The 109165-nt window shown below is 43.9% G+C and overlaps 2 protein-coding genes across 12 annotated transcripts; both read left to right on the top strand.

Moving 5' to 3' along the window:
- The first annotated feature begins 15934 nt into the window (after nucleotides 1-15934).
- Nucleotides 15935-55064, top strand: LOC146344033 (kynurenine/alpha-aminoadipate aminotransferase, mitochondrial-like). Of its 11 annotated transcripts, none has more exons than XR_014792125.1 (15): nucleotides 15935-16187; nucleotides 21734-21850; nucleotides 23568-23736; nucleotides 25738-25870; nucleotides 31930-32004; nucleotides 35570-35779; nucleotides 40880-40945; nucleotides 43019-43101; nucleotides 43779-43875; nucleotides 44660-44721; nucleotides 45416-45480; nucleotides 46384-46490; nucleotides 46617-46718; nucleotides 47777-47915; nucleotides 50972-51539. XR_014792125.1 is itself a non-coding variant. In XM_084856445.1 (14 exons), exons 2-14 carry the CDS (start codon nucleotides 21784-21786, stop codon nucleotides 54947-54949), a joined length of 1341 nt encoding a protein of 446 aa, XP_084712571.1. In that variant the 5' UTR covers nucleotides 15935-16187; nucleotides 21734-21783; the 3' UTR covers nucleotides 54950-55064. The 11 variants fall into 11 exon arrangements, 7 of the variants coding, with proteins under 7 accessions (XP_084712571.1, XP_084712574.1, XP_084712577.1 ...); XR_014792124.1 differs by having other exon boundaries at nucleotides 50647-51539; XR_014792123.1 differs by having other exon boundaries at nucleotides 47763-47915.
- Nucleotides 55065-59005: 3941 nt separating this feature from the next.
- LOC146344032 (kynurenine/alpha-aminoadipate aminotransferase, mitochondrial-like) lies at nucleotides 59006-84727 on the top strand. Its single transcript, XM_084856453.1, has 14 exons — nucleotides 59006-59059; nucleotides 59989-60089; nucleotides 60748-60913; nucleotides 62593-62725; nucleotides 64569-64643; nucleotides 66198-66407; nucleotides 69589-69654; nucleotides 73355-73437; nucleotides 74171-74267; nucleotides 76082-76143; nucleotides 77937-78001; nucleotides 80227-80333; nucleotides 80778-80879; nucleotides 84459-84727. The coding sequence occupies exons 2-14, from the start codon at nucleotides 60023-60025 to the stop codon at nucleotides 84501-84503; spliced, it is 1278 nt and encodes a 425-aa protein (XP_084712579.1). The 5' UTR covers nucleotides 59006-59059; nucleotides 59989-60022; the 3' UTR covers nucleotides 84504-84727.
- Nucleotides 84728-109165: the final 24438 nt, after the last annotated feature.

The raw sequence follows: 109165 nt of genomic DNA, 5'->3' as shown, positions 1-109165 counted from the left end.
CCAGAGCTCTTCCTCAGTCAGGAGGGGTTTGCCTACCACTGCTGCTGGAAATAAAGAGGAGGGGGGGAGGGGGAGGGATAGGATCCAATCACTTGCCAAAATCAGTGCCCACCAGAGGGCACCATCCTGAGGGTCCCCTCAAAACTGGCAGCAGTTTCCCAAACTATACGTAGGACAATATGGATCGGGGTGGGGGGAACACCTGCCATTTATATTGCAGAATAGCAATCCATTAAACCAAATGGATCACTACTGGCAATATAAATTGTAGACACGGAGGGAAGGGACGAACCCAGACCACCACTGCAGTGGGAGGGAAGGGTTAAAGCCTGCTACCCCCATGCTAGGGTCCCAATCTAGCTTAGGCCCCCTGCACTTATTCTAGAGTAAAAAAGAAAAAAGCCATCGCAGCTGCTTGCTGCACCTTTAAAGAAATGTGCACTTTGGATCTGAGGGCTAAACTACATACCTTGTTAAATGTGTAGCATGTATCTGATCCTAACATTTATTTTTTACTTTAGTGTAAGCACACAGGGCCCCAATCCTCATCAGCATCAACTGAGGGTTTTTTTCTTTCTTTACCCACATATGCAGGGGGAGGGGGGACAGATTTAAGGGGGAAGCAGCTAGGTGGGAAAATTTAACCCACCCCACATGTGGTGGTCCCAATCCAGATTGGGGCTCCACACACTTACAGTAAAGTTTTTTTTTAAAAAAAGGTTAGGATCAGCTAAGCACTCAGTTTAGCGCCACATGTTCTTTCTGGCAGGAAGGGAGAAGCAATCTCCCTATAGCTGCTCCTCCTCCGACCAATGGATGAGGCCAGGCTGGTCTCCCCCTTGCCATGACGCTCTTCCCAGGAGTAGGGGGTGCAGCCTCCCAGTGGCCCTTGGTCAGTGGCTTATGACAGAGGCCAAGTGCGCTTCCTTTCGGCTTGGTAGTCCCAGCACAACGCGTGCACGTGCATGAGCAAGGAAGTGTGTCTCCCATTTTAATCTCTGTGAAGTTTCCAAAGACTGAGAAAACAGTGCTCTATGTTCTGCTGTAGGAGAAACAGCTTTAATTTATTTAAAACCCAAATCAAGCTGCCTGCTTTGAATTTGTCACTGAAAACACACAGCATACAGCATTACAGAGCAGATTCAACCCACAATGGGCTATTCGTTAGACAAATGAATACCATATTTTCTATTGTAGACCACCACACTGGCTGTCATTTTCCCAGGGCAACACCAACACATTAGCTCAGAATCACTTTGCAAGGCATTTGCTATGCTACAGAGAATCTAATATTGCAATCGCTATAGCCAGGGTGATCAGTAATTCTAACCCCTCTAGGTTTACGCCTCTCCAGTTTTCATTTTCACTCTTTGGGGCCTGGCCCATTTAAGTTAATGGGAATCATTAATGGGTTCTGCCCCTGGCTTGGTCAGGTTCACTATCATCATAAGTACTCTATGATGTTTCCAGAAGAAATCTCTTTGGATTGCTGAGTGATGCTATCTCCTTGCATACAACTTCTGTTTCTTCTTAATAGTCATGGCTGTGTTAATGATGGTGTGCTTTGCAATTTCCTTTGGCTTTCAAAACAAGTCCCTTGGCATTTCCCAAGTTTCACCAGCCTCTGTGCTCTTGTGCCCTGTATTATTTATTTATTTACACTTTTTCCACACTGTTTCATAGGCGCAAAGAGCAGTTTACATTAATGTTAACAACACAGAGATTTATTGAAACAACAATAACTACTACTGACATACTAATTGTTAAGAGCTATATTTGTCTGGTAAGTTATAGCTACATAGTTTCTGTGTGTAACTGGTATAGCAAGGCAAGCGCTATAGAAAGAAACACACATACGCTGCCGCTCCAAAAGCAAACAGCACTGTATTCGGTAGGGATGGACGAAAGTCCCTTACCTGGTCCCGCAGCTTGCTTCGCCGTGGGGGGGAGGCGCTCCGTTCCTCCCCCCAAAATTCTTGGCAGGGGGGGAGGCGCCCCATCCCTCCCCACCGAAATTCTGGCCGGGGGGGAGGCGCCCTGTCCCTCCGGCCGAAATTCTGGCCGGGGGGGAGGCGCCCTGTCCCTCCGGCCGAAATTCTGGCCGGGGGGGAGGCGCCCCGTCCCTCCGGCCACGAATCCTCCTTGCCGGCTCGGATGCAAATGGCGGTGGCCGTAGCCGCCGCCGTTTGCATCCCTGGCCTGCAGTCAGCCATGATAAGCTACATAAATCCTTACGTAGCCTATCACGGCTGACTTGGGGGGGGGGGAAGCGCGTACGTAAATGGTGGCGCCCATGGGCGCCGCCATTTGCGTTCCTTATTTGGGCACGTGTAGTCTACATAAACATTTACGTAGACTACGGCGAAAATAAGGGCAACGCTATTTGCGTTGCCCTTATTTTTGCCGTAGTCTGTGTAAATGTTTACGTAGACTACACGTGCCCAAATAAGGAACGCAAATGGCAGCACCCATGGGCGCCGCCATTTGCGTACGCGCTTTTTTTTTTTTTCAAAGTCAGCCGTGATAGGCTACGTAAGGATTTACATAGCCTATCACGGTGTTTTTTTTAAAATCTAGCCATGATAGGCTACGTAAATCTTTACGTAGCCTATCACGTTTGCTTGAGTTTTTTGGGTTTTTTTACTGGGAAATGGCGGTGGCAGCAGCCGGTCAGAAGACCGGCCGCCGCTGCCGAACCGCCGCCGGGGCCGACAGCGCCAGGGACATTCGGGAAAGGTAAGTCCCATCCTGGGGGGGGGGGGCGGACCGTTTCTCCACTAATTTTGGGGGGCCAAATGTGTTGGATTCATGGAGAAATTCTCCGCCATCCCTAGTATTCGGTGTTGGTAGCTCCTGGGAACACAACTAGTTTTTGCAGTAAAGGTTGAGTGCAGTCATTATGGGCTACACTGTTTAGACAAAAGAACATCTACTAATGATGAAGACAGATGAAGGAAGTAAACCCTAACAGTTGCAATCTACATCAAAGAAGGAGAAACTAGCAGATGAAGAAAACAAGTCCCTTTTTGTCTGTTGCCCCCCACTGGTCCATACAACTTATCACAAGCGTTGCTGCCTTACTCCAATACCAATATGCATACAAAATACCAAAGGCATTGCTGTTGGTACTGCTGTTGTTGTGGCCACCAGATGCTCACCAAATTTCATACAATCTTGGACCCACAGTGAAAGGGATTTCCAAAGCTGGGAAACAGCCACCAAGAATCAGGGACAGAGGCATCACCGGCCATCCTTAGGAAATTACCAGGCCCCAGCAACTTGAGATTCCCCTTTATTTTTCTGCTGCAGTATTCCATGCTGTGCCAGCTGACTGATCTAGCCACCCCTTTAATTCCCCACAATCCCCCCAATTTAGTGTAATGATTTTATGAATCGGTAGCATGCCTGTATAATCAGGGACTGAGGGGACTATCATCATGAGTGTTAGTAACCTCTGTACTAGACCTAGTAGGTTCCAGCACTCACTCTGACATGTAGATACAAACAAGTCAACCGCTGATTTTACAGGGCAGGTAAACAGGGATGGTTTTCAGCCACTTAGAGGGTGGAACACACAAAAGAACTGGATCCACCACATGACCATTTGTCAGTTAAACAGGAGGCCTGCCCAGCTTCGACAGTCCATTGGGCATTCTTGCTCCAGGGCTTTCCCCCCAACAGACTCAGAGTTCTGTTTGTTCCAAATCGCTAAAAAGGTTACTCTCCATCCCTGAGTCCCCACTGGCACTTCACCAGCCCTCAGAGCCTGCTTCCTAGCTGTAGTCCTTTTTCTCTGTGTGTCTCTCTCCAGTGGAGGCTGGTACCTATTGGGGCTGGGGGGGGGGGGCAAGAAAAGGTAGACAGAGTCAAGGAGTTGCAATAGGTGAAGCCAACTAGAGCATGAGTTCAAAGCGGAGGGTTGGGGGTGTCTCTAATCCATACAATAACAATGGCTTGCTGGTGGAAAAGAGAAATGTGAGTTCAAAGGCGTGCTTTTGTGTTGCTCCTGCATACAACACAGAAGTTCTCCTTTGAACCCACATTTATCTTTTCTACCAGCAAGCCATTGCATAGAAAAGGGGAAATGATGCACTGCAAGTTACTTCTGACCCTCCCCCCTCAGCAGCAGGCGACCCTCGGGGCTCAGGCCACAACAGTTAGGAAATGTAGACCCAAGACTCCACTGACCCATCGCATTAGTATTGCTGTAGGGCATTGTGAGAAATTGAACAGGTGGCTAGCCAGTTCAATGTAGATGTAGTTCAATGTAGATGTAGCCAGTTCAATGTAGCTCTGGATAGGATCTATCTATCCAGAGCTGCCACTACAGCAAGGTAAGCCTGCTAGGGCACAATAACAGGGGGCAGGGCGGACAGAAGAGGTCACTTTGCCCAGAGTCCCCTCAAACCAAGAGCTGGCCCTGCCCAGAGTTCATCTCCATGTGTTCACATCATTCATACAAATGCTCAAATAAAACAACACAGCCAAACGGCTATTCTCCACTGCCCAGAGAGGCTCCATTAAGGCTCTTGGGGATTCTGTTCACTTGATATTTCAGCAATTCCATTTGTTACTTTTACAAGTCAATTTTCTTTTCCCTGCTTTACATGCATCTATCACCCAGGAAGACATTTTCCTTAAAATTGGGCCTTATCTAGCTATCTCCCACCTCTCACTTTAGACTGACAATACAGACCACTAAATCTAAAAGGCAGGATTACCAGTAATCTAAGGATTTGCCTTTCATTTTTCAGCCTAGCTGGATTCTTATTCTCATTTTAGCTTCACAACAGTTTAGGTTTCTTAAGCCACCATTGCCTTCACTTCAATGGTAATGATCTAGCCTCTAAAGTGTGATCTATTTTCTCTAGAGTCTGACAGTTAAACAATAAAAAAATAAAGCTGGGATAGCACATCTTCGTGTTTCTCTAGTGCCAACTGCCAAAGCTCTGAAAATTTCTGAGGTGTTTTGCTTCCTGCAGATGTATTCTGGTTCTACTTATAATCGCTTCAGGTTCCTGGGGCGTGGGTGGGGGTGGGGAGGCAATGGATTCATTACCAATTATCTGCAGTAATACTGCTGAAATGTTTCCAGGAGCACGGCTAGGCCTGCATGAGCATGGCTCCAGCCCTGGAACTCTTATCCATGGCCCTGGGTCTCTTGGAGACCAGCTGGACAGCCATCTGACTGACCTCATTTTTAATCTCATTCACTGCTGCTGTGTATGGCTGGAGGTTGTGGGAAGCCCAAAGCTGGGCTTTAGAAGAGCAAGCTGCTTGCAGCCACTGATTGGCTGTGATGCCATGGCTGGGGGTGAGGAGAGAGGAAAGAAAAGACTAGGGAAAAGCAGCCAATGTGAGTTGGGAGGAGCTAAGGCAGAGAGAGAGAGAGTACATGCGCAGTGCGCATGCGCAGGGTATTCTAGATCCTGGTGATGGGAAAACTGATTTGGAGTCAGGCTGAGCCACGTGTGTGACTGTGATGACTCAGGAAGGTGGGGCAGAGCCCTTGCCAGGATGTGGGGGCTGGGGCAGAGCCTTGGGCCAGGTGGTAGAACAGGGAGGCATGGGCCTGGTAGCAGCTAGAATTGGCTAGGAGTCAAGGGGTAGAGAGAAGAGGGCTAGCTGAGCATTGCCTCCTGGTGTCCAGTGGTGGCGGCTGCTTGAATCAGAGAGAGGGAGGGAAAAGAGAGAGGCGAGGCCTCATCCTGCCACTGCTGGGGTCAGCTGAGAGGGGTGGGTGGAGGGAGAAAGGAGGCTGAGAGAAGGGTCTATTCGTGTTTGAGTTGGGATTGGTTTGGGACATGGTGGGGGGAATGAGAGAAGGTGAGGAAGGCTCCTTGTGCTTGCATTTAAATTGGGTTTGCCTGGGAATCCTCCTCCTCTCCCTTTTATCCTCACAACAACCCTGTGAGGTAGGTTAGGCTGAGAGTAAGTGACTGGCCCCAAGTCACCCAGTGAGCTTCATGGCTGAGTGGTGACTTGAACCCAGGTCTCCCCAGTTCTAGTCTACACTCGAATCACTACACCATAGTGGTTCACAAACTGAACAGATCTCTCTTGTGGTTTTGCATGGGGGAAGGGGGTTCAAGACAGTTTTGTGTTTACATATAACAATCTGATAGAAAAGGCACCATAAAGTTGTCATATTTTAACAGGACAGGTGATATGAGAGTAATTGAAAGGGGACTGAACAGGAACTTTGGGGGACAATCTGTGGAACTGTTTGGGGGTTCAAGTCAAAGCATTTGGAGTGATTTGGATGGGAAGTTGGCTTGCCTTTGTATAATTTAAATTCTTTTAGCTCTAAATTTGCATATATACATAAATTAGCATGTGCAAATTGTATGCAATTATTTGTCTTGGGGCCCTGCTCCTGCATCTTTTGGGTAACTAGCAACACCCCTGAGTGTTCCTAAACCGAATATAAAGGCCAACGGCTGATTCCTACACAATGTTTCTCCTCCTTGGTGGATTGCAAAATCCATTTGAATTTACTGAAGGCATTTCATCACCTAATGGATCTTTTCCACCAACTTGCCATGAAGCAATGGGATGCTTCCAGACAGGAGAGCTTCTAGCACTACCAATCAAAAGAGTGTTTATGTGATATATATTTTATTTTTTCTAAACCCTCCCCCATTACAATTTCTTTCATTCCAGTCTAAAGCAGGCCAATGCTCAGAATGCTGATGGGGCTACTCCTGATTACGCTAGATGTATCTTCAGTATTTGTGTATGTGTACTTTCCCATCTATCTTTTATATCATTTGGTTGCCTCTTTTTCCCCATAGCTAGATTGATGCAGATTTTGTGTGTGATTGTGTATAACTACTGTATAAGGGATCAGACACATGGATGAATAATTATTAGAAAATCCTCATTGTTTTTAAATGTGACTAGGGACATTGTTACATTCTGTGACATGGGATCGGGTAAAGCCAACAGAAGAAATTTACTGAACCAGATTTAGTTGTGAAGTGCTACCTATTTATATCAACTTACTGATTATCAATAGCCTAGGAGGCGTATACCGCAATCCTCAAACCGCTTTACTTCAAAATAATTGAATTACTCCAATATGAAAGATGATGGCCTTATATATTAAGGTTTGCTTACTATTTCTGGATCACTAGGAAAATAAATCCAGATTGACAGGCCTGTAGGTTTGTGGGACAGTATTTATCTCCAGGTTGTCAGAAAAAGTAATTTCATTTCTTATGATTCATTTCATTTATATTTCAGTGTATTAGTTGGATACATTATTGATCTTTGCTCCATCCAATTTTGGCTTTGCCATAAAGACAAAAATTTGATCTGAAAAATGTCTGTTCTGGCTTATTTTTTAATAGAAATGCTGATGATAACTTGGGTTTATAGAGCCTGGAGTAAAAGACAGTAATTATAGTGCACCTAAAATGGAGCCATACTGCTTGGAAAAACAGTATGCTGCTTAGATATTTGGGAACTGAGTATTATGACTTAAAGTTCCAGGCCCTTATATCACCACTTGCTGCACATCATTTTTCAGCTGGCTAGCCTTTTGTTTTCCTGATACAACCAAAGTTACCTAAGTTTGATATAAAATGTCAAACATGACTGAATCAATCACACAGGAAATGCACATCTTCTTTGTAACATGCAGTGTAGCTTTCAGTAATCCACACTGCAAGGACTGCGGAAAAAGAGATGAGAAGCATCTGCAATTCCGTTTGCAGCGAAGGAATAGATTCTCAAAACTAAAAGGGACGATTACTCTGACCTGCCCTTCCATGTACATCCACAGTCCATGGAGACAATCCAGAGAACCATGTCATTAGTTGTGCATGTCCAAGAGGATTTTAGTCCTTTGATTCTCCAATAGCACCCTGAACAGAGCTCATACATCAAGACATTTGGCATGGGGGATGGGAATTGTGGTAATGGGGCACTTTGTACAAAAGGCACACTTCACTCACACTCTCCCTCACACACACCCCAGCTAAAGCTGGGCTGAATATCCTCCCTTTTTTGTGAGACCATTTATCCCATGCAAAAGTGAGGGAAATATCGGTGGCTTAGGGGCAAGCAAATCTTGTGATTATTATGGAATACAAAGTAACTAGTAGCTTCTCTTTCTTGTTTAACAAAAAAGAAAGCTTTGTTTCAAGTAGCAGCTTGACTGCCCTAAGCAGCCGGTGGTGTTCCTTTGTAATTTGGGACAGAATGCCCCAATGGGAATGATACTACATCATGGCATAATGTCATTCCCAGGGCACTCTTGGGGGGACAAGATGGCTGTCCCAATCAGCTTCCCACATGCAGGACACCCTTGGATTCAAGCCAGGGAGTTTACTCTTGTGGCGGCACATGTCTGAATTCGTCATCTGAATTCATCATCATCATCATCTTAATTTGTATGCCACTTTCCCACAAAATGTGTCCAAAGTGGCTCACAACAGCAACACAAAAACAAGAATGAATATTATTTATTTATTTATTTATTTATTTATTTCTATACCGCCCAATAGCCGAAGCTCTCTGGGCGGTTCACAGAAATTAAAACCAAACATGTATTAATACATCATTACAATAATAACCCAAACAATTAATTTGACTAATACTAATATTATAACTAATATTATAACATTTTAAATGCATTACAAAATAGGCAATATCAACCATTAAAACTCACTATTATTTTTAATAAATCATAAGCTATGCCAGGGCCAAATACACCAAACATTTCCAATTCGTTGGGGTATTAGAAAACAGCCCAACCAGCAAAGAGCTCCCCTCAAAGTGCCAAGTGCAGGAAACAGCAACCAGTTTTCTTACAACCTGCAGCAGCTTATCTCTTCCATGCCCCACTCTCACAGTCTGGTACAGTTCTTACAGCTCCAAACAGAGACAAAGGAGTGATGCTTAGTCTCTTTCCCTGTGCTCTGACTGTTCCTAGAAGTCTTCTGAGGGGCCTGCTTGGCACCATCATTATTGGTCTTTGGGCTCCGGGCAACTGTTTATAGTCACATGCCTTTCAACTTGATTCCTCTGTTTGCTTTCCCCTAACTTCTCTTTTCAGTAGTCATCTGAATTATGGAAAAGGCTAGTGGGTGGGATAGACTTCTCCCAGCTGGGGTAAAGAGCAAGGGCCCTTCTACATGATGCTTTTAACCTGCCACTTTACCAAGGCTTCTGCTTCCGGATTCTTTGCAGGATTAAGATCAGCACCTTTACATATGCTTTTTTCGGGGGGGGGGGGTTCATTCTCTGCCTTGCCTTATGTTCCATCACACAAGCACTAGGTGGTGCTGTGGTATAGAGGAATTGGGCAATTACATTAAGCTTTATCCTGCCATTCACAAATAATACTCATTGGGGGAGGGGGACTGCTAAAATGGTTGCAAGCACAGGAGAGGCCCTGGAGGATGACTATGTTGTATAAAGGACCTGAAAACTACCATGAGGAATCACAAGCACACAATAAATGCCTCATGTAGAAAGGCTCCAAGGCTCAGCTGTATAGCACATGATCCACAATCCAGAAACCTACTTTAGGCATGCTCAGGGGCTTCCATGCACCTAGCAAGACATTTGCGTTGCCCTTATTTTCGCCGGAGTCTACGTAAATCTTTACGTAGACTAGACGTGCCAAAATAAGGAACGCAAATGGTGGCACCCATGGGCCACCGCCATTTGCATACGCGTTTTTTTTTCCTCCCCCAAAGTCACCCGTGATAGGATACGTGACGATTAACGTAGCCTATCACGGCTGACTTTGGAAATCTAGCCGTGATAGGCTGCGTTAATTGTTACGTTGTTTGTTTTTGTTTGTTTGTTTGTTTTCACTTTTTGTTTCGCGGCCGGGGAGACAGGGCGCTTCTCCCCGGCCTGAATTTCGGCCGGGCGAGGCGGGGCGCCTCCCCCCCCGGCCTGAATTTCGGCCAGGCGAGGCGGGGCGCCTCCCCCCCCGGCCTGAATTTCGGCCGGGCGAGGCGGGATGCCTCCCCCCCCTCGCCTGAACTTCGGGGGTAGAAGCGAAGCGCCTCCCCCCCACCGCGAAGCCAAGCTGCGAAAAGGTGACTTTCGTACATCCCTAGTGGTGAGATCTCAAGGTTAGCCACTTGTCAGGAGAGTAGCTGGGATGGAGTTATCTATGTGGCTTACTGCCAAACATTCTCGAAGTCATTGGAGTATGGCCACGATAGGGGTGGGATTAGTCTGAGCATAATGGTATATGAGAATCCTTGAGATACTCCCAGGGTGGCATCTCAAAGCAGTCTGATCAGGAAAAAGTGCTGTGTGCCAGGCTGTTAATGGAGTCATGTCTGTTGTCATTTGGAGGGATGTAAGCCTCACAATCTTGCTTTGAAAGTTCTTGCTGCAATCATAGTACTTTGCTTTTCTGCTGTGTTAGTTTATTCCTGCTTAATAAAATCTTTAGCCTTCACCCATTGGTGCATTCATTGTATTCTGAACCATTGCCTCTTGGCAACACACCACCATGGCTTTGTACTCAGCCAGCACAAGGTGCTTTATCTCACCCTGTCCAATGGATGTATAATCAAGGATAGGATCACACTGTTGATCTTTCTGTGCTGTGTAGGGAGATCAGCGAATTTAACCTAAATGGAAGGATTTAGAAAAAAATGCCTACCAAGATGCTTCCAGGCCTACCATTCTGTATCACTGTAAAAATGCAAGAGGCAGCGCCTGCTGTTGTTTATTCTAGTCATCTGTCGGAACAAAAATGGACACACAATGCATGATTAAGGTCATTTTTGTACATAAAAGATACATGGTTTAATAAAGAAAAAAGAAAAGTCCTTTCTTGGCCACCATCATGACTGATCATCCCCTGCAATCATGAATTATAGTTTCAGTTATTGGTTTACTTCTCAGAATACTCATTGGGACTTCATAAGAAACTGAACCAATCTCTAAAAACTATGTTTAGCCATTTTTTAATGTTCAGAGCATATTTATGGATCACTGGGGGTTTTGTAGTCATTAGGGAAAGGGGAGATGGCAAATCCTAGGATTCATACTATTTTCTTTCTAATGGCCCTCCCAGAAAAATATGAAAAGCATGCCTAATTAATGTTGCATTCCAAAAGTGGCTATATAATATAGTTGCTTTCTTCTTCATGTACATAAATTCCTCTTCTCTAGATGAATGCCAGACACTACGTTTTGGATGAGCCTTTATTTGCCCCCATATGCACAAAGGCAAACAGTGTTAGGTACTGCAGCTGGAGTATTCAAAAGGACATGCTATACTGTAGAGGGTCTGTGTTAAATATTCCTGACTTAATACTTTTGACTGCATGTGGGATATTGCACAATTAAATGCTCCCCCATGGGGAAAAATCATTTATGTAAAAAACTAGCATGTCAGGCTACCCAAAATTATGAAATTTCCTTCGCTCTCAAATTCAAAAAGTTTGGCATATCTTCCAAAAGAACTGAAATCACGTCTTACTTGCGCCACTTTAGTTACCATGGTTGCAAACTGATTCTATGCACATTTAGCTGGAACATAAGTCCCACTGAGTTCTATGGGACTTGTGTCCCAGTAAGTGTGTTTAGGATGGCAGCATTAAGCTGTAATGGATGTAATAATATTCAGTGCTATATTTTAGTGATTACTTCATTCCGATTTCATATTCAGTGTTGGTATGTATTTCCAAATGGACTAGCTTACACTACATAGGATTGCACCCTAACTTAAGCACATTGTATGATAACAGTCAGAAAAATGAATCTATCCAGCGTGAAATAAAGAGAGCTTGTATACATACATAGCAGAAATATCCAAATGTGTACACGTTTTGGTAACAAGCAATAGATATAATCAAGAAAAAGAATGGATATTGGTTAATGAAGATGCCAGATATATTTTTTCTGGGAAATATCAAAGAAATAGTGATACTGAGTTAATTCACTATCTCTGAGGAGCTTCGAAAATACTGCATTTCAGGTATATGAAAATATTAAAATGTACTTGTTTTTTGGCTTAACAGTCATGGAAAAAAATGACTAGCATGGTAAAAAAAAGTAAATATCCAAAATTATTATTTTAAAGATAAAATATTATTTTATTACTTTCTGGAGGAAACATGAAATTGATAATTGCTTTAGACATGCTGAATACAGATTACTGTTTTAGGCATGCAGAAAAATAGTTTGAACATTGTAATTTGATTATGATCTACAGCTCTGTGGAAATTTAAAATGCATATAATTTTTAAAAATCTAAATAAATAATTAGATCTTCAAGTTCTATACTCACTAGACATGTCCTTACCTATCTCTGAAGGTGAAAATAGCTTTTCACAGGTGGCTTTCATCTGCTGTGCAGCATAGCAGAACTGCTAAAAAGAATCCAATGAAAAGCAAAAGGTGGCTGGCCATTCAGGTGTTGTCCTGTTAAAGAAAAACACCAGCTGGGTGTTGAAGAGTGCTTAGCACACTGCTGTTATGCAATAAATGTTTCGTAGCAGCAGCCACCATGTGACTCTAGAATGCACTTGACTTTATAATATGAAAACTCTTTCTTTTACATTACCATCTATCATTTCTTTACTGATGTCAAAGCAAACCTTACGTATGCACACATTTGTAATGCCAATCTAACAGTATCACTTTCTACACTCTCTATTTAGTTATTTCACTAAACACTAATGGGTTCTGACTGGAATTAACCCTTCCAATGAAATTCAGGCTGCTAATAGCTCAGGCGGGACTCATTCCTTCCAGTTTCACAAACTGCCTGCAGTGAAGCAATTACTATCAAATGTCATAAGCTGACACAATTCTGCTTGAAACTGTCATTTTTCTTTGTTCACCAATCCAAAGTAAAGTGCATAGGCGACATCTAGTGGCCACAAGGGGCTAATTATTTATTAGACCACAAATGCTCTATTCAGAAGGTAACATCCCTTTTAGGAAAAGGCTGCAAAAACAGAACATCAAAAGACTTAAAATTCCCCCAGAATTCCAACAGTTTAGCAAGTTATACTATTAACCTCAATCAACCAATTCCACTAGGTCACAAACAATATGCCTTAAAAAGAATAGAAATGAAACCTGTATCACAGGCCTTGAGAGCTGATACACCACTGAAATTAAATCCTAAAAATTGCCTCAGGAAAAAGCCTTGGCACACAGTATCTTAGAAAATTGGCATTTTTATTTTCTTCATCATGTTAGAACAAAAACTGAGCTGACAATTCTTAACTCAGGCAAACACAGATCAATATATATACTAGAAATGTCCAAGTTTTTAATCTTTATGCTCCACGCATTCAAAAATATATTTAAAAAAAACATGTGTTTAAACATATATTAGATTTAGTCCAACTATCTCCAGGCTTGTGGTGATCAACATTATATGACTTTTAAAGTGTCCAGATATTCACTTTTAAAAGTATGCATGGGCAATTGTAATTAAATAAAACATACAGGGTTGGATCTAGATTTAGTCATAATTAGAGAAGACCTATCGAACTCAATGCCACTTCTATCATAACTACAGCACCACTGAATCTAACTTTGCTTCCAGACAAGGCTGTAATTGTGCCTCATTCATGGAAAAATACTGGGGGTCCAGACATCATCACTTTCCATTCATAATCCTCCTGTGTTTTCCCACCACGTCCACCTTTTTCTTACCAGAAAAAAATACGTTAAGGAAGAAAAGATGGAAAAACTGCGCACAATACCTTTTGATTGGTAACATTAGGCAACCTCTGTCTGGATCTGGAAGTGCCCTAGGGCTGCAATGCCATGTGTACACTTACCTGGGAGTAAGTCCCATTGGACTTGCTTCTGGGAAGATATACCTGCAACTGCACTGTGAAGTGACTAAATCTGAATCCAACCCATAGTATATATTTTATAAGATGTTTACTATGAAGTCACACACACACACACACACCCGTTCCTGAAAGCTTCATGCTAATCTGCGCTGTTTGGGGACTGGATGCAATTTAAGAGTGGTGAGAGAAGCGCAGCACTCTGCACATGTTTAGTAGCATAACTTTATTCTTAATTTCACACATTCCAGGCCTGTGCTCTCTTTGTGGGGGGTTTTAAAAAAAGCAGCCTTGAGGAATCCTACTTCAAATTAAAACCTGGTTCCCATCACCTAATATTATACCACTGTTTGTTTGTTTTTAGCTGGTGTCGTTTTAACACTGAAATGCGCTTTGGTCATTTCTAATTGAAAAGTGGCCCTGTCAAGTCTTTTAAATAAAAAAATGAACTGATGAGGGAGGCCACGCCTTCCTCCCCACACAGACATTTAGGATATGTTCCCGGGTGATAGAACCAAAGAGGCACCATCTTAAAGTTTTGGCAGCCATCTGAGGCAGCCTCCAGTTCCACCTAGATCTCTTCCTGCCCAGCTTGCATGGACAGGTCAGCCATAGAGACATGTCAGCTACGCCTGCTTAATGAAGTTCATTAATATTATGTGGCCCACCCCACATAGCTAATGAGGTCATTATACCAAACGTATATAAACGTATAGAAGCGGCTTTGGGGCCGCGGTGACTTAGTGGGTAAGATGCTGAAATGCAGACTGGAAGGTCAGCAGAACAGCAGTTCGAGACCCGAGTGCTGCGTAGGGATGTACGAAAGTCACTTACCTTTCTGCGGATTATGTTGATGGGAGGCGATCCATTCCTCCCCCCCGGAATCCTCCACGGCCGGCTGTGCTCTGCGGCAGCTCTGCGGAGCAGCCAGCCATGCCCAGGCCAGAGCTGTCCGCAGCCGGATTTCAGGCCGCGGAGGGCTCTGGGTAAAAAACACACACACACACACATACGCAAATGGCGGCGGCTACAGCCGCCGCCATTTGCGTTCCTTATTTTTGGCCGTCTTAGTCTACGTAAATATTTACATAGACTATGACGGCGAAAATAAAGGGGAACGCAAATAGCGTAGCGGGCGCTATTTGTGTCCCTTTTTGATTCACCATTTTAGCCTGCGTAAATATTTACGTAGGCTAAAACGGCAAATCAAAAAGGGACACAAATAGTGCCCGCTACGCTATTTGCGTTCCCCTTTATTTTTGCCATCATAGTCTACGTAAATATTTATGTAGACTAAGATGGCCAAAAATAAGGAACGCAAATGGCGGCGGCCATAGCCGCCACCATTTGCGTATGCGGTTGTTGTTTTTTACCCAGCCATGATAGGCTACGTAAATCTTTACGTAGCCTATCACATCTTGTAAAAAAAAAAAAAGACGACAAGATTGCAAATGGCAGCGGCAGCAGCCATTCGGAAGACCAGCCGCCGCAGCCGCCGCCGGCCGGAACATCCGCCCCAGGTAAGTCTCGTCCCGGGGGGGATCCGCGGGGGGGGCAGGCCGTTCCGCCACGGAGTTCGGGGGGCCAAATGCACTGGCATTCAGCCTCACCGAGATCCGTGGCAGAATTCTCTGACATCCCTAGTGCTGCATGACAGAGTGAGTTCCCGTCTTCAGTCCCAGCTTCTGCCAACCTTGCAGTTCAAAAGCAAGAAATTGCAAGTAAACAGGTACCGCTTCGGCGGGAAAGGTAACAGTATTCCGTGCACCTCGGTGTTCAGTCATGCCGGCCACATGACCACGGAAGCGTCTTCGGACAGCGCTGGCTCTTCAGCTTAGAAACGGAGATGAGCACCACCCCCTAGAGTCGGACACGACTGGTTGGGGACACCTTTACCTTTACCTTTTTATATAAGGTGTACCAAAAACATCTAGGATATGGGTCTCCTCTGTGGCGTTAGCCGCGAGAATCCACCCGAACAGCACTGTTTGTCTCCTGCCAAATAAAACTGCGTTGGACTGAATCTCAGAGTTCAGTGTGTCTCTAAGAGGATATTGGCATACCTCTCCTAGAGGGAACGAACTTAAGCATAATTTGTGCAACACGGGCTTGCCCATTATCGTGCCTGTCGAGCCTCCCTGGGGCCGAAGTGCACGTGTAAACACAGCAAGCACAGGCCCGCGCACAGGCCCAAAAGGAGGGAGGGAGGGAGGCAACGTGCCTGCCCGTACAAGAGCCTGGTCCCGGAGCTGTTCTCCGCGCGGCAGGCCTCAGCTGACGGCGGAGGGAGGACCCTGGAAAGCAGGACGGCGGCGACGGCGCAGCTGCAGCTTGTCGAGCCGACTGACGTGCTGCGGGCCCCGTTGGCGACGGCTACTGTTAGCGGGGAAGGTTAGTGCGGGGAGGGGGAGGAGAAGGGTTCTGCCCGGGCGAACGAGGTCTCCCGGGCTCGCCGCTGCGCTTTGCCGGCCTCCAGCTTTTCCCCGAACCAAGCAGCCAAGCAGCGTCCTCTGCTAGCGTGCGTTGCCCTTTGCACGGGCGTCCTTATAGGCCCCGGCTTCTGCAGCCCCTGGGAGAAAGACGTTACAGAGCTACGCTTGCAAGCCGCGGCCCTTCCCGCGCTCCGCAGGAGGATCCCTCGTTGGGCCGCCTGTCGCCGTCTCTTTTTTTAATGAAGCGCATAGGCCTGGGGAAGGGGGCGTGGGGAGGAAGTTGCCCGTTTTCTCCCCGCGCCTCTTTCCAGATCACAGTCTCTCCGCCTCGCATGCTGCTCTTTGCCCCGCAGGGGAAAACTAGTGTGTACCCTGCACATGATCAAGGATGCTCTTATGCTATCATTAAAAATGAATAATAATACTTCCTGCAAGTTTCTGGAGCGGACCCCTACCTCTGGGTGGGAGGGGAGGGGATAGATGAAAATGCTTGGAACGGAACAGGAATAGGCACCATCATAAAAATAGAGTAGTACTAGGGATCCATATTGGAGAGAGGTCTAACCCCACAAAGCCCTCCTAAAGGCCTCATACATTAACAGTGTAACCGTATACCTGTCTGCTCAGTAGTAAGTCTCCTAGGGTTCATGGGGATTGACTCCCAGGCAACGGAGGCTGGTGGCTTCGATTTCGGTGGAGATGTGAATCCATTCTGGGTTTTAGTCAGAACCGGTCAGAACTCGAACTATCAGAGGTGCTGAACCATATCCCCAAAATAGAATCAGTACCTTGGATAGGTTCCCATGTTCAATCCGTGGCAACCCCAGCTCCAAAGACTCAGATAGCAGTTAATGTGAAAGGCCCTTGCTTGAAAAAACAGGACAGCCACTGCCAGTCTGGGGGTGCTTCCAGTCAGAGGGCCCCTAGTACTACCAGTCCAAAGGCGTTGTGCGGCTGTTCCGTCTTTTCCAACTTAAGGTGCAATCCTATGCAGGTTTAGACGGGGGGGGGGGGGGAGGCCTAACAACTCCCAGCATGCCCCAGCCAGCATAGCTGGGAACTGTAGGCCTTTTTTTCTGTCTAAACTCGCATAGGATTGCAGCCTTAATGGATTTTTGGTGGAAAGAAAAAAAAGTCAGAAATAGTGTTAGGAAAACATGAGAAGGTTACAAGATGAAGATGACGTCTGGGCCCCCTGTAAAATCCTATGCATGAGGCTGTGGCAAGATGTACGATAAAACCTTCATGCATAAAATGTGATAAAAGCCTACACCCAGAGTAGACAGTGTTGGGCTGGATCAACAACTAGTCTAACCTGGCATAACGCCGCTTCCCATATAATTTACACTCTTATTTCATGTTGCCGGGGAGCATATTTAAGAAATCAAATGCATTATTTCAGCACATCAGAGCCCTTAAGCCAGGTAGTATCCTGTATATACTCACTGGGTGGCTTTGGGCCAGTCACAGATTTTCAGCCCAACCTCCCTCACAGAGTTGTTGTTGTGAGGATAACCTGGAGAGGAGGAGGATTATGTATGCCGCCTTGGGTTCCTTAAAGAGGAAAAAAGGCAGGATATAAAATGTAATAAATACATAAATAATTATTTATCCAGCCCTGATCTCCCACTTGTGTGGTCCACAGGCGCAAACAATTGGACATCAGAATCTAAACTACCAAAAACAACGAAGAGGCCTGTGGCACCTTAAAGGCCAACACATTTATTCTGGCATAAACCCACTTCATCAGATGCAAGGAATATTATGGAGAGTTTCAGGTTTACATACAGTACACATGGGGTGGTGTGTGGTGGGAAAGATTGTAAACTGTAAGGTCAGAAGGAAACTGAATGCAGAAAGTGACAATCACATTATTAACAATGGTCATTCAACAGTGTACTTGTTGCTGATAACTCAAACACCCTGGCTATATAAGCCAGGGGAGGGCAATCACTTCTTGGTCTGAGGGTTGGCTTACTGCTGCCTTTTGTGACAGGGGAATATTTGCTATTCAGATGATCTTAAGAAAAAAAAATCCAAAAAAGAATAATAAAATCCTGCAGTGAATAATGAAAAGAGGATTGTAATTTTTTTTTCACGTAAACACATAGAATAATTTTCCAAAAAAAACCCAAAATGTTCAGCAAGGGGATAGGAGAGGGAGGGAGAGTAAAGATATAATTCCCTGAAATTGTTTGCAGTTTGTAAACCAGTGCTATAATGTAACTGAGCTTTTCCAGCTTTTGATCTAGAATTATTCTCTATAAATTCTATAAAAGGTACCACTCACTGGCCAATTTCTTTTCCAGCTTTTGATTTTCTCCACACACACACCTACCTTTATATCATCATAGAATCATAGAATAGTAGGATTGGAAGGGGCCTATAAGACCGTCGAGTCTTAACTAAATGGACTCTAGTTTATTTTGTAAAAGCAAACTTCAAACATTTGGTAAAATGTTTTCACAAGGTGAAGTGGTTGTTTTGAAGGCAGAAAGAACTAGGAAATGGAAAAATCACTTTGAGACCTTTTGAAAGACAATTTTCTATTGTTCTTTTTAGAGACAATATCTTTTCTTCCAGTCTAACATGTTGTGACACCCCATGAGTGCTTGTATTAGGCGGAACATTTTAACATGCTATACTTAAAACAGCTAAAGAAACAATGGTGGGTTTTCACTAAAATCAACTGATAAGTGTTACAGATTTGTTACACCTCTCAGTCTGGTTTAGCTCTGTTTCTGCGTAGAGGGAAGGGAAAGAGAGAGGTTAGCGGAATTCAACTGCTTCCAGAGCAGTTTAACATGCTATACTTAAAGCAGCTGGAGAAACAAAGGTGGGTTCCCACTAAAAACAACTGGTAAGTGTTACACATTTGTTAAGCCTCTCAGTCTGTTTTAGCTGTGTTTCTGCATAGAGGGAAGGGAAAGAGGAAGGTTAGAGAACTTCAGCTGCTTCCAGAGGGATACAACAGAAAAAAGTAGAACATTCAGTGTCTGTCTCCTGCTCACCAACTTCTAAAGTCATTAATTATAAGAAAGTCCATTTGATTTACTTTAAAAATGGGGTGGGGTGCTAAATTGGTGCTTAATTGAGGACTGATTCATGCAACGGATTCAAAGCAATTATAGCTGGCTACGTGGCAAAGCTTTCATTTAATTATAATCGGATCAATATTCAGTGTGCAATAAGTGAATGGACAAAAAATATCAGTCCCATGCTGAAAACTGATCTGGCCGCAAGACAAAAGCAATCAGACAGCCACTATATTGCGGAGTCAATTGAAATGCAATGTGAATTTTATTTGGACTGAGAACACATCTGGAGTTGTGTGGATCAGCTTTAGACACAGTGACTAACTAGTGCTGTTTGCAGCCCTGGATTAGACTCATGAGGAATAAAGAGAAGAAAAGAAATATAGTACTATTGAATGTAATATTATAAAACAGGTACACAGTCCGTGGCTTATGGGCCATTTGCAGACCCCAGGAAAGTGCTGTGCAACTCCCATGTTCCACCGCTTCTGAATTCTACCCATCCCTACCACTTGGCATTGCTCCCCAGGCATCTTGCTAACATGATGCAGCCCTCAGGGCCAAAAAGGTTGTGCACCCCTCTTATAAAATAATGTACTGCCTTATTCATCTCTCATGCTGAGGGAAACCTTGGGATGGATCCAGACTTAGTCATACTAAGTTAGAATAGACCCATTGAAATCAAGTTAGGGCGCAATCCTATGCATGTTTAGACAGAGAGAAGGCCTACAACACCCAGCCAGCAGTTGAGTAGATGAAGGATTTAAGAGGTCTATCATCATAGAGCAGTTTCAGATGTTTTAGACAGGAGGAGAGACAAAGCTTCACATGCTCTGAAATCACAAGCTCCAGAGTTGTGTAGACTGAGCTTTGGACTTTCTAAATACGCATGGGAAAAGAAGGCAGAACTCCTCATGCTTCTTTAGAATGTCTGAAAGCACTCTTGTAGAGACCAACCTTTTCCTTGTCTGCATAGTTACTCAATTTTGCCAATTCAGTCTAACAATGCTTGGCTCTAATCTATTTCAAATGCAGCTGAGTACTAAGACCCAACCCACACTAAGCACTTTTAAGAAACACTGGAGCTCTTCACAGAACATTCTAACCCACACTCGGTGGCTGAGTGTAGATTATTTTGAACCATGGGTTGTTTGATGAATTGTGGGTTACGGTGTGGTCTGAACACAGCCTCAGTGGCTAGTTAACCTGCAGTGCGGCTTATTTTTCTTGAGCAAACCACCTTGAGAACCCATGGTTTGTTGCTGGGTTGTTCAGTGTGCTTCAGAAACCACACTGCATGGTTAACCAGCCATAGACAACACAATAACCCACCCTGCAGAAAATGTGCTGCGTTCAGACAACATGCTATCCAGTGGTTCAACAAACCCACAGTTCAAAACAACGCACACTCAACCACTGAGTGTGGGTTAGTGTGTTGTGCGAACAGCCCCATTTATGAATGGACAGGCTAAGCATGTATAATGGGTGCAGTATTGCGCTCATTGTATTGATCCATCTAGGGCATGGATGTGGAACCTCGGGCCCGCAAGCCTAATCTGAAATCAGAGATAACAGCGGGGATTCCCCTTCTGGTTGGGAGGGGGAGTGGCACGCAGGGGAATCCCCCAAATTGAGACTGGAGGTAACAGCGGGGATGCAGGCAGCAGGAACTTGGGGAGGAGTGACTGCTTTCCCAGAGCCAGCCAAGTCCTTGCCTCCCTGGGGATGTTGCATGCCACATGAAGCCAGGGACTCTGTCAGCACTGGGAGGAATGGACGTTCTAGATTCTAGAAGCATCACAGAGCTGTTCCAGTTCCTCATATGAGTTCGGACGTTATAAATACATGTGCGGGGGGTGAGGCAGAACTCATTCTTCTTTAGAATTTCCGAAGCTACTCTTATAGAAACCAACCTTTTTCCTTGCCTACATAGTTACTCATTTTTTCCAATTTTGCTCTTATCTGTTTCAAATGCAGCTGACTAGTAAGGCCAAGACCCAACCCAAGCTAAGCACTTTGAAAACACATATATTAATAAAGATATATTATGGGTGCCTTATTGTGTTCACTTATTATGGTAGAAGCATCAGTAACAGTATGACCATCTAGAAGCATCACTAACCATATGACCAACTCCATGTGGTCTAATCTTGAACAAAGGATGGTAGTAATGTATCTACCAGCTTTCAAATTCTGTGTGGCAGACAGCATCCAAGATGATTTGGGGGGTTTAGTTTTGGTTTTATGCTATGAATGTTACCCTTTCTCTGATCAATATGAGGCTACATGGGAGACATACAGCCACTTTGAATATCTAGGAATTTTGAATAAATGAAATTCACGTAGTAGGGCTCAGGTGCCTGTTCTCTGTGAAAAACCTATGAGTTTGTAAATGCTTTGGGGGCATTTATAATGGTGTGTTAGAGTGTATTGAAGAATTACATTTTGTGTTTATTTCTTTTTATTTTAGCCTGTGTCCAGGTTATTTAGAGGCTGAGTTTGGGACTTGGCCCATTAGGCATGAATTATTCACGGTTTATTACTGCAGTAAGTGCGGCAAGAAAAGCATCTCCATTAAGAGTCCTCAGTAAGTATACATTTTATTACTGGAACCTCAGATTTTCCTCAGAATGTTAGTATAGATTTATGGTAGATAGGCCTATTATGAGGAAATGATACAGGGATAGAAAGGGAGGGGCTGTCATGGTTGAGAAAGGGACCCTGTATCTATGAACTATCAGTGTCTGTCACAGTTTGACCACAGATTTGCAGAATGATAACAAGAGGACTGAAACAGGTGCCCATATCCTCTAAATAATGTCTTGAATTATCAAAATAAGTCAGTATAAAAACACAATAAATAAATATTATTAAAAGTATTAGTACATACTTATTATTTTCTAAGTGCTTTACAGATATGGAAAGGTAAGACAGACCCACAATCTAATAAACATGGTACAAAAGTAACGAGGGAAGAGGAAAGCAAGCACTGGACCACCAGCTCCATCTCTGGCCAATGGACAGGCCCATATTGGCCTCCCCCTTGCCACTAAGTTTTTTCTTGGGAGGCAGGGGGTGCAGCCTTACAGTGGCCCTTAGTTTCTTGGCGGTGTTCCTCCTTTCAGCTGGGCAGCAGACCCTCACAAAGATTCCTAGTCCATATTCTGAGGCTCCCCAAAGTGTGGAAACCAAGGGCGTAACCAAATGAGGTTGATTGTTGCCTCCTTAATTTGGGCTGCTCCATGTACAACACCAAGCAGTAGGTTCCCAGCTCACAGTTCCAATGCATGTTTGAAGAATTCCCTTTCTCCTAAAGTGCTTTATTTTTTTCAGGGGAGGAACCATAGCTCATGCACACATTGACCTGGTTCACATGTAGTGAGAAGCCACTGTGGGTGCATTTCCCTGCGGGGCTTCTCATCACATTGGCAACTGCCATTTTTAATGTTTGGGGCACAGCAGGGACACACCATAGCTTCTCATTTACATGCGAAACCAGCAAGGGTGGGTTGTTGGGGTGTTTGACAAGCCACCCAGGGCCCATGAGCTGTTTCAGTGTTGCTGGTGGCTTGTCAACCACCCCAACAACCCACCCTTTCTGGGTTTGCATGTAAATGAGAACTACGGTGTGTCCCCACTATGCCCCAAATGTTCAAAATGGTGGCTGGTGCAACAAAAAGTCCTGTGGGGAAACTCCCCATGGTGTCTTCTCGTTACATGAGAACCGGGCCACTGAATGGCCCATTATTCCGTGTCCAGAGTGCAGGACATAGAATAATGGGCTCAAGTTACAGGAAGCCAGATTCCAGCTGAACATCAGGAAAAACTTCCTGACTGTTAGAGCAATACAACAATGGACCCAATTACCTAGGGAGGTGGTGGGTTGTCCCACACTGGAGGCATTCAAGATGAGGCTGGACGGCCATCTGTCAGGGATGCTCTGACTTGGATCCCTGCATTGAGCAGGGTTGGACTCGATGGCCTTGTAGGCCCCTTCCAACCCTACTATTCTATGCTTCTATGAATGCAAATGGTCCCACGTTCAGTGCCCAGCCTTCAATGCCCACTTATAGCACTTTCAATTTTAATGCCCTTTTTGTTATACATTAGGGCAGGGAGCGGGTTGTAATTGTTCTATTGCACTGTGTTTTAATGTTGTTGCCTGCTCTGACTTCTTGGGATGGAGTAAGCAGGAAATCTAAATAAACAAATGAATAAAGAGCTACATTAGAAGGAAGCATTATGCCTTAAATCTTCAAATATGTGATCTAACTTTGGTATTTGCTTTGTTTGTTTCACTTCAGCTGAAATGATGCAGAGGTCTCCCCCATCATTAATCTCCCTGGCTGGCGGAGCACCAAATCCCAATACCTTTCCTTTCAAAACTGCTAGCATTACCGTCGGAGATGGAACAACAGTTGAAATTGGGGAAGATTTGATGAAACGAGCTCTCCAGTATTCTGCCTCAGCGGGGTACTTTCAGGCACCTGTTTTTGGAGTAGCAAGCTCATCAAAAGGAGCATTGCAAAGGAATGCCGTGAAAGGAGAGGATTCCTGTATCCTTTTGTGCAGTGTGCAAAGCGCCAGTGACTCTCCTCTCCATCACTGGTGAAAAGCCATTTAGGGTGCCATCCTATGAATGTTTAGGCAGGAAAAGTCCTACAACTCCCAGCAATCCCCAGCCAGCCGTGCTGGCTGGGGAATGCTGGGAGTTGTAGGACTTTTTTGTGTCTAAACATGTATAGAATGGTGCCCTTAGTGGCTTGTGTCAGTCATTTATACTAGTGTTAAGGGAACCAGTGGGGATTTTGCAGTGAAAATGGCAAACCGAAACAGCAATAGCATCAGCCTACTATAGAATACCTCTTGCACTACAGTAGCTGAAACAGCACCCTGTGATGTTCACAGCATACGTGGCTTTTGCATGTACAGTTGTTGAATTTATAATCGCACCTAAGGAGACTAAGGATGCATAAGACTCCCAAAGTAGAACATGCATAGGAACCACCCAAGGAAAAGGCACACGGGTTTTCTATGAGATACAAGCTGGTCCAAGGCTGGATTATAGTGGCGCAGTTGGAGCAATTGCTCTGGGGCCCCTACTCTGTAGGAGACGCATCAGCTCACCCAGCGCACAGCCTCAGCCTGCATGTGCCGTGTTCCCACCTCTCAAATTGCCTCCTTTTCCCTGGGCCAGCTGCCTTGCACAAGTCTCCGCACATGCCTCACGCCCCTGGCTGCGCTGTGACTTTTCTGGTTGGATGCCAGGAGGACTGTCAGCATTCACTGTGTGCGCATAGGCACGCTCAGGAGTTGTTGAGCAAGGTGAGAGTGAGGCCGACTGTAGCAGCATGCCAAGTTGTTTGCTTGCGGGCAGGTGATGGGCTGGGGCCCTCCGGGTCTGATAGAATGGCCTCAGTTGGAAAGGTAGCAGTCATCCAGTTGTTCTCTTTGGGGCAGTCTGTAGAGACTGACAGACCTACCTCTTCAAACTTAATGACACAGCTCCTAAAGTTTAACCAGGCATATCTGACAGTGTCCTAATGACAAGGCTTCTGTTCCCACAAGTGAGAACCTGACCATAGCCTATTCCATGGGTTGATTTCAAACGAAACAAAATGAACTGAAATTTAGTTAAACAAGTGGGGCTTGCAAAATGTTGCATTGTGCCCCCTGTGTGCTTCTGCACTTGTGTCTTCCATGTCCCTCCTCCCTCTTTCCCCCAGTCGTCTTCCTGCATCCTCTCTCCTTCCTGTCCTCTTCCTTTTGCCTCTTGCTTCCTCTTCCTTCAAAGACCCTCCACAATTGTTTTCTGTTTAACTGTTTTGGAATGCTGTGAGTAGGCAGGTTGGCTAAATGGCTTTCCCACTTCCGCATTCATTCTGAGCAATGTCACTCCTACCTTTTTCTCTACACAAGTACATGCACGCGCAGCCTTTTTTCCTGCAGGTGTTACCACCACCACCCCTCCTTTTACATATGCTTCCATAAAGCACAATCCTGTGCATGTTTAGACAGAAAAAAAAGTCCCACAACTCCCAGCATTCCCCAGCCAGCCTGTGCCCTAAATCTCAATTATTTCCTCAAGTTCACAGATACCTCCCTCTTGTTTGTGGGTGTGGCCATTTTGGTTACAAAACCATTGGCATGCCCCACCTGAATTCATTGTTAGGGGGAGTGATAACATAAGTATCAATTTGGACTATAAAATATTTTGATCTTAAGGTATCTCTATTTTATGTAGATGAAAATTCATTGTGTAAGCTTTAAATAATGCAACACCCATTCTTGCTGCAAGTTTACTTCCCTGCCCACTCCCCAGTTTCTTGAGGTCGAAATGTTTTAATCCAAAATCTAAAGATATACCTTTTGTCTAATAAAATATAATAGATAGGAATTTTGAAAGATAACACAAAATGTGTACTTTTGATGAGCCTATTGATGTAATCAGTTAAAAGATGAATTCACGTTTAGCATTCCAGAGCTGCGGTCCTGGTTAAAGGATTTACAGAAGAGTCTCCATAACCCTCCAACAGTTGACTATAGGCCTGATGATGGACAAATGGAGTTGTGTGTCACCACTGGCAGCCAAGAAGGGTTGAGTAAAGTAAGACAAAAACCATAGCATATACTGAAGACTGTATTGGATATAATAATTCTTCCCTGTTGCTTCAATAGATGTTTCTTTTCCTCAGTGCCTGACATTGTTATCTTGCATTGCAAAGACATGGTTACTGCAGATGGTTGGTAGATACAAGGGCTGATCACACAACACACAAACTCACACTCTGTGGTTGAGTGTGGGTAGTTTTGAACCGTGGGTTTTTTGTTGAACCGTGGTTTAGCGTGTTGTCTGAACGCAGCATGTTTTCTGCAGGGTGGATTATCATGTTGTCTGAATGCAGCCAGGGAAGCTTGTAACCCACGCAGTGTGGCTTGTTAACCACACTGAACAATCCAACAGCAAACCATGGGTTCTCAAGGTGGCTTGTTCATGATTAACAAGCCACCCTGGCTGTGTTCAGTCAACATGCTAACCCATAGTTCAACAAACATCCCACGGTTCAAAACAACCCACACTCAACCACTGAATGGGGGTTAGCATGTTGTGTGGACAGCCCCAAAATGTTCTGATGTTGGTGGAAAGTATATCTTAGGACCCATATAGACATGGCTTTAGAATCAGTTGGCGGGGGCGGGGCTGTTCTCCTGCAGGGTGAACTCAGTGTCCCTTCAGCTTCATGTTGCCTCTGACACATTGGGTTGGATCCATATTTAGACGTGTGCAACTGGGCTGATGCAAGCAGACATCCCGTCCCCTCTTCCCCATGGCATTGCCTCAAGCCCCTCCCCTCAGTGCTTTACAGAGGGTCAGAGGACCCTGCTGAATGGGAGAGACTATGTTGCTTCACTCACTGAAGCTGCCTCCACCTGAATTTTGGGGATCCCTCAGACTCCCTGCACCACAGCCTACCCTATTCACCAGGGGGGCCCAACCCCCTGTGTAGCATTATGGCGGGAGGGCTGCTATGAGGAGAAGGGGGCAGGGAAATATGCTCCACCTGCCCAATTGCACATGCCTAAATCTGGATCCAACCCATTTTCTCATGATTCCATGGCTGATTGAGTTGTCTGTCTTGCACTTCTCCCATGCCAAAGGCAAACTGACCACCTTTATATAGATACTAGTGAACGGACCCAGCTTTGCATGGGTTGGAATAGCATTTGCTTTGATACAGCAGTCTTCAAGCAAATGTACACAGCTGTCAGAGTCGGACGCATTGTGCCCGCCCTGTCTTAGCAAAGCCATGTCAGCTGGGACCCCTAGATGTGGCCTGTGCCATGATGCACCCCTACAGCCGCCTGAGGGAGGGGTCTGTCTACTCCATTCCCCTGAGGGGGCTGCCCCACAGCAGCGGGTGGAGGCAGATGTATAACTGTCCCTCGGCCTACTCATCTTTCCTAGCTTCAAGCAGTATGGACTGCAAAGCTATCTGCTGGCTAGGGGTATTTGCTTCTAGTGGCTGAAGATGTTACTGCAGGCTCCAGCCACCTGGGACTTGTCTTCATGGGTAATTTGCTGCAGATTGAGACCGTTTGGAGGTCCTTTGTAGCACATGAAGTTGTGGCCAGTCTGCAGCCATCTGTTGTTTTTCTTTAATTTGGCTCCTCTGCGGTTCAGCTGCTGTGCGCCCGTTCCTCTGCTTCAAATTTGGTGTGATCGGGCATTCCTAGGGGTGTGTCTTTCACCTGACCATGCCCTCGGTAACCTAGGTAACTAGAGTAACCAGCCTGCCTTTCCAACTCATCAAAGCGCCAGAGCGCTCTTCCTTGCCTTCAGAATCATGCTGGACTTCCTTTTCACCAGTGGGAGTAACTCGCCTCCATTTCCCAGCCCGCCCCCATGGAGAGCCGTGATTATGCACTTCTCCGATGCTTGTGTCACTTCCCTGCTTCTCTGCATGGAGGGCACGGGCTGGCTGGAGTTGGCTCCCTCTGCTAGTGGTGCTGCTGCCTCTGCCGGCCACCTCCTCTCTTCCCTCTCCTGCATTTTTCACCGTGTCAGGGTGGACACTGAGCCCATAGAATCCCAGAGTAGTTCTGATGCTGAGGAAGAGCAGTCGCTCCTTCGGGAGAGGAGCGCTCTCCTTTTTTCCCAGGACCAACACCTGACGGAGCTTCCTCCCACCCACATTCCTAGTTCAGAAAGCAGTCCAGGGAGTGACTCAGCACAGATAGCAGACTGGGTGGATGCGCGGCGCAGACGCAGAGAGCGGCGCCAAAGGGTTCGCGCTCAAAGAACGGTTGCGCCCAGAGGATCCAAGGGAAAAGGGGAGGGATTCTCCCTAGTCCTTATATTCAGGGGTCTGCCAGTAATTGCCCTTCAAACGGGGACCAACTGTTGCAACTTAGGGCATAGGGATGCTGCTGCTCAGATCTAGTTGCTACCTGTAGAGCTATTAAGTTATAAAAGAAGACTAAAGCTTTAAAAAAATCCCTGTGTCTGTGTCTAGACTGGGCTACTGAATTAGACTGAGAGCCCTCCAAGGAGCCCTTGACACACTGTATTGCCCTATCGATACAGCGAAATACCGGGGCTGCAGGCTCCCGCTCCTGGCACCTCCTCTCACTGGATAGCTAGTACTGAAACAGCGCGGCTCCGATTTTCTCAGTGGGAAAAAGACGCTACAGACTCTCAGTGGGGGGAGAGCAGGCGACAGAAGTAGGTAGATCCCTGTATTTACTCCCTGGAAAAGGAGAATCATAGAATAGTAGGGTTGGAAGGGGCCTATAAGGATGGCGGAGAATTCCACTATGGATCTCATTGAGGCCGAATGCCAGTGCATTTGGCCCCCCAAAATCCATGGCGGAACAAAGCCCCCCCTCCCCACCACCCTGCGAAAGGAGCACAAAACGGAGTACCGACCTGGTGCCATTTGCATTGCTTTGTGAATGGCAGCTGCGTCTGCGGCCGCGATTCACTTCACGACTTTTGCCGTGATAGGCTACGTAAATACTTACGTAGCCTACCACAGCTAACGCAGGGACGCCATTTACGTCCCTGCGGAGGCCGTGATAGGCTACGTAAATATTTACATAGCCTATCATGGCAAAAAGGGGGAACGCAAATGGTGGCGGCTACGGCGGCCACCATTTGCATCCCTGCGCAACCCAGCAGCAGCCAGATGTCGCTGCGGGCGGCCCCAGCCAGCAGCTCCTCAGAGTCGCCGTGGAGCAGAGCCGGCCAGCGAAGATTTCGGGGGGAGGGATGGAGCGCCTCCCCACCACCACGGATGTCACGAAATGAAACAGGTGAGTCATTTCGTACATCCCTATGTCAGACACATCCTCTTTTTTATTACAGATAATTTAAAGAGATGCTTGTATGAATAAGCAAAAGTCCATTTTTCACCTTCTGTATAAAAACAACCAAGATTTTTTTAAAAAATTCTACAAAATTGTTCCAGTGGGAGAGAACAGTCATCCCATAAAAACTGCTAATTGATTGTTTCTCAGCACAGCTGGCTCCTACTGTAACTGCTACCCCAGAGCTCAAGCTGGAAAGGATTAGATAAATCTGATAAGAACACGATGAGGACCTATATGCGATTTGCAGTACATACATCAGCATGGGTCTCTAACTCCAAGCTGTTTAACAATAGCCATTTCTAACAGGGCACAATCCTATGCATGTTTAGACAGAAAAAGGGCCTACAATGCTAGCTGGGGCATGCTGGGAGTTGTAGGCCGTTTTTCTGTTTAAACATGCATAGGATTGCACCTTTAGACAATTAGAATCCCTGATCTGTCACAACTCAGATGCAGATTTGCATTTGTGTATGCAGGTCATCCCAGTGTATAGTTTGTGGGATTCAGTAGGTAATTGGTTCTACCCCCTGAGCCACCATTTTGCATCTTGCTCCAGTTGATGGACCTCAGGATTCTATTGAAAAACAAAGTAGGTCTCCCAGGTCCCGTCCCCCCATCACATATAGTACAAGAGAGAGTACTGGGGCATTGAAGCCTTGTTCTAGGTCAGGGGGCAGGGAACTTTGGGAGGTCTGGAGGCCATTTTCACTGCCTTGATCCCATCCCACCCCACAGGCCACCCTATGCTACTGCACCCTGTGGAATTGTGTGGGGTGGCAGCAGCAAAACAACTATTTGCCGCCAATTTTCGGGGGCACTTTACTACAGAATGCTTCAGTGGCCAAATTTAGCTTGAAAACAATTTGGCCATTATAGCATTCCGGGCTGGTTTAAAACTGATTTTCAGCAGCAAATTGGCAATTTTTTGCCACCACTGCAAATTGCAGTGGTGGTTGGTGCACTTGGGGGGTGGGAGTGGCAGGGGCCATAGGCAACCCACGAGATGTGTGGCCACCCCTGTTCTGGTTATTGGTAGGAATAGTTTCATTTCTCTCTCTGTCTAATCCAAGCTGCCACTGTGTTCCTACACCCAGGCATAGAGACACCCAGGCTGGAGAGGAGAAGAAAGACGATGTTTATAGCTGCCGTTCCCCAGATTAAGAATTTATTATATGTACATTTTCCTAAAATATCCCAGGCACATCTATATTTAGTCTATGCCTTCCAGGCTCACAGCTAAAACATGTGGGGGACACCATTATGGCGTCGTGGAAGAGGAGACTACATATCTAATGAAACCAATGTAGTTGTCACCTCCTGTGGCCAGGGCAACTTTTCCCAAGTAATGTTTCCCTTGGAGAGCTTTGTCTTCTTTTCATTGGAGCTTGTGCAGACATTTCCAGGAGGTTGTTCCCATTGTTAGCTGTTGTTGTTTAGACCAGAATTTACTGCATTTGTTTGTCATCATAAAACAAAATATCTAAATGTGCAGTTCTGAGTCTGACAAGGCTATTGTCCTTTATTAATGGGTTGCATGTCATTACTAAATACGTGCTGTTTTGGCCAATGATCTCCAATGAAATAGGCAAAGTTTACCATGAAATAAGCATTTTTGCAGTGTAAATAGGGAACCGCTTGCTGGCTTTTCAATCCATTTCATTGTCACTTACAGTCTTGGAAACACAAAAAAGGATTGTGATGGTACAATTAATTAAAATTTTATGTACTGTAACTTTGCTATTCACTTAATTGGCTTAGTATTATGTTAAGCAAACGTAACACGGTAATACTGCAAGACAGTACTGAGAAGGTGAAATATATTTTATGAGGGTTTTTTAATGGTTAGCATTTTTAACCATTTTTCATTTCATTCCACTTTTCATTATTTTTTGAAACCATCTTTCAGTCTACAGCAGTGCTAAAGCCATTTACTGATTTTACATAGGACACATTAATCCATTTTGCATGATTAAACAAGCCATGATTTCTTCTTAATTGTGGGTTGTTTTGGAGCGCAAGCAGGTGGGCTGGCTCCCACCCACCTGCTACCACTTTGCTAAACAACCCAGGAACATTGTTCCTGCATTGTTCTCTATGACGTCCAAACCCGGAAGTCTGTGTTCTTGAGAGAGAAACCACACAGAGACCTGGTTCGCTCAACATGACAGCCCACTATGACTTAATTTACCCACAGGGGCTGCTGCATTGTGCCATGCACCCACGGGTGCCATTTTTGCATGGCATTCGTGGGTGCTCGGCTTTCCGTGGCTTGTCATGTCATGCGAACCCAGGTGGCAGGGGATGCTTGACAGTTAGACAACCCTCAACCCTAAAGCAAGCCATAGGTTATTTGAAGGTTATCTAACCCTCAAACAACCCCTGTCACCTAGGTTCACACAACACAGCAAGCTGGGCACATGTGGCCACCATGCAAAACTGTCACCCGCAGGCATCCAGTACGACTTGACAGCCCCTGTGGGTAAATTCAGCCACGGTGGGCTGTTGTGTCGTACGAACAAGGTCTCTGTGTGGTTTCTCCCTCAACAACCCAGAGTTCTGGTTTAAGAAATCATGGAGAACAACCCAGAAATGGCCGTTCCTGGGTTGTTTAACAAAGTCGGAGTGGGCAGGAGCCAGCACACTCACTTGCTCCCCTGCACTCACAAACAACCAATGGTTAACAACCCGTGGATTGTCTAACCATGTGAACTGGGTCTTTCTGTTAGAAGCAGAGAGAAGTACTAGTGGTATGCGGACAGTCTTGTCAATATATATGTATGTATATATTATTTGCAGGTATTTGAAATGCTTATTAATCCTGGAGACGATATTCTTTTGGATGCCCCCTCCTATCCCGGGACACTAGCAGCTGTGAGTATTCCATAGATCTGGAACCCTGTGAGAGGGAAGAGTGCCAGTGTTGTTCTTGTCTGCACTTTTAAACTTGTGAGTTGTAATGTAAATGCTGCTTACACTGGGCTGGAGTTTTTTGATCCTTCCCTGAGCTCTGGACAGCTAAAGTCAGTTAAAGAATGCAGTTCTAAATGCTAGCCTAGGCCTCATAATTGTTGTCCCTAAATGTGCATGCTTTTCTTAGTCCCTAATTCAGCCAAAAACGCGAAGGGCAGGCTCAGCATGGGCTCATTTCAAGACATGCAGCTTATATGCTCAACAACTCAATGAAACAATCCCCGTGGAGGCTCTCCTTAGCAATACACGGGACCCGTCTTTCAGACTCCCTAAGTATACATATCTACATGACTGTATATCCATAATTAAAAGGCTGTGCCTGAAGTCAGAATGGCCTGTGAACATGCAGACTACTGAGTTTCCATAAGAAGTGACAGAAGGGGAAAACCCAAGAAGGGATATTTAAAGTGAATCTATGGGCTGCTTCACATGTCCAAAGCAGCTGCATTTCCTCTCTACACCAGCTCTCCCCCACCTGGTGCCCTTCAGATGTTTTGGACTTCAAGTCCCATCAGCCCCAGTCAGCATGGGCAGTGGTCAGCACTGTTGGGCATTTTAGTCCCAAACGTCTGGAGGGCACCTGATTGGGGAAGGCTGCTTTACACAATTTTTCCAATGTGCATGATCCTGCGTAAGTCTCCTTGTGGGCTGGGCTGCACATGAGAACGACCTGCAGGCACTTCTGCAGTTGTGGCTGCACTTTTACCCAGGCCCCATGATCGCAGAAAGGGGTCTGGGCTGACTCTAGGTACAGCATACTTCACACTGTGGGCCAAAGTAGATGTGACGCTCAGCGGATCTTTAAAAAAATTAGTGGGGAGGGGGGCAATTTTCGTTGAGACTATAGCATGCAGGGAGGAGAGGTTTAATCCTTCCACCACCACGTTTGCTATGGTCCCATCAAATATCCACCCCACCCCCATGGCTGCCATTAACCTCAGGAGGGAAGCTCCTGTTACGTCACTGTGAGAGAGCAAAGGGTTAATCCTCCCTTCCCTGTTTGCTGTGGCCCCACTGAAAATCAGGACCCCTCTGCCCTGCATCTGCTGTTAAAAAAAAAAATGAATAAACCCTGACTTGGTTTCTGAAGATACGTTTAGTGTCATGTCTGAGGTTTGTCCACAGAGTCCTGTACGTGGGAGGGATATGCCGATACTAAACAGCCAGCTTGCGTATGCAAAAGCCAGCTTTGTGGGTCTCTGGTGTTTCATATGCGCTTCATGCATTTAGATGAAATACACTAATGCGTAGATTCAGAGAAATGCTGGAATAAATGTGGGAATAAATCTTAGTCCTGTCAATATTACATATAATAGTTCAGCATTTCCTGCTTCTACAAATCACGGTGGGTGTCTGGATGATTTATTACTTGACTTAGTGTATTATTGGCAGTGTTTTTTCATTATCCATTCCAGGGGAGCAATATAAAACTTGAATGCAGCCACATTTCATTTATAGCCTAATAAATGAAGGGCTACTTAGTGCAGAGAGAGAAATTGCAGACTCTTTATTTTGAACTTCATCTATAATTGCCCACACCTTTCTATTTTCTCTGGCCACTGAAATTGTAGTCCTGTTGCTGAACGACTTGTATCCTTTTTTCAATTGCTCCATGTGGTGGTGGTTGTTTGGGGGGTGAGCTGTCCATGTTTAGTAGCTTCCAACAGCTAAGCAACAAAGATTTGGAGATATGTGATGAAATTCACAGCATCTGAATCTGACATGAGCCGCTCACAACCTGATGACAGCTAGCACATCGAACAATTTTATGCAGCCTATGGCTTACGTACACCTTCCAGAAGGTTGTGGGATGCACCCTGGGAGGAAGGAATCACTGGAAATCAGGTGGGGATCTTGTGATATAGTGCAAACCGGCCCTGAGAAGAAAGAGCGAGGAGAGCGTGACCACGGTAGGAAAGATACACATCTGAAGCTGAAGCTGAACCCTGACAAGACCGAGGTACTTTTGGTGGGAGACAAGAGGAGGCTGGGGGATGTTGACCTGGTGTTGAATGGGGTACGGCTACCCTTGAAAGACCAGGTCTGCAGCCTGGGGGTCATTTTGGACTCCCAGCTGTCCATGGAGGCTCAGGTGTCAGCTGTGAGCCGGACAGCGCTGTATCAACTCCATCTGATACGGCGGCTGCGCCCCTTCCCGACCATCTGCTCCCATCGGTAGTACATGCCCTGGTCTCCTCTCGTTTAGACTACTGTAATGTGCTCTACGTGGGGTTACCCTCGAAGACACTTCGGAAGCTGCAGCTGGTACAGAACGCGGCGGCTCGCCTGATTAAAGGAAGCCGCCGGCGAGATCACATCACTCCAGTGCTGAAGGAGTTGCACTGGTTACCAGTTGTTTTCCGGGCCAAATTCAAGGTGTTGGTTTTGACCTTTAAAACCCTATATGGTTCCGGCCCAGCCTATCTTAAGGAGCGCCTCCAGCAACACCAGACAGGCCGCTTAACAAGATCAGCCTCGGATGGCCTTCTCTCTGTCCCATCAGCCAGGACAGCTAGACTGGTGGGGACGAGGGAGAGGGCCTTTTCTGTGGTGGCCCCCACTCTGTGGAACTCCCTCCCTAGGGAACTCCGTCATGCCCCCTCTTTAATGAGCTTCCGTCGTGCATTAAAAACATGGTTGTTCAGGCAGGCATTTGGGGTGGGTTAGGGTATTTAAAAAAAAAATTATGGTAGAATTTTATTGTTTTAAATTGTTTTATGGTGTGTTGTACATCGCCCAGAGTGGCTGGCTGACCAGCCAGATGGGCGATTAATAAATTTAATAAATGAATGATAATAAAGGTGATCAGCCATTCTAGGCCATGATCATCTTTCAGTGAAGATAAATTAATTTGCTGTCTTAAAGACAGATTTTATACACGCGATGACCAGTGAGGATGTGTGAATTAGCAAAATTAAAAATCTCTGGTTGATTTACAGCAGGAGTGTGCAGCCTTTGCAGCTCTGACAGCCACATGTGTTGCTGGCTCGGGGGTTGGGGGCTGCACATACATACACACATGTATGTACATACACGCACACACACTAGCATCTCTACCCCCTCTCCCAGTGATCCTCATATAGATTGTGCTTTCCTCACCGTTAGCAGCAGTGGGGAGATTGTGAACTGCATGAGGGTTGCTGTGGGGAGCAAGCAGAGAGCTTTCTTTCCATTCCCTCCTACAGCGATCCTGCTACATGTTGCTCTTTCCTCGCTGGTAGCAGTGGTGAGAAAAGAGCGATCTGTATCAGGATCACTAGGCGAAGGGTGGAGAGGAGGCTAGTCCCATGAGGGGCTAAAGTTAAGGCCTCGCAGAGGCACCTGCATGTTTTGCCCCCCAATTCACAGGAAAACCGACACCACTGAAATACAGCAAGTGCAGAAAATTAATTTGCGAAATTCAAAATCGATTGCGTAACCGAACATGCTTCTATCTTGTCTTGTGTCATTATTCTTATTGAAACAGCTGAAACCATTGGGCTGTAACATCATCAATATCCCCAGTGACCAATATGGTATTATTCCAAAAGCCCTGAAAGACATTCTTTCCAGATGGAGTCCAGAAGATTCAAAAAAACTCAACAGCCACGTCCCCAAATTTCTCTACACAATTCCTAATGGTGGCAATCCAACTGGTGCCTCATTGACAGCAGACCGCAAGAAAGAGATCTATCAGGTATATCGGTCGGATTTACATGTTACTGCTCTGACAATGATCATCATCATCATGTGATGGTTTCAGATCAGGTGAATCTCATAGGTTTTACACAGAATGTACTAGCAAAACACCCATCATGAAAAACAGACCGGAGAAGGGACTGTATATTACAAAGGCTCTTTGGTGGAGGAGTCACTGTATCTCAGTACATTCTCTGCACAGAGATACATAGCACTGCTCATGGAATACACCTATGTTGAAAGCAGACCCCAGAGTGAATAGGTAATGATCTCTCCCTCCTAGGTTTGTTCATTGTGGTTTCAGAGAATTGTAAAGCTGATAGTACTACCAAAAATAGATAGATTCTACCTGTCAGCCAGTATTATTCAGCTATGATTTTAAGCACATCAGCTAATTACACTGGCAGAATTAAATAATGCATCTAGTTTGTTCACAATGTCTGCTCAAAGTCCTGAACAGTCTGGGAACCATTATTTGAAGGACTGCCTACAGCCATAACAGCTTGCCTGGGCTCTAAGATCACCCTCAGAGGATCTGCTCTCTGGCCCACAAGTAAGATTGATCAGGTTGGCAGGTACCAGGGACAGGGCCTTTTTGATGGTAGCCTCATTTTGTTGTTGTTGTTCAGTCATTAAGTCATGTCCAACTCTTCATGACCTCATGGACCATAGCACGCCAGGCCTTCCTGCCCTGCGCTCTCTCCCACAGTGTGCTCAAATTCATATTCATTGCATCGGTGATGCTATCTAGCCATCTCATCCTCTGCCATCCCCTTCTTTTGCCTTCAATCTTTCCCAGCATCAGGGTCTTTTCCAGGGAGTTTTCTCTTTGCATTAGGTGGCCAAAATATTTGAGCTTCAGCTTCAGTATCTGTTCTTCCAATGAGCACTCAGGGTTGATTTCCTTTAGGATGGACTGATTTGACCTCCTTGCAGTCCAGGGGACTCGTAAGAGTCTTCTCCAGCGCCACAGTTTGAAAGCATCAATTCTTCGGCGCTCAGCCTTCCTTATAGTCCAGCTCTCACAGCCATACGTTGCTACTGGGAAAACCATAGCTTTGATTATACTAATCTTTGTCGGCAAGGTGATGTCTCTGCTTCTTACTATGCTGTCCAGGTTTGCCATAGCTTTCCTCCCAAGGAGCAAGCGTCTTGTAATTTCATGGCTACAGTCACCGTCTGTGGTGATCTTGGAGCCCAAGAAAGTAAAATCTGTCACTGCTTCCATTTCTTCCCCTTCTATATGCCAGGAAGTGATGGGGCCAGATGCCATGATCTTCGTTTTTTTAATGTTGAGTTTCAAACCAGCTTTTGCACTCTCCACTTTCACCCTCAACAAGAGGCTCTTTAGATCCTCTTCGCTTTCTGCCATTAGGGTGGTATCATCTGCATATCTGAGGTTGTTGATAATTCTCCTGGCAATCTTAATTCCGACCTGTGATTCATCGAACTCAGTGTTTCTCATGATGTACTCTGCATATAAATTAAATAAGCAAGGCGACAATATACAGCCTTGTCGTACTCTTTTCCCAATTTTGAACCAATCGGTTGTTTCATGTCCAGTTCATACTGTTGCTTCTTGACCCTCGTACAGATTTCTCAGGAGAAATCTTACCTGGTACCAGACCAGGTAAGACCAGACCAGGTAAGGTGGTCTGGTACTCCCATCTCTTTAAGAATTTGCCAGTTTGTTGTGATCCACACAATCAAAGGCTTTAGCGTAGTCAATGAAGCAGAAATAGACATTTTTCTGGAATTCTCTTGCTTTCTCCATGATCCAGCGAAGGTTGGCGATTTGATCTCTAGTTCCTCTGCCTCTTTGAAACCCAGTTTGTACTTCTGGTAGTTCTCGGTTCACATACTGCTGAAGCCTAGCTTGTAGGATTTTGAGCATAACCTTGCTGGCATGTGAAATGAGCGCAATTGCATGGTAGTTTGAACACTCTTTGGTATTGCCCTTCTTCGAAATTGGAATGTAAACTGACCTTTTCCAGTCTTGTGGCCACTGTTGAGTGTTCCAAATTTGTTGGCATATTGAGTGCAGCACTTTAACAGCATCATCTTTTAGGATCTTAAATAGCTCAGCTGGAATACTGTCATCTCTGCTAGCTTTGTTGTCAGTCATGCTTCCTAAGGTCCACTTGACTTCACTCTCTAGGATGTCCAGCTCAAGTTCAGTGACTGCACTATCATGGCTATCAGGGACATTAAGATCTTTCCTGTATAGTTCTTCTGTGTATTCTTTCCACCTCTTCTTAATCTCATCTGCTTCTCTTAGGTCCCTGCCTTCTTTGTCCTTTATCATGCCCGTCTTTGCACAAAACATTCCCTTGATATCTCTGATTTTCTTGAAAAGATCTCTAGTCTTTCCCATTCTGTTGTTTTCCTCGATTTCTTTGCACTGTTCATTTAAGAAGGCCTTCTTGTCTCTCCTTGCGATTCTCTGGAACTCTGCATTCAGTTGGATATATCCTCCCCTTTCTCCTTTGCTTTTCGCTTCCCTTCCTTCCTCAGCTACTTGTAAAGCCTCATCAGACAGCCACTTTGCTTTCTTGCATTTCTTTTTCTTTGGGATGGATTGAGTTGCTGCCTCCTGAACAATGTTACGGACCTCCGTCCATAGTTCCTCAGGCACTCTGTCTGTCAGGTCTAGTCCCTTAAATGTATTCCTCACCTCCACTGTATATTCACAAGGGATATGATTTAGGTCATACCTGAATGGTTTAGTGGTTTTCCCGGCGTTCTTCAATTTAAGCCGAAATTTTGCAACAAGAAGTTCATGATCTGAGCCACAGTCAGCTCCAGGTCTTGTTTTTACTGACTGTATAGATGAGTTTCTTCATCTTTGGCTGCAAAGGACATAACCCATCTGATTTCAATATTGACCATCTGGTGATGTCCATGTGTAGAGTTGCCTCTTGTGCTGTTGGAAAAGAGTGTTTGCTATGATCAGCGTGTTCTTTTGGCAAAACTCTATTAGCCTTTGTCCTGCTTCATTTTGTACACCAAGGCCATGCTTGCCTGTTATCCCGGTGATTTCTTGACTTCCTACTTTAGCAGTCCAATCCCCTATGATGAAGAGGACATCTTTTTTTGGTGTTAGTTCTAGAAGGTGTTGTAGGTCTTCATAGAACCGATCAATCTCAGCTTCTTCGGCCTCAGTGGTTGGGGCATAGACTTGAATTACTGTGATATTGAATGGTTTGCCTTGGATTCGTACTGAGATCATTCTATTGTTTTTGAGATTGTACCCCAGTACTGCTTTTCCCACCCTTTTGTTGACTATGAGTGCTACTCCATTTCTTCTAAGGGATTCTTGCCCACAGTAGTAGATATGATGATCACCTGAATTAAATTCGCCCATGCTTGTCCATTTTAGTTCTCTGATTCCCAAGATGTCGATGTTCAATCTTGCCATCTCATGTTTGACCACCTCCAGCTTACCTTGATTCATTGATCTGACATTCCAGGTTCCTAAGCAATATTGTTATTTACAGCATCAGACTTTCTTTTCACCCCAGACGCATCCACAGCTGAGTGTCCTTTCGGCTTTGGCCCAGCTGCTTCACTCTTCCTGGCACTACTTGGAAATACCCTCTGCTCTTCCCCAGTAGTATATTGGACACCTTCCGACCTGAGGGGCTCATCTTCCGGCATCATCTCTTTTAGCCTTGTGATACGTTCCATGGGGTTTTCTTGGCAAGAATACTGGAGTGGGTTGCCATTTCCTTTTCCAGTGGACCACATTTTTTCAGAACTCTCCACCATGACCTGTCCATCTCCCTGCACGGCATCGCTTATGGCTTCACTGAGTTACGCAAGCCCCTTCGCCACAACAAGGCAGTGATCCATGAAGGGGAGTAGCCTCATACCCGCCCCCAAGAATTCCTTCTGGCCCCCTCTCTTGTGACCTTTAAATAGTCCCTAAAGACTTATTTATTCCACCAAGCTTTTTATTGCTCTTACTGCTGACAATCTATTTGTGCTTTTAATCTGTTGCTGTCTTTATTACATTAGTTCAGTTGTTTTATTTTTAAGATTTTTATTGTAAGCCACCTTGTGAGGCCTCACCCTAAAAGCCAGGGTAGACATATAGTAAATAAACAGGCACCTGTGGTAAATGTGATTGGGATTTCAACCCCCCCCCCCCCAGTTTTTCTGCCTTTTATCCACTCAAGCAAATGTAATTTTTAGCACGGAGGAGGACTCTTTTGCATATGGTTAATTATTTGTTCAATTAACAGATACAGTTTTAAAACCTGTGATTAAAGCATTATTTAATTAAACATATTCAGTTAGAGTATGGTACGCTACACTCCGTCCGCTGCAGTCTATCTCCGACTTCCAGATATAGGAATCTGTAAGAGTGTATAAAGCTTGCCTATCCGGACCAATTTTTTAATTAATTTCTATGGAAGGAGCTAACCTGCATACACTTTCTTTTGTATGCATGGATTAGCTTCTTCCATTGACATGAATTAGGAACCTGGCACTTTCAGGAGATCCTATTGTACATGAGAATGTCTTTTGAACCAAATGTGAGGAAATTGTGCCCTGCCCCGCCCTGCCCTGGTGATGGTAGACACCAATGGTCAGCAGTGTGGGGAGGTATAGTCCATCATTTGCATAGCTACAATTTCCCTACCCCTGTTTTAAATCATCTTGCATTAAAAAAAAAAACTTCAAGGTCTGAGCTGCTAATTGGACTCATTTTTCCTTTGCTAAGAAAGAACTTTTTAAGGCTATATTTCACTGTTTCTGTTGTATTTTAATCACTGTATTGCATTTTTATATATATTTTTAAATGCTCAGTTGTATAAGCTGCCCCCAAAAACTATATTGATGGGTGACCATATAAATATAGAAAATAAATAAATAAATGCACACAGATCTTGGGATCAGGGCAACCATTTCTCCTCCAATTATTCATAATTGCACCTGGAATTAGGCTTGAATTCATCTGGCACACCTGAGGCAACTTAACAATGTGGGATTGTGGAATGAAGCAAAGTTGAACTGTTTGGAAATTGGAGCCATTATTCTGATTTGATTAAATGCTTTTATGTACATATGTGTATGTGGGCGTTTTTTCTTTCAGCTTGCAAGGCAGTATGATTTCCTCATAATAGAAGATGATCCATATTACTTCCTTCAGTTTAATAAGGTGAGTCCTCAATTAGACTCGCTGATTTTTTTAATGTCTTCTGTATTGGAAGGAGTAGCAAAGTCTGTACTAACTTGCATCCTTAATACCACATTCCTGATGGACTTATGGAGCAGTCTATCTCCACTCTACAGATCCTTTTGCTGTAATCTTGGTGCCGTTCTCAAAACTGCAGAATTGAAGGGATATCATGAGCCTCAGATAGACATTTATTTTTGGCAGTAGTTATATGTATACAGCTAACCATGTAACCAGTAGTTAAAACTGTACTATTTCTATGACCACAAGTACTCACATCCCACTGAAGGTAAGGACATTTTGCCAGCTAGGACAAAAGCTATAACTCCCTATATCTTGAGAGGATGTTGCCAACAGCTTATAACTCCTGATGCATTACTGCTGAAAGTTATTTGCATTATTTGTATCCCAGTCTGAAAGAGCTGGTCTCAAAATAATTTGGGTCTTAAATGTAGGGATGGGTGAATCTTTCTATCTGTGTCGGTTGCACATGTATTTAATTGTAAGACCAATCTATCCGATTTCTGCATCAAGCTGCAATTTTAATGCATGAAAGTTTGTATTTATTTTCATGTGCAATTTTTCCTAACATATGCATTTTATATGCAATGTTTCCCAACATACATATTTTTGTATACAGCGTTCCCAAATATATGTATTTTTGTATACAACCTTCCCTAATATATGCATTTCGTATGCGGTTTTTGAAAACTGCACTGCAGCATTGATGTAGTCCAAAGAGTAACTGTGTTCCGATCCACATATTAGTCCAGGAAGTGAGAATTAGATCAGTTCACTAAAAAATGTGGGCTAAATAGAATTTCACCTCATTCCTACTTAAAAGACACTATCATACCGCACTGCAGCATCATTGAATACGGGAGTCCTTTTCATCTGAACTGGTGTCCCTTGAATTATCCACTTAGGCTGCAATCATAAACACACTCACTTGGAAGTAAGTCCCATTGAATTCAGTGGGACTTATGTCTGAGTAAAACATGCCTAGGATTGCACTGCTAGTTGACTTTTTTTGTCACATGCTTCTTCGTAGCATAAGGAATACCTAAGTCCTCGTTACCTATTACATATTGCAAAGCTTGAAATGACAATCTCCCGTGCAGAAAAACAAGGTTTTATCTGTGGCTGAAGGCAGTTGAATTTGGGGCTGGATACAATCCTCAAGTCCTGGAGGTTTGCAAATAAATAATATTGGTTAAGGAATTGCTTTTCCACAGGGGGGATCACTGCGATTCAAACTTGACAACACTATGATGTCACATTATGGCGGTCCTGATGGTACAGCGCAAACCCAACATTCCACCAACAGAAAATAGTCTATAATAATGGAGCCTGCTAGGAAACCACAACACAGAGCATGCTAAGAATTTGATCCATTATGGGACAGGAGGAAAGATGTAAAGGAGATCACCAGTCTGTGTGGATGTGGAGTAATGGGGAGAATATGTCAGTGTGAATAAGGTCAATGAGATGATGGTGAAGCGGATGAGTTGCAGTTCAGCTTGTTCCAGAATTCCTTGTGTTTTTCGGTTTCTCTGCTTTCCTGCCTTCATCCCTTGGCAGAACACCCATCTTTGTGTGCACCCATCCTTTGGGGAAGACTTTAACCATTAGGTGAAGGAGGGGTGTGCGGAGGGGGTCTCCAAGACTCCAGATCCAGGCAGAGATCCATGTTGCTATGTAAATAGGTTGAATACATTGGGTTGTATCCAGGATCTGCCTTCCATGAACAGAAGGGCTGTGCTCATGAAAGTAGTCTCTATCCAGTTTTCAGGGATTCCCCCCCCCCGGCACCTCAGCTTACCCCACTCAGCTTGTCCCCAGCCCTCTGGGTAGCATTTTCAGGGGGCCAGAGGGGCTGCTGTGGGGAGGAAGGTATGGGGAGGTCTGCTAGACCAGTCGCCCATGCCTAAATCTAGATGCAACCCTGTGTAAAACACACACACCCTTTCCCTAACATGGTCTGGCTTTCCACTTCTAAGTACTGAAATGCTTGTCTTAACTTTTAATAATGAACTTTTGCATTCTTTCTTGAAGCCTTGGGCACCAACCTTTCTTTCAATGGATATTGATGGCCGAGTTATCAGGACTGACTCTTTCTCCAAGATCCTCTCTTCTGGGTAAAGTTAACTTCACATTTGGGACCCTGTAGTTACAGTATAGAACTGGAAATTTAATGATGAGGGTTGTGGGCTTGCAAACTTTGTGAGCTACAAATTTTGGAAGGTCCCCAGAGCTACTGCTATGAAGCATTAAAGGGAAATTAAATAAGGCATCTACAGCCCATGTTAGACATTCACCTTTTCCACAGTTATCAAAGGGCTAAACTAAATGCAGTCCAAGAGGGGTTGGTTAGCCCTTCCCCCCACCCGTTCTTTCCTCCCAAAATTACACACACACACACCCATGGGGGGAGGTACAAAAAGAAAAAAGTCTCAAGTGAAGTCAGTGGAGGCTTTTTTAATCCCCCTCCCACTCAGAGCAACGTGGTCCCAATCCAAGAGGTAAGGAGAGTGAGAAAAACGATCATGCATGGTTCCAGTGTGAGAGATTAGTGAAACATTTAGTTTGGCCAGCCCAAAGTTCCATAGCTAAAGTTGTGTGGATTCCTAGATACTTGGTCAGCTAGCATATGATTGCTTTGTTTTCCTCCTTCCTCTTCCATAATTCTCTGCTATTACATCATAGTCAAGATAAATGCCCGGAGAAAAGATCGGTCTTCTAACATAATGACTCTGAATTTTAAATACATATTAATGGACTAGTTTAATTAGAAGTTTTGTTTTGTTTTACATAGGTTAAGAATTGGGTTTCTGACTGGTCCCAAACCTCTCATTGACAGAGTTATTCTCCATATACAGGTTTCCACAATGCATACCAGTACTTTCACTCAGGTAAGAGCCTTCAAGGTTTCCAACAGTATGTACAGATATGTTGCCTGAACTTTTTGTGTGTTTGCTGCAGGAAGAAACACCAGTGTAACAGTCCAATTATGTTTGCCATGTAAAGTGTGGAGCCATCTAGAGTCACATTGAGAAAACCTTTCATTATTTATAATTTCCCATTCCCACCTCTTTCACACTTTCAGCATAATTTTCATAAAGGTTTTTCTAAAGGAAGAAAAAGTGCTACAAAGATGTAAATACAGGCAAAGACTTTTTAAAAATGCCTTAACACAGTCCTGCTACTTTAATGAAATGTTTAAAGTTCTTTATGAATTATTTAAGAGCACTGCATTTAATTTAAATAACTTTAAATGTTTGACATCTGTGATGCTAATTAGCAACACAGCCTGTTATGGGACATACAATTTTCTTCAGCTGGCCCCTTGCTTATTCCCTCTGTTCCCTCAAGTTAACAAAGTAATTGAGAATGGTGCCATCAGACACACCAGAGACCAATGCATACAGTCTTTGATTTGGAGCTGTAAACATCACTCAAAATTATTCTGCAACATTTGACCTAATCATTTTAATGGAGTTTATAACTGCAGAACACCTTGAGAACTGACATGTAGGTTTAAAGAGACCATTAAAGTGGTTAAAAGGAAACTGGGCTGCAATCCTAAGCATTCATAGCATTGCATGGCATTTGGGTACCCTAATATTTTTGTCATTCTGTTTATTAATATATACTTAATAAATGAGAAAATACTGACTGTAGGCTTTATTTCTATAGCTTATGATAGCCCAGCTTCTTCAACAATGGGGACAAAAAGGTTTCCTGGACCATGTAGACAGGTAATACATAGTTATTTAATGTACTACGCTATTAACGTTTTGTTTTTCCTTTTCATTATAGTTCTTCTACTGTTTTACATTTGTGAAAATTATAATTTCTTAAAATATCTAAGTACCTCCAATTTTATATCATGTAATGACATTATTTTCATACGGTTAGATCCAGACTTAGCTATACTTAGAGTAGACCCATTGAAATCAATCGGACAAGCCATTCATGCACAGCAAGTTACCACGGGTCAGGGATTCTCGCCATGTCACCATTACAACCCACCCCCCAAAATGTGGGTTACAGCAGTGATAATACCCCTGATTTTCCAGTGTCATGGATCGCATGGAGGCTGTCCTCTTCAGACTGTCACCCTGCATGAGTTCAGGGCGACGGAAATGCATCAGGAGGAAGGCAGGGCTAGAGCACTCCCTCTCCCCATGTGTTGATTGTACACAGATCCAGAATGCCTGAATAGAACTGATATCTCCCAGTTTATGTGGTAAGCTACTGGACGTGGGTGATTTGCTACCTGGTGAAGAACCTCCCCAGGGCAGCTATTTTTTGTGGAGCAGCCCTTTGTTTCTATCAGATTTCAGTTTCCATTATAAACTCTTACCTCAGAGGAACGTGTCTTGTTTCTGCCATCAGGGTTTTAACATTGCAGAGTCTTCTCTTTAAAGTTTTTCCTTGTTTGTTTCCCAGTGTGGTGGATTTCTACAGGAAACAGCGGGATGTCATGCTTACTGCAGCAGACAAGTGGCTAAAAGGTTGGAGATAGTAATTAAAATGTGAACTATAAAGCAACTGTGTTTATTACTAACTATGACTGAGAAAGGTCACAGAAAAGAAGGTCTGTAGCAGGGGTGCAGAGCATCTTTCTGCCTGAGGGCCAAATTCCATTTCAGAGAAGCTCTTGGGGGCTGCATTCCAGATGTGGATGGGGCCAAAGACAAAAAGGATGGGGCCAGAAACACAAATAGCAGCATAGTTTAGCTTAAAATGCTTGCTGCCACTGACTAAGCCACAGAAGAGGCATTTCAGCCTTTTGGAGTGGAGAAAAAACCGCACAAATACTGAGTAACCAGCAAGTGATAGGTAGTTGGAGGAAAGAGGGTTGGGCCAGGGGGCGTGGCTTTCTGGGGCACTCCAGAGAGCTGGATTGGGACTTTCAGACCTGAAGCTCTACACCTCTGGTTTACAGGTATCCATATTTATATAAAGAAATATGCAGGAAGAAATGTACAGCAGGTGATTAAGAGTAGCTCATAATTCTTATGATAAACTGTTGTCCCCAAATTAGAAAATGTACAGTGAAACTTTATACATGTCTGCTCAGAAGCTCAATGGGACTTATTCCAAAGTGAGTGTATATAGGATTTCAGCCAAAGGAACCCAAGCTTATCACAGAAAAGAAGTTCTACATTGCCTTGTCAGCCATTGTTGAAAACCATCTCTACCTAAGTACAGGCATGTACTGTAGCCTTCAGATCTTTCAAATCCCTTGTCTTCCAGGACAGAAGAGTGAGGAAGTGAACACACAGTTTCATTCTACACAATGGCTTATATTCAATGCAGTTATAAATTAACTCCTTAAACATAGGTCTTGGGTGATTACAGATGTCTCCACGTTTGTTTGTTTTTCACCTGGCTTTTTGTTTCTCTCTCTTAAGGCCTAGCAGACTGGCACACTCCTGCTGCTGGAATGTTCCTATGGATTAAAATTAAGGGAGTTTCTGATACCCAGGACCTGGTCATGAAAAAAGCTTTAGAAAAACAAGTATGAAAAATATATAGTGGATCTAAAATAAAACTGGGAGAGAGGGGCTAATAATAATTTAACCATTTCTAATATTTGGGCAGAGGGAGAGAAGCTTATAACTGACTGAGAAGAATTTCTCTTTAGGTGCTGCTGGTTCCTGGAAGAGAGTTTAACATTAACAGTTCCGATCTCAGCTCTTACGTCAGAGCTTCCTTCTCACTGTCTACTCCAAGCCAGATTGATCAGGTGAGTGTAGTTTTGCTGCTACCCGGCCAACTATTTTGTCAGACCTGCTATTGTTAAATCTACTCTTCTGTGACCACAGTTAAACCCTCCCACCTAGAAAATGCACTGAAGGTCCTGCTGTCCCCTTTCAAATTCTCTGGGCCAGTTTGTGCGTCTTGGGCCTTCCTTCATATACATCACAAAAACATGGTGTGGCGCTGACAATGACTTTGTTACTTGCTGGGACAGGGGAGAGGTTTTTAAGAACCTAGAAAGTTAATTGGTTAGGTCATGGGTAGGCAACGTGGTGCCCTCCGTATCTTTTGGACTACAACTCCAATCAGCCCAAGCCAGCATGATAAATGGTGATGGATTATGGGAGTTGTAGTCCAAAATGTCTGGAGGGCACCAGATGTTGCCTACTTCTGGGAGTGGTGATCTTAGAACCACCTTCATGTGTTATGCACAACAAATAGTGTTTTCCATCGCATGTATATGTGGTTCATCAAACCAGTTTTTTTTAGGAATGTAGCCAAGTCCGTTAATTTAGGAATAGAACATTAAGGGTGAAGCTCATGCACAGTGCCAATGCATAGAGTCCCTGTTTTCTCTCTACCAATCTGAACGTGCAGGCTCATGCTCAGGCAGAGCAAGGGGGCATTTCAGGGAATGGGAAGTCCATGTACACTTCTTATACCCGCTCTGGACCATGAGAAACATGTGTGGTGGATGGAAGGAGGGCTGGGTGGAGACATGGAAAGTGCAGTTCGCCCTCCTGCTCCTTGGAATACCCAACTCATGCTGCCTGCACATGTGTTCATGAGCTCACATTGGCAGGGGAGACTGGGGGCTGTATCCAATGGGTTGCATCCAACGTTAGTCTAACTTGTCTCATTCATTTCAATAGGTCTGCTCTAAATAGATCTAACATTGGATACAACTCAGGATAACTAGGGCTATATTAAACCCTGCGTGACTCTTCCATGTGCAGGCCCGGTGCCCATACTTGACTGGCTCAACTCCTCCTCCTCCTCCTGTTGTTGTTGTTGTTGTTGTTATTATTAGTATTATTACTACAGGGGTTTCAACGGTTGGCTGAACTCATCAAAGAAGCTGTATGATTTTACCAAGTGAAAATTCCTGAAAGACCTGGAGAATATTCAGGAGAACCTGCACTTGGGTTTCCAACTCTCTTCAGAGTATGCTATGATGTGAAATGTATGTGTTTTAGTTTTTCCTCATATTTGGTGCTGTGGTTTTAAGGCTGTATATTAACATCTCAGAACATTGTGTTAAGTAATATATGCAGTAAGGCATTGATGAACTAATCTACCACGGGAGTGTTACTCTCAGCGAGGGAGACGCCATCTGCTAGCAAAAACTTTTAATATCTTTTGGGCATCACAGCACTGCCATTCCTTTGTCTCTTTTTATTCTGCCTGGAGTTGAACATTATGAATTTCAAGTCTTGTTCGCTTTTACTGGATTGAAATTAGTTTGTAAAATCCATCCCTTTTCATCTTTTTGTGTATCTTTTTCTGTTCCTTATATTTTAATCAGAAGTGCTTGGAATTAACTACATTCCATATTAATGGATTGTTTCTATATTTAAAAGGAACACAAATTTTAATTGAAAGACAAATATTTACTCCACAGATTGGCAGCTTGGGTTCAGGAAAACGTTTTTGCAGATGAGCAAAAGGAGAGGTTGGGGCTGGTTTCTCAACGATGGGGAATTCTTCTTGTTTGGCCCATTTAATTGATAAATACTCCAGTCTGGAATGTTTTTATTTATCTATAAGCTCTCTTTAGTGCCATTTCCTTGGTAGAAAGGTGGGGTACAAATTAAATAGGTATGTATCACTTTTGTGGAACTAAAGGCTCCTTTGATGCCATACACAGGGATGAGTTCTAGGGAAAGCTTTCCCACAAAAACCCTGATCACTTTTTACATTCAAGGCCTAGGATTAAGGCTGCAGTCCTATACACACTTACCTGAGAATAAGTCCCATTGAACTCAATGGAGCTAACTTCCGGGTAGACATGTATAGGATTGCACTGTAAGATACCTATGTGTGGATAAGTATTGCTCCTACTGGCCACTTGACTATGACAGTAATAATAGCTATTAAGCAAGGCTATATAGTTGCCTCTTCATACGTATGGGGGGGGGGTGTATGAACTTCAGTCCCAGGGGCCAAATCTGGTCTTCTGGGGCTCCCAAGAAGGCCACGTCCCTTTTCCCCAACCATCAATCATTTGATAGTTTCCCAGCTTTTGTGCAGTTTTTCCCCCATTCTAAAAGGTTGAAATGCCTCTCCTAAGACTGAGTTACTGGCAGTTAAGAGCTTTAAGCGAATATATGCTGGGATTGTTGGTCTTTTGGCCTCTGCCTTCAGCTTTGCCAATCATTGGAATGTGGCCTCCAAGAGCATCTCCAAACTGGAATTTGGCTTTCAGGCTGAAATGGGTCCAGCAGCCGTGATATATAGGATATGGATGCTGGCTGATGATGGTGGGAATTGTATCCAACACATCTGGAGGGTACCAGATTGGGGAAGGCTGCCTTAGTTAGAGCCATCCTGGGTGTCCCTAACAGTACCCCTTTTGTTCTCCTTCCGTTTGAAAAAGGCAGGCTTCCTCTGGTCTTGGGGATCCATCCATTCTTGCACTTTCAATCACTGGACCAGAATTATTTCAGTGGAACCAAAGAGAAGCTCAATTTTGTTTTCAGAATCTTCTTATTCTAAATATGACTGGACAGCTTCTACTGTTATGTGGCTTCTCACATGCTTATTTTTTGGTAGTCAGCTGGCAGCGCCCCAAAAGAGGATTTGTCCTACTATTTGTTGACTTGCAGAAGCAATTTGCAGAAGCGAACACTTACTTGCTGGCACAGGTTTTGTGTGTGTGAAGTCAACTCAAATTTGAATTTCTGTTAGGAACATCAACAGATAACTTAAAATGTGGTTTTATATGCCTTTGCAGCATAATGTGTATATAAAATGTTTTTCTTTTCTTTTTCTGAGCTTGGAGAGGATAGTTTTAATGATCAATGATAGTATAGAAACAGACATTCTGTATATTGTTAAAAGTTTTGTTGTTGTTGTTGTTGTTGTTGTTACTTGTGGCCTGAAAAAATACAGTGTTTCTCAAAAACTGGATCCCACCTATAGCAGCACTATACTTAGGACTGAAGAACTGGATCTATTTTAAACTCTTTACATAATCTCTTTATTGCTTTTCTCCCTCTTGTGGGATGAACCTTTCAACGGTTAGTTTTACCCCCTAGAAAGAGTTTGATCATAAAACTTTGGGCATCATCAATGATAAATATTGGAATGTCATTTGCATTTGTATTAAGTTGTTAGTTTGCAAAATGGCAGCCTGCTAATATCATGTGTGACCAGGATCCAACCAGCACAAGCAGCTGTTCTGGTTATGTATGGGGGCTTTTAAGATTCTCCCTTCAAATGGTGTCCCAGAGAAGCTCCTTCCCAAGGCCAGGGTGTCCTCTTGGAATGGCACCATCATAAAGTATGAGGGTCTACTTTCAGTAAGGGCTGTTACGTCTCCCCACTTTTCCTAGTGGCAACTATCTCTACTTGTGCACAGGGATTGGGGTTAGATCTCACCTAGTGTTTGGGGGTACATTCTGCAAACTTTACTTCTCAGTGAAAGTAAGAGTGAAGACAGGCAGACATTCTAAGTGTGGACTGCCTTGAAAACAAAGAGATGCAGCAAGTGTGTGTTGAAACACTTCCACCACACTTTAGAATATGTTAAAAAAAAATTAGTATACATTTAACAGTTTCACAATCCAAATGTCCTGGGAGCCTGACCAGCTTCCATCATTCCATACTACTAATATATGCTTTGGGGATCATTGTGTTTTAAGTCTCTTCTTTTCTTTTCTCTCTCCATCTCTTGGAACATTTTCACACATGAGGCTTAAAGGGCTCTTGCGTCATGCCGGTTTGTAATGCAAATATGAAACGCCAGATTGACCGGAATACCGATTCATAGTACAAACACCTCTTCTCGGCTTCCTTTTCTGCATGAGCAACAATTAAGTCTTAACATAAATAATGCAACAGAAGCTCAAAGATGATTGTGTAAAAATGCTCTGAGCCATGCCTTTGAGGACACAATGTCTGTTTTCTTATTCCTTAAGAAGGTGTACCATATAGAAACAATAATAATTTCAACTTGAAAGTGTTGACAGAAAAGTTGTGCTGATGCTTTGTGTTTATCAAGGCATCATTTTTTTGCAGAATGGATCTTTGGACATTTGACATGACCAAGCACAGCTGTGACATGATCTCCGTTCATTATGGTAGCATCTGACTGTATAACTGAGTAATTTCTAGACATTGTCCATAATGTTTGATTTGGGCTCACTCTGAATAAAAGGTGCTGTATTAAGTGCTTATTATTTTTATGTATTTTATTGTTGTAAGCTGCCTTGGGAAGGCTTCTGCTCTGAAAGGCGGCCAAGAAATATTTTAAGTAAATAAATAAATAAAATTATTGCTGTTGCATCATTTTCAGTGTTGTACAATCAATATGAGGAATGCTAACTAGATATTTTGTTTTGCACAACTGTTTTATGGAAAACGTAATTAATCCTATATTTGGGGGTGAAATGCATTAGAGTGCAATTCTAAGGGACTGATGCTCATTGAAAGTAGATCCCCTGAGGGATTGATCCTCTGTCTGTCCAAAATCCTACTGGCAAGAGCCAGACAGCGTGGGAGGAGGACAAAGTCTTTTACAGCCCCCAGTTCTTCCGTTTTAAAATTTTCAGCTAGGCGGGCCTCTACCAGTGAGAGCCAGTGTGGTGTAGTGGCTAGAGTGTTGGACTGGGAGCCGGGAGATCTGGGTTCTGGTCCCCATTTGGCCACGGAAGCTCACTGGGTGACTTTGGGCCAGTTATTGACTCTCAGCCCAACCTACCTCTCAGGGCTGTTGTGAAGGTAAAATGGAGAGGAGGAGGAGGATAATGTAAGCCGCCCTGGGTTCCTTAAGGAGGAAAAAAGGTGGGATATAAATGTAATTAATAAGTAAATAATACCCATCTAGCTTGCTTATTGGCGAGTGGGCAGGGATGGTGATGGGGAGTCTGTTAGATCAAGTGGATCTAGGTCTCTTTTCCCTTCCACTGGAACACCCTCTTTTCACCTTCTGTGTCCTCAGAAGAGAAGCCGCCATGGTTTTTTCTGTGGTGTCTGCAAGGGGTGGGGTAAGAGGCAGAAAAATCTGCATTCGGATTGCCCTTAGGGGTCGTAGCTGTGTCTATGGCCTGGAGGGCATGGGGGAATCCTCACAATTCTATGGCTCTTCAGACACTTTCAAAGAACCCATAGGATTGCTGTTACTGTCTTCATCCCATATAAAAATCACATTACCGTGATTAGTAGTTCAAAACTTCGAGTTTATTTAGAAAGGGTCTCCAAAATCAGGTTGTTGCTATTAGTATGATTGTTCTAAATAAGGTGTGAATTTAGATTATACATTAACAAATGGCATTATGATTTGGTGACTTCAAGCATGGTTGTTTCTGGAAGAACTTTTACACTCTTATTAAGAAGGTGCTTCTGCAAACTGAATTCTCCATCACCAGATACTTAAACACATGAAATAATATAAAGATAAAACTCTGATCCAGTCTCATGCCACGATTACTATAGGAGCTCTGGGAAAAGTGGGTCAGATATCTTCAAAATGTCATCATTGTTATGCTGTCAATGCACGTGGCACTTTACAGAGGAACACAAGCACACAAAGAGAGAGAGAGATTGCTCCCTACACTGAGATGTTGACAATCTAAATTCTAACAGGAGCAGGGGAAAACAGATGGTGAGTAAAGGAATGGGGGAGGCAAATACAATAGAGAAGAGGAATTGGAAAGACAACATGAGATGACAGGCCAGACATTGTCTTGATCCAAAGCTCTTGGGTCCTTAAGGGCTAGCTATATGTCATTTGACATGACATCACAAATTGCCAGGATGGTCAGTACCACTTCACATATTATAGTTTTTATAGATGCCCCTATTTATTTCAATGAGGCTTGCAGAGGACACCTTTCCAATATATTGTGCCTTGGATTTAAAGCAGAAGATGGGGCTGCTTCTGAGCTGGGACAGGGAATACCAAAGTCTTTGTGATTAAGAGTGAAGCACCAAAGTCTGTCTCATCCCCTCTCCTTTTTCTCATGTTCCCCATCTCCACAGCAGTTTCCCCATAAAGCCCATGCACTTTCCAGCATCACTTTCTTAAAACACATTTACTAGTCGTAGGCTGTATAAGTTGTCCAAAGTTTCTATTCAGTAGCATTTGCGGTTATTCTTTGAAACTTCTGTGGATTTGGGCTGTGAGTTCTGGATCAAATGAAGCAAGTGGCAGACTGATGAGGTGGAAAGGAGTCAGCCTGGAGAACAAGTGAACTGCTAAGCCAATGAGCGAGGAGCTGAGTTGCAGGGAATCAGGCCTGCAGAGAAGTTACTCTTTACCAGAGAGAAATGGTTCAGACTAAGGAGTCAAGGCAGGATCAGAGATTTTATAGTGCCAGATGGAATTCCATTGGCCCCTCATGTCACCTCATCCCGAATGAGCTAGCAATTGCAGTGTCACCTTAGGGCCAGCCCTACCATTAGGCAGAGTGAGGCAGTCACCTCAGACAGCAGATGCTGGGAGGCAGTAGCAAGGTGTTGGAGGAGAGAGCTGAATGCCAAGCAGCCTGCCCTGTGCACCTTAAGCTAACCTGCTGCCTTCAGGTACAGGGGAGGATGCTGTTCCATTGTCAGTGTTGAAGAAACAGTCCAGTCGGCTATTGTACATGGAATGGGAGAGGGTGCCATGTTGTTCTTTGTCTCAGGCAGCAAAATGTCTTGGGCTGGCCCTGTGTCACCTTCAGGCCATCTGCAGTGGTGGTCCCTAACCACACTAAAGATCAGTTCAATAGCAACCTCTTCTGGCAAGCTTCCACAGTGGCACAGGGTACAATGCCTGGGTTAGCAGAGCCCTGGCATCTTACACTCCCCAGCATGTGTAGTACCATACATAACAAGGTTGGGCAACTTGTGGCCCTCAAAATGTTTTGGCCTACAACTCCCATCAGCCCTAGCCAGCATTGTCAATGGTGAGGCATAATGGGAGTTGTAGGCCAAAGCACCCAGAAGGCAATAAGTTGCCCACCCCTGATGTAGAAGCTTACCTTCCAGTAATTTACAGTGCAATCCAGCCAGTCTACTCAGAAGTACGTCCCATTAAGTTCAATGGATCTTGCTTCCAGGTAAGTATGTATAGGATTGTAGCCTTAATGCCTGGACCACAAAGAGGACATATATTTTAACATATTAATAACAAACATTAGCAGTCACATCACTTCCTTTATCAAACATAATCAAACTTTAATAAGCAGACTCTCTCACTAGATGCAGGATTATCCATCACTGTTTTATGTATTGATGTTTATGCTGTATTATCTGTTTAGGTCTTGTAGAAATTTGTTAATCATGTCAGAGCTCTGACAGATAAATATTACCTGGGTGTTTCTTTTATACCCAGGATCCAATTAAAAATGACTTACATTAGCTGTCCAGATAAAAACAACTGTCCCAAGGAAGATATATTTAACTGACATGTTTTCTGTAGCCTTAATTTTTTTACAAGAGATTTGTTGCACCATAAAACATTGTTTTCGTATTATGTGAAAGGAAATCAGTAATTTTTTGTTGTTGAAAAACTAGAGCTCTAATGGATTGCTTTTAACTTTTAAAGCTTTGTAAAACAGCAATGATCTCAGTGTTGCAGGTCAAGTAATCAGGATTGACGGTAGGACATATCTCTGTCCTAGATAAGACCACTTTCAGACATTTTACAATGTAGCATTTAGTACTATATATGATGGCTGAAGGACAAAGTCTTCCCTGCATATCTCTCAGCACGCTATCACCAAACTGTGCCTATAGGAGTCCATGCATTCTTAATTCATTTCCCCAAATTGGAGCAAGAAAATAAAATGAGAAAGCATAACATTTTTAAGTTTCCATTTTATAATAAGGAACACAAACTATGCAAGAATATGCAAGCGTGGCAGCATTACAGAATTTAAGTACAGAATTTGAATGTTTTGATCACAGAAATTGGAACACAAAATCTACACCACCTCCATAGATTGGGTGCAAGCTGGAGAGTTAAATCCACTTAAAATCAAAGGGGAGATGTGCACACAGGTAAGTAATTGACTTTCATGAGGTTCTGTTTTTTGCTGTGAATGTTATTATTGGAGGGGAATGCCTCACCCACCTCCCAAATTACCATTCAGGCATTCGTGCTTTGTTCATGCCTGTTGCTGCAATTGTCCCCTTAATCTTCTGGTGTACTGATGCAATTTTGTTTTTATTTCAAAGAGCTTCATTGCATGATCACCGCATAAATAAGGACGCCATCACAGCAGCACATAGCCAATCAGATTTGTCTATTTGACAACACCACTGTGGGCAAATGAAGCCTTCCCATAACCCTCACTCTGAATGGTGGAAGACTGAATACATTACCATTGTCCAAGGCAATCTGGCTAATACTATCTGTCTTGTCATGCTGTGCTGAAGGTTTCACTTCCCACCAGGACTATGCAGCAAGACTCTTGCCCTGATCCAACTGTTAAGATTTGGCATTTTCTGAGTGTTTTAAAATTATAGTTCCAATATTTAGGGAGCCTTTGGCTGCCATTTAATTATGGATAGCTGATTAATACACTTCAAACAAAGCATACACCAAAAATTGTTCTAGGTGGGTTCAATCTTTGTACCAACAAGAATTAGTAAGGGTGAAATCTTTTGATCCATTTTTCATTTTTAATTAAAAATACTTCTTAATACATGACATAAAAATATAACATACTGCATAGGATGAAAATCATTTCTTATTATAAAGGAGAGCATTGTTGAGGATTCTTAGATCTTAACAGCTTAACAGAAAATACTACTACCTGAACATTTCTAGATTCATCTAAATACTAAGTATCCTATTCAGGCCTGCTGAGCTTCTAATTAACGATCTCATTCCAAACTCAACCCATTATACTCTTTTGTGTAGAGATGACCTCATAGCTAATATTATTTATTGCCCCATAAATTATGGTTCCCAGTCTTAATTGTCTCATTGTTACTCAACATTCCTAAAAAATGAAAACACAAAAAAGAGGGCCAACGTATACTTTTGGGACTAGGTAAGATCAGTTCTGAATCATACCTTTGAGAAGATAACTTCTTACTCAAAATGTGCTAATTAAACCTACACCTATAAATTCTTCTACATACCTGTTTTTATGTGTATGCCTTACACAATTTTTGTCGGTCACTAATTGGTAAGAAAAAAAATACATACTTTTGACCTGGAATATTATTGTCTCACACCTGTTCGTTTCTGAAAATAACTATTTGACCCAAATTATGGGTCTTTAACTCAAGAATTTCATTTTGGATACCATCCAAGTCATCTTAATTGTTTTTATGCCCATTACTGATGCCAGAATTTATTGTGAACTTACTTGTGTGTCTTGCCTTTAATACAGTTATTTGTTGTTGTTCAGTCGTTAAGTCGTGTCCGACTCTTCGTAACCCCAATACAGTTAATACCTTTTACTTATTTACATCTCCCAATTCTTAATTGTGTATCATTAAACATTTTCAGTTGTTCATCACTTAGCATTTCATAACAAGACATTCTATATTGTTTTTAGATAGGTGGGCAATTTCTCAATAGGCTTCCCAGAAATTCCAGTAAAACAAAATCACCTCTTTCCTAAAAGTTCAGGATCAGGGCACAGCTCTAGTAGTACATCCATAGGAATGAGTAGTTTGGGGAGAATATGGATGGGGATGCATATCTTTTCACAAACAGCTGCAAAAAATCACTCATGAGGGGCAAATTTTGCAGAGAGGAAAGTAAGTTCAGAAAAAGCATCTCCTCTTTCAGCTCAGCACTCATTTTTATGGAACTTATGGCACACATAACTTTCTCTGGATTGTGCTTATCATGTTAAACATAGAAGAACTGGGAAAGAGAAAGAGAGGGGATGGAGGCATGGTAAGATAATTTGGGAGAGCAAAAATGCCTACGCATCACCAATATCAACAGAAAACATAGGGGAAGAAACAAATAATGCCTCCCCTTAATAGTCTGGAAATAGCCCATTAGGTATTGCTAGCTGGATTTAGCTTTGGAGTCCCATAGATAAGGAGTAAGTCTCTTTGGGCAGTATCCAGTGGTGTCATTCAGCAAACACAAATAGCACTAGCAGAGCTCTGCCAAATCTTTTTGTTGGGCAAGTGCTTGCACACTGCGCTTGTACAGTCAGTTGGCAACCACAAGTTTCCTCTTGCGCAATGTCATTTGCCCTAGCAGAATGACACAGTTGGATACTGCCCTTTGTGTATATGCAGCTATTTAAAGCCAAACTTTGCCTCTAAGTTCAACCTGGGACTCAGTGAAAAGGCAGTTGTAGTGTTTTGATTAGATTGCCCAATGAAATTAAGGCAAATGTTACGTAGGTAGCCAGACCCAGAAAGCTTATGTCTCTGCTGATTTAGTGGCAGGCACCATGATTAAATATAATGAAACTTTTCATTATACCTCCACTTTGGTGGCATAGCAGTGATTTTTATAACAACTTCTTCACTTGACTGTAATGTTCATACTAAGACAGTAAGAACCAAAACTAGATGTGGCCAGAGATGCATGAATATCAGCAGCGCAATTAGGTAATTTGAGACTCTGAACTTAATGTCCTTAAAAGCCAGTTCTTTGAACTTTGAACATTTAAAAGCACTATAGAAACACTAACCAGCATGGAAATAAGAGTTTGTCATTACTGGACATATGCCCATGTTGTTTGGTTGATAGCCAGGGTAATAATTTGAGAGCAGAGGATGAAAAGAGAACATGAAATAGGAGAGCACACACCACAGTTGCCCTTCTGTCAGAATTTTTTTTAAGTATTTTTTGAAAAGGAAAAGAATAATGCATTCTTTGTCAGAAAGGTTACTGCCACACAGACTGGCTTAATGGTATTTAACTATTTAATTGCAGGGGGGTTAGCTGTGAAATGCCAAATATTGGAAATGGCCAACCACCTTAAGACTGTTACAATGCTTTCTAACAACTTGAGGTCATTAGCATAAGCTGTCTTCAGAAGTATGCTCACATTTTCACATTGGACAGATTCATAGAGGATATGTTTATTAATAGTTACTAGTCCTGATGGCTACGTGCTATCTCCTATCAGAAGTAGTATGCCTATGTACACCAATTGAAGGGGGAACATGGGCAGAAGGGTACTGTTGCACTTACGTCCTACTTGTGGGTTTCCCATGGGCAGCTGCTTGGCCATGTGTGAACAGAATGCTGGACTAGATGGCTCTTGGTCTGATCCAGCATGGTTCTTCTTATGTGAAATCAACAGTGGGACTCTAGCCCTGTTCAGGCATTATGACTGAATAGGATAAATGATCACACATACGGGATGGAGCAACGCACCCCAGCCCCATCACCAACATCCCCGACCTCTCTCTGTTGAGTGGGGAAGTCTTCAGGGGCTTCTATTCAAATTCATTTGAATGCAAGTAGAAGTCTCCACATGACCAGGTATACACCTTTATTGGGGCATCCAATTTTGCAAAGTGCCAAGCGAACATGTCTATAAGTCCCATGTGTTCCCACTCAACACAAATTGGTTAGGGACTTAGAGGTGGGGCTAGCTCATGTGAGGATATTGGGGGCAGGGCCTACACATGTGTCCCCAACCATCTTACCCATGTTCATGTAAACTATTCAGATGTAATGCCTGAAAAAAGCTTTACATCTGAACAAATATGCAGAGGATCAGGTTACACCTCATGTTTTTATTTGTGGAGGTAGTAGGGTAGGATGAGACAAGTTTCGTGTTTAGGAGCTGCTGCTGTACACTGGGAGACAATTAGCTTTTGAGGGGAGATAAGGAGAAAGGTTGAGCTATTCCTCCTTTGAAACACATAACCATCTAAAGGAAAAGGATCCCTATAAGAACATGAAGTCCAAAGTCTAAAATTGCCTCTTAACAGTTACCAGTTTTCCTTAGTAAATTATTAAGTAGTTGGGCAAAGTCTGCTTGAGATGAATGGTTTTGAAACCATGTGCAAAGTATATATGTGAGTATTGTACATTGCCTCATACTCACCTTTGGAGAAGAAGTGTTATGTGTTACTATAATTTATCAGCTAATCTCTCTTTGTTTCTGACAGCTGAAGAGAAAAAAAATATTTTAACTTGAACATTTGGTGTTTTCTGCCCCATTTTCCAACATCAAATAAAACGTAAGTTTCTTTTTTTAAGGATTTCTTCAAGAACTACAATATTAATTTGTATTATGGCTGAGCCAAGATGAGGGGAGGACTTTCATTCTCCACAAAAATGAGCTCCTTGGGGGGGAGTGTTAATGTGGGGGTGGGGCAAGTATAGGAGTAAAAAAATCATAATCCTTTCCTGTCTCTAGTAACAAGACACTCCCTCTTTCAGTTTGCAAGTGCTTTGCTTATTTAGAGAGGCAATGAGGTCATGGCTAGGTACGATAATTCATAACACTGGTCCAGAAAGCACTACCCTCACTCTCAGTCAGCTGTGTTTCCACTCAGTGAAATTATCAGGCTACAGTTATCAGGTGGGTGGGAATTACCTGCCTCCTTTGCAGTTTGCAAGCATTTTGCCCTGGTTGTCTGGGAGCACTCCAGAAAGTAGATATCATCAAAAGGGGGAAATGGTGCTGAAGCAGTAACAACTTGGGGAAACAATGGTCCAAAGTGGCTGTGAACAACACCAAAAATGAAAATAGGGGGCTGCTTTGGGGCCCTGCAAAAGTACAAAGTTTGCTCCTAAATGTTCACACATGAATATTCTGCATTGCCCTTTATACTAGAGTTTGTTGCTCTTGATAAAGGCAATTTTTGGTAAAACCAATAAAGGCAATTTTTTTTGCCATTTGAAATGCATTTATATACACAAATTTCCCATTTTAAAGAATGTTGCAGTGTTAATATGATAATTGTACATTTCTCTCTAAGTTAAATTGCTTTAGCAACAATATTTGATGTCACTTGTTATTGCTGAGTTATATAGTAAAATATATGAGCAGTTGAGCATGTAATATCGAAATATTATCTTTCTTAAGAGAAGAATGTTAGAAACTTCAAACAAAAGTCATGTTTCCCTTTTTCTGTACAATTTCTATTGCAATTTTCTGATGAAGTCTGAAAAATTGGATTCCTGCTTGCCCCAACAAAATGGATTACTCGCATTTCCTGTCCACTGTAAGTGCAGCAAGGAAAACAATCCTTGCAAGACTGACAAGTGAGTGTATTTTTAGATCTTTAAGCTGCTAGTTTTTACTTTAGGTTTTTACTGTAGTTTTAAAGTTTTAAAAGTGTTATATTATGTTTTAGCATGTTCCTCTACTTTATGATTTTCTCTATTGTGAACCACCCACAGAGCTTTGGCTATTGGGCAGTATAAATAAATACTGGTGATAATATCCTATTTGTACACACTCTTGCTTTAGAGTTTAAATAAATAGCCTGGAATTATTTATTAAACATTGGTCCAAAATTAAAAGCATTCAGAACTTCAAATAAAAATGTTAATTCAACGTTATCAAATGCTTTTTCTGCATCTAAAAACAAAAATAAGGATTCTTCTCTTAATCCAGATACAAAATCTATAGTATGTAGGATTTTCTTCACATTGTCCCTCCTTCTTGTCCAAAGAAATCCAGTTTGGTCTTGATGTATCTATTTATATAATACTTTATTTAAACATTTTGTATATATAGTAGTAAATATTTTATCATCACTATTTAGAAGAGATATTGGTCTATTAGAGGCTCCTAGCATGGGATCTTTACCTTCTTTGTGAATTAGAACAATATTTGCTATCTTCCTCGTTGTTCTATTAGAGTTCATTGTCTACCTTCAAAATGCCTCAGTGGATCCTCTTTTTACATTAACAATAGATGAGCTGGCAGAGAAGATGTCCTCTGTAATCATGTTTTCTGGAGGTATGCCAAACCCTGCCTATTTCCCAATCAAAACAGCAAGTATCTCCCTTGTTGATGGAACGACCATTGAAATTGGAGAAGAACTGATGAAGAGAGCTCTCCAGTACTGTGCCACAGATGGGTACTGATCAAACATCATACATAATGTTTGCTTCTTTTTAAAACCCAGTTGAACACCAGTAGTAGATAGCACACCTTGAAGCTAGAGCACAGCTTCAGGCTGTCTACTAGCAGTGAGACAGGGCTCCACGATAGGTCAGACTGAGTTCCACTATTATCTATGCCCTAGTAGCGTGTACGTGTAGCTGCTGCAGCAAGCAAGGACATGAAGGATGAATCTTAATACTTGAGGTGAAGGAGGAGTGTCACTTCTTGCATTAAACAGCAGAATGGAGGGGAGTGATAAAAACAAAGGGATGGATGGGGTGCTGGAGCAGCATGCGGGATGGAGTAGCCGAGTAATCCAAATAACTGAGCACTGAGTAGTGCATAGGCAAAATAAAAAGTGAGTTGATGGAAAGCTGAGAAAAATGACTGATGAGATATATGGGTGGGGGCTGAGATGGAGGAGAGACAAAGGCCGTTGGGGAAGCGTGGGGAGAAAAGCACTCAGCAGGACTGTTTACACATGGTACCCTTAACATTTATGTGAATTGGTGGGTAATGTGGATGAGAGGAAGAATGAATGGAACAGCAGATAGATGGATGATAGATGAATGGATACAAAGTGGCCCGACCCACTTTGTGTTTGGCCCCACCCATCCACCACCAGCTGGTGGCACCACCCTATCTGCCCCAGACCACCTTCCCCTGAGGATATGTGAGCCTTGACTCCCAAAAGGTTGCTCACCCCTGATCTGGTCCTATGCCCTATGATTTGCTGCCTGGGCACAGGACTTCACATGAGGGGTACTATTATATACATGAGCACAGAGAAGGATGCAGAACCTCTTTCAGCCCAAGGGCCAAATTCTACTTTGCAGAAGACCTTGGGGGCTGCATTCCAGTGGTGGGCAGGGCCAAAGGGGCAGGGCAACAAACCCCAAATACTGCCATCTCAGGATCCAAATCCAATTTGGGGTGATTCTCCCATCCCCCAGTAGCCTCCTGCCCCCACTTCACATTGTTCAGAAAGGCTCTTAACCTTCTGGAGAGGCTTTGGAAGGACAAAGGTGATTGCAGGTGCGAAGAAGAAATGAGAAGCTTTCCTCCATTAACTTCCTTAAGGGCACAATCCTGTGGCCGCTAGACAGTGGCTAGACAGCCATAGGATTTTTCATTTCCTAGGAACCAACCTTGGAGCCAGCACTCCGAGGTCGGTTCCCAGAAAACTGCCTCCCCGCCCCCTCCCCCACTGCCTCATAGGCGGCGTGGTTTGTCCCCGGCTCCTTGCTCATAAGAGCAGCGTGGAGCAGGAGAAAAGGGGGTGTTTCTGGGGACAGGGAGGGAAGGGGATGGCGGTCCCTATGCACCGTCCGGCCTCCCCTCCAAGGCGCCCCAGCTAGACGGCCAAAAAAATCAGCATCTAGCAACAAATGCAGGGTGGCTAGAGTGCAGAGGAGAAGATCCCCTCCACTCTCCACCTGCCCTGCATTGGACAGTCGGTCACCTCCGAGTTTGGAGGCGGCCAACTATCCCCATAGGATTGTGCCCTCCGTTAACTCATCTTTGGATGCAAGCCTGTATATTTATGTTTTGTTACTCGTTACATCTTTATTCCAAAAATGGCAAGCTAAACTGAAGTTGTATGATAGGTATGAAGTGCTGCCATTTCTAAAAACAATAAAATCTGTTTTCCAGCATTCCAGAATTATTGTCTTGGTTAAGAGACTTACAGATGAAACTTCATAACCCACCAACAGCTTTGTATGCGCCTGAGAAAAGCCAAATGAAAATATGTGTCACTGCAGGCAGCCAAGATGGACTTAGTAAAGTATGGGCAATTCAAATATTAACATGACCATGTTCATTTACACAATTGAGCTAAATGCTTTGATTCACTGAGCTCCTCTATTGCAAGGGCTCACAACCTTTTTGGCCCTAAGGCCACATCAGGTGGCGGCTGGAGTGCCAGGGATCACACATGTGTCTCAGGCACGCACGCACGCACGCGAGCACACACACACACGTACTCTCACACTCATTCACACACTCAGAGACCCTGACCTGGTCACTGTTTTACCACCGGTGTTAGCGTTGGTAAAGTACCACCGGATTGCTTTGTGGTCGCTGGGGAAGATGGCTGCAGCCATGGCAGTCCCACTGTACATCACCACTGCTGCTATTAGTGGCAATGGAGCAGCAATCTGGGCTGCTTTGGGATCGCTGGGGGAAGGAGGAGGTAACGCCTACTGCAATCAAATCTGAAGATTTTTTTAAACTAATGATTCTCCCCTATCACGTTGGATGGGCAAAGTCCATACTTGAAAATATTTGTACCGACTACTTGATTAACACAGTGAAAAATAAAGGTGCATTATTCCAACAAAGAATTTTAAAATTATTATTCTGTTACATATCCTTATCTGTTAAGAACTATTTGTACATAGGAGTTTGGGATGGATTCAGAGTGTCCCTTTGTGGGAGGCACCAGCAAGCAACCCTGGCTGACTCCCCTTTCTGCTGCAGCCCCCTCCCCCCACACCATCTCCCACACTAAGAGCCTTTCTACACAAGGCTTTTACTGTGTGCTTGTGGTTCATCACTCACGGTATTCTGTGAGTGCTTTACATAACGTTGTCATCCTCCAGGGCCTCTCCCATGCTTTGCAAACATTTTAGCGGGGGGGGGGGGGTCTAACAAGGAAAATCTAGTATTTCTCTGAATGGCGACATGAGACCCTTGTGTATTTGCGCAATTCTGCTATACCAAAGCACTACCTAGTGGTTGTGTAATGGAACATATAGAAAGGCAGAGAAAGAAAGACCCCAGAAAAAAACACGTATAAAGGAGCCGAACTTAATCCCATAAAGAATCCAGAAGCAGAAGCCTTGGTAAAAGTGTGGGTGAAAAGTCTCACACAGAAAAGCCCTAATCCTCCAGAGCAGCTTTTCAGGGGGCTGCAGGGGGGGGGGAGGAATCTGAAAATTCACTTCCTCCCTTTTTTCCAGTAGGGACTCTGGATCCAACCCATATTAACTCTTCTCATCAATGAAAGCAGAACCAGATGAGGTTACTTCCAGTCCTACAGTGATGTAATGCTAGTTACTCCGATTCTTAAATACATATAAATGGAATTGCACCCGATCACGGAAGGTGCCTCCACCCAGATATCAGGATCCCCTCTTCCCCCCCACACACACACACACCACAGCCCACCCCATTCCACAGGATTCCCCAACCCTCTGTGTAACATTTTTGGGGCGCTGGAGAGGCTCTTATGGGAAGGAAGAGGTGGAGAAATCTGTTTCTGCCAGCCCAGCTGCACATGCTTAAACCTGGATCCAACCCATAGCGCGCAGGTCCATGTGGTGAGGGGCTTTTTAACTTTAAAATGAGGGAGGCAGTCTGGGTCAGGACCACAGCACATGGGAAGAAGAGGTTTAATCCTCCTCTCCCATGCTGGAATCCTGAAAAATAATCCCCTTGTGCACCAAACAGTGCAAGAAAAAAGACTCCCATGGACATCTTGTTTTATCCTTATTGTATCTATATTGTATCTGTTTCATAAATAATTAGGTTTTAATATTCAGACTTGAAGAGGGAAGCCTCCACCAAATCCACGCGATCACAATTCAGTTCTCCCTGTTATGCTGTTTGTTGTTCTTATCTTGTAGGTTTATGAAATGCTCATCAACCCAGGAGATAATATCCTTGTAGACGAGCCGAACTTCACCGGGACACTGGGAGCAGTGAGTGACCTGGGAGTGGGGGGCGCATAACCATGCAGATGTGGCAGCTCTGGTTCTTGGAGCAGTAGATAAGCTGCAATAGATATTGTCAAGATTGATCATGGGTGTTAGGGTGGCTACTTATGCAACACCAAAAAAGAGGAAATATGTTGCCCCAAAAAGAGGACACCAATTTTCCTAAGATTTGCATATTCTAATGTTATACATAGATGCAAATTTAGAAATAATTACCATAATTTATATAGAAACACAGTACATCTCACCATAGTGGGAAAGGCTGACTCGGTGACCTGTGTGCCTGCTCAGTCTGCTGCCCAGGTGCTAACTGTTGATGGGCAACTTCAAGGGCCCTGCTGCTCTCCCTCCTTCTGGTTCTGGACAGCCCATCAAATATAGAACACCTTCAAATAGAGGACTGTCCTCTGGCAGCTCTTCAAATAGAGGACTGTCCTCTGTAAAGCAGGACACATGACCACCCTGTGTCTGACTGAGTCAGGTAAGACAAGAACAGGCCCAAACCCAAACAGGTGAATTAGAGTCTCGGGTTTGAATTTCTAAAGTTTACAATGCAGATACAGGAACCAGCAGATTCCATCCCAGCCACGGCCTTCTCTTGCCCACTACTGCCTCCCTTGTGCACTTCCACCCTTGCCTTCTCATGCCATTCCTTGTCACTACGCATTCACAAGGAATGAAACAGAAGCACTCACTAAAGCAAATAGCCCTGCCATGAACAGGCTTGGAGCAGGACCTCTACAGCCCATCCCTCAAGAACACACTGGGCCCGTTTGCACGATCAAGTAATTACATTTAAGCCACAGCAGGCTGCGGCATGGGCAAGCAGAGGTTTTGAATATTCAAGCCGCAGCCACGGCTTGTTGTGTCGTCTGAACCCAGTGAGGGTGGGTTGTTGGCAGGCAAACAAACCACCACCAACCCTAACACAGCCCATGGGTTTGTTTGGTTGTTTGTTTGTGGCGTTTATATACTGCTGAATATCATAACATCTCTCAGCTGTTCTGGGTTCAGACAACACAACAAACCACAGTTGCGGCTTGAATAGTCAAAAGTCGCCCATCACATGCCACAACCCACCAGGGCTTAAATAAATCACAGTGAGCTGTGGTGATCATGCAGATCCAGTCACTGCCACCTCCACTGCCACCGCCCCATTCTCCTGCCTGCCATAGGGCCACAACCCTTACCTGGGGAAGGAGAAGGGGAGGCAGCAGTGGAGGAGGTGGTGGCATGGACATTTGGAGCATCCATTTTCCACACAGGGAAGCAACTGAGGCTACATGTTCCAGCATCCAGCACAGGTAAATATCGCACAAAAGTTCAAGCCACTTTGCGATGGGGAGGGAACGTGTGTCCCTAACTATCATTAACATTTTTTTACTGCCACCTGCTCATGATATTTTAGGATCACTCTTAAAGAGCACGGTATATGAATAGTCCGAAGTTTAGCTACTACAATAGAATGTCCTGACTTGAATTGCTTCTGTTGATTGCATATTGAACTATATGTAACACCTTGTTTCTTTTCATCAACAGCTGAGGCCCTTGGGCTGTAACATTATCAAAGTCCCTAGTGATGCACATGGAATTATTCCAAAAGCCTTGAAGGAAATTCTTTCCAGGTGGAAAGCCGACAAAGTGCGCACACTCAGTAACAAGATCCCTAAGTTCCTGTACACCGTTCCCAATGGTGGCAATCCTTCCGGAAGCTCCTTGACAGCTGAGCGCAAAGAAGAGATTTACCAGGTAATCCGTGAGATACTGGCACCATCATAACTTGCAAGCAGAAATGAAGACAGCATTTCCACTAGGCAACTCTGGACAAGTGCCTAGAGCAGCACTTTAGCAGGGGCGGCACTACGAATATAGCACCTAATGGAAGGAACTTGTCCTTCCTAGAATGATCAAGCCATTTTCCCCCTGCTGCTCCACAACAGCAAAGGAAGAAGGGAAAACCTGTTATTATAGAGAGGCACCAAAAGGGAAAGCAGTCTGGGAGAGGTTCCAGGAAGAACATGATGGTATAGACAAGTAGTCCTTCAGTAGGGCTGGGTGCAAGTAGGGGTGGACGAAAGTCACTTACCTGTCCTTGAAGATTTCCCGCAGTGGGGGGGAGGCGCTTCATTGCTCCCCCCGTGAAGTTCAGGCCGGGGGGGGAGGCTTCCCGCCTCGCCCGGCCGAAATTCAAGCCGGGGGGGAGGCGCCTCGCCCCGCCTGGCCGCGAACTAAACAGTTAAAAAAAAAAACACACCCCCATGATAGGCTACATGACGATTAACGTAGCCTATCACGGCTAGATCTGCAAAGTCAGCCGTGATAGGCTACATAAATCGCCACGTAGCCTATCACGGGTGACTTTAAAAAAAAAAAAAAAAGCACGTACGCAAATGGCGGCCCCCATAGGGAGCCGCCATTCACGTTCCTTATTTGGTCGCTATAGTCTACGTAAATCTTTACGTAGACTACGGCGAAAATAAGGGCAACGCAAATAGCGTAGACTACAGCGACCAAATAAGGAACGCGAATGGCAGCTCCCTATGGGGGCCGCCATTATCCGTACGCGCTTTTTTTTTTTTTTTTTAAGTCACCCGTGATAGGCTAAGTGACGATTTACGTAGCCTATCACGGCTGACTTTGCAAATCTAGCCGTGATAGGCTACGTTAATCGTCATGTAGCCTATCACGGGGGCTTTTTTTTTTCTTTTATTGCAATGGCGGCGGCGGCAGCCGGTCGAAAGATCGGCTGCCGCCCCCGCCCCTGACGAAGACCCGACGAACTGCCGGCCGGACCCGTCGCCGGGAGGGACATTCGGCAAAGGTAAGTCCCGTCCCGGGGGGGGTGCGGGGGGCAGGGGGGTGCGGAGAATTTCTCCCCGAAACTTGTTCGGGGGGCTGAACATGTTGGCGCTCAGCCCCCCGAAGTTTCGGGGAGAAATTCTCCGCCATCCCTAGGTGCAAGACCAGAAAGTAATGGCAGTGGCTTGGTTCTTACTGAGGCAGACATCTTGTGTCAGGGCTGTACCACTTTAGTCTGCTGGTGAAAGCTAACATGATAAAATGTTCCTTCATGCCATATGTATCCCTGAAATAGAAAAGTAATGTATTGGGGGAGAAGAGTTCTAGCTGAGCCTTCTCCCTGGCATGCTAGTTTTCTATGTGTGGGGCATGTTTCCCTCTGAAGAGGCATTCCGTCATGTGTACGCCCATCTTAACTCTGAGGTGGTACAGCCAAGATGCAACCCAGTGTCCAGGCAAGGCTGCTGCTGAATAACTGTAAACTGGAGAGAAGGAGCCAGCTCAAAGGGAAGCAGTCAGTCAGTCAGGAAGACAGGCTAACTAACAGCAAGGAGAGATGGCAGGAGCAAGAACCAAAGAGTCTCAAGTGTGGAATCCACCCATTGCTTAAGCAAGAGCTGGGAAAAGGTATGGAAATATTCATATTTATAGATCGCATGTGTGGGGAGGAGCTGGAGTTACCAGCTGACTGATTTCTGGACAGCCAGGTCAGTTTTGTGCTCTAGACAAGAGGAGAAATCTAGAAATCTAGAAAGCCAGATTTCCCCATCATCACCACCACCACCACCACCACCACCACCACCATCATCATCATCATATGGGTTGGGGGCAGTATCTTGCATATATGAGTCGTACACAGGGTTTTGGGAGAAATCTGCAACAGAATCAAGTGAGGTTGGATTTCTATGAAGCCAACCCACAGATTCCACAGAAGACCAGCTTTTCCCAAGTTGCACAGATTCTGCAGACTTGTGGCCTGGTGTTGTGTATTTTTTTAAACTTTCCAGAATTTAATGCAAATTTAGTCATAGAAAACTACATACAATAATAAAAAAAACAATTTCTCCCATAGGCTAAAGCATGAGAATGCACATTTGGGGGGATTTGCACATTTGGGGATTAGCCTGTTTGGGGGAATTTGCACATTTTCATAAGTGCAAATTTGCACAAATGTGGGGAATTGGGGGAGAAACCTGATTCAGTCAACAAGTGAATGACGGAACAAAAGGCACCTAATAATCTGCGAAACACAGTGGGAATGAATTTTTCAAAACTGGTACATCTCTAATTATATACACATGCATACCTGGCAGTGGGTACCTCTGGAAGTGTGCGTGTGTGTGTCCATGTGCACGCATGGCACCTTTCATGTGAATTTTGAAATGGATGCTGCCCCTCTTACATCTGCTGTTTCCTGCTCACTGGGATGGTGGTTACAGGTGGCAAGAGGGATCCTGGGTTCTGGCTGGCTCTCCACTCACTCGGGATGATGCTTGCTCACTCCCACAGAGGCTAGCAGGGGATGATAATGCTCTAATCCCTTATTGAACATTAGGATTCCTTGCTTGCTGAGTAAGTTTTAGTCTCCCAAATGTTATCAATCCACTGCTGTTTAGATGGCTGCTTTGGAGACTTTCGGTTATGTGCTAGACACAACTTTGCTAATATATACAATTGTATAAGAAGATCTTTATGCAGGAATCCAGGAGCTTCTTCGGAATGATGAAGAATAGCTTTAGGAGTCTTTGAGTGCTGCCAGGTGGAGGGCTAACCATCAAAGGGCACTGTGCAGCTATTCTGTCTTTTTCCTATTTAATTGATTATCTTCTGGTAAGGAAAGAGAAGGAAAAGGGAGTGAGAGTACACAGGAGGGTTACAAATTGAGGACAACGATGTCTGGATCTCTCCCCCCCCCCCCGCCCATACTGTAGAATTCTATGACTGAGACGTGTGATTGCACAATAAAAGCCTTGCCTGGAAGCATCCTAATTTTCCATAAACTTGGCACACAGAAAGCCTGCAAGGCTTTTCACATTTTTGATGGATCCACCATTTCCTCAGCTTGTGGACAAACCATACTGTATAGAATGATTATTTCACAAAATATTTTTGGGGTTGGATTGTCTTTTAGCTTGCCCAAGAATACAACTTTCTTATCATAGAAGATGATCCATACTATTTCATCCAGTTTGAGAAGGTAAAACCAAACCTATATACTAATTTCTATACTGTGATGTATGCTTTCAGCTTGATTTTTTTTTTTTTTTTAAGACAGACACTTTCAGTTTTTAGATTTTAAGTCTTTTCAGGAACTCAGGCCCAAAAGCAAATGAGTATTCGCAGAACTGGCCCTCTAGTGTAACCGATTTTCCCAGCTAGGAGAATTCTGGGTTGTTGAGTTAATGTCCCAACAGGAACTGCTTATGGCACCCTATTCTGTCCAGCCGTCCTGGGGTTGGATTCAGACCTAGCCATACTTAGAGAAGACCCACTGAAATCATTGGGACTTAAGTTAATCCTGACTAACTTAAGTCTCCTTGTTTTCACTGGGTCTTCGGTAAGTATGACTAAGTCTGGATTCAACCCACTGTGACAAAGGGAGCAAACAGACAGTATCTGATCCTCAGAGTTCTGGGTATAAGCCCCCTCCCCCCATAGGCAAACCTCAGAATGTGCTGAAGAAAATTTTATTCTTAGCAGCATAAATTATAGCTGTTATGCCTTTTGCATTTCAAGGGCACCCTTTATCAGAGGCAACTAAAAAGTACATTGGAAAAATATACAGATGTAATGGTTACTTGTATGCTAACTGAGGCATGTTTATTACTGGCAAAAGGTTGGAAATCTGCCCTTCCTCCATCTTTCAGTCAATGGAGAACACGAACACACACACACACACACAGAGAACACTATGATAATGAATATGAATAAAATCACAAGTTATAAACATTTATGGGAGGCCCAATGGGTCCAAATCCAGATGGGAGGGATGAAGTGCCTGGGGCCAACAGAGATGCCCCATATTGTCCTGGTCCTGTATGGCCTTATGAAGAATCTGAGACTTGCTGTTTTTCTAGAGGAGTTGAGCCATGCCAGTTTGTTGCTTACATCAGCAGCTGGCAGGATGGGTTAAATAGAGAGAAGTAGCCCCCTTCAACAGTAAGGCTAGATGCTTCATTAGGCAGTACAGTGAGGCATCTTTGCTGACCAAGGAAAAGTGTGGGTGCATGGAGAGTAAGTTGTAAAGAAGCACAATTTCTGACATTGCACAACGTCAAACCAAACCAAACACGAAATATATCCCAAGACAAAACGAAGAAGCATTAAACCAATTCAGATAAGCACACTGGTGAAGATAAAAATATCCCCCCAAAATCTGATATTATTTTATCTATACAGACTAAAAACATACATTCAAAGACAACAGAGGATAATATAATTCAGTTGTGCAATAATATCCTGCACTACCAAGGGTGTTTCTACATTAAGCAAATCCCTCGCAAAACCCCCACATCCTTTCCGGAGCTTCCTGCGTTCAGGTTCTTTGCGGGATTAGGAAGAGCTTCATTACATGGTAGCCATGTGGTTTGAACTGAGGGAGTGCCTCCCTCCCTCCCTGGCATGTGTGCAAAGGAGCGGGGGGAGTCTTGTTTTCGTAGCTTAACTTCTGCTGTACTGATTTCTCGCAGCCCCCAGGAAACCTCTGACTTACTTCTGAGTAGACATAAAATGTAAGATTGTGCTGTAAGTCTGCAACCCTTGGCACACTTATGTGGGAGTAAGCCGCATTGAACTCAATCAGACTTACTTCTGAGGAGACATAAGATCACCCTGTAAGTCTGGAACCCACTGCACACTTACTTGGGAGTAAGCCCCATTGAACTTAATAGGGTGCTCTGAAACAACAGAGGATGTTGCTTCTGAGCTTGGTGGGGTGGGGGATCAGGTGTGTCTCCCTTCGTTGCAAGGACTCATTTTACCCTCTTCTCCCTCCAATGGAGAAATGCGGAGGTGGGCGACACAATCGGCAGGCAATTCTTGCCCTCGCTCCTGTCAAATCTCATCCTGACTGCACCCCTAACAACTGAAAACAAACGCCCACAGCAGGCAGACATAGCAGTTTCTTCCACTATTGGAGAATTTCACAAGGAGGTCATGGCGCTCCTATTCCATGGGCTGGAAAAAATACCACATTTTTTGCATTTGGGGAGATAGACTGGAGGAAATGGTGGGAGACACCCTGGAGGGTAATGGCATCATCTAAAGAGCCCACAAACTTCTGAGAGAGAGCCATCTCAATAGCAGGATAAAAGCTCAGTGTGATGAACCCCCAGGAATAACCACTACCAAAAATGACCAAACACGTTTTGACCTAAGGTCTTGTTCAGTGGTCTAGTATATAAAAATGGTCTAGTATGTAAATACATATACATACACACAAACACACACACACACATACATATATAGAGAGAGAGAAAGAGAGAGGCGTATATACACAGAGACATGTTTCAATCCAAGTTTCTCACATCTATAGACAATATAGGACACTGCAGTGTCACTACCTGTACTTATAAAAACAAATGTATTTCTTAAAAATTATATGCACCACATCGTCAGTGATCATGGGGCACATCAATTAAGGTATCAGCCTTTCCTTCCAATTTCCTGGCTTTGTAGACTTTGAGCCAACATGGGATAGTCTTAACTCTAGACTTTTCAACCAGCAAAGGGGGGGGGGATCATTGAATTTCCATGGTTTTTGAAAATAAAATTATAATTACAGAGTTGGCAATCCTACTATTTCCTCAGTGTATTTGAATTTCACTAAATAGGGCTAGATTTTCACAACCATCTTGATGAGCATACATAGAGTGTGAATGCACATTCAGTGTAACATGTGAATATACCCCTAATGTAAGACACAATCCTTGCATGTTTTCTCACCACACAGGATTAAAGTCTCCCTATCCATCCATGCAAGGGTCCCAATCCATGTAGTAACATGTAGTCTCACCTTGTGAGGTCACATTCCATAACTGAAGGAATAGGCGTTGCACATAGAAGCCCTCTGTAATAGAATTCCCCTGAAAACCTTGGAATACTGGCAGCTTTCTAGCTTCAGAGTGAACCTAAGAATGCTGGACATAACTTTGCCAGCAGTTGCTTTCATGGGGCAGAAAACCCTTAATAACTTTTGAACTGCTACTTAAAACTTCACTTAACGAACAATAGGCGTGCCTCCTTGACAACACTGAATAAAGTACATCAGTCGTTTTCACCAATATTTTTAAGACATGTATATATATATATAATATGCAGAGCTGCAGCTTGGAGTAAAAAGGACAAATGTGTCAATTTTCAGAACATTTTAACTTGCTGGACCTGTGGCAGTTTGTATCAGCTCAGTTTGAAGTGTTGCACAGTTGCATGTCACATCAGGTAGATCGTGGATGCCAGGTTTCAAGTTATTAGCTCAACAGGTTTCATTGTTATAACCAGTAGAATTGGGGGGCTTATAATGGTGGAGCCTTTTGTGGGTGTGTGATTCACCTTAACTAAAGGGACACTCCCATGCCCCTTTAATAAATACAACTGGCTATGAATCAACCCAGCTGCCTGAATTTGGGGCCCTCCTTGAGGGTGTGGCTATGGAGGCTGCCACGACGAGCTCCTGTACTGCAACAGTCACCACTACCCCACTGTGCACCATCTGTAATGCTGACACATAGGAAAGGAATCCATCCCATCTCTTACAACACTTTTCAGAGGGGAAGCTTGTTACTTTATCTCATCCTCACAAAGCTCACGCACCAGCCAAGCCTTAACATTTGCTTATTGACACAAGCTAGTAAATGGTTATTTTCATTTTAACAATAAAGTGTATTTTGTATTTTAAGACAAAAGCACCATCATTTCTTTCAATGGATGTCGATGGTCGAGTCATCAGAGGGGATTCTTTCTCTAAGGTTATCTCCTCCGGGTGAGTACAACCTGAATATGCACACCATCGTCAACATGCTCATCACCCTAATTAGGCTGAGAATGCTTATTTTGACATAATTACACTACGTATTTCCAGACAAGGAGTTTGTATCTTGTCTGCAAATTGAATACGGCAAATCAGAATGTTTTTTGTGTGGTTATGGAATTTTCTGTGATTTGACAGCCTTCACAAAACAAGCTCCAGGGGTCATTTTACAAAACAGACCAAAAAAAAAGTAATGAAACTGCAGCCTCACCAAATGAATATGTGAACATATTGCAATTCAGTTTGATTGGATACTGAAGTTCCATGTCAGTAATATTTATGTCATTGGAGAGCTTAGAGAAGCACCTTCGAAAGAAAGAGACCATACGAGGTGAGCACATACTCCAGTCCAAAAATCCTCACCTTCTCTGTAATAGCCATTAAAGACTTCTGTGTGCCTTAATGTAATATTAATTTAACAACAGATGTGCCCCAGCCACAAAATGAACATATTGCTCTGTGGTCTCTATGGCTTCATTTGTTAGAGCAATACTGAACAATACTTGAATGGACTCTCTGTAGAGGTCTAGGTTTCTGTTGTCTACGTTTGCAATTAATAACAGCTCAAATATCATGTAGATTCTGATAAATAAAAAAAAACTACTTATCAAAAAGTAATAACACTTTATGTAAAAAATATTATTAGGATGCATGCCTTTGAACTCGTTCTTGTACTCTCTTTTAGGGTGAGAATAGGCTTTCTAACAGGACCTGCACCCCTTATTGACAAGGTTATTCTACATATACAGGTTTCAACAATGCAGACCAGCACCTTCACACAGGTAAGCATTAGTAATATATCAGTTCAGTGGAGGCTGGTGTCTCCGATGGCAGTGGGGCAGTGAATCCGCTCCAGGCGTCAGTTAGAACGCTAAAGGAGCTATCCTTGGATAGCTACTTTAGCATTCTAACTGAAGCCCGGAGCGGATTCACTGCCCCACTGACATAGGAGACACCAGCCTCCATTGTATCAGTTTGCTTTTCAGAACTAACAGTGCAATCCTGTAATGTCTACTCAGAAGTATTAAGTTCAATGGGGCTTACTCCAAGGTAAGTGGGTATCAGATTGCAGCCTATAAATACTTGAGAGTATGCCCTACTGAACTCTTCATGCATGCATAGGATTCAACAGATCAGCACACCAATCTGAAAGCAAATTCCACTGGGATCAACTGGTTTTACTTCATAGTAAAGGAGGCTGGGACCTGATAATGTTCTGCACTGCAGACCAGACCTCATGTTACAAGAGGGAGGAGGAAACCCTTCACACAGAAAAGGCAAAGTGAGGTTTCGGAGGTGTTTTGACCCATAGAAGAATAACACAAAAGCAGAACTCACATTTCTCTGCTCCAGCAGCAATCCCCATTGCACAGAAAAGAGAATCTGAGGCAAGTAACTTCAAAATCATGAATGCGAGCAGAGGGTTGGGCAGGGGGATCCACATAGCAACACAAAAGTACTCCGCCCTGTCTGCTCACTGAAGCAAAGGAAGGAGGCCAAGGGCTCAGTCCACTTCAGCCTGCACTCTCCCTGTCCTCGCCTCAATGAGAGAGCAAGAGCAGCACTTTGGCGGTCTGCTCAGGAACCACACAGGAGTAAGAAAAGAACACGCCTACTACTATCAGCTATGGGCGTCCTGTTCCAAAATGGACACCTACTCAAAAACTAAGAGCTGGGTCCTGCACAGGCACAGGCGTTCCAATCATGCCGATGGGGGGGGGGGAGGAGACAGAGCTGCCCTCACAGGCACCCTGCCAGCCTCCTCTGCTGACTGCATGGCTGGGGGAACATTCTGAGCATGTGCACCCACCCCACATGCTCAGCAGTGGCGGCTGGTGACTCCAGTTCCAGAGGGGCTGTGCTTCCATTCTGGGTTGTGGTCACCGCCAGCCATAACTCCAAAGGTGCTATCCAAGGTGCTGAAACAATTTTGGGTTGAGGTTCAGCACCTCGGATAGGACCATTAGCGTTTTGGCTGGTGGTAACTACAACCCAGCATGGAATCACCACTCCTCCAGAACTGGAGTCACGAGTCGCCACTGATGCTCAGTAACCCACTCAGCAAGTTCAGAGCTGGTCAGCTGGAAGACTAGAGAAGAAGACCAAGTGAGGGGAAGCAGCAAGCAGTCATGCCAGCATCACACATTGCAAGGCAAATGAAAGTAAGAATAAGATGGGAACTTGCTGGGGAGGGGCTGGCAGTGGTGCCTCTTTCATGGGCAGGGGAAGACAGGGGCGCTGCCCTCCTCAAACATAGCATACTGCCGCCACTGAACAGTGTTCTGAAACCATAAATGGGAGATGGTTCAATAAGAAACATTGCAGTACTTTGGTGGGGAAGAATTTGCAGAAAGTAAAATCCCCATGGAGTCTGTGGGAAGAACTTGTACTGTGGAAGAATTTGCATTTGTATATCTGAAATGCTTCCCCCAGGAATTTAAACTTGTTGTTTTATTAAGATATTGCTAGTATACCATTTCAAACATTGTCTGGGTGAGGCTTTTACACAAAAGGAATTCTCCCTGAAGTCACAAATCTTGCAGATTTGATTTAGGTTATGACATCAATTTGAGTGTTCTCCGGCTTTCTCTTCCAGATCCTCATGTCACAACTTTTTAACAAGTGGGGTCACAAGGGTTTTCTGGAGCATGCAGATAGGTAAGGAATTTCTGAAAATACTAGCATGTTCACACCCCATGAGCTGTAAGTATCATCTTCATCTATCTCTATCCCACAGCACCAGTTTTGCATACCTTTGAAAGTTCTTGCAATGGTCCTGCACATCTTAATTTTGTTTTTAATTCATTTATCTATTCATCAAATCTGAGTGCTCATGGTGGCTCACTATAAAGAACAATAAAACAACGAGACCATCCAATTACAATAAAATAACTAAAAACAGCAGCAGACTAAAAGGAGAAAATGGCAGCAATTTATCAGTAAAATCAGAAAAATGATTAGATGGGCTGGATAAATAAAAAGGTATTTGCCTGACACCAAAAGTATAAAAGATTCCAAGGTCCATGAGGAATTTTGATTCCAATTTTGATTCCAAGAATTTTGATTCCAAGGTCCATGAGGAACTTTTGTTAAAGTCAACTGTACCAACAGAACATGTCCAGAAGGCATGTGATGCAGCAACCTTGCAAACTAAGCAACACCTAGAAGGGAGAGCACCTGCCAGACCTATGCATGTATAGGAAGTTCTGTGGAAGTTCCGTACAGTTCTGTGGAATAAAGGCGAGATATAAATGAAATAAATGACTATTGCCTACACATCTTGGCCTTTGAAAATGGCAGCTTGTACGTGTATTTGCAGATTGAGCTGTTTTGGTCCATTTTGACAAAAACTGACGGCTCAGTCTATTTCCAGTCAATGTCAGTTTTGCATCTCTTCATTCATAGGTCTGTTCTATCCTGTTTTCACATTGATGTGCAAATTTTGTACAAATTATCCACACCAAGGGTTAGATCCAAATTTATACTGAATCAACTGCGCTGGTGGAAGTGGATTTCCCCATCCCCTCCTTCTCACAGCAGTCCCTCCAGCCCCCGAAGATGCTACACGGAGACCAGGATCACACAATCATGGAGGGGAAAATAAGCCATAGGGTATTTTAGGGTTTGGGAGTGGCTTGTTAACCGTGCATTTGCATGACATGGCAAGCTGCACCGGCAAGAATAATTATGCAAATCCCACCGGCATGTGACCAGCAAGGGGTGGGTGGGAATAAACCATAGGCCCATACAGTCACAGGTTCTTGCTGAATGGGGTGAGCTGGGTGGGGAGGGGACTCCCCCAAAATCAGGCAGAAGAACCTTCCACAAGCAGAGTCCTTCTTTTCATGGAACATAGATCCTGCATCCAACCCCTCGATTCATATATACATTTATATTTAAATACGTGTTTTTGAATGTACTTCCTCACAAAATACTCGTAATGTATTTTATCCAAATGTATACATTTCAAAATGCATTTTATCCTAAAATACACATTTTTGAATGCATTTTAGTATTTTTTTTTTACTTGAGAACTGTATCATGACATTTGGAGAAGTGCAAAATCCAAAGGAAAATGATGTTCCGATCCATCCATTAGTTCAGACGGTGCAGATCAGGTCAGTTTACATGAGGTATAATAAAGGTATAATTCCTCAACCATCCCTAGGTTGGTATCAATACATTTTTTCCTGATACATGAAATGGATAGGAGAACAAATAGATTCAGCCGTTTCTTCTTCATGGTAAACTATCACCTGCTCTCATCTGACCTAAGCACCCATCCACTGTAGCCATGCCATCTAAGGTTCAGAGATGGAGTGCATTATATCAGTTTTCTAGTTACATCAGCGTTGAGTGTGACTTGCTGAGTGGAGTTTCATGGAAGTGCTACAGCTGACTCATGACCCCCACTTTAGTTCTCTAAGGACGCATTGATTGTTTGCTTCCAGAGTATCAGAATTCTACAAAAAACAGCGAGATGCAATCCTTTCTGCAGCAGACAAATGGCTGAAAGGTCAGTGAACTCAGCCCCATGGATGTAATGTTGCACCAAGATAAAGCTCACAAAAGTCCCTGTGCAGATTTAAAGGAGAATCACAAAGGACTGGATGATTTTAACAAAGTGGCAGTAAGGAAATGGATCGGTGAGGGCCACCACTTTTATTAGGCAGATGCTGCTTGAAACAGAATGGAGTGCATCTCCTCCATGCGCCTCTGTAGTGAATAGCGAGGTTTATCAGGCTATTTGTCCACATCACATTGAGTGTTCACGTCAGCAGCTCTAGCCACTGCATAAAAACTATGTCAGATGAAAGAAGTACATTAGATGCTGTGGTATGCATTACTACAGCAACCTGGAGAAAGCATCACACAAAGATCATTTCAAGCAGCATCTGCTTTACAAAGAAAACATTTGGACTGCCCCGTAGAGCATGTTCCTTTGCCTTCAGTTTAAAAGACTGAGGTTTCAGCGCTTCTGGTTCAAGACATGTTAAGTATCTCAGATTGTTTTGGACCTTGGTGGAGCCATACAGCTGACCAGTACTGGAACAGGACTCGCGTGGTCTGCATAGTTCACATGGCTGATTGTTCAGAGTGAGAACATGGAGTGGGGGGTGGGGAATGCCAGCCTTTTTCTGGAACATTGTCCCATTGGTAGGAATGCCCTACATCATGGGTTGGGATTCTGTGGCCCTCTAGATGTTGTTAGACTTCAGCTCCCATCAACCCCAGCCAGCATGGGCACTTGTTTTGAGATGATGGCAGTTGTAGTCCAATGATAACTGGATGGCCACAGGCTCCCCATCCCTACCCTATATGAATACTCTCTTTAAGAAGAATTTACTGCAACTGGTCTCAGCCATTCCAAATAGAACAGATCCCTTTAGTTAAATTACCCAACCAGAAGTTGGGATGGTGCCTTCAGGAAGTGCCCTCAGCAAATGACATGTGTCACTTTGTTCCATCTATTTGTTGTCATCAGAATATAATTTTAAAAAGCCCAGGAATTAATCTTGAAAGACTAATGTCAAACAGGTGTGAAATATGAATGATGGTCATGATCGATCCCTTAGGCCACAATCCTATGCACGTTTAGACAGAAGAAAGTCCTATAACTCCCAGCATTCCCCAGCCAGCATGGCTGGCTGGGGAACGCTGGGAGTTGCAGGACTTTCTTCTGTCTAAACATGCATAGGATTGCACCCTTCATGTATTTATGTCATCAATAGAATTGTATCTGGGTGAGTCCCCCATCATTAAGAACAGACACTCCTTTGTTGTTTGGAAGGTTAGGCCATCCCGTTCCCACAAAGCTAGAAATCTCTTTGGTCTATTAACAGTGCAATCCTAGCCATGTCTACACAGAAGTAAGTCTCACTGAGTTCAATGGGACTCACTCCCAGGTAAGTGTTGCAGCCTAAAGGAATTATTTAATTGCCCAAGAGCCTATAGAGGCACTTCTGATAGCATTAGCTAGAAATTTTGACTTCTACTGAGAGTCTATTGACTGAAAGTCATTATTAGTATTAGTATTAGTATTATCATTAAAGAGTCAGGCTAAGTACAGTTGTATTAAATCTACAGTTAGACATGGCTCTTGTGTTACAAAATGACTTAATTGAAAACAACATGTTACAAAATAAAATTAATTCAATTAGGAGCACAGTTAATCTTGATTCAGAATTGGTTCTCTTTAAAATCATGTCAATATATGTACTAAATGGCCCTGGGCAAGCAGAGAGCAGTAAGTTGGCAAATGGCAACTATAAGCCCAGATAGCATCACTGATGCAATGAATATGGACTTGAGTACGCTCTGGGAGAGAGCGCAGGACAGGAAGGCCTGGCATGTTATGGTCCATGGGGTCACGAAGAGTCGGACACGACTGAACGACTGAACAACAACAACAACTATAAGCCCATATCTAATGCTTGCCTACTTGATCCACGTGTGTGAGCAGCAGCTTGGATTGTGTGAACTGGGCCCTCTGAATATTAAAAGAACTCTGTATGTTGCTCTAAATAAATGGACATGTATGACTCAGCTATTAATTGGCACAATGTGAGAGAAAATCTTAACTTTCATGCAAGAAACTGGATACCTATCTAAAGAGACAAGAAGGCTGAGGTGTTTCTCCACACCAGGGCAGGTGTCATCATTGTTAAATATTGTAAGAACACAAATGCTTGATCATCTCAATAGTATACTTTCACTTAATTGTTATGCTTTCTCCTCTAGGTTTAGCAGACTGGTATATCCCTAAATCAGGACTTTTTTTATGGATTAAAATTAAGGGGATTTCTGATACATACCAGATGATCATGGAAAAAGCATTGGAGAAAGGGGTAGGGAAAAATCTGTTACTCTACATAGAGTTAAAATAAATGAGGCTTCACTTGTAAGGCCACAGTTTGTCTGCCTTGGTCCTGTCTCCTGCCGTCCATTCAATTCAGAGCCAAATCAGACACGACTTTAAATCAGTATCTAGCAGCGATGTCATTTTTTTTTTTTTAACTCTAGACTTGGTGCAGGGACCCCGGTTTGGATAGAGAACCTAGCACGGGGGGTAGGCAGGTCTGGATCAGGGGCCCTGCACCTACTCTAGAGTAAAAAAAGAGAAAATATGTAGCTGCTAGATGCAGATTTAAAGATTTACTGTTTTGGCCCTCAGTATGGAAAAATATGGAGATAAGGAGACAATTAGAGGTCCAGAAATGTTACATTTATGCTTGATAAATGGTTATTTTAACAATTACATGCACACGAATAAGAGCAATTAACGTTTTTAGGTGTCTTTGCTTCCTGGGAGAGAATTCATGATTGATTGCTCAGAACCATGTCCTTATGTCAGAGTTTCCTTCTCTTTCGCTTCTCCGGATCAAATGGACCAGGCAAGTTGTTCTTTCATTGCTCATGAAGACAAAAGACTAGAACAGTTATTGATGTTTGGATTATATAGGGTAAGATGGCAGTGGGGAACCCATGGCCTCAAGATGTTGTTGAACTCCAATTCCCATCAGCCCTATCCAGAGGGCCTATGGCCACGCATGACAGGAGTTGTAGGGGTTCATCACACTGAGCTTTTATCCTGCTATTGAGATGGCTCTCTTTCGGAAGTTTGCAGGCTCTTTGGGTGATGCCATTACCCTCCAGGGTGTCTCCCACCATTTCCTCCAGCCTACCTCGTGTTTTCCCCCAACACAAAAAATGTGGTATTTTTTCCAGCCCACGGAACAGGAGCGCCATGACCTCCCTGTGAAATTCTCCAATAGTGGGAAGAAACCGCTGTGTCTGCCTGCTGTGGGTGTTTGTTTTCAGTTGTCGGGGGCGCAGTCAGGATGAGATTTGACAGGTGTGAAGGCAAGAATCACCTGCCAATTGCATCTCCTGCCTCCACATTTCTCCATTGGAGGGAGAAGAGGGTAAAATGCCTCCCTGCAACAAAAGGAGAAACACCTGATCCCCCACCCCACCAAGCTGAGAAGCAACATCCTCTGTTGTTTCAGAGCACCCTATTAAGTTCAGTGGGGCTTACTCCCAAGTAAGTGTGCAGAGGGTTCCAGACTTACAGGGCGATCTTATGTCTCCTCAGAAGTAAGTCCCATTGAGTTCAATGTGGCTTACTCCCACATAAGTGTGCCAAGGGTTGCAGACTTATGGCACAATCTTACATTTTATGTCTACTCAGAAGTAAATCAGAGGTTTCCTGGGGGCTGCGAGAAAACAGTACAGCAGAAGCTAAGCTACAAAAACAAGACTCCCCCACACACACTTTGCACACATGCCAGGGAGGGAGGGAGGCACTCCCTCAGTTCAAACCGGCTGCCGTGTAAAGGAGCCCTGCCTAATCCTGCAAAGAAGCTAAAAGCAGAAAGATCCAGAAAGGATGTGGGGGTTTTGCGAGGGATTTGCTTAATGTAGAAACATCCCTAGTCTACATCTGGAGGGTGACAGGAAACAGTGAGGCTAGAGGCTGGGAGGGAGAGGACAACAGCAAGGCAAAGGAGCAGGGAGAGGAGAAAGATCAAGGAAAGGGACTGGGGGAGAAAAAGAGCAGGGCTAGAGAGTGGGAGTGAGCGGGGGGCATAGACCACGGCGTGAAGGGGAATGGTCTGTGTGAGGGGAAGAAGATTGGCCAGGGCCAGGAAGCAGCTCTTTCCTTCTCTGCCTGCCCACCCAGCAGCTGATCAGTGGCAGGTTCAGGAACAAGAAGGAGAACCTGGGGCCCTAACGCTTTCCAAGTTTTTTTTTATTAAAAATACATTTTTGAAGGGGGCAGGGAGTGGAGAGCTTCACAGGTGCAGCTGGAGGTCCTCACGGGTGCCGCGTTGGGGACCCCCGATGCATAAGAATGTACTGCTAACATCTCTAACTCTGTGCAATGCTTTACATATCTACTCAGAAGTAAACTCCATTGAGTTCAATGTGTGTATAATAAGTGTGTATAGCAGGGGTGGGTGATTTAATTGTGGGGGGGTCAGATGCCCCCCCCCCCAGCCTTCCATGGGCCGTATGGTGTTATGGAGTGGGATCACTGACAACATCCTTCAGTCCTTAGCTGAAACACCGGGTGGAGCATCTCCAGCCAAGAGTTTGGTCAGGGAATGGCTTTGCCTTCCCGGTACCTTTCCCCCATTGGGGAGGATACAGGGTGGGCAAAGCTGCCCTATTGAAGCAATGGCTGGAGGAGCCCTCTTCCCCTCAGCACTTCAGCCAGGGACCCTCTGATCAATGATCAGAGATAACAGTGGGGATCCCTCTTAGTGAACCCCTCCCCTTCCCACTTGAAGATAACAATGAAAGGAGATAACAGCAGGGATTTCTCTCCCCAGTAGCTCTGAAGGGGCAGGGCTTGGAGAAAGGGGGGGCGTCTGCTGAGGCCCCAACCTGGCAAGCCAAGTTGGCCTATGGACCAGAGGTTTGCAATCCTTCATGTCTAGGATTGCAATGGGATTGTATCATCTTGGTTTTGTGGAAAGCAAAAGGAATTTTGGAATGCGAAATAAGATTTCATATTTTCTTTATATTTCTGCCAAAAGTAACAACTCAAACTATTTTATTTAAAATCATTAGTCCAGGTAATTAAGCTGCACTGGGAGCATATGAATATTTATCAGACCCATTGGTCTGGAGTGTCAGTTTGTTTATTTATTTATTTATTTATTTATTTCTATACCGCCCAATAGCCGAAGCTGAAGTTTAACTGCAAATCATTTCTTTTTTATGTTTGTAAATAAAAATTCTGTTATCAGGAATAAGTGGAAACAGTGTGTATGGCAAAGGAGACATGTAAATCATAGTTTGTCCCTTGATTGTTGCAAAAACATTGAATTCCTTTGTCTGTATTAAAATGCTTATGGGTTTTCCACTACTCTGAGTCAGTCTCATCTAAGAATTCTAAATTCCAATAAATGTCTGATGAATTTACAAACCAGTGGTATATATATGATACCTTCACCTTGAACTCTGAGAACCTGTCACTAGATTTTAAAGCCTAGCAATAGTTTTCAACTTTATAGTCATGCTTAAAGTACTTTCCCTGTTGCATCTTCTGCCAGGATTCACCATGTACTGCTGAAATAATCAGATTAAAGTCAAGAAGAGATGAGAAAGCAGTGTGCACAGCAGCAGCAGCAGAGTAGTCAATAGTCTTAAATTTTAACAACAAAGCATTGCACTGCTTCCATCTCATAACTAAAGAGGCTCCTTCTGTAGGGATGAAGCAGGCAAGTTAGGAGATAGACAGACAACTAGATAGCGATATGCCTAACCAAACACCAGTCCCTGAACCAGATCAAAGCCCCTTGGCCATTTTAGGGCCTACCCACCAGCTCAATTTTGAGAAAGAAAGAGTGTCAGCCACCCCACATAAGCACACATTGATGTCAATGGGAAGGAAACAGTTCTAGCAAGGGGGAGGGGAATGGAAACTGGAGTGCGGGGGGACAACAACCTCCACTCCTTCCTCTCTTCCAACCTGCCAGGTTCATGCGGGCAGGGCTTTGGATATCTCAGAAGCTCTGATGTCAGAGCTCTCCACACGGATTGCTCTGTTAATTAAATAGCTTCAAAATATTATCTTTATTGGATAGATTGATAATCAACATAGATTACAGCAGTATCGCTTTTGATACTCAGTTAATATCAAGGGAATTGTTCCACTAAAAAGAGTGTTTAATTAATTGACAGTACTACCACCAGAGTGTATTTTTCAATTTATTATGTATATAAATCAGGGTGACCTTACTCACCCCTCCCGAAATAAACATGTCTTCTCCTACCTCTGAAGTCCAACAAATGAGTGGGCTTTGATTATGGGTATCCCCCCCCAAAAAAAAAACCCAACTCCACAGGAAAAGGAAAGGGGCAGCTGTGTGTGTGTGCAATATTAGATAAAAAAATACTGAATTTTGCCAAAATGAATTATCATTTTTGCATTTTTAAAATCATTTACTTGCTCTTTTATTTAGGGTCTTCAGAGGTTGGCTGAACTTATAAGGGAAGAAACTGGGTGAAACCAATGGCAAACTGGCATTTACCGAAACCTTCACTGGCTGACATTCAGAAACTGTCTCTCTAATTTCACTGAATAAGTTGCCCATTAAGACATCGATTGTACCCCTGCCATCCACCAAGTTTAAATCTCATGCAGCTGCTTTCGTAAAAGCTGTGGCCAACAATTTATTATAGTAATGTCATGCGGTGCTCACTTGAGATAAAAATTCATTTTCAGAGCATTATGCCAGGGCTACATAATACGTTCTCAAAAAGCATATTGGAAGTAGAAGAATTGTCTATTTCCAGACCCAGTGTCATGGGTCGGGACCTTTGGGCTGGTCCCAATGTCCCAAGCCCTCAGGAGGGGCTACTGCTGACCCTGCCATCAATCCAAAATGCCGGCTACGGTCACCTGGGCCCAGCAGTCCCACTAAAAGCTGGGAAAAGGAAAATCACTGGCCACCCAGCACTAGATCTGGGGCAGGTATGGCCAGCAACCACCAATACAATTCCCCCACAATTCTTCTGGGCCCCCACATAACATCACTCCAAAGCGACTGTCAGCTAGATGAGCATTTTTGCCGCTGCACTTGCCTGCAGCTCTCATGGTATCAAGACCCCAGGGACTGTCAGTCTTGCCAGATCTGATGCCTACCTGGTCTGTCTCCAGCCAGGAAACGATGAGTCTGCTAAACTCTGAATGATCCAAATCAACATACACAGATTGTGTTGTGACTCAGGATTAAGAATGGAAAAAATCCCATTCTGTCTCCCTGGCTTTTTATTCTAGACTGTGCAAGCACTAGTTATTAGACCCATACCTTTTCACAGCAAAATTAGGAATCTAGCATTCCTTCCTATTCCTAATCCAATAGTATAAACCTTGGCGTTGGCTCCCTCTAGTGATCCCTCTCTAATACGTAATAGCCACTAGATTCCAAACATGACACCAAGAAATCTGGGATCCGTTTCTCCTATCCGTTTATTTTTTGATAGAATGAGGGGGGGGGGTGTCACATCAGCAGCACTGAGTGCGGGGGTGATTCCTTTCCCTGCAGTCTGTTTTTGCAATCAGGATCAGGGTCCTCCACCACGAATAGGTGGTGAGTTCATCCACACCTTCTCTGTGTTTAGTAAAGTTCTGATCCTTCACTTTGGACCGAGGACCTCTCCCCCGCTCCATGATTGAAGGAACTGCACAGAGGAAAAACACACCCCAGGGCTATCTGAACGTGGGAACTTAAGTCCCTTTGTAACATAAGAAAAGCATGGAAGTAAATTTCCTCGTCTTCTATGGATACAATGGATTTTTTATTTTATTTTTTTATTATGTATTTTTTACCAAAGCTGATGAAGGAGCAGCACACCCGACTCCAGAGGTTCAGGGAAGAAATTCCTCCTGGTTTTAATTTGCTTTTAATCACAATTGCCAGTTACATAGTATCACCAGCAGGTGGCAAACTTGCTTCATGAAAAAATGTACTTGGAGAGTTGGATTTGGATTGAAAAAGGCTGGGCCAAGTAGCTACTAATATGATACTCTTTTTAAAAATGCATCAGTTATTATGAATTTATTTTCAAGATGTTACATGTAAAACACATAGGTTACCTATATTTCTGGGCAATGTTAAAAATGGAACTTTTTTGTGAGTCTTTTAAACATTAAAGAATCCGTATTACAATATAACATTTTAAAGGATCAACCACTTAGGTAGGAAAGACATTTGCTCAAAATGCATTTTGGTATTCATTTCATTTTTATAAATTATGTTTTATCTCATTTGCCAATATATACAGAGTTGGTGTATGTACAGCTCAAGACCTAACTAGACATTAAATGGAAGTCAGTGATTGGATCCAACAGTGTAATTTTCTTTTTCTAAAAGCAGCTGCCGAACCACCAACTTGGGTCAAAAATATGGAGGGCAAAGGGCATGTAATCCTTTTCCCCATACTACAGCCCCAATCCACCCAGAAGGTGCTAAGATACAGGCACAAAAGAGGAAAAAGCCTAGAGTAATACATGCCCACTGGTTTTCTGCTTAATTTGGGAATCTCCATTTTACACTGGAATAAAAAGCACAGCATCTCTTCATGTAAGGGCATTTCTACACGAGGCTTTTATCCCGCACCTTTACTGGGGCTTCTGCTTCCAGATGCTTTATGGGATTAAGCTGTGCTCCTTTACACATGTTTTTCCCCCCAGCGGGAATTTCTTTCTCTGCCTTTCCATATGTTCCATTACACAACCACTTGGTGGTGCTGTAGTATAACATAATTGTGTAATTACACGGGGCTTTATGGCACCATTCAGAAAAAATGCCACACTTTCCTCCTTGGGAACACCCCCGCGATAATGGCTGCAAAGCATGGGAGAGGGCCTGGAGGATGATGTCATGTAAAGGACCCACAAACTACTGTGAGTGAGCAATCATGAGTGCACAATAAAAGCCACATGTAGAATCACTCCAAGTCAATGGCACACATGAAGTTCTTCTGCATTCAGTGGAGCCACTTGCTTCAGACTGGAAGGGCAGAGGTTTTGAAGACAATTTAATTGATATTTATATCTTAGCTAAAATGTGAGGTATGAGCTTTGTAGAGGATATAATTTGCTGTTTTGCCTGTTTTCAAAGTAACCATGACGATTCCACATTTGAAATATCTCTATATCCTGTTGCATCTCAGTGTGTCTGTTCAACCTTGCCTTATGAGCTGAACATCTATCACCTGGGCAAAGGTGCTTGGTATCTGAGGCGCCAAGCAGTCCTGAAATGTAGAAGAGCCCTTTTCCTGACAAGATTTAATATTTTACTTTCTGCCATTCTGCAAGGCTGTTTCTTAGGAATCCCAGTCAACCTAAGATTATGTCCCTGCAATTCTGGTGAGATTGAGCATGCTTCCAGATGAAGGGGTCATAGCGCTACCAATCCAAAGGCACTGTGCAGCTATTCCATCTTTTCTTCCTTAAGAGAGTTTCCACAGTATGAAAAAAAGATGGGAGAAGCGGTGGGAAAATACAGGAGGGTTACGAGTGGAAGACATTGTTGTCTGGAACCCACATAAAATTCAGTAATTGAGGGTGATATCAAGATAAGAGCCTTGTCCAGAAGTACCCTGAATCTGTTTCTCATGTGTTGCTTTATTGGTAGTTTCTATAAAGTTATGACGGAATCTTAGATTTCTTCATTGGCTCCTAGGAGCATCTGTCAAATTTACCCCTATAATGGAAATGAAATGGTATCAATAAGTAACCAGGATGTCCCATTTGCAGACAAAGCATTCATCAGGACTCCTTCACACGGGGCTTTTATCCTGCTATGGAGATTGCTTACTCACAGAAGTTTGTGGGTCCTGTACGTGGCCCAGCCCTCCTCCAGGGAACCTCCCGCTCTTTGTGAGCTCTATTGAGTTGTTTTCCATGACGACAAAAGTCCAGCATTTTCCCTCCTCCCACCATGGGGTCGAAAGAAATGAGGGCATACTGTTTAAAGCCATTTTTACGGCAAATAGAACAACAGCGACACCTAGTGGCTTTGTAATGAAACACATAGAAGTTTAGGGTTTTTTTAAAGCCATGTGGGAAGGACCGGATCTAATCCCACAAAGATTCTGGAAGCAGAAGCCCCAGTAAATTGCAGGATTTTTAGCCTTGTGTGATGAAGCCCCCAGTCTAGTGTTTGGGGTTTTTTAAAAAAATGATTATTATATATACATGTCACAGGCTAGTCTGCCATATTCTGAAAGAACCGTCACTCATACAAGCAGATGACTAAAAAATTTACTATAGTATTTTAAGATTAAATCCATGATTAAAGCAGATCTCTTTCCTAGGTGGTATAACCAGAGCACTATCATCTGTCTGTCTATCTCAGACCTTTCTATGTCAGTTATCACAGCATAGATTATTTCTATCGAGATGACCAAATCAGCAAACCATATCAAAAAGAAAAATACACAATAAATTTGTAAACAACAAAACCTGTATTCTAACTCTGTAACAGACAAATTCAACAGAACAAATATGTCACATCAAAATTCACTGCAGAACCTTCCCTATCAACAAAGTTTAGGTTTTCTATTATTATTGCGGTATTATTATTATTATTATTATTATTATTATTATTATATCAATGTACATGCACTTTACAAAGAACAGGCATGATAGGTCCTTACCCCAAGGGGCTTACATTCTAAAGTAGACAAAGGGAAACAAGAGAGAAAAGGAAATGAAGGAATGTGTGAGCAGAGGAAGAATATTTCAATTACAGATTCCTTGGCTTAGTTACAATAAGGTATAAGGACTATGGAGATGATCCAAACACTTCCTGGAAAAGGTACCTTTTGTGGAGGCACTTAAAGGCTCTGAGGTGTTCTGGGAAGCAGTTCCAGGCACAAGGGGCAGCAAAGGGAAATGGGCGGAGTCATTTCTAGGAGCACAAGACCTTTGGACAAATGAGGGTTGTTGAAGTGGACAAGCGAAAGACTAGGGAAGGGATGTCTTGGCATATAAGTCCAGAGAGGTTCGGAGGGCTTTGCATTCGCACTGTGAACAAAAGCTGATATAAAGGCTGCTATAAAGACATTTTAAAAGATTGTAAATACAGCCCACATGTTCTGGATCAGTGCTCGCTCCAGGTTTTTGAGGGCCCTTGAGCAAAACACCTTTAATCCCCCTCCCTTCTTCAGTCTACTCTCTCACTGCCATTGTCACCAGCTGCTATTGCCCCTCATCTGCTTTCTTATCATTGCTACCGCTTGCTTGACAGGCAGAAGGCCTGTGAGCGAGCAGGCGGTGGCATCTGCTGCTCCCCCTTCTCACCACCACCGTTGCCTGGGCCAGAGTGAGAACAAAGTGAACAAGCAGGCTGCCATGGCAAAGAGGAGGAGCAAGTCCAGGGGCTTCTGTCAGTGGGCCCCTGTTGGGGTGTGGGCCCTCAGCAGGTGCCCAACCATGCCAACCCTTGACGCCAGCCCTGTTCTGGATAGACAATCACACAAAATTATTCCTTCGACATGTTATTCAGTTTCTACATTTTTTACTAACATCTATTTGTTGTTTCTTCGGTCAGTTGCTTCCGACTCTTCGTGACTTCGACCAGCCCACGCCAGAGCTTCCTGTCGGCCGTCACCACCCCCAGCTCCCCCAAGGTCGAGTCCGTCACCTCCAGAATATCATCCATCCACCTTGCCCTTGGTCGGCCCCTCCTCCTTTTGCCTTCTACTTTCCCTGGCATCAGCATCTTCTCCAGGGTATCCTGTCTTCTCATGATGTGGCCAAAGTACTTCAGTTTTGCCTTGAATATCATTCCCTCAAGTGAGCAGTCTGGCTTTATTTCCTGGAGTACGGACTGGTTTGATCTTCTTGCAGTCCAAGGCACTCTCAGAATTTTCCTCCAGCACCACAGTTCAAAAGCATCTATCTTCCTTCGCTCAGCCTTCCTTATGGTCCAGCTCTCGCAGCCATAGGTTACTACGGGGAATACCATTGCTTTAACTATGCAGACCTTTGTTGTCAGTGTAATGTCTCTGCTCTTCACTATTTTATCAAGATTTGTCATTGCTCTCCTCCCAAGAAGTAAACGTCTTCTGATTTCCTGGCTGCAGCCAGCGTCTGCAGTAATCTTTGTGCCTAGAAAGACAAAGTCTGTCACTGCCTCCACGTTTTCTCCCTCTATTTGCCAGTTATCAATCAAGCTGGTTGCCATAGTCTTGGTTTTTTTGAGGTTTAACTGCAACCCAGCTTTTGCACTTTCTTCTATACTGACATCTATACTGACATCTATAGGAAAGCACAAAAATGAACCTTGTTAGTTGCAACATAGTGAATACTGGGCGGGGGGGGGGGAATAATCATAATTTGAAAGCCACACTTTAGCCATGCTCTAAAGGGGGGAGTGGAAGAGAATGGTGCTGATAGCTCAGTGAAGGTGTGAGCTCCATGCTTTGCAGGTATCAACATAAAAAGTCAAGTCGAAGTTCCTTGCCATGGAGAAAAATCGTAACATTCTTAGAAACCTGTGTCTGATAAAGAAGACCTGATAAAATGAGGCTTTTATAAGGTTTGCCTATATCACTGAGTATTTTTTAAAAATAAAGACCATCTAAATAATAATAATAATAATAATACCCTGTTAGTCTGCAGACAGACACAGAGGTAACATACTTTCTCATGCTGTAGCAATATACTTGAGCAAATTAAAGTAAAGAACTTGCAGTTTTGCAAATACATACTGTTTATGTATATCCCCACTAACGTATAGAATAAATCCACTGGAAATGGCTGTCTGCCACAGCAAGGACTCAGAAGCAGTAAATCAGGGGTGGTAGTTGAGGCTGCATTCCCTTGCAGGTAACCCATCAGTGGCCGCATGTCCACTAAAGCCAGCGGTGGGCAGGGCCAGAGCCAAAAGTAGGTGGGTCACCCCTTTTCTCTTTCTGCCACCCCCTTTTAGCTCTATGCTGCTTCTTCCTTTCCACCTGGCCGGCTGCCAGGAAAAGGAGAGGTCACTCTTCCCAGAGATCTGAACAGACTGCATGCATGATGCAGAGGGCTTTTGAAATAGGCTGAGGGCCTCATGAAACCGAGCCTGGGGCTGCAGGTTGCCCACCCCTGGAGTAAATGAACCTTCACAGATTGATCCATTTAATTGCCCCCTGTCCGCAGGAGCCTCTCTTAACAGCCCTCCTACAACCACAGCTGACACTGGCAGCTGACTTATGGGAATAGGAAGCATATGAAAATACATGGAGCATTGTGAAGAGTTTGAATATTAATTTACAGCAAGAAAAGGTCATTACATCGTATGCCTTTGAATGCATTATTTATTGTGTAAGCTGCTTTGATACCGCACAATTGCACTCATTTCACATGCCAGCAAGGTTATGCTCAAAATCCTACAAGCTAGGCTTCAGCAGCATGTGAACCGAGAACTACCGGAAGTACAAGCTGGGTTTCGAAGAGACAGAGGAACTAGAGATCAAATCGCCAACATTCACTGGATCATGGAGAAAGCAAGAGAATTCCAGAAAAATGTCTATTTCTGCTTCATTGACTACGCTAAAGCCTTTGATTGTGTGGATCACAACAAACTGTGGCAAATTCTGAAAGAGATGGGGGTACCAGACCACCTTACCTGTCTCCTAAGAAACCTGTACGAGGGACAAGAGGCAACAGTAAGAACCGGACATGGAACAACCGATTGGTTCAAAACGACAAGGCTCTATATTGTCACCCTGCTTATTTAATTTATATGCAGAGTACATCATGAGAAACGCCGGGTTGGATGAATCACAGGTCGGAATTAAGATTGCCGGGAGAATTATCAATAACCTCAGATACACAGACAATACCACCCTAATGGCAGAAAGCGAAGAGGATCTCAAGAGCCTCTTGCTGAGGGTGAAAGTGGAGAGTGCAAAAGCTGGTTTGAAACTCAACATTAAAAAAACGAAGATCATGGCATCTGGCCCCATCACTTCCTGGCATATAGAAGGGGAAGAAATGGAAGCAGTGACAGATTTTACTTTCTTGGGCTCCAAGATCACCGCAGACGGTGACTGTAGCCATGAAATTAAAAGACGCTTGCTCCTTGGGAGGAAAGCTATGGCACACCTAGACAGCATAGTAAGAAGCAGAGACAGCACCTTGCCGACAAAGGTTCATATAATCAAAGCTATGGTTTTCCCAGTAGTAATGTATGGCTGTGAGAGCTGGACTATAAGGAAGGCTGAGCGCCGAAGAATTGATGCTTTCGAACTGTGGTGCTGGAAAAGACTCTTACGAGTGCCCTGGACTGCAAGGAGGTCAAATCAGTCCATCCTAAAGGAAATCAACCCTGAGTGCTCATTGGAAGGACAGATACTGAAGCTGAAGCGCAAATATTTTGGCCTCCTAATGCAAAGAGAAAACTCCCTGGAAAAGACCCTGATGCTGGGAAGGATTGAAGGCAAAAGGAGAAGGGGACGGCAGAGGATGAGATGGCTAGATAGCATCACCAATGCAATGAATATGGACTTGAGCACGCTCCGGGAGAGAGCGCAGGACAGGAAGGCCTGGCGTGCTATGGTCCATGGGGTCACGAAGAGTCGGACACGACTGAACGACTGAACAACAACAACAACGAAGCTGCTTTGAGTCCCGATGAGAAAAGTCGGCTAGAGAGATGTTCTAGATAACTGTGCAGTTCAGCTGTAGAGCAGCCCAAACAGATGGAAAGAACAGCAGTGATGCCATACAAGATCCTTGGCAGAGGGCATGTTCTGCCAGTGGAGCACATGGGGGGAGTATTCAACTGTGCCTTATAGAAGATCAGACTCTTTGTCCGTCTAGCACAGCATTGCTTACTCTGACTGGCAGTGGGTCTCACCCAAGGGTCCTTCATGTCATGGGAGACTGAACTTGAGACTTCCTGCATGCAAAGCATGTACTTTACCACTGACCTACGGCCAGAGAGCTTTGCCTTCGCATCAGCTGTGGGCAAAGGCAAAAAAAACAGGGGAATCTAATGCAGAAACAATGGATAACAGGAGATGCTAAGAATTACCCTCCTCTCTTTTAGCAAGAGAGACTAGCCATTTTCATGAAAGACTTTGGCTGCAACCCTCTACACACATACCTGAGAGTAAGCTTCAATGAAAACAAGAAGATTTACATCTGAGTAGATGTGTATAGGACTGCATGTCACCTAGGACTCCTCTTATTGCATGCCTGCTCTATGTTTCAGATTGTAATGTTATTAAACATGGAAACCTCTTAAACAATAAATTAAGTAAATCTAACAATGGCAAAAGAAAAAAAGGAAGAAAATCTATTCAGTTATAAAATTATATAATATTATTTTATAACTATTTGGATTTTTTAAAAGTCCTTCTCATAGAAACCTCTTTCAGATCTGCATCATATTACACTTGTTCAGATTCAGAAAACGTTTTTAAGAAATGCTTAACAGTGCAAGCCAAACCATGTTTACTCAGAAGTACGTACATCCCATTAAACTCTCCTTGTGTATCATGCCTTTTTAGATTGCAAGCTGGTAGGCAAGGACTGGGTTGTTTTACTGATTATACGTATGCCGGTCTGGGAGCCATTTTGGCTGAGGAGCAGGATAAAAATTATGTATTTCAATGTATGTATTTAAACAAGGGCTTGTTGTTGTTCAGTCGTTCAGTCGTGTCCGACTCTTCGTGACCCCATGGACCATAGCACGCCAGGCCTTCCTGTCCTGCGCTCTCTCCCGGAGCGTGCTCAAGTTCATATTCATTGCATCCGTGATGCTATCTAGCCATCTCATCCTCTACCGTCCCCTTCTCCTTTTGCCTTCAGTCTTTCCCAGCATCAGGGTCTTTTCCAGGGAGTTTTCTCTTCGCATTAGGTGGCCAAAATATTGGAGCTTCAGCTTCAGTATCTGTCCTTCCAATGAGCACTCAGGGTTGATTTCCTTTAGGATGGACTGATTTGACCTCCTTGCAGTCCAGGGCACTCGTAAGAGTCTTCTCCAGCACCACAGTTCGAAAGCATCAATTCTTCGGCGCTCAGCCTTCCTTATAGTCCAGCTCTCACAGCCATACATTACTACTGGGAAAACCATAGCTTTGATTAGACGGACCTTTGTCGGCAAGGTGCTGTCTCTGCTTCTTACTATGCTGTCTAGGTTTGCCATAGCTTTCATCCCAAGGAGCAAGCGTCTTTTAATTTCATGGCTACAGTCACCGTCTGCGGTGATCTTGGAGCCCAAGAAAGTAAAATCTGTCACTGCTTCCATTTCTTCCCCTTCTATATGCCAGGAGGTGATAGGGCCAGATGACATGATCTTCGTTTTTCTAATGTTGAGTTTCAAACCAGCTTTTGCACTCTCCTCTTTCACCCTCAACAAGAGGCTCTTGAGATCCTCTTCGCTTTCTGCCATTAGGGTGGTATCGTCTGCATATCGGAGGTTGTTGATAATTCTCCCAGCAATCTTAATTCCGACCTGTGATTCATCCAACCCGGCATTTCTCATGATGTACTCTGCATATAAGTTAAATAAGCAGGGTGACAATATGCAGCCTTGTCGTACTCCTTTCCCAATTTTGAACCAATCGGTTGTTCCATCTCTGGTTCTTACTGTTGCTTCTTGACCCTCGTACAGGTTTCTCAGGAGACAGGTAAGGTGGTCTGGTACTCCCATCTCTTTAAGAATTTGCCACAGTTTGTTGTGATCCACACAATCAAAGGCTTTAGCGTAGTCAATGAAGCAGAAATAGACGTTTTTCTGGAATTCTCTTGCTTTCTCCATGATGCAGCGAATGTTGGCGATTTGATCTCTAGTTCCTCTGCCTCTTCGAAACCCAGCTTGTACTTCCGGTAGTTCTCGGTTCGCATACTGCTGAAGCCTAGCTTGTAGGATTTTGAGCATCACCTTGCTGGCATGTGAAATGAGCGCAATTGTGCGGTAGTTTGAACATTCTTTGGCGTTGCCCTTCTTTGGAATTGGAATGTAAACTGACCTTTTCCAGTCTTGTGGCCACTGTTGAGTGTTCCAGATTTGTTGGCATATTGAATGCAGCACCTTAACAGCATCATCTTTTAGGATTTTAAATAGCTCAGCTGGAATACTGTCATCTCCGCTAGCTTTGTTGTTACTAATGCTTCCTAAGGCCCACTTGACTTCACTCTCGAGGATGTCCGGCTCAAGTTCAGTGACCGCACTATCATGGCTATCAGGGACATTCAGATCTTTCCTGTATAGTTCTTCTGTGTATTCTTGCCACCTCTTCTTAATCTCATCTGCTTCTGTTAGGTCCCTGCCTTCTTTGTCCTTTATCATGCCCATCTTTGCACAAAACGTTCCCTTGAGATCTCCAATTTTCTTGAAGAGATCTCTAGTCTTTCCCATTCTGTTGTTTTCCTCGATTTCTTTGCATTGTTCATTTAAGAAGGCCTTCTTGTCTCTCCTTGCTATTCTCTGGAACTCTGCATTCAGTTGGGTATATCTTTCCCTTTCTCCCTTGCTTTTCGCTTCCCTTCTTTCCTCAGCTACTTGTAAAGCCTCATCAGACAGCCACTTGGCTTTCTTGCATTTCTTTTTCTTTGGGACGGATTTCGTTGCTGCCTCCTGAACAATGTTACGGACCTCCGTCCATAGTTCCTCAGGCACTCTGTCTATCAGGTCTAATCCCTGAAATCTATTTGTCACCTCCACTGTATATTCATCAGGGATATGATTTAGGTCATACCTGAACGGTTTAGTGGTTTTCCCGACGTTCTTCAATTTAAGCCGAAATTTTGCAAGAAGCAGCTCATGATCTGAGCCACAGTCAGCTCCAGGTCTTGTTTTTACTGACTGTATGGAGCTTCTCCATCTTTGGCTGCAAAGGACATAATCAATCTGATTTCGATACTGACCATCTGGTGAGGTCCATGTGTAGAGTCGCCTCTTGTGCTGTTGGAAAAGAGTGTTTGCTATGATCAGCATGTTCTCTTGGCAAAACTCTATTAGCTTTTGTCCTGCTTCATTTTGTACACCAAGGCCATGCCTGCCTGTTATCCCGGTGATTTCTTGACTTCCTACTTTAGCATTCCAATCCCCTATGATGAAGAGGACATCTTTTTTTGGTGTTAGTTCTAGAAGGTGTTGTAGGTCTTCATAGAACCGATCAACCTCAGCTTCTTCGGCCTCAGTGGTTGGGGCATAGACTTGAATTACTGTGATGTTGAATGGTTTGCCTTGAATTCGTACTGAGATCATTCTATCATTTTTAAGATTGTACCCCAGTACTGCTTTTCCCACCCTTTTGTTGACTATGAGTGCTACTCCATTTCTTCTAAGGGATTCTTGCCCACAAGAGTAGATATGATGGTCACCTGAATTAAATTCGCCCATGCCTGTCCATTTTAGTTCGCTGATTCCCAAGATGTCGATGTTCAATCTTGCCATCTCATGTTTGACCACCTCCAGCTTACCTTGATTCATTGATCTTACATTCCAGGTTCCTAAACAATATTGTTCTTTACAGCATCGGATTTTCTTTTCACCGCCAGACACATCCACAGCTGAGTGTCCTTTCGGGTTTGGCCCAGCCGCTTCACTCTTTCTGGCGCTACTTGGAAATACCCTCTGCTCTTCCCCAGTAGCATATTGGACACCTTCCGACCTGAGGGGCTCATCTTCCGGCGTCATATCTTTTAGCCTTGTGATACGTTCCATGGGGTTTTCTTGGCAAGAATACTGGAGTGGGTTGCCATTTCCTTCTCCAGTGGACCACATTTTGTCAGAACTCTCTGCCATGACCTGTCCGTCTTGGGTGGCCCTGCACGGCATAGCTTATGGCTTCACTGAGTTACGCAAGCCCCTTCGCCACAACAAGGCAGTGATCCATGAAGGGGAAACAAGGGCTTACTCCCTAATAATTGTGTTTTGGATTGCAGTCTAAGATTGCAATTCTAAATATGCTTATTAGGAAACAGGACTTACATCTGAGTAAATATGCATAAGGTTACAGTCACTTATGGATTTTAAGGCTTTAAAGTTAATTGATCCTATCTAGCTTGGGAATTGATTTTTTTAAGCATTGCCCCCCCCCCCCGCTTCCCTTACAGGCTGGTCTATTATCTATAGTGTGTGTGTGTGTGTGTGTGTTGCAGAACTAACTGAAATGAGCAACAATGGGAATAGAGCAGCCACTTAGTGCTATATGCAACTTGAAAAGATATTGATGTGAAACCAGCTGTAATGTTCATTCTTGCATTAATAGAATCATAGAATAGTAGGGTTGGAAGGGGCCTACAAGGCCATCGAGTCCACAGCCATCTTAGTAGTAGGGCAGCATTACTGAGGAGGGAGAAACTGCACATTCCTTTAAGGTTACCTGTGGTCTCCATTTTTAATAATCCAATTTCTGTTTAGACAGACACCCTCCAGATGTTGTAGTTTCTCACTCCTCGGCATCAAGGCAGTGTGGTCATCAAGGCAATACCTATGCAACCACTCAAAGGAATTCCATTTGAACTCTCTCCACAATTTGTTGTGTCCGATATGCCCTTGCCCATACCCTGCAAGGAAAAACACATCATGAATGTTTAGCCAGAAGTGGCAACAGAATGTTGACCTTCCCCCGCACATGGTGGGAGATTTTCTGCATTAGGGGTTCTGTTGCCTGCAAAATGTGGGGAGATCATCTATGTTTGGAGGATCTGTTGCCTGCAAGATGCGGGAGATTTTCTGCCCTTTGGGGGACTGTTGCCTGCAAAATGTGGGAAATGTTCTGTTTTTGAGGGGGTGGGGACAGGATCTGTTGGCTGCAAATGCATACTTACCCTCTGTCTTCTGTGAGAGGATCACTGCTTCCATCTGTTGCGTGAGAGAGTATTCTGTGGCTGCCCTCATTGTGCAAAGTGTCCCCTTTCACTGAGGCACCCTTCACTGAAGTTCCCACTTGCACCACTGTAATCTTCTAGACATGAAATTGCAGTGACGTAGCTCCATGCTCAAGGCTGGCAGCAGCACCAGGCATGGTCGGGCAGCTGTTAAGGGCCCAGCACCCCTGGGATGGGACCACTGGCACTTGAGCTGGGCTTTCCCATCTTCCCCCAGGTTCTTGGCTCAGATTTACTGAGTAGCAGCAGGAGGCAGCCCCTTCATGGATCACTGCCTTGTTGTGGCGAAGGGGCTTGCGTAACTCAGTGAAGCCATAAGCTATGCCGTGCAGGGCCACCCAAGACGGACAGATCATGGCGGAGAGTTCTGACAAAATATGGTCCACTGGAGAAGGAAATGGCAACCCACTCCAGTATTCTTGCCAAGAAAACCCCATGGAACGTATCACAAGGCTAAAAGAGATGACGCCGGAAGATGAGCCCCTCAGGTTGAAAGGTGTCCAATATACTACTGGGGAAGAGCAGAGGGAATTTCCAAGTAGCGCCAGAAAGAGTGAAGTGGCTGGGCCAAAGCCGAAAGGACACTCAGCTGTGGATGTGTCTGGTGGTGAAAAGAAAGTCCGATGCTGTAAAGAACAATATTGTTTAGGAACCTGGAATGTCAGATCAATGAATCAAGGTAAGCTGGAGGTGGTCAAACATGAGATGGCAAGATTGAACATCGACATCTTGGGAATCAGCGAACTAAAATGGACAAGCATGGGCGAATTTAATTCAGGTGACCATTATATCTACTACTGTGGGCAAGAATCCCTTAGAAGAAATGGAGTAGCACTCATAGTCAACAAAAGGGTGGGAAAAGCAGTACTGGGGTACAATCTCAAAAACAATAGAATGATCTCAGTAGAAATCCGAGGCAAACCATTCAACATCACAGTAATTCAAGTCTATGCCCCAACCACTGAGCCGAAGAAGCTGAGGTTGATCGGTTCTATGAAGACCTACAACACCTTCTAGAACTAACACCAAAAAAAGATGTCCTCTTCATCATAGGGGATTGGAATACTAAAGTAGGAAGTCAAGAAATCACCGGGATAACAGGCAAGCATGGCCTTGGTGTACAAAATGAAGCAGGACAAAGGCTAACAGAGTTTTGCCAAGAGAACACGCTGATCATAGCAAACGCTCTTTTCCAACAGCACAAGAGGCAACTCTACACATGGACATCACCAGATGGTCAATATCGAAATCAGATTGATTATGTCCTTTGCAGCCAAAGATGGAGAAGCTCCATACAGTCAGTAAAAACAACACCTGGAGCTGACTGTGGCTCAGATCATGAGCTGCTTCTTGCAAAATTTCGGCTTAAATTGAAGAACATAGGGAAAACCACTAAAGCATTCAGGTATGACCTAAATCATATCCCTTATAAATATACAGTGGAGGTGAGGAATAGATTTAAGGGATTAGACCTCATAGACAGAGTGCATGAGGAACTATGGACAGAGGTCCGTAACATTGTTCAGGAGGCAGCAACTCAATCCATCCCAAAGAAAAAGAAATGCAAGAAAGCCAAGTGGCTGTCTGATGAGGCTTTACAAGTAGCTGAGGAAGGAAGGGAAGCGAAAAGCAAGGGAGAAAGGGGAAGGTATATCCAACTGAATGCAGAGTTCCAGGGAATAGCAAGGAGAAACAAGAAGGCCTTCTTAAATGAACAATGCAAAGAAATCAGGAAAACAATTGAATGGGAAAGACTAGAGATCTCTTCAAGAAAATCGGAGATCTCAAGGGAATGTTTTGTGCAAAGACGGGCATGATAAAGGACAAAGAAGGCAGGGACCTAACAGAAGCAGATGAGATTAAGAAGAGGTGTAAAGAATACACAGAAGAACTATACAGGAAAGATCTGAATGTCCCTGATAGCCATGATAGTGCAGTCACTGAACTTGAACCGGACATCCTAGAGAGTGAAGTCAAGTGGGCCTTAGGAAGCATGACTGACAACAAAGCTAGCAGAGATGACAGTATTCCAGCTGAGCTATTTAAGATCCTAAAAGATGATGCTGTTAAAGTGCTGCACTCAATATGCCAACAAATTTGGAACACTCAACAGTGGCCACAAGGCTGGAAAACGTCAGTTTACATTCCAGTTCCAAAGAAGGGCAATGCCAAAGACTGTTCAAACTACCATACAATTGCGCTCATTTCATATGCCAGCAAGGTTATGCTCAAAATTCTACAATCTAGGCTTCAGCAGCATGTGAACCGAGAACTACCTGAAGTACAAGCTGGGTTTCAAAGAGGCAGAGGAACTAGAGATCAAATTGCCAACATTCGCTCAATGTTATGCTCAAAATTCTACAATCTAGGCTTCAGCAGCATGTGAACCGAGAACTACCTGAAGTACAAGCTGGGTTTCAAAGAGGCAGAGGAACTAGAGATCAAATTGCCAACATTCGCTGCATCATGGAGAAAGCAAGAGAATTCCAGAAAAACGTCTATTTCTGCTTCATTGACTACGCTGAAGCCTTTGATTGTGTGGATCACAACAAACTGTGGCAAATTCTTAAAGAGATGGGAGTACCAGACCACCTTACCTGTCTCCTGAGAAACCTGTACGAGGGACAAGAAGCAACAGTAAGAACAGGACATGGAACAACCGATTGGTTCAAAATTGGGAAAGGAGTACGACAAGGCTGTATATTGTCGCCCTGCTTATTTCACTTATATGCAGAGTACATCATGAGAAACGCCGGGTTGGATGAATCACAGGTCGGAATCAAGATTGCCGGGAGAATTATCAACAACCTCAGATACGCAGATGATACCACCCTAATGGCAGAAAGCGAAGAGGATCTCAAGAGCCTCTTGTTGAGGGTGAAAGTGGAGAGTGCAAAAGCTGGTTTGAAACGCAACATTAAAAAAACTAAGATCATGGCATCTGGCCCCATCACTTCTTGGCATATAGAAGGGGAAGAAATGGAAGCAGTGACAGATTTTACTTTCTTGGGCTCCAAGATCACCACAGACGGTGACTGTAGCCATGAAATTAAAAGACACTTGCTCCTTGGGAGGAAAGCTATGGCAAACCTAGACAGCATAGTAAGAAGCAGAGACATCACCTTGCCGACAAAGGTTCGTATAATCAAAGCTATGGCTTTCCCAGTAGCAACATATGGCTGTGAGAGCTGGACTATAAGGAAGGCTGAGCGCCGAAGAATTGATGCCTTCGAACTGTGGTGCTGGAGAAGACTCTTACGAGTCCCCTGGACTGCAAGGAGGTCAAATCAGTCCATCCTAAAGGAAATCAACGCTGACTGCTCATTGGAAGGACAGATACTGAAGCTGAAGCTCAAATATTTTGGCCACCTAATGCAAAGAGAAAACTCCCTGGAAAAGACCCTGATGCTGGGATTGGGAAAGACTGAAGGCAAAAGGAGAAGGGGACGGCAGAGGATGGGATGTCTAGATAGCATCACTCCAGGAGAGAGCAAAGGACAGGAAGGCCTGGCGTGCTCTGGTCCATGGGGTCACGAAGAGTCGGACACGACTTAATGTCTGAACAACAACAAGCAGTAGGCAGGTCGGAAGCCATCATTCTGACACTCATAATGCCCCATCTCTGGGTATTGTGGAAATGTCAAAATGGCAGGTAGCCTGGAACACCCGCTGCAGATTGTAGTGGTGCTGTTGCAGCTCCTTGACTAGCAGTAAGCTCACCGTGGTCCTTCACCTAGAGCCAGCCGTGGCCATACCACGTCTTACACCCGTAATAAAAGGACATGTGCCTGCCCGTCCGTCAGCACCATAGTGCTATGACGGTGAAATCTCCTGCATACGAAGGGACCCCTAGGCATGTGCACCTTGGGGTTATTTTGTTTTGAAAATGCAGTACTTAATTTTAAATGTGTCCATGTGGTTGAAGCTTGCAGGAACATCTTCAGCCACTAGGGGCTGACTTCCCTAACCAGCACATAGCTTTGCAGTGGATACAGTTTGAAGCCAGGGGAGATTAGGAGTCTTTCTACCCGAGACTTTTATTGTGCACTCATGATTGCTCACTCACGGTGGTTTGCAGGTCCTTCACGTGATGTCATCATTCTCTAGGTCGTCTCCCATGCTTTGCAACCATTATTGGGGGGGGGGGGGGTTCCTAACAAGGGAAATTTGGTATTATTAAGAAATGATGGAATGACAGTCTTGTGTAATTGCACAATTCTGCTATACCACATCACCATCTAGTGGGTGTATAATGAAACATATAGAAAGGCAGAGAAAGAAAAAACGCGGGAAAAGGCAAGTGTAAAAGAGCTAATCTTAATCTTGCAAAGAATCCGGAAGCAGAGGCCTCAAAGTGTGGGATAAAAACCTCACGTAGAAATGCCCTAGTTGTTGTTGTTGTTGTTCAGTCGTTCAGTCGTGTCCGACTCTTCGTGACCCCATGGACCATAGTAGGCCAGGCCTTCCTGTCCTGCGCTCTCTCCCGGAGCGTGCTCAAGTTCATATTCATTGCATCCGTGATGCTATCTAGCCATCTCATCCTCTGCCGTCCCCTTCTCCTTTTGCCTTCAGTCTTTCCCAGCATCAGGGTCTTTTCCAGAGAGTTTTCTCTTCACATTAGGTGGCCAAAATATTGGAGCTTCAGCTTCAGTATCTGTCCTTCCAATGAGCACTCAGGGTTGATTTCCTTTAGGATGGACTGATTTGACCTCCTTGCAGTCCAGGGGACTCGTAAGAGTCTTCTCCAGCACCACAGTTCGAAAGCATCAATTCTTCGGCGCTCAGCCTTCCTTATAGTCCAGCTCTCACAGCCATACATTACTACTGGGAAAACCATAGCTTTGATTAGACGGACCTTTGTCGGCAAGGTGATGTCTCTGCTTCTTACTATGCTGTCTAGGTTGGCCATAGCTTTCCTCCCGAGGAGCAAGCGTCTTTTAATTTCATGGCTACAGTCACCATCTGCGGTGATCTTGGAGCCCAAGAAAGTAAAATCTGTCACTGCTTCCATTTCTTCCCCTTCTATATGCCAGGAAGTGATGGGGCCAGATGCCATGATCTTAGTTTTTTTAATGTTGAGTTTCAAACCAGCTTTTGCACTCTCCTCTTTCACCCTCAACAAGAGGCTCTTGAGATCCTCTTTGCTTTCTGCCATTAGGGTGGTATCGTCTGCATATCGGAGGTTGTTGATAATTCTCCCAGCAATCTTAATTCCGACCTCTGATTCATCCAACCCGGCGTTTCTCATGATGTATTCTGCATATAAGTTAAATAAGCAGGGTGACAGTATGCAGCCTTGTCGTACTCCTTTCCCAATTTTGAACCAATCGGTTGTTCCATCTCTGGTTCTTACTGTTGCTTCTTGACCCTCGTACAGGTTTCTCAGGAGACAGGTAAGGTGGTCTGGTACTCCCATCACTTTAAGAATTTGCCACAGTTTGTTGTGATCCACACAATCAAAGGCTTTAGCGTAGTCAATGAAGCAGAAATAGACATTTTTCTGGAATTCTCTTGCTTTCTCCATGATGCAGCGAATGTTGGCGATTTGATCTCTAGTTCCTCTGCCTCTTCGAAACCCAGCTTGTACTTCCGGTAGTTCTCGGTTCGCATACTGCTGAAGCCTAGCTTGTAGGATTTTGAGCATCACCTTGCTGGCATGTGAAATGAGCGCAATTGTGCGGTACTTTGAACACTCTTTGGCGTTGCCCTTCTTTGGAATTGGAATGTAAACTGACCTTTTCCAGTCTTGTGGCCACTGTTGAGTGTTCCAGATTTGTTGGCATATTGAATGCAGCACTTTAACAGCATCATCTTTTAGGATTTTAAATAGCTCAGCTGGAATACTGTCATCTCCGCTAGCTTTGTTGTTACTAATGCTTCCTAAGGCCCACTTGACTTCACTCTCGAGGATGTCCGGCTCAAGTTCAGTGACCGCACTATCATGGCTATCAGGGACATTCAGATCTTTCCTGTATAGTTCTTCTGTGTATTCTTGCCACCTCTTCTTAATCTCATCTGCTTCTGTTAGGTCCCTGCCTTCTTTGTCCTTTATCATGCCCGTCTTTGCACAAAACGTTCCCTTGAGATCTCCAATTTTCTTGAAGAGATCTCTAGTCTTTCCCATTCTGTTGTTTTCCTCGATTTCTTTGCATTGTTCATTTAAGAAGGCCTTCTTGTCTCTCCTTGCTATTCTCTGGAACTCTGCATTCAGTTGGGTATATCTTCCCCTTTCTCCCTTGCTTTTCGCTTCCCTTCTTTCCTCAGCTACTTGTAAAGCCTCATCAGACAGCCACTTGGCTTTCTTGCATTTCTTTTTCTTTGGGATGGATTTCGTTGCTGCCTCCTGAACAATGTTACGGACCTCCGTCCATAGTTCCTCAGGCACTCTGTCTATGAGGTCTAATCCCTCAAATCTATTCCTCACCTCCACTGTATATTCATCAGGGATATGATTTAGGTCATACCTGAACGGTTTAGTGGTTTTCCCGACGTTCTTCAATTTAAGCCGAAATTTTGCAAGAAGCAATCATGATCTAAGCCACAGTCAGCTCCAGGTGTTGTTTTTACTGACTGTATGGAGCTTCTCCATCTTTGGCTGCAAAGGACATAATCCATCTGATTTCGATATTGACCATCTGGTGACGTCCATGTGTAGAGTCGCCTCTTGTGCTGTTGGAAAAGAGTGTTTGCTATGATCAGCATGTTCTCTTGGCAAAACTCTATTAGCTTTTGTCCTGCTTCATTTTGTACACCAAGGCCATGCCTGCCTGTTATCCCGGTGATTTCTTGACTTCCTACTTTAGCATTCCAATCCCCTATGATGAAGAGGACATCTTTTTTTGGTGTTAGTTCTAGAAGGTGTTGTAGGTCTTCATAGAACCGATCAACCTCAGCTTCTTCGGCCTCAGTGGTTGGGGCATAGACTTGAATTACTGTGATGTTGAATGGTTTGCCTTGGATTCGTACTGAGATCATTCTATCATTTTTCAGATTGTACCCCAGTACTGCTTTTCCCACCCTTTTGTTGACTATGAGTGCTACTCCATTTCTTCTAAGGGATTCTTGCCCACAAGAGTAGATATGATGGTCACCTGAATTAAATTCGCCCATGCCTGTCCATTTTAGTTCGCTGATTCCCAAGATGTCGATGTTCAATCTTGCCATCTCATGTTTGACCACCTCCAGCTTACCTTGATTCATTGATCTGACATTCCAGGTTCCTAAACAATATTGTTCTTTACAGCATCGGATTTTCTTTTCACCACCAGACACATCCACAGCTGAGTGTCCTTTCGGCTTTGGCCCAGCCACTTCACTCTTTCTGGCGCTACTTGGAAATACCCTCTGCTCTTCCCCAGTAGCATATTGGACACCTTCTGACCTGAGGGGCTCATCTTCCGGCGTCATATCTTTTAGCCTTGTGATACATTCCATGGGGTTTTCTTGGCAAGAATACTGGAGTGGGTTGCCATTTCCTTCTCCAGTGGTCCACATTTTGTCAGAACTCTCTGCCATGACCTGTCCGTCTTGGGTGGCCCTGCACGGCATAGCTTATGGCTTCACTGAGTTACGCAAGCCCCTTCGCCACAACAAGGCAGTGATCCATGTAGGCGACGGAAATCACCACCACCCCGGAAATAGAGTGGACAGCCTCTCAGAGGGCTATAGGCGTGCACCATGGCAGGGGCCGTGCCTAAGGGTGTCAGTGGACATGGTTTCACTCAGATGGGGCAGCCTTCACTGTATCAAACTAAGAGCTATTCCAACCCATGCAAAGCTGAGTTCATTCACTAGTATAAATATATATGAGCTATGTTCCCTTCCTGAGGCTTACATACCCCTAGTGCTGTGTTATGATTGTGTCTAGTCAGTTAGAATCCTACCCTCTGATGTGTCTGTAGGAGCAGAAAATGAGATGGGGAGGGTGTCAATCCTTTGAGCATTCCATTGACTCCAGTGGGGTTTTTTTAACATGCCATCTCTTTTGTAGATATACCATTAAACCATTGTTGGGATAGAACCAACCCTTAAATAAGCACAGGATGGATTAACCTCCACTCCTCCCCTGCCATGTCCCCACAAAAACATACAACACCATCATAGTGATACCCATGTGGTGGTGGGGCTTCAGTGCAAAGGGGAAAATAGAATGAAGTCCCACCAGCACACGGGTATCACCATGATGGCATCATGTTTTCCCACCAGGCTAACACTGGGCTCCACCAGCAAACGTTGGCTTCGAAATGATCCTATTTTAGCCCATCAGGCATAATTCGAAGACAGGATTGTGCAGCTAGTTTTATACTTTCATATCTATAAAGTATAATTTCAGCTGAAAAGAAAGGTATACTTTAAATAAATAGATAGACAGATTTCTCTTTCCAATCTCTTTCCCAGATTTATTTTTTATATAGGGCATAACACTGATATCAAAGACTGGAAGAATGATTTCCTCTCCAGTATTGTTTTGACAAGTTTAATTCCATACATTTCATCTCCTTCTCCCTCAAACTCATGAATAATTTGGCAGTTTTCCCTGATGACATAAACTCTGAATCTTTTGAAGGTTATAGAGCACACCCTGCATCTCACCCCTGAGCTCCAAGGCAGCTCAGTATTGAACTTGGCATCCTATTCCTTTACATACATCACAGACAAAAGCAAGTTGATTTCATTGAGATGGTATGATTCCCAATATTGTGAGCACACAATGGAATGACAAGTAATCCTGCTTGAAAATCCAATGATCTGTGGATATAATTTTAATGCAGTTAATTTAGCTGATGAAGAACAGGCAGCAAAAACAAAGCAACAGAGAAAACGAAATTTAAAAATATATATTGTTACTACAACAACAGTTGCTACTACTACCCTTTTATAAACTGCAGAGTATTTGCACAGCACGAGATGGAGGGAAGAGCAAGATCTGTTTCTTATCATGGTTTCTATTGTGAAATAACTCGAAGTCCATACAAAGGACAGAATGGCTTCTGTGGCACAGGGATATACTGGGATGCTCACCAGTGATCTATGGACAGACTGGGCTGCTTAGAGGCTTTGAGGACTCTTCCTTGTCAAAAGTATTCATCAGTGAAAGCTTCTTGGTCTTGAAATATGTAGAAAATTCCCTGGGAGTCTATTATTACCTCAATTTCTGAAGTTCAGAGTAGAGTGTGGATCCTTTTGTAGCCAAAACAGCACCATCTATGCTCAAGAGGGAGGTAACAGCAGGCTTGGGGAAACCCCAAGGCTTGCAGAAGTTAAAAAAAAACAAAACTTGAGAACCCCACCAACAACAACAACAAAAAACAGCCTGATTAGGACGGAGCATGCTCAAACTGCTGACTGTTGGGAGGGGAAAACAGGAAAAGCAGGGGGAGGGGGAATGAACTAAAGTATCCTGAAAGAACTCATGGTTACCTGTCTGAAAGCCTGAATTCCATACTGCAACATTTTGTTGCAGGTCCTACTTGTACAACTTTAAAAGTACTGCATTTATATAAAAAAATATTTAAGTAACACCTTTGTAATCCCCCTCCCTCTCTTAAACCAGTGCAGCCCTTGGGTTTGCTTGCATGTAACCATGGTTGGATTTAAGAGCTTATGGACACACAAATCCAAGAGGAAATGAGAAATCCTCCCACACACACACACACACAAGCTTCCGGCATTTGGGGTGGGTTAGGGTATTTTAGAAAATGTTTTTATTGTAGAATTTTATTGTTTTAAACTGTTTTATTATATGCTGTACATCACCCAGAGTGGCTGGGTGATCAGCCAGATGGGCGATTAATAAATTTAATTTTAAAAAAAAAGCTGGTATGGTGTGATATGGATGGACTACCTAATCAATCTCTCAGCTAGCTGCTAGGCTTTCAGAGGGCATCACACAGGCTGAGAAGCAGTACCATAAAGCCTACACAGACTGCAAAATCAAATGCAATGAAAGTAGACGTAAAATCTTTGGAAAATGCCACGTTGATTGACAGTTCACCCTGTGGAATGGCAATCTCAAGACTGGAAAGATGAAATTGATTGCTGCCATGGGATGAGTGTCCAAGGGATAGCCTGATGAACTGAGTGGTATTGCTAATATGGATTTAAAAAAAAAACAAACCCATGAGTGGAATGCCCTTGGAATGGAAGTCCTTAAAGAAGAAAGATGGTGTTTAGAGTAAAATGGTGCTGGAATTATATGGTGTAGGGTTATAAAGACGTATTTAAAATATTTATATGACACCCTCCAGTTTAGCAAAATTTCCAGGGTGGCACACATCAAGATGAAACGAACAAAACTATCAGGCAGAAATAAAATAATGATGCAACAGAAGTAAAATCAGAATCAGAGCAATAAGGACTTCAAAACAAAACAAAAACCCAGAATGTGTTGTTTATTAAAAACAGATAGGTGACATGCTCGAAGCCATGATAAAAAATCTTAATCTGGTACCAAAATACCATAAAATTCAGCCCCTCCAGGGAAGCCTTTATGCAGAGAGCACTGTGCCACAAATGAGAAGGCCGTTTTAGAAAAGTGTTAGGATCAACCAGAATTCCAGAAAACTGTGCATGTATTCAAATTCCCTGGTGCTCTCCATCACGCTAGATGGTTCAAAAAAGTAGGGTATTATCTTTTCCCATCCCGTGCTTTTTTTGTACCCCCTCACTTGATGAAAACTATTACGAAGTCGTGGAATTACCGGGAGAACAAATATATTCCCCTCCCCAAAACTGCTACTGTACAACAGGAGCTTTTTAAAGTCTTTTTTCTTTCTTTGATTAAGGGAAACTCCCCATGTTTCACTATGATCTTTGGACAGAATCTCAACAGATCTCTGTAAATGGCAACATCCAATGGAAGCCGGTGGATCCAATTTCAGTGGGGCTGTGGATCCATTCTGGGTTTGTCAGAACCAGCCAGAACTCTAACGGAGCTATCCAGGGCGCTCGAGCTTTTGGAGGGATAGGGCTCAGCACCCTGGATAGCTCCTTTAGAGTTCCGGCTGGTTCGGACTGAAACGCAGAATGGATGCATAGCCCCACAGAAATGGGAGCCACCAGCCTCCGCCGGCAGTAACGCTTTAGGCGACTTCCCTATGGCTGGAGACTGGCGCAGCCAGCGCGCGCATCGGCAAAATGCAAATGGCTAGTAGCGCAACCTTGCCTTTGCGGAACAGTAACCAGACGACGACAGGACAATAGTAATCCCTTCCTTTTCAAAGCTCCACCTAGAGATTATCCCCGTGGTCCAGCTACTCATGGCGCGTTGCCCTGTGTCACCGCGTGCTGCTACGGGGACATCGGCTGGGTTCTCCCGCGACC

This window comes from Heloderma suspectum, chromosome 5 (assembly GCF_057233095.1).
Source record: "Heloderma suspectum isolate Gila_16-S chromosome 5, 16-S_ref, whole genome shotgun sequence".
In the NCBI taxonomy this organism is placed as follows: Eukaryota; Metazoa; Chordata; class Lepidosauria; order Squamata; family Helodermatidae; genus Heloderma; species Heloderma suspectum.
Note: the sequence above shows the minus strand (reverse complement) of the source record. Positions and strands in the feature narration are given on the sequence as shown.

Excerpts from the sequence above, each read along its gene's own strand:
- LOC146344033 (XM_084856445.1), top strand. The coding sequence starts at position 21,784 with ATGAATTATTCACGGTTTATTACTGCAGTAAGTGCGGCAAGAAAAGCA. Across the intron at positions 40,946-43,018 it reads ACTTCCTTCAGTTTAATAAG|CCTTGGGCACCAACCTTTCT; the intron begins GTGAGTCCTCAA and ends TCTTTCTTGAAG. Across the intron at positions 44,722-45,415 it reads TTCCTGGACCATGTAGACAG|TGTGGTGGATTTCTACAGGA; the intron begins GTAATACATAGT and ends TTTGTTTCCCAG.
- LOC146344032 (XM_084856453.1), top strand. The coding sequence starts at position 60,023 with ATGGATTACTCGCATTTCCTGTCCACTGTAAGTGCAGCAAGGAAAACA. Across the intron at positions 73,438-74,170 it reads TCTAAGGTTATCTCCTCCGG|GGTGAGAATAGGCTTTCTAA; the intron begins GTGAGTACAACC and ends ACTCTCTTTTAG. Across the intron at positions 74,268-76,081 it reads AGACCAGCACCTTCACACAG|ATCCTCATGTCACAACTTTT; the intron begins GTAAGCATTAGT and ends TTTCTCTTCCAG.